Source organism: Hippopotamus amphibius, chromosome 14 (assembly GCF_030028045.1).
Source record: "Hippopotamus amphibius kiboko isolate mHipAmp2 chromosome 14, mHipAmp2.hap2, whole genome shotgun sequence".
Classification (NCBI taxonomy): domain Eukaryota; kingdom Metazoa; phylum Chordata; class Mammalia; order Artiodactyla; family Hippopotamidae; genus Hippopotamus; species Hippopotamus amphibius.
Genome location: NC_080199.1, coordinates 75,158,165 through 75,300,922, shown reverse-complemented (window position 1 = coordinate 75,300,922; position 142,758 = coordinate 75,158,165). Strand labels below are relative to the sequence as shown.

Genomic DNA, 142,758 nt, shown 5'->3' with positions numbered 1-142,758 from the left:
CTCCACTCTCTTGAGAAAACTCCAAATTCTGTGTAATTACACGCCAGGAGACAGATAACACCAGGTTAGGGGCTAGAGACTGTGTTTGCCTTTTTGTTATCACCTGTCACAATTTGCTGGGAAGGTAAGAAAACACTGCTGTTTATCTGGATTCATGGCAATCTCTAACTCCAACTTTTAGAAACTTCAAGGTTTGACTGTGACCATGTTGGCAGAGCCTAATAAATTGCTTTGTAAATGAAGCAGACAACACTGACGGATTATGTTCCACAATACAGCATTAGTGAAAAGAGGAAAGATTTTCTCCCCCTAAACTGAATTTTACGTCCGTATGTGTGTGCCTCTTTCCCTCCCCCTCCCACCTCCCATTCAAAACCAATAAAAATTAGGTCTGTTTATATACAGGCTGGTCATAAAATCTGGGATACAGAGATAAATTTTTTTGTATACATGGAACACAAAACGTCATGTACAGTCAGTCACTTGTGTTCAGACTTTAAGGGCACCCTATATAAGGTGTTAGAATGACAATGAAATGTGAACCAATTGGGTCTGTTCTGAAAGCTTGGCATCCAAGTGACAACTTAGGTGTGAACTGGAGCAGTAAAAACAGACCAGCTTGATAATTTAAGCCCCTCAGCTTCTACTTTCCTTTCAACCATCTGAATGAATCAGGCCAGGAGAATCCCTGTGGCCTGTGTTATCATTAGTCAGTGGCTGTTATGAATGCCTGCATTGTAGCAGAGACAGCTCTCTTCAAACCAAGATATATTTCTTGACTCTTGAGCAGAGTCATAAATATTTACATGCAAAGAAATAAACATGGAAGACCCAAATCAAACCAGGCCCACTCCCTGCTGTTTTATTTAGATAGATCACTCAGCAGAGAGAGCACTTCCTGACTCTGAGGACTCAGGTGTGAATTAGGAAAGCCCTCAGAAGAGCACACACATACACACAGGGCCAGTACTGATGTAGGAACGAAACTCAAGTTGACCAGAGGATCCAGACATTTAAATGAGAATTTCACATGTAAGGTTTTCAGCATTCAAATAATTTTACAACCACTGATGTTTTCTTAAACAAAAAAAAAGAACATGTATTAGATTTAAAGACCCAAATTCCTTCCCATGTTTTAAAATATTGCATCTAAGTGATTCGAATTTGGCATGTTTCCTACATTAGGCACTTTCTCTAGAAACCTAATCCAGGTAGAAACATTCTGTGAAAAATAATTTACTATCCAGAAAGTTTTCCTGTTTCCAAGATAAGAAAGCCTGTTCTGCCATCCCAGCAGGCAAGGGTTGTTTAAGTTACTAGATAACAAAGTTGTTATTGATTCTATTATTTTTATTCTTCCTGATTCCCTGCAGTCCAAAGGGAGTTTGTCAGACCAAGAATGATTTTATAAAAAAGGAGTAGTTGTTATTGTTGTAACTGGCCTCATTGTGACAGATGGGATCCCAGTGTTTTCTCACTGCTCTTTACTCAGGAGCTAGGAGGACAGAAAGCAAACAACCAAGAAACCAACACACTCATAGTAATCTGGATTTCTCAGCACTGAGCCAGACCACTTGGAAATCAAACACTGGCCTCCTCCTGAATGCTCCTTTTAGCCTGTGGTTATTGACCGGTTAACATTCCCTTATCACATGCTCATGTGGGCAGAATTAAATGGAATTAGCTGCAAATTATATAAAATTCATTTACCTTTAAAGGAAGGTCATGTTCAGTGTAGGGAGCGTATGACATTAAGACACAAGTTAATGGTACTGCCTGGAGATGGATCAATTTGCTTTGGTTTTATTGTCTCCCTTTATCTGCCCTTACGTGTTAGCTGCTGTGGCTGGAAATGCCCAGCTCAACCTCTCTGAGCCCACACTGGAGCCACAGTAACACCCCAAGGAGAGTCCCACCGTTTCTAAAGAGCTCAGTGGGAGTAAACACAATAATAAAGTAAGGTCATGGCTGATTCTTTCTAAATCTTTAGTCACGTAAAGAAAGAATGGATGGGACCTCCCTGGAGGCACAGTGGTTAAGAATCCACCCGCCAATGCAGGGGACATGGGTTCGAGCCCTGGTCCAGGAAGATCCTACATGTCACAAAGCAACTAAGCCCATGCGTCACAACTACTGAGCCTGTGTTCTAGAGCCTGCAAGCCACAACTACTGCAGCCCATGCGCCTAGAGCCCGTGCTCCGCAACAAGAGAAGCCACCACAATGAGAAGCCCATGCATCACAACAAAGAGTAGCCCCCGCTCATTGCAACTAGAGAAAGCCCACGTGCAGCAACGAAGACCCAATGCAGCCAAGAAAGAAAGAAAGAAAGAAAGAAAGAAAGAAAGAAAGAAAGAAAGAAAGAAAGAGAGAGAGAGAGAAAGAAAGAGAAAGAAAGAAGGAAGGAAGGAAGGAAAGAAACAAAAAGAAAGAAGAAAGAAAAAGAGAGAGAGAGAGAGAGAGAAAGAAAGAAAGAAAGAAAGAAAGAAAGAAAGAAAGAAAGAAAGAAAGAAAGAAAGAAAGAAAGAAAGGAAAGAAAGGAAGGAAGGATGGATGGATGTGTAAGAGAGAAGGGAAAATCTATGAAAATGTCTGGGATTTACATGTGTGTTGTCCATGCAGAGATTCAAATAACATGCTTTCTGCATTGACTTGGGTGTTTTTCCACTCATTTCCTCACTTTAACCTCACAACAAGCTTCTGACATAGAGGTATATTTTAATTTGAATGTCGGCGTTTCATGCTTGTTCTTTAAGAGTATCTATGAGCCTCCATAGAGTAAATAAACTACAGTTTGTTTGCTGTTGCTGTTCTCCATTCCTAGTGTGCGTGAGAAGCAACTTGGGTGCGTTTAAAATCCAGATTCCCAAGACCCACGCCACCCCTCACACGATTACTCAGTAGGTCTGGGACGGGGCTCAGAAATCACGTTATAAGCATCCCAGTGATTCTGACACATACAGTTCATGAATCACACTTCCAGAAACACTATGAACCCTTGTGATATCATTGATTGGTAGGAGCCTGTACCTTGCTGGGATTTGCCTAAACGTACTGTGTTGCGATACTTAATTGGAGAAAACACGTGTTCAAATACAGCTTACCCCACCCCCCATGAGGATACACTGATAAGACACAACTACCATAGGAAGAATTACCAAGGGGAAAACTCAGTGGGGTTGGGACCACAGTCAAATTATGTGCCTTTACTTTAATCACTGCAAGAGAAGGCATCCTCCACGGAAAACCAAGCGTAAGGGGCTCAGCAGTGCCGCTCTGAGCTTGGAGCTGACTCTCCTGCTTCAGTCCCCGTAGTGTTAACTTGAATTCTTTGTATGGGTCTCAGATTTGGTGGGGACACGCAGAGGAAACACTTTGACAAGGATGTTTCTACATCCCAACAAAGAAGACCAGGGTGTCCATGGCCACCTTCGCCACCTGGAGGAGGCACAAATGGAGCAGGATGCCAGCCCCGCTTCAGCCCGGACACGAGACTCCTCCTCTCCTCAGCCACATGAGGGTCTCCTCTGAGTCTGTGACAACAGCTTCCTCTCCAACCTGGAAATGGAAGAACCGTGGGGACCGCAGGGGGAAGGGCCTCTGGCTACCAGACAGGCTTAGATGCTGCCTTTCTCACCTATGGTGGGGGGCGGGGGGTCATCCCAGCAGGGGTGTGATTGACTCAGCTCTTTTTCTCCAGCTTTCCTGGATGTAGAGAAGAAGCCCCTGCCTCTCCCCACCCCTGTTGCTCTCTGTGTGGTGTGTTCAGGGCGGGCTGAGCAGGCGCCATCCAGCTTTGCCCCTCCTCTATCCCCTTTAAGCAGGGTCCCCTTTGGGGGAATATTCCCCTAAAAGAGAGGCATATATCCACCCAGGGCTTTCTCAGTGTTCCTGAATATTCCTTTCCAGACCTACCTGTCTGGGAATGTCTGCATACACAGGCTTGTGGTAACAACTCCGTGACTCTTTGGGCTGCAGCAACTACCACTACTTAAATGCTTATAGGTGCATTAAAAGCAGTGCCAGGGAAGAAAGGAAGAGAGGACCATTTACTGAGTGCCTATGAAGTGCCAAGAACATCAGACATTTTGTCTCGTTGAAATCTCAAAAAATAATAAAAAAAATATTTCTTGGGACTTCCTAGGTGGCGCAGTGGTTAAGAATCCGCCTGCCAATGCAGGGGACATGGGTTGAATCCCTGGTCCAGGAAGATCCCACATGCTTCCGAGCAACTAAGCCCGTGCGCCACAAATATTGAGCCTGCACCCTAGAGCCCATGTGCTGCAACTACTGAAGCCCCTGCACCGAGAGCCCGTGCTCCGCAACAAGAGAGAAGCCACTGCAATGAGGACCCTGAGCACCGCAAAGAAGAGTAGCCCCCTCTCTCCCCAACTAGAGAAAGCCTGTGTGCAGCAGTGAAGACCCAATGCAGCCAATAAGTAAATAAATAAAAATAAACATTAAAAAAATATATTTCTTGAGTGCTACTACACAGCAAGATGGTATGATGTCATCGCCCAGAGAATGGATCTTAGAGCCAGACTGCCTCAGCTTGGATCTTGGCTCTGCCACTGACCGGCTGTGAGATTCCAGGCAAGTTACTAAACAACTCTATGCCTCAGTTTCCTCCACAGCAAAATGGGAAAAACAGTATCCACCTCATGGGGTTTTAGCGAGGACTGACACATGTCACATACTTGAAACAGTGCCTGGCTGCATGTGTCTGCTGTTATTATTATTCTACGCAATGGGCATATTTTGGGGAACAGTAAAATTGTCTTCATCTTACAAATAAGGACAGAGCAGTTTCGTGGAGTTATGTAACTCACCAAGGGACACAGCTTGTGCAGGGCAGATTTGGAATACAGGTATATGCAGCTCCGAAGACCTTTCCATCACATACCAAAGCCAAAACAAATTCCTACTACTGAATTTGTGTCACTCAAAGAGACTGCAGACAGGCACAGGTGTTTGATCAATACATATTATTGAAAATATTTCTCCTTCAAACCAATAAGCCAAGGGAAATGCAGAATGGCTCAGGAAGGCAGCTGCAGTGATCAAAAAGTGTGGGTCAAGGCTTCTTTGGGTTCCAGCAGGAAACTGGAGGTAAGAGAAGGCTCCCAGGAGAGCAAAGGATTAGTCAGAATCAGTGATGGGAGGGGCAGTGGAGGGCTAAGAAAGGCAACCTCAATGGAAGCAAGAAGCTGGTTATCCAGGACTCAGATGAGAAGGGAAATGGCAAGGTCTGGGGTTTCTAGCGACCGCATACCTGGATGACAGAGCAGACACGGGAGCCTGGGTGAGAGCAGGCCAAAGGGATGAGCCCAGAGCTGCAGGGCAGCCACAGGGATGCTGGAGCAGGGGCGAGCTGTAGACCTTTTGGAGTCTCAACTTCCGTTCACACTTTTGCTGCCAGCTGCAAAGTAAACTGAGGGCCTCAGAAGGATTAAACAAAAACAGGAGGAAAGGTGGGGGGGGCACTAAACCCAGTCCTGGGGCACAGCCCCCCACTGACCCCTTCCACTCTTCTCTCACCATAAAGAAAGCCAGTGAGGTTGAGAACAAGACAACTGTCCAATGAAATTAGATTTTTAGGCTGCATTTATCTATATGATGGTGGTGGGAGATGCTGAATTATATGAAAAATAATTTCAACTCTCCACTTAATTTTGCTTGATTATTTTGTCCTAGGAATCAATGGAAAGCCTTTGATTCAAAGTCTGAGGTCCTTTTTCCTAAATGAGTTAGGTTCTCCTTGGCCCCTCTCAGACCTGGGTACCAGACTGAGGAAATCCCAGGATAGGAAGGAGGGATAACTTCCCTGGGGGAATAAAAACTGGCTAATCTACCAAAATTCAAAGTACATTATGGAAGGAGTTCTCATTCCATACATCACATCCTTTGCTTTAGTGCTTTAACTCAGAGTATTATTTAATTTTTATTTATAATAGCAAGTTATAAAGAATACACTCAAATTAAATTCCACACAAATGCATCAGAAACATCCTCCGAGTTAAGTGATGTTCATGTATTGTTTTCCCTTTATAATGGAATACAATGGCTTAAAAATTCTTACCGCCAAGCCAAATTCAGCCCTTGGCCTGCTGGAGAAACCACCAGGGAAGACTCAGCCACTGAGTAACCTGTATTTTCCAGGCGCAAGGCGAGCTTCGGGAAGGGAAGGGGGAAGAGGGCGGGCGAGGACCTCCAGTATCAGCGAGGGCCATCAGGACGTCCTGCTAATAAACGACTTTTTCACTGTCCACACTATAATTGGTTTACAGCCTTTTTTGTTTATTTATCCATAAGAGCTGCTGTTAAATGGCTCGGGAAGGCGCGGGCCTAATGGCTCAGTATCGCTCCTGGGCCTGTGGGAGGCGAGAGGGGCGCAGGCGTCAGCGGGGACTCAGAGCGGAAATGCATTTCACCTGTAATGGACTTGGCGCTTTTATGATACCCTGAGCTATATCCACAGAAAAAAACACAACGCACGGCCTTGCTCGGTGGCGAGCGGGTATATGTATACACATGATGATTAGACAATCCAAAAATCCTCCCACCTTTGTCCCACCTGAAAAAAACAACAGCAAATGGCTGTTTGAACTTGGTTTCCTGGGTCACTTCTTTGGGTAGCCAGCAGCAGCAAAGGCTCATTGTGAGAATGGCAGCGCCTGGGTGGAACACCGTGAGCCCCCACCGCCCCCTCCCCCACGTTCAGTGGTGGTTGCAGTAGCTCAGCCCCGGGTTCCCGGATTTCGCCAGCGAGCGCAGGCGGCGGGTTTGCTTTCTGCTGAGTGCCTCTTTTCTTTCTGCAGGGCCGAGCAAAAATATTAAATGGGAGCAAATGAAGCATCGAAATGGAGACCAATTTACAGAAATGTGCAATTAGATGAGAAGTGCAAAGTAAACACTCTGGGTCTGGGGGGAGGGGCGGGGGAGGCCAGCAGCCGCTGCAAGGTAGGAGGGGGCTGCTGGAGTCGCGAGTAGGGGGGCTGCCAAGGGAGCGAGCGGGAGGAGGGGAAGAAAGAGAGGCGCAGGGGAAAGGCGGCCGATCTTTGTCCCAAGCGGTGCTGCCTCCCGCTCATAACCACGTCGCCAAGTCAACCCGCGGCGACAGGGCAGATTATCTCCGAGGGTCAACACGCCGCGGCCCGGCAACCCCCCTCCGGCCCAGCCCTCCTGATCGATGTGGTCGCTCGCGGCCGGTGATAGCGGGTCCTCCGCGGATGCCGCGAACAATGGACTCATTGACGCGGACGCGGAGAGATTAGGCGCGCGGGTCCCACGGCCTTTCGTTCCCTGGCCCCCTCGGACGGCAGGTGGCCCTTTTCCCTGAAGAAATCGCTGGGTCTTCCCCCGTCGCCCGGCCGTTCTCCGCCTGCCCTTCGCCGAGAGCCGGCGCTCCGACGAGCCCCGGAGCTGCGCGCGTCCCCACCCTCACGCGGACCACTCGGCGCCCAGCGCTCATCCGATCACAGATGTCCACAAGGCACCGGCATATCACAAGAGAAGGAATCAGCAGAGAAGTCCAGATTCCCAACAAGTTTTTGCTTTTTAATGAAAACGAGGCGTGTGTCAGGGTAGCGCACTCAATCCGTACGCATTCGCATATTTCTACCAGGAGAAATACTTCAAATCTACCTCGTAAAGGACTGGATGTAGTTTACAGTTTAGGAGAGTCAGTGCAGTGATTTTCTCTCGCTAGTTCCTTGTGGTTCACGCTCCCTCTTGCCCAGACTTTTCTGCAAAGGTGTCCGGTTTTTCTAAAACCCTTGTGGCGGTTCGAGGACTGTGGTCATTTCGGCAGGACGCCTAGGGCGAACCGGTCGGCGGTCTTGGTCGTGCCCGGTCCGAGGTTAGGTGCCAACGCGACCCGAAGATAGTCCGTCTGCACCACTGGGTCCGAAAAAGCCTCTCTATTCAGTGAGGACCCCAGAGTATCCAGAAGTTAGGGAACCAGTGGGAGCCAAACACTGACGTTACCATAAAAGCGCAACGATTTTCTTTATTTTCTGAACACTCCTTCTCTCCCAGGCCGGCCTTGTTTCAGTGGGACGCGGGAGTCCACACTGTAGCTGACGGGCTCCGGCTAGTACTCGGGATCCCTGGGGAGACATCAGATATCTGGAAACCGGGTGCCACCCCCTGCCCCCGCCTCCCAGACACAAGAAGGGACGCTACTTCTTTTCCGCCTTGCCACAGTGGGAACCTGCATTCTGAGTTGGCCAAATGAGCCCCAATTTCCCAAAATCAAAAATTAATGCCTTTCAATATAAAAAAAATTGGAAGCCATTGTGAATGCTTCTGAAGTTATGGTTTACACTCCAGAAATCCCGGGAGCACAGCCACAGACAAAACATACTGTGAACCCTGGATCTTTATGTGTTAGGTCACTGACATGACTCCTGGTTGTGTACAAGTTTCATAAATAAAATAGAACCAACTGCTTCCGAGCTGTAGAGCCGGGGTCTGCAAATTGTGTTGACCGAATTCCCTAACAACTTTTTAAAAGTCTGTGCACAGCCTCCACATCTGTATATTTATAAATTATATCAGTGAACTAACATGTACATTATCAGACATACAAGGAAAATAGACTGCTTAATGTATGATGAAAATATGTTTCTATAAGTGGAACAGAAGTTCTAATAACTTCATTCGTGCCCCACTCTGGCGAGTACTGCCAACTGCACATACAGGTGTAGTGAACTCAGCTGAAAGAGAAAGCTGAAACACTCAGGTGCTCGTGGGTACCTGCGTCCGGCTTCTTAAGGCAGCCAGCCAGGCCAATAATGGCCTCAGGCTGAGCCACGTGGGGCACAGAGGAGCCTATGGCGCGGCGGCCGCCCGCCTGTCCCGCCGGCACCGGGTCCCCTCTGCGAGCGGTGCCGAGCTGTCAAAGCTGCAGGGGTGGCGCTGGGAGTGGGAGCGCCACACAGCTCCAAGTCCCTGGCTCCAGCTCCCTTCTCCGGGTCTCCAAGGCCGGGCGGGAGCCATGAACGGCGAGGAGCAGTACTACGCGGCCGCACAGCTGTACAAGGACCCTTGCGCGTTCCAGCGGGGCCCCGCGCCAGAGTTCAGTGCCAGCCCCCCTGCGTGTCTGTACATGGGCCGCCAGCCCCCGCCGCCGCCGCCTCCATTCCCCGGCGCCTTGGGCGCGCTGGAGCAGGGCAGCCCCCCGGACATCTCCCCGTACGAGGTGCCCCCGCTCGCCGACGACCCCGCGGTGGCACACCTCCACCACCACCTCCCGGCGCAGCTCGCGCTCCCCCACCCGCCGGCCGGGCCCTTCCCGGATGGAGCCGAGCGGGGCGCCCTGGAAGAGCCCAGCCGCGTCCAGCTGCCTTTCCCGTGGATGAAGTCTACCAAGGCTCACGCGTGGAAAGGCCAGTGGGCAGGTAGGTCTGGCTCCCGCCCCCTTTGTCCTCTCCCGTTCGCGGCACGGGGCCCCTACCTCCGAGCACCACACAGGACCCTCTCCCAGTTTGCGTCCCCAGCCTCTGGAAAACCTAGAGTCGGACTAAACCATACGGGAAGCTAACAAGGCCATTTTGCACAGAAGCCCTTTTCTAGTCCAATTTGGAGCGTTATTTCCATTCAGCTCTCTTCCTGGGAACTTAAACCCCTTCCTGCCCTCTACGCTGAACTCCAGGAGCCCGCGCGCTCCCTGTGAGCCTAGGCCTGGCCGAGCTCAAGGCTTCGGACCCTCCAATCCTCCACCAGTGGGGGATCTGCCCGCCCAGGACTCCCGGGAGTGCGCAGGCCCCATGAGATGCTCCCGACCCGGCCGGAGCGCGCCTTCGGAGCCCCGGGCCCCTTCTCGCCCTGAGCCCACACCTCCCCACCTCCGCCGGCGGCTTCAGTGAAGAAAGCCAAACTGTCTCAGGGGCACCACGTAGGTACCGAAAAGCTGGGAAGGAAAACGGTACCCAAGCGTGCAAAGTTGTCCAGCGGCCGGGGCTGGAGAGGGGGGCTCACCGCAGGGCCGCTCACCCTAGAGGCCGGGAAGCTGGGAGAGGCGTCTGCGATGCTCATTCACTTTCGAAAGAACAAAAGTGTTGGAAAGGCTCTCGCCGCGCTGCTTCTCTGCAAGGCAGTTTCAGGAAGGATGCCCTCCTGGCACAGGCGGCTCAGGGAGGCCCCAGGCGCCGGCCCGTAAGGGAAGGTCTGCCCGGAGCGGGAGCCGGGGCGTATATGCGGAGAGGCCCCCATTTCCCTTCCCGGCCCAGAGCCGGCGGCGAGTTCCGGTGCGACCTGTGCCGCCGCCGCACAATGTTATCGCTTCCGTGCCGAAGCCACTTCTAGTCACACCTGCATTGCAAATACTGGACTTTTCTTTTCCTTCCAACTAACAGTCAGGAGTCAGGGGAAAGAGGCTGGAGGTGCCCCCACCCCGAGAATCCTTGGCCCCTGTCTGCCGAGTCTGGCTGGCCTGCGTGACCCTGACCCTGGTGCAGCCAAGCGGGGCTTTGGGGGATCCGGGCTCGTCCCCGGGCCTCCCCTCTCCCCACTTTCCTTTCTCGCGAAGGCTGTGTGGGGACCAGGCAGGTCCTGAGACAGGGCAGGGTCCCAACCCGGCTGCGATCTTCCCCACCTCCGGGGAAACCCCGGGCGACCCTTATCCAGCCCATGCGGCCGCGGCCAAAGGCGTCGGAACCTTGGCAAATGCGGGATTCTTGGGAGGCGGGAGGACGGCATCCCTAGACCGTGGGCGCTGGACTCTCAGTAAGTAGTTTCCTGCCAGGAGCTGCCTCCCTCCAGGGCCCCCTTCCTGCGGCGCGCGTTTCGCGAATTCCCAGCCTTTATCGCAGCTTCCACCGGAAAAATGCAAGGGAGGTTCTGAAAGAGCCTTTCTGCGGTAGGGTAATTCCCCCACCTTCTGCTCTAGTGGCGCTTGGACTTGGGGCGACCGAAGGAGCCAGAAAGTAAACCCTGAAGGAAAATCGGGAGCCTTGCCTGGGGATGGGGGAACTCTGGAAGGGTGACATCCTCCGGCTGGAGGGTGGGGGTCGGAGAGGCCTTTGCCAGCACCCTCTGACCCACTGCAGGCTCAGCCCGAAGGGAGGGCCCTCTCCAGGCAGCTGCCTGCAGGGTGCTGCTGTGGCCAGCAGCGTCTTCCCCAGACACTCTGCAAGGAACCAAACTTCAAGGGTCTGTGAACCCGCCTGCCTGCTCCTAGTGGGGTTTCACGGCCCTGGGAAGAAAGAAGTGACCAAAGGGCCTTTATACGTAGATGGGATATGAATACTAGTAACAACAGGAACTTCAAAACCCTCGACCTAAGAAATGAACTGCATCCACCTCGCTGGCAGGCTTGACCCTAAACACCTTCCCCTGCACCTTGGAGAACAGTGCAGACTGGGGGCCCTTGACATCTTCCAACACCACCAATAGCCTCCATCCTACACCTTCATCCCCTGCCAACTCATCCTGGGCACAGGGCCCCTGGGTTAGTGGGCCCTGTGCAGCCTCTCAGAGCACTTTGGTGAGGCTGGTGAAAAGGGGCCAAAGTCCCGCAAGGTTGAGTTGAATTTACAAACTTCAGAGGACCGTTTTAGACGTTCTGTTAAGGCTCCCTCATTTTTCTCCCAAGCGAGGAAGGCTTGGAAGTGTTAAGACTCTGAGCAAGCAGGACTCTGGAAACTGGGACCTGAGCCTCTGCCTTGGCTTCTGGGCCCCTCCTTTTGGCCTGGGGTGGGGGGGGACCCTGGCGGGTTGTATCTCGTAGTTAACCATCCCAGCAAACACACACACTGGCTCTTCAACTCTAGCCAACAGTCACAGGAGAAGTCTCACATACCTCTGCCCTACCTACGACAAGATGACTTAGGCCTCTTCCGGTGTTTCGGCAGTGTTTTGCTGCCCCGGGGTCCACAGCCCGGATGCAGCCAGTATCTCGCCCAGAAGGAAAAGATCAGGGCCTGGAGGCACACAGCCGCAAACACCGGGTGAGCGGTGCTAATCTGCTAGGCTGGGCCTGGCTGTTGCTTCCTCACGACCCGGGCTTGGGGCTCCTCTACCACCCCCACCACCGCCTGCCCCACCAGGCTCTCAGCTTCCCAGTGCGGGATCCGGCCCCAAGCCTCCCCTCCGGCCTCTGCCGCATGTGGAGCCCAGGACGCAGAGGCTGGGGCTGACAATGAACCTCTCCGGGGCTCAGAATGGTTTCCCTACTTGTCCAGGGCAGGGGCCCAGCCGAGCTTAGCATGACAATTATAGAGAATTTACCAGCTCTTGAGTTGGGCCTGATTACAACCATATAACTATATATAGACAGAATATATGGTCAGATATAACAATACATGTCATAACCTTGGGATTTTTATTAGCTCAAGGTTTTTCAAACTGAAGGCTGCACCCATCAGTCAGTGGTGAAATCCATTTACTGGGTTGAGAACATTTTTAAATGAAACAGTAAACAATAGGAAAAATTAGATAGCATCACGGGTAGTAAAGTTTGGTTTAATGTCCTAAATTTTTTTGTGTGGCAGTTATATATCAGCATGTGAACTGGGTGATGACTTGAAATGTATTTTTTACTGTGGGTCATCGTCAGAAAGTTTTTTTAAAGTACTGTATTAAAAACGTCTCTGCCTTTGTAGAATCCAGTCGGTTTAGATATCTATTACGTGCACTTTATTTTTTTAATTATGTGCATTTTAATCAGCCTCAACCCAAACAGCGGTTAAGTGAACTCATTCTATAACCACTCGTGGAGAGAGCCCGTGCCGCTTTGGCCTCCAAGAAAAAGCAACCTCCTTAAGGAAGGGCTGCACCCCCAGACTGGGCTCTTGGATAGACAGCCGGAGCTCGGTGGCCGGAATGGCTGGGAAGGGGCCAGGGCTCCTAGGATTGGGGCGGAAGGGCTGGGCTTCACGGGTGGGGGCAGGCAGGAGCCAGGGGTCGGGGACCACATTCACGTGCTGTGTCGCCCGCAGGCGGTGCCTACGCCGCGGAGCCCGAGGAGAACAAGCGGACGCGCACCGCCTACACTCGCGCGCAGCTGCTGGAGCTGGAGAAGGAGTTCCTATTCAACAAATACATCTCCAGGCCGCGCCGGGTGGAGCTGGCCGTCATGCTGAACTTGACCGAGAGACACATCAAGATCTGGTTCCAAAACCGCCGGATGAAGTGGAAAAAGGAGGAGGACAAGAAGCGCAGCTGCGGGACCGTGGCCGCTGGTGGTGGGGACGCGGAGCCCGAGCAGGACTGCGCGGTGACCTCGGGCGAGGAGCTGCTGGCGCTGCCGCCCCCGCCGCCCCCCGGGGGTGCTGTGCCGCCCGCCGTCCCCGCCGCCACCCGAGAGGGCCGCCTGCCGCCTGGCCTTAGCGCGTCGCCTCAGCCTTCCAGTGTAGCGCCCCTGCGGCCGCATGAATCTCGGTGAGAGATGGGGCTCCTCCCTGCCGGGTGGCTTTCCCCACTCGCAAAGGAGGGGGGAGCGGACCCAGGACCCCGGGTGTGACCCCCGGTCCAGGCCATTCAATGGGGCAGAGCTGAGCAGCCCACCCCAGACTGGAGGGGAGAACCCGCGTGCTTTGAGGCGCCTGTGCCAACTGGGGTGCGGTGGGGAGAAGCTGGCCCACCTTCTGGAAGGAGAAGAGACATTTTCTGTAATATCCGGGGCCTCTTCGGGTGATGCTGTCGGATTGGCAAAGTCTTCGCTGTTGTGCAGACACCACCACTCCAGAACCGTGGACCTCTTTAGAGAAGCCAGCTCTTCAAAAGACAACAGAAACTATACAAACGGGAACCCTCCCCAACACAGCAGGCTAGCTGGATGGAGCGCCTTAACCTGCCCGGAAACAGCCATTTTTACTCTAGCCTCTGCCTTACTGTTTAGAAATAATTGAAATGAAACATCTGAGGTTTCAAAGACCTATTGAAATCAATGCCCGTGGAACAGAATAATTCCTCCTTCTCCTCTTCTTCCTTTTTAATCCTTTCAGCAGAACCACGTCCTTCACCAGGGCACATCCTTCAGCCTCCACCTCTTTCCTCTGAAGAAAATGTCTTGCAGGCGTGGCTGGGGGGTGGCAGGCCTGGGGTGTGGGGGCAGCGGCAGCATCCCTGTACACCCCGTTGTGCCGGAACTCCCAGAGAGCGCGAAGGGAGATGGGCCTGGGGCAGAGGTTTTGGGGGAGAAAGATGGCCCCTGAGCAATCACTAAACCGAAGATATTTGGAGCTTTCTTTTCCAGATGTGGATTTAGTTCCTGGCGTGGAGGCAAGCAGGGTGGCCTGCCCCACCTTGGAAGCTATCCACAGAGTATGATTTCCATACCCTTAAAAATGACCACAATGTATGTGGTTGGGGAGTTTGGGGAAAAATGGTTATTTTTATTTAAAGTTTTAAAATGACCTAACAGTTCTTTACAAACAGGTCTGTGGTTTCCAGGGCAGTTTCTTGTTTCAGGGTCTGGGCCTTGTGTTCAGGTGATGTTTGTGGAAAACGCTTAATAAATACAGATAATGTGGAAAGAAATCAAAACGGATTCCCCTCGGTTTGTATCAAACCCTTCTTGCAGCGCCATGATTCCAATTCATTTAAAAAATTAAAGCAACATTTGCAGGGGTGGGGCGGGGAGCGGGCATTAACCAGGGAAAACCTGGTAATTAAGACACCAACGTTTGGGTTTCAGGTTGGGAAAGCACATCAGCAGGTGTATTTTCGGGTGTTTGTTTTGTTTCATTTTAAGCTTAGGAGTCACTTCTGAAGGTGAATTAATTTCTTAGGCAACAGAGCCCACAGGCACGGACAGCTTCCGAGGGCAGAGGGCTGTCGCTGAATAGTTGCAGAGCCAGAGCTGCCATCCTGCACCTGCACCAGTAGGGCAGAGAAATGCCCAAAGCATTGGTCCAGGAGAGGCCTTTTTCGGGGGGCTCTTTCGAAGGAATTGTTGCTTTGGACGCATCTCAACCCCTGGAGCCCGAGGGCCAAGAGTGTCTTCTGTTAGGGGCACACAGGCCCCGACTTAGTGGGCTTCCAACCTCCGGGCCACCCTCCTCCTCCCCGCGGTCCGTGGGCCGGCAGCGTAGCCCCGCTGCGCCTGCAGGAGCCTCCCCAGCGCTCCCACCGGTTCTGTGACAGCGGCTCACTCCCAAGAGTCGCTGCTATTATTTTCTTCTGCAAAGAGACGCAGGATTTGCTTCTGTTTTGCTTTTGCTTTTTGGTTTGCGAAAGGAGAGAGAGAGGAATCGAGTCATAACGCCCCTCCGAAGAAAAGAAGGTTCTGTGGATCAGAAAGGAGAACTTCCTCATCAGTGAGACGTTTCACAGGGAAGGGGTACCCTTGCCCTGCAGCCTCTCCATGCCCGCCTGGGCGCTGGAGTCCAGCAAATCTGCTCAGGGTCGCTCAAACACTGGCTGTGACCCTGATAAAATTACTCCACTTCTCCTGCCTCGGTTTCCTCATCTGTAAAATGGAGGTGCATACTACCTCATAGACTTGTGAGGTTTAAGCCAAAGAACATGTGTAAGGAGTTCAATTCAGTATCTAGAAAATAGTTATTCCTCCACAAATACTAGCTGTTTTACGACCATGATCATTTTCGGAAGCAGCTGGGGAACTGCTGCTGCAGAGATTTCCCTGTCTCCTGCAGCCCCTCTCCTTTGACAAATTTCCCCTTGTTCGTATAACCGCTGATCTTTACTGAGCCGCCCTTCGTCACAGACAGACTGCCCACAGCATCCTTCACCAGGGCGAGGCTGTCCTCATCCGACACCGGGGAAGCTGATGCTGGGGGGGTGGAGGGAGGACCTGCTGGAGCTCGGCCGCCCGCTTGGTGGAGGTGCGGAGACTTGTCCTCGGAGCCCAAGGAGGTCTTCAGGTCTCCACGCGGAAGCCACCGCCCTCTCCAAGGCTCCGGGCTCAACCTCGCGCCGCCGCCTCCCCGAGGAGAAGAGGCGAGGGCCGCCCCGGGGCCTGGCCCGGGCCCGGCGGCGGAGGGCGCGGTCTGACTCTGGCCAGCGTGCGGCCTCCAGCTTCGCGAGCCGCGAAGGCCGAGCTGTGCGCCAAGCGCGTCTCTGCTGCTCTTCGGGGCTGGGGACCGGGCCGCCGGGGCTGGTGCCTCCGTGCAGAAGAGGCCCGGCTTTCAGTCCCCCCCCCCGCCCCGCCGGGCTTGAATTCTACCCCCCGCCCGCCGCTTCACTACACGGGCCCCGGAGCAAGTCCCTGAAGTCTCCGTTTCCTCCTCCATATAACGGGCTCCACACGGGGACGAGATGAAATGATGTCCTCCACGTTTATTACCGGGCCTGGCGCACAGTTGCCAGGACACGTGGTGGCGATGGCGGAGGCGAAGTGTTCTTGCTACGAGAGGCCGGCCTCCCGGGGAGAGCCGGGGAGACCCAGGGAGGCGGCGGAGAGCGGGGCCCGGCTCGCCAGAGGGGCCTGGAGGAGAGGAAGGAGGGCGGCCGAGCGCGGGCCGGAGCCGCGCGGCGGCCCCACGCGAAGCGGGACGCAGCACGTCGTCGCGACGCGTCGGGCCGCGGGTCCGGGTCAGGCCCCACCGGCGACCCGCGCGCGGCCGGACCTGCGCGGCTCCGAGTCTGCGCGGCCGCCCCCGGCCCACGGCGCGCGGGGCCGCTCGGAGCTGCCCGTCCGGCCCACGCGCGCGGCCCAGACTCTCGAGCGCGGTGAACAGGCGGCCCTCCCCGGAGCCCCAAACAAGCCAGCCGGCCGCGCCGGGTGCCAGACCCGAGGTGCCCGCGGGACCTACCTCCCTCGTGGGGCTGCCAGCCCCGCTCGGCTCCTCAGGCTCGGCGCGCTCCTCGCCCGCACGGAACAGACCGACCCCCCGAACGCCGCCCGGCGGAGGGAGACGGGTTCCGGTCGACGCCGTGCGCCGTGCGCCGTGCGCCCGCCCCGGGGCCGCCGCACCCCCGCCCCGCCCCGCGGGGGGCATCCCCGCTGGACCACCATTCCTCCCAGAATCCTCCATCCGCTCTCGTGGCGCGCCGCCGGGCGCCGATGCAGCGCCCAGAGCAGGCGGCTGCAGCATCCGCACCGCCGGGAGCCAAGGGGAGCGGGAGCCGGGGTCTCCGGGTGCCCGCAACGGTGCCCGCCAAAGTTCCCCTTTTCTTTGGATATATAGTCCTTCCTGTAGATTTGCTCAGGGTCACTCGAAGTTCTCACCTTGAAACTAAATTCATAAATTCCTACCACGCAGTAACAACATCCGAGTTGGTGGTGATTTCAGGTCCTGCCTATTGCTTTCAGTGGGTTTGGCCTCTATAATTCGCGTGCCCCGTTCGACCCGGGACTGGCGCCTGAACGCATCCAGCAAGGTTTACTGGGCTCGTTCTCTGCTCCGGGCACCTCTGGACGCCGTGCAGTGCTTGCCTGATGGTCCTCCCAGTCATGGAGACTGGGTGGGTTGTCGGTGAAGGTATCAGACTACATAGGAGTCGCTCAGGTTCCCCAAATTTCTCCTTTCGAACAACAAAGCCTGCTCTGATTTCCCAAATTAATCTTGGCCTTTCCTCCAGCGCTGTCACTTTCTCCATATCCTCTCCTTCAACTAATTCCGTTCAGTGCATTTAAGCTTGAATGAAATCTAAGTATTGCACTGCCCTTTCAAGTCGGTGAAACCTGCCTGTTCTTCCATTCCCATTCTCTTCCCCCTTCGCTTTCTCCCCAGATCTGTGTTTCTAAGTAGGTGTGGGTGTGTCTTGGGGGTCAGTCTCTCTATCTTCCTCCCGCGTCTGGTTTTGCTGGTTGGCCTGTGTGCATTTGTGTGCATGTGTGTAGGGTGTGTCTTATGCAGGTTGCAGTGGTGCCAATGATCAGTGTGTGTGTAGGAACCGGGGGCATGCTCCCCCCCCCGCCCCAGCACAGCCATCTCCCACTACCTCAGGACATTGCTGGCTCAGTTCTCCGTGTTGACACAATATTTGCAGGCAGGAAAAGCTGTCTTTAGGAGAACACAAGGCGGAACTTTGGTAGTAGCTGGCTGATCACTGAAGTATTGCACTATCACATAAGGAATTAAAATTGTTTTCCTAAGAAAGAAGCTCACAATTGAGGTCTTTCATACTTCAACAGCATCAGCTAGAAACCCTCCTGGAAATCAAGTACTTAGAAGGGGCAGAAAAGGGAAGTTCTGGGTTGACCCTAAATCAAATTTTACTGAAAGCCATTCTGACAAGCTAGATGTGGGAGCAGTGAACCTAATGGGAAACTGAGGCAGGGCAGCAGGAAGCAGAAAGGCTCCCCTGCAAAAGAACTGGGAGTGATGGAGCTGCTCAGCTGTCAGCCAGCCTTCAGGAAATTGCTACCTGTGGACAGCTTGAGCCAGGAAGAAGAGGTCAAGCTCTACAAATAGTGGCTACCAGTAGCAGTTTTGAGAGTGAAAGTGACTGATATGGGTCTTTTGGGCTAACTAGTGATTACCTGGCAATGCCAGGTTCCCACATTAAAGTATGCCATATTTATATATCATGAGATAGAATAGACATAATAAAATTTTATTGCTTAACTAAAATTATTTTTCTCTATAAGTGAAATGCCATGGCTTTTGAAAGCATAGATAGCTCTAGCCTTAAGCAATATTTTATAATTCACTTTCAAGTTGAATTGTTTAGTCTTTCCCTAAATGCAGAACATAAGAACACCTTAAATATATGCTGTTTCATCAGCATGCAGTCAAGATGCTTGTTTGCATCATAGAACTCTCACATCTAGTCATAATTATACATACAAAATTGTAACAATATTTTTGCTGTAATTTATATCATTTGAATGAATTCTATCTTCCTGAATTCTTGGTTAATCTTATGTCCAAGGGAATGAGTTTGAAAAATCATTTCTCCTATTAATACATGCTCTAAGAAATTCAGAAATTTCACATGTCTAGATATGTCTGGATATACTGCCAATTTGAAATTAATATATTACATGGAACTATTTCCACCTCTTATTCCACGCAATAAGATGTACAAAATAATGTCCAAGATTTAAAAACAAATTGAAGATACAATTGAATTCATTGCAATAAATAAATACATAGTTTAATGTTGAAAGTCTAATTTGCTAGACCAGAAGTGCAGATTATTTCTCCTCTGGATGAAGAGACACAAACACATAGACTTTGTAAAGCACAAGCCAACTTTCATGCCACCTGTTGTCCTGAGATCCAGTGGAGAAAAAAGGGAAGAAGCTCTGGACAAACACAGAAATTAACAGTGCTGTTTCTCAGCGCTCTGGGCGGGGTTTAACTTCTCGCTATGCATCCGCTATTTATGGCTCTTCTGAACGAGGGCAAATAACTTAATTCCTTTAAGCCTGTCTACTCACTGGTGAATTACTGATAATGCCATCTCGTGGGATTGCTGAGGGTTAAATAAAACAATGTATATGAAGAGTGCATACATGATGCTAACTCACATATACGGAATCTAAAAATGGTACTGATGAACTCAGTGACAAGAACAAGGACACAGATACAGAGAATGGACTGGAGAACTCGAGGTTTGGGAGGGGGCGGGGGGTGAAGGGGAAACTGAGACGAAGCGAGAGAGTAGCACAGACGTATATATACTACCAACTGTAAAATAGTCAGTGGGAAGTTGTTGTATAACAAAGGGAGTCCAACTCGAGGATGGAAGATGCCTTAGAGGACTGGGGCGGGGAGGGTGGGGGGGACTCGAGGAGGGGGGAGTCAAGGAAGGGAGGGAATATGGGGATATGTGTATAAAAACAGATGATTGAACTTGGTGTACCCCCAAAAAAATAAAAAAAAATAGGTAAGCAACAAGGATACATTGTACTGCACAGGGAAATATACCATTATTTTGTAATAACTTTCAATGGAGTATAATCTATAAAAATATTGAATCACTGTGCTGTACACCTGAAAGCAATATCATGTTATAAATTAACTATACTTCAATTAAAAAGTTTACTGAATTGAAAAAAGTAGATTCATTTAAAAAAAAAAAAAAGAGTGCATACATGGGTGAGTGGGGTGGTTCCTCCAGAAACTGAGGTCTTTCTCATCTCACTAGAGCAAGGACAGCACTTTGCTCAGAGGACCTCAGAGGTGACAAGTGACACAAAACCGATGTGTGCCTTTTTTTTCTTTAAGAACTTTTATCGAGATACAATTAACATACAATAAACTGCATATATTTAAAGTGTACAATTTGATAGTTTTTTTCTTATTAGTAATGTATATATGGCAATCCCAATCTCCCAATTCATTCTCCCCCCAACCCCCACCCCCAGCTTTCCCCACTTGGTGTCCATGTGTTTGTTCTCTACATTTGTGTCTCTATTTCTGCCTTGAAAACTGGTTGATTTGTACCATTTTTCTATATTCCACATATATGTGTTAATATATGATATTTGTTTTTCTCTTTCTGACTCACTTCACTCTGTATGGGATGTGCACCCTTTTGTCTGGGTCCTCAGATCCCCCCCTCTGATGGGGGTAGCTAGGTCTTGTCCTGGATCTTCACAAGGGAGTGTCTGGGCTGAAAAACCACATTGGTACTGACCAGGCAGGAGCAAAACTAAACCACCAAGTATATCAAACAAAGAGGCAAAAGCCAATTATGCTGAAGTTACACTTCCAACAGCACCGATGCCCCCATTCAACTAACTCTATATGTAAGGTACACATGTTTGCACTAATTTAGGGATCTTCTGTTGACCAAAGATAGAAAGTCTCTTTATAAAGTGGGATTCGTTTAGGGGTCCCTACGCTCCCCAACATAGGTGATTGTCCCAGACGTCCTTCATGAGTCATCTCCTTAGATGTTACTTCATGGTTAGGCTTGGCTGTGACTGCTGGAAACCTCCAATAGCAGAGCTGAAGAGTGAAGTGAATTTCTCTCCTACACGGAAGTCTGGAGGCAGGTGATTCAGGACTGGAATATTGCTCCAGAATTGCCTGGGGCCAGGTTACTCTGACGTCCCTTTCTGCTACCTGTAAACTTGCCCTTCAATTCACGGTCCCCTAGAGCACTCGAGCTACAACACCCACTTTCTAAGCAGCAGGAGGGAAGAAACAAGGAAGAAGGGTCGGGCCCTGTGATGGGTGGAATATTGATCCGTGAAGGATGCCCACCTCGTAGTCCCTTGAACCTGTGGACATGTTCTGTTATAGGACAAAAAGGACCTTACAGATGTAGTTAAACTGGGGACCTTAACTTAACTCTGGATGATCTGGTGGGCCGATTTAATCCTACAAACCCTTAAAAGGGAACCCGCCTGCACTGTTGGTAGGAAGGTAAGTTGGTACAGCCACTATGGAAAACAGTATGGAGATTCCTTAAAAAACTAAAAATAGGGGCTTCCCTGGTGGTGCAGTGGTTAAGAATCTACCTGCCAATGCAGGGGTTAGAGGTTCATTCTCTGGTCTGGGAAGATCCCACGTGCTGCGGAGCACCTAAGCCCGTGTGCCACAACTACAGAAGCCCAAGCATCTAGAGCCGGTGCTCCACAACAAGAGAAGGCACAGCGATGAGAAGCCCGTGCACCACAACGAAGAGTAGTCCCCACTCTCCGCAACTAGAAAAAGTCCACACGCAGCAACAAAGGCCCAACACAGCCAATTAACTACTTAGTTAATTTAAAAAACTAAAAATAGAATTACCATATGACCCAGAAATCCCACTATTGGGCTTATACCCTGAGAAAAGCATAATTCAAAAAGATACATGTACCACAATGTTCATTGCAGTACTATTTACAATAGCCAGGACGTGGAAGCAACCTAAATGTCCATGACAGATCAATGGATAAAGAATATGTGGTACATATATACAATGGAATATTACTCAGCCATAAAAGGGAACGAAACTGAGTTATTTGTAGGGAGGTGGATGGACCTAGAGTCACAGAGAGTGAAGTCAGAAAGAAAAACAAATACTGTATGCTAGCGCACGTGTATGGAATCTAGAAAAATGGTACTGACGAACCTAGTGGCAGGGCAGGAATAGAGATGCAGACGTAGAGAACGGACTTCAGGACACACAGGGGAAGGGTAGGCAGGGACATAGTGAGAGGGTAGCACTGGCATATACACACTACCGAATGTAAAACAGATAGCTAGTGGGAAGCTGCTGCAGAGCACAGGGAGATCAGCTCAATGCTTTGTGACGACCTAGAGGGGTGGGATGGGGAGGGTGGGAGGGAGGCTCAAGAGGGAAGGCATATGGGGATATATGTATACATATAGCTGATTCACTTTGTTGTACAGCAGAAATTAGCACAACATTGTAAAGCAGTTATACTCCAATAAAGATGTATTCTTAAAAAAATAAATAAAATACTTGCTTCTATAAGTAAAAAATAAATAAATAAGGAACCTTAACTTAATCCTGGATTATCTGGTGGGCCCTATCTAATCATACAAACACTTAACAGCAGAAAACGTTCTTCAGCTGGAATCCAAGAGATGCAGCAGAAGGAAAAGTCAGAGAGATTCTGTGTGTAGGATGATTCCAGGTACCACTGCCAGCTCTGGGATGCAGGACCTAAGTGCCGGGACTGGAGAGAGGCCTCCAGGAGCTAAGGGGTGCCTCCAGGTGACAGTCAGCAAGGAAATAGTAACCTACAACCATAGGACCTGGACTCTGCCAGCAACCTGAGCTCTTCCCAGAGCCTCCCTAGCAGAGCCCAGCTGGCCAGTAACTTGATTTTGACCTTGTGAAACCCAGAGCAGATAAACCTGCTAAGCCAAAGGGGGCTCTTGACCCAGAAAAAAATGAGAGATAATACATTTGTGTTGTCCTGTGCTGCTGTGGAGTAATTTGTCTTTGCAGCAATAAGAAATGAATACCGACCCTTTTCTTGAATGAGACTTCAAGGAAGTGACACCACACCTGCTTACACTTCATGAAAACTCATTAAATCATGAGATAGGATGTATTGTGGTGAGACAGAACAGTAATGGAAGTCAGGAGAACCTGTAGACATTAAAAAGTGTTTGCTAAGTCCCTCCGTGTTTACTGTTGTGGGGGTTTTAGTAAAAACAAAATATGATCTCTGCCAAGTTCAAAACAAAAGAAAAAGAAAACTCGTGGCTGCACAGCACATTGGAAAGTGTAGTCTTTATTCTGGAGGGTCGTTTGTCTATTTAAAAATGGGAGGAGTTTCATTTTTTAAAAAAAATAATTTTTAGAAATTAAAAAAATGGGAGGGGACAGCACGAAAGGAGGAAGGGTAAAATGAATACTGGTGACAGCTGGCCATCTCTGTTACCAAGAGTCTGCACTTGAAATTTTTTCATCAGAATTTGTTGCCTATGCAAAAGCCACAGATGAAAACAATACTCATTATTAGACACAGCCCACGTGTGGAAGCCATGTGCTGAGATGTAGTGAAAGAAGGAAGTTTGTTCGGACAAAACTGTATGCTAACTTTCATCAGACAGTGAACACTGTACAAAGCACTGTTTGGCTTGTCTGTTCGAAAGCTCAAAACTAAACTCAACTGTGTCTCTCAGCCTGGCAAAGTGGATTGAGGAAGGCTGAGATTTTCTGTCAGAAAAACTGGCTTCCATGTCTGCATTCACCATTCATCACTCTTCTGAACTGCATGGCAAATGACTTTGTATCTTTAAGTCTGTTTTCTCCTTGGTTAACTGGGGGAACTACCTGCCTCACAGGATTGTTGTGAGGGTTAGATAATATATGTGAAAAGTTCTTTCTGGTTTAGAAACAGGCCCTCAATGTTATATGTCATTATAGAACATTGTATCTCTTCTCCCTCTAAATCAGCTTTTTAAAAGAGGAGGTTGCAACCTATCAGCCATTTATGATGTCAGTTTCAGGCGTTGTTATCAGAATTTTTTTAATTAAATAAAATAGAGTAGAATATAGGAGTGCATTATGGGGACTTCCCTGGTGTCACCGTGGTTAAGAATCTGCCTCCCAATGCAGGGGACACGGGTTCCATCCCTGGTCCGGGAAGATCCCACATGCTGCAGAGCAGCTAAGCCCGCAAGCCACAACTACTGAGCCCACATGCTGCAACTACTGAAGCCTGCGTGCCTAGAGCCTGTGCTCTGCAACAAGAGAAACCACCGCAATGAGAAACCTGCGTAATGCAACAAAGAGTAGTAACTAGTAAAGGTAGGTTAAGAGCTCATTTTTCAGCTGTTATTTTCACCATTTATAAAATGCAGGTATTCGATGGGTAACCAAACAGATACTGGGAGAGTCATCAACCCTGTCTGTACACTGAGCACCTGAGAGGGTCTGTGAGACCACACAGCTCACGTACAATTACAAGCGAGTCCACCACTCGAGTAGTTTAGCCATTTGTAAAAACAAGACTAAGATTTTGTTTTTAAAGAAACGAATTGATCTTAGTAGGTTTTGTGGAATTTTTGTTTACATTACTGTTGTTGAGATCTTGTTTGTTTTTTTGAGTTGCTTTATAGTTTTTTTTTTTAAGGCTGAAGTATAACCAAATATTCATAGTAGTTAACTCTGGGGAGTAGAACTGGGTATTCTTTTACATTTTACTTTATGTTTGTCTGCATTGTTTATATTAATATTTTTGACAATAGTAATATACTCATTTTAACATTAATAACACTATTTTAATGTTATTAATGATTAACTGTGAGTAGAGAGATTACAGATGATTTTCAAACTTTTCTTCTATTTGAGCCTTACTTTATGTCCAGAAGAGATGGGCATGATTTAGAAGTTGACTAAATTGTTGTAGCTTTTCCTACAGAAAGTGCAACAAGTGTATCAAGTTACAGCTGAGGCCGCTCTAAGGCCCCTAAACCCTTCTCCACCTCATTCATCATGTGAGCCTGGACAGAGTAATGGCCAGGGTCAGACTGCACCACACTGGGGAAGCTGTCCTACTTAGGATCCCGTCAGACCGGACAGGTCAAGGTCAGACTGCCTGGAGAGGGAAGGGGATGGCTCCAGGGGATGTAAGGGTGTGGGGACAGGAAGACACAGCCCCACCCTTTTGTGCCTGTCAGATCCTGGCTGGACATTCCCAGGACTGGGGAGCAAATCGCCTTTATTATGGGATTTCATATGGTGTGATTCCTTATTGCAGTTTTCTGTTTAATTGTTGGTTTTTATTCCATAAACCTGGATGAACTGCTTACAATTTACCAGACCCTGAGCCAATTACCAGCGATAGAAAAAGACAAAATATAGGATTCCTACTCTCCAGAAATCCATCATCAAACCAAAAGCAAGAATCAGACATATGAAAGGGCACATTATAACACAGTGTGATCAGCGCTTGAACACAGATTTATGCAGTGTCCAAGGAATACGAGGAAGGGAACACCAAGCCTGGGGGATTCCGGGGAATCTTAGCAGAGTTTGAAGGAGGCAAGCTGGAGAGAGGGGACCCGGAGGGAGTTCTGTGCAGAGAAACGAGCTGGGACGAAGCCCTGGAGGCCAGAAAGAGCACAGAGAAAAGACACAGGTGGTTCCTAGGGCATTGCTGCCGTCAAATTAGTACAAACGTAGTGGCTTTATATGACACAAATTTATCCTCTTACGGTTCTAAGGTCGAAGTCTAAACTGTCGGCAGGGCTGGGTTCCTTCGGGAGGCCCTTCCAGCTCCAGGCGCCGCCTGTGCTCCTCAGCCCCTGCCCCTCCCTCCCACCACACCAACCTCTGCACCCACAGCCATCGCATCTGTGATGCCACATCTCCCTCTCCCCCCTCGCATAAGCACCCTCGTGACGACGTTGGGCCCACCCGGACGGTCCAGGATGAGCCTCCGCATCTCAAAATCCTTGACCACATCTGCAAAGCCCCTGGGCCCTGGGAGGCAGCATCCGCAGGCTCTGTGACTAGGACCTGGCGATGTCTGGGGCCACTGGTCAGCCTGCCACTGTCCCCCTGAGCCTTCACACGAATTCTTCTGCCGGGACGGCTCTTCTTCAGCGGCTCCTTCCCAGTTGCTGTGTAAACGTGGGCCATTGACGTCACCTCTTGGACATCCGTCTCCTCATCTGGAAAGTGGGGATAATAATAGACCCAGCCTAACCTGTTTTTGTGAAGCTACAGTGAGGTAGTGAGTGAAAAGCACTCAGAGCAGCACCTGGATATAACAGGCTTCCATAAGAACTAGCCTTTTATTGCTGTCATTGTTGTTGCTGCCTCTGTCACCAACCACGTCTCAATTCCAATGTCACCTCTGCAGAAATACCTCTCCTGGCCACCCTAGCTAAAGTAAGCCTGGTAGTAACTCTCTGCATATCTTCCTTCCTTCCTTCCTTCCTTCCTTCCTTCCTTCCTTCCTTCCTTCCTTCCTTCCTTCATTCCTTTCTCTTTGTCTGTCTGTCTGTCTCTCTCTCTCTTTTCTGATAGCAATGGGCACAATCACATGACTCACCTGTGGTGTCTACTTGTTGGTTTACTTACTGCTTTCCTCTGCCTCCTCCACTACAGTGTGAGCCCTGTGTTTCATTCACCACTGATTCTCCCGCACTGAGCAGGATGCAAGACACATAGCTGCCTGCAGTCGACAGCTGGGAATGAACAAATCAAACTCCCCAGCCCCGCACTGTCCCTAGAGTAGCCGCACACGGCCGCTGAGCTCTTGAAATCTGCCGAATCCAAACTGAGATGTGCTGGGTGCAAAATGCACATCAACTTTAGCCTTCGTGTGAAACAGTGTTAAATATCTCATTAAAAATTTTCATACTGTTTGCATGTTAACATGATAATAGTTTGGATATATTGGGTTAAACAAAATATGGTAACACCAATTCTAGCTGTTTCTTTTTACTTCTTTTTGATATGGCTCCTAAAAATGTCTAATTGCATATGTGATTTGCAGTCTCTTTCTATTGGACAGTACTTTCCTGGAAAGCCCTTACGGCATGTGTTCTAAAAGCTACAATGTCTGGCTTTGAATCCTTGGTCCACAATTTACTGCCTGTGTGACTAGAGGCAAATTACTTAGCTTCTTTCAATAAATGTTAGCTATCGTTAGTAGTTTCCAAGGAAGAAATCATTTTATGTAAGAGAAGTTCAGAAATTTATAAATGTTTACAAGTAGAAAAAAAGAATAATATGAATCTGGAAAAATTAGGAGACCCTTACTAGTGGTTTGGTGGGAGGGGTGGCTTCACTTTTAATAATTTGTATTTCTGATAGTTTGTATTTTCCACAATGATTGTGTCACATTTGGGTGGAAAAAGTAGATATACTTTTTAAAGAAATTAATAGAAGTTTGCAAAAATTCCTTAACTTTGTTCATTGTAAATGTCAGTTTTCAGATCCTAAAACTGAAGACCCTGCCCCTGAGCGCTGTCAGGCACGGACATTACACCTCTCACATCAACGCTGACAAAGGTCCCATCATCCCAGAAAGCCAACTGCATCCCACTCCATCTGACCTACAATTCTGGGACATGCTAAGCCAAACAAATACCCCGGGGAACTATATGAGTGTCCATGTTTCTTTTCCAAATATTTCCTCTTTTCATTTTGACTTTCCTCAAGTAGTTTTATCAGTGCAATGATATACAGCATAAGGTCCTGTGCTTGGCAGGTGCTCAGTAAACAGGGAATGACTCACTGAAGGAAAGAATGCATGAAAGAATTCAGTGCAACTAAAATCTCCCTCCTTCCCATCCTGTCCTTTATGCTTCTTACTGGTTTTTCATTGTTAGGTTATAACTGACCCATGCATTTGCTTCCTTCTTTCTCCTCCCTCCCCTGAGGGCAACATCCTTCATGGCTTTCTTTACACTTTTCATTTGATTTACCACTTTTATGCTGTGATCCTCTTTAATACAGTTCCTGGTGAAATTTCAGGAGATCTCTTTGCATTCCCCCTTTTAGCTAGAGTTACAATCATGGTTTCAAAATAACTCTTCATGTGTGTAGTATACTTCCATTTATCATTTATCTCAGAAAGGGGGAACATATGTATATATTTATGACGTATATATATAATATATATACACACTATGATGAAATAATCAACAAACCAGAATATAGACTTCTCCATGGGACAAATAAACCTGTTTTCATCAAGAACTAAACTGTAAAATTAAAAAAACAAAGAGATTGAGGGGTTATTCTCTGTTATAGATTAATAAAGCCATAAGGGATATATCAACCAATCATAATTTGTGAAGCTTTTTCATTCCCCATTTTAAAAAAATCAAAACTATAAAATAAAAACATTTACAGGGCATTTGTCATTTATGAGACAATCGTAACTTTGAACACAGACTAGATATTTGATGATATTGAATAATAACTGCTGTCAGACTTCCATGGTGGCACAACGGTTAAGAATCCACCTGCCACTTAGAGGGGTGGGATAGGGAGGGTGGGAAGGAGTTGTGGGAGGGAAGGGATATGGGGAGATATGTATAAATATAGCTGATTCACTGTTGTACAGCAGAAACTGGCTCAAGAGTGTAAAGCAATTATACTCTAATAAAGAACTTAAAAAAAGAAAGAAAGAAAAAGAATCCACCTGCCAATGCAGGAGACATGGGTTTGATCCCTGGCCCGGGTAGATCCCACATGCCGCAGAGCAACTAGACCGTGCACCACAACTACTGAGCCTGCGCTCTAGACCCCGAGAGCCACAACTACTGAGCCCATGTGCTGCAACTACTGGAACCTGTGCTCTGCCAGTTCTCTGGAAACAAGAGAAGCCACCACAATGAGAAGCCTGAGCACTGCAGCAAAGAGTAGCCCCCGCTTGCCGCAACTAGAGAAAGCCCAGGTGCAGCAAAGAAGACCCAACTCAGCCAATAATAATAATAATAATAATAATTGCTGTTTTAAAAACTGAGGTATAATTGAAATAACATTGTATCCGCTTCAGGTGTACAACATAATGATTTAGTATTTGTATATAACGCAAAATCATCACCACGGTAAGGCTAAATAATCTCCATCACCATACACAGTAATACCTTTTTTTTCTTGTAATGAGAACTTTCCAGATCCACTCTCCTAACTACTTTCAAACATGCAGTACAGTGTTATTAACTATGGTCACCATGCTGTACATTACATCCCCATGACATTCATTTTACAGCTGGAAATTTGTATCTTTTGACCCCCTTCACCCATTTCGTCACCCCCACCCCCATCTCAGGCAACTACCAATCTGTTCTCTGTATCTGTGGGCTCTGCTTTGGTTTTTTTTCTTTCTTTTTTTTTTTTTTTTGATTCCACAGGTAAGAGAGATAACACAGCGTTTGTATTTTTCTGTCTGACATTTCACTTAGCATAATGCCTCAAGGGCCAACCATGTTGTCACAAATGGCAATATTTCATGCTTTTTATGACTAAATAATATTCCATTACATATGTATACACCATATTTTCTTTATTCATTCATCCATCAGTGGACTCTTAGGTTGCTTCTATGTCTTGGCTATTGTAAATAACGCTGCAGTGAGCATGGGGGTGCATGTATCTTTTCAAGTTAGTGTTTTTGATTCTTTAGCTAAATACCCAGAAATGGAATTGCTGGATCATATGGTAGTTCTATATTTAATTTTTTGAGGAACCTCCATACTGTTTTCCATAGTGACTGTACCAATTTATATTCCCACCAACAGTGCAGGAGGGTTCCCTTTTCTCCACATCTTCACCAACACATTTTATTTCTTATCTTCTTTTTTAAAAAGATTTATTTATTTATTTATTGGCTACATTGGGTCTTCGTTGCTGTGAGAAGTCTTTCTCTAGTTGCACAGAGCGGGGGCTACTCTTTATTGCAGTGCGCAGCCTTCTCATTGCAGTGGCTTCTATTGTTGCAGAGCTTGGGCTCTAGACGCATGGGTTTCAACAGTTGTGGTATGCGGGCTCAGTAGTTGTGGCTCACGGGCTCTAGAGCACAGGCTCAGTAGTTGTGGTGCACAGGCTTAATTGCTCCATGGCATGTGGGATCTTCCCAGACCAGGGCTCAAACTCGTGCCCCCTGCATTGGCAGGTGGATTCTCAAACACTGCGCCACCAGGGAAGCCCCATATTTCTTGTCTTCTTGGTGACAACCATTCTAACAGTGAGTGATAGCCCATTGTGGGTTTCCTTGATGATTAATGACGTAGAGCATCTTTTATCTGTTAGCCATCTGTATGTCTTCTCAGAAAAAATTATGTATTCAGACACTCACCCATCTTTTAATCAGATTGTATGGGTTCTTTGTTACTGAGTTGTATATTTTATTTTTGGATATTAACCCCCTATCAGATATATGATTTGCAAATCTTTTCTCCCACTCAGTAAGTTGCCTTTTCATCTTGCTGATGGTTTCCTTTGCTGTGCTGAACTGTTATTTTTCAGGTATGATAATAATAAAAGAATTCATATCTCAAAGGTACATTCTAAAATATTTAGAGATGCATTTATATATTTTGCATTTTCTTCAGAAGATTGTGGAGATGCAGAATGAAGCAAAATTGGCTATGAGTTGATCATTTTTTGTTTGTTTGTTTGTTGGCTGCACTGGGTCTTAGTTGCAGCATTCAGGATCTAGTTCCCTGACCAGGGATGAAACCTGGGTTCTCTGCATTGGAAGCATCAAGTCTTCACCACCACACCACCAGGGAAGTCTTGTGTTGATTGTCATTGAAACTGGGTGATTGGAGTTTCTTATACTATGTTTCTTTTGAACGTTCTTGAAATTTGTTATAATAAAAAGTAAAACATAAAATAATTGCTTATTACAAAATAAGTATAATTATAGAAAATTTAAAAACTATAGAAGAGTCTAAGAAAAAGGAAAAAACAAAAACAAAATTGTTCCTAGGACCACAGTAGTGGTCTTAACCACTCATATTTTGGTATGATTCCTTTCTGTCTGTATTTTGTGCACATACGCACAAATACGTGTGCGTGCCTGTGGCTATTCTAAAGCATGACCACGTTTTGACAGTCTTCCCATCAAGAAGAGGAATATACGTCCTCCCTCTTGAATTTGGGTGGACTTGTGGCTGCTTCGACCAATTTAATACGGAGGAAGTGACTCCGTGTAGTCAGGTCACGACAGGCCGTGTGGCTTCTGCACTGTTTGCTGGGAGCACCTGCTCTTGGAGCCCTGAGCCACCATGAAGAAGTCTGATGACGTTGACACTGTCAAGCTGTGAGCAAGCCTGAGCCACATGTAGAGGCTCCAGTAAACCGTTCCAGCTGAGCCTAGACTTTGAGTCATGTCAAACAAGGCACCAGATACGTAAATAAAGAAGCCCCCAGCCATTCGAGACTTCCCAGCTGAGGCTCCAGACAGTGGAGGAAAGACAACTACGGTTCCCTGTCTGAACTGCTGCCCCGCAGAATCTGTGATCATATTGAAAGAGCTGTTGTTTGCGGTGGTTTGCTACGCAGTGATAGATGACGGGACAGAATCTGGTGCCTGGAAATAGGCTCCTGCCATAAAAATGCCTAAAGCGTGGTGTTTGTTTGGGGACTGGCTGTTAGGGAGGAGCCAGGCCGGCACTGGGAAAGCTGGTGGTGAGGGTTTGAACAAAGTGAGGAAAACGGTATCGGATGCTGAAGGACAGGACGTACGTGTCAGGTCCCTGCAGAACAGTTGGCAACACTGTCACCCGGGATAACGTGGAAAATAGGAAATGTACTTAATAAACTCAGTAATCTGGCTGAAGAGCTTTCTGGATGGGGTATTAAAGATGCCATCAACTTATCTAGCTGCCTACAGAAGATGTGAAAGAATGAAGATAAAAGAATCCGCTGTTCAGTTATCAAGGAGAATTAAGAGGGACTGTAGAGGGCTCAGCTGGAACTTATCCAGCAAAATATTCTCTGAACAAAGATCAAATCCAGGGCACGGTAAAAAAAGTGCTTTCAGAATAAAAATGAAGCCAAGGGTGTGACTTTTGTTACATTTCAGAAAGGTACAGTATAGCTGGTGCTTCATAGACTCAACTAGACAAAAGGCCTTGTCAGGCTGGAAATTTTTTTCCTCTACCCCCGTAGGCTCAGTACCTGAGAGCCTTCCAATTTAACTGACAAAAGACAGGTGAACAGGAGAAAAAGAATACACATATTATTAATATTTTACTTGCATGGGAGTTCCCAGAAAAAAGTGAAACTCAAAGAAGTGACTGGACTCAGGTCCTTGTATACCGTTTTAACAAAGGAAAGGAGGTTTGGGCTTAGAGAAATGATAAATGTGGGAAGTGACTAGGAAATATATGTGGGAAACCGATGGAAGGTGAAGGTTACTTTCATAAGCTGTGTCCATGCAGGCCCATCTTAGGACTGATTCTCCACTCCGGTGACAGAAGTCATTCTCCACTTCCTGGCACAGGAGAGGGAAGATCCCTTTGCAAAGGGAATTTTATGCCCGACTTTTAGGCAGGAAAGGGAAGGACAGAGAACTCTCCCTGGATCTGCTGGCTCTCAGCTGCCTACCACTCAAGCCACAGTGGCACTCTTTCAGATGGCACCTTCTGGACCTCTGCTGCCTTTGAGGATTTTAGGGCAAACCTTACAAGCAACCTCTGTTAAACAGCAGGGCTTCTAAAACTCTGAAAGGCATTGCTGCACGACAGCCTCATGGGGGCTCAAGGTAGACAAGAAATCTCAGCGATTTGTGGGTGACTTTATCTAATGGAGCAGAGTTTTTATAAATTGCAATATAAGAAATCCACAGAGATCTTAAGGGACTTATATCAGCTTGAACAGAGAGGAACAGAGGTAGTACAAAATGAAATGAGGAAAAAAAAAATGAAATGAGGAACTTCCCTGGTGGTCTAGTGGCTAAGACTCCACGCTCCCAATGCAGGGGGCCCAGGTTTGATCCTTGGTCAGGGAACTAGATCTCACATGCATGCCGCAACTAAGAGTTCGCATGCCTCAACTAAAGATCCCACATGCCTCAACTAAAGATCCCACATGCCTCAACGGAGATCCCACATACAGCAAAAAAGATCCCATGTGCTGCAACTAAGACCTGGCACAGCTAAATAAATAAATAAATAAATAAATAAATAAATAAATATTTTTAAAAACAAACAAAAAAGTGAAATGAGGCCTTTGGTTCCACAAACTTAGGCATAAAGCAGGCTGAAAAAAATTACAATCACTGGCTACTTTTTATGGAAAAAGGGAGGATGATTCAGAGAACCGGAACAAAGCCCTACAGGACAGAGGGGAAAGTCCTAGACAGTCACTCCCAGGGAGCAGGATAGAGTCCTAATCAATAAATGAGCATCACATGCTGGGATGGAGTTCAAAATTAAAATAAACCTGGACTTCCTAGGTGGCGCAGTGGTTAAGAATCCACCTGCCAATTCAGGGGACACCAGTTCAATCCCTGCTCTGGGAAGATCCCACATGCCACGGAGCAACTAAGCTCAAGCACCACAACTACTGAGCCTGTGCTCTATGGCTGAGAGCCACAACTATTGAGCCCGTGTGCTGCAACTACTGAAGCCCGGGTGCCTAGAGCCTGTGCTCTACAACGAGAAGCCAGTGCAATAAGAAGCCCACGCACCGCAACAGAGTAGCCCCCGCTCTCCGCAACTAGAGAAAGCCCGTGTGCAGCAACAAAGATCCAACTCAGCCAATAAATAAATAAATTTATTTAAAAAATTAAAATAAACCAGTGACTGCTGTACATTTCTTTGTTTTCTCTACTTTAGAGTATCTATAGCAGTTATCCTATACTTGTCCACTGGTGAATGCTGTGTTTATTTGAAGGAGTGGCAGAAAACTTGTTTCTTTCACTGATCAGTTTTCAGATCAAGCAGGACCATATGCAAAGAGCGTAAGTCAAAGAGCCTAACATCCACCTGGACCTGATTTATGCTAGGAGACCCTGTCACCTGAGCCTAAGCCAATGCCTTAGTAAGTAAGACAAAACTTTAGGAGGAGAGAAGTTGGACATGGAGAATGTACATACTTTGCGGGCATGGAACTAACTGTGGCACTTTTAAAATATGGCTGCAAATTCTTCGACATTCCTCCCGTAGAGAGGTGGATTTATTCCCTTCCTCTTGAATCGGAGAGGGTTTGTCAATGCTTCAATCAATAGATTAAAAGTGGTGGTAAAAGTGACATCATGTGACTTCTGAAGGTAGATCACAATAGACTGTAGAGCTTCCCTCCTGCTCACTGGGAACACAAGGTTTCGGAGCTCTGAACCACAATGTAAAAGTCTGACAACCCTGAGGCTTCCACGCTGGGAGGAGGTGCAAGCCACACAAAGAGGAGCTCTGGTTACCAATGCACAATGATCCCAACTTTGGGCTCCTTTCAGCCTAGGCACCAAATACATGAATAAAGAAACCTCTAGGGAATTCCCTCGCAGCCCAGTGGGAATTAGGACTCAGGTGCTTTCACTGCAATGGCCCAGGTTCAATCCCTGGTTGGGGAACTAAGATCCCTCAAGCTGTGCGGTGCAGCCAAAAAACATAAATAAAATTTTAAAAGAAAATAAAATTTAAATAGTAAAATTAAAAAAAAAAAAGAACCCTCTAGATGATTTTTGCCCCAGCCACTCAAGTCTTCCTGCGGGTCCAGACACTGTGGAGTGGACACGGTCACTCTTGCTGTACACTGTTCAGGTTCCTGACCCGCAGAATCCATGGATGTAACGAAGTGCTTGCTGTGTGACACTGAGTTTGGAGTTGCTTGTTATACAGCAATAGAAACACCACCACATTAGCTTCCTGTGGTTGCTGTAACAAATATCACAAATTTGCTGGCTTAAAAGAACACATTTGTTCTGTCAGAGTTCTTCAGGCCAGAGCCCAAAACTAGGCTGAAATCAGGATGTGAGCAGAGCTACACTCTGGAGACCATGGGAGAAGCTCTCACCCTGGCTTCTTCCAGCTTCTGGTGGCCGCCGGCGTTTCGTGGCTTGTGGCTGCGTCACACCAGCCAACACCAGATCTCTCACTGCTCCCGCGCGTCACTTTCGTGTGTGTGTGTGTGTGTGTGTGTGTGTGTGTGCGCGTGTGAGCTCTACCTCTGCCTCTCTCTTGTAAGGACACTTGTGGGGGCATTTAGGGCCTACATGACTAAGCCAGGGTCAACTCTTCAGTTCAAGATCTTTAATTTAATCATATCTGTAGCAACTGTTTGGGGTGGGATTTTTGCTTTTTTGGTTTTTTTGATGTTGTGGTTTGGTTTTGATGTCGGTTTTGGGGCTTGTTTGGTTTTTTGCCATGCAAGGCAACAGTCACAGCTTCCAGGGATTAGGCTATAGATGTCTTTTATAGGGCCATTTTTCAGCCTAAACACAAAATACATAGACACAAAAGATCATACTGTATACATACACGTATATTCTTCTGTGTCATACTGTATGTATTCTTTATGAGACAAAAGGAATAAATATTCCTCAGATCATTTGATACTCTGAAAACAGCAGCTTTAGTGCTTATGTGATAGTCTACTGAATGTGTATACCATAATTTAGTTACCCAAAATATTACTGTTGGACACTTATTTACAACTCCCTACTTCTGACAATTTCCTTAGATTAGTTCTAGATGTGAAATTACTAAATTTAACGAGTGTGTTTTAAGACTTCTAAAATGTATTGCTACACTGCCATTCAAAATATATATAATTATGTATAATAAATGTATATAAATTATAAATACATACAAATTAAAAGGTTTGTTATCAGTATAGGAGGTGTCTATCATACCGTCACCAGATTGAGTATTGGATTTTTTTAAAGTGTTATGTTATTTGATGATATTTCATCAGAAGTCTAGTATTTGTCTATCATTTTGCATTGAGTTCTTTATAAAGGAAAATAATCCTCTGACATTTTTGTAGCAAAGGCTTTTTTGTCATTTTTAATTTGCTTCTAAATTTTGACGATGATGTTCCTGATAGCTCTCTACTGTTTTCCTTATAGTTCTTACTTTGCCCTTAGACTTAGAAAGTCTGCCACATTCAGAGAGCAGACTCAACCATGGTTGAAATAGCATAGTGTTTGACATCAGAAAGGCATGGCTCATAATCTGTCTCCTAGGGATAATTACTGGTTTTTGCAAAGATCAAATGAAATAATTTAAGTTAAAGAATCAAGCACAAGGCCTGTAATGTATAAACACTTCATTTCTTTTCCTTCTGTTTACTAGAAAATAGTACATTCAAGCAGATCACAAAAAACACAAATGCCAAAAAATGAAATCATGGAACATAAAATTGTTAGTTACTATTTTCTATCCATCAGATTAACAAAAATTTAAACAATAACCTTTAGTGCAAAGAGGCCATGGAGAAAGGGGAGCTCACTTATAGGCACCCGTGAGGTACTGTGAATGACTAAACCTTTTTGGAAAGCAATGACTATATTTATTAAAGTTTAAAAGTGAAAAAAAAGTTTTAAATTGAGCGCTTTATGGGACCTAGGATTTCCAGTTTAAGTAATCTCTCCTTTAAAATATATAGATATAAAGGATAGATGTAAACGGATGCTTACCTCTGTACCGTTTATGATAGCAAAGTGCTGACAGCAACACGAGTATCCATCAGTAGCAGGGAGACAGTTGAATAAATATGTTTATCTTAGTCTCTACCACTAGAATGTAAACGTCCCAAGAACAAGGATTTTTATCTGGGACCTTAACACTGTTTTCCCAGCACCTAGACCATAATAAACATTCAAAGACATTGCTGAATAAATGAGTAAAATTCTGGTATACCCAAAATTATAAAATGCAGTGGCCATTAAAAAGAGTCCATTGGATTTATACATAATGACCTGGGGGAATGCCCATGCTATATTAACTTACAAAAGCAAGTCAGGACAGAAAGCATGACTTCATTTTTTTAAAGGATAAAGGAAAGACAAAGGAAGAAGAAGGTAAGTGATACACGTTTGTCTAAGCACAAACAATTCTTGGGATGATGTGGACCAGGGTATTAACATTCGTACCCCACAGGGATAGGACTGAAAGAAGGGGGAAATTTTAACTCTTTCCACATCTCTGCACTGTTTACGTTTTTTGGAAGGAATTGTCTGTGGAAGGCCTCAACTTGCATTCATAAAAACTTAAACCAAAGCAGGCTTTGCTATGGGAAGGACGGCCTGTTTGAATCCTTTGTCCTCTGCATTAGGAAAACGTGTTCTTGGCATTATTAGGTATTCTTTTTACAGTATTGATTTGTTGCTTTTTAAAAAAAAACATTTTATTTTACATTGGAGTGTAGCTGTTCAACAATGTTGTGTTAGTTTCAGGTGTACAACAAAGTAATTCAGTTATACATATACACACATCTATTCTTTTCCAATTCTTTTCGCAGGTAGGTCACTACAGAATATTGAGCAGAGTTCCCTGTGCTCTACAGTAGGTCCTTGTTGGTTGTCCATTTTAAATACAGCATTGTGTACATGTCAGTCCCAAACTCCCTAACTATCTCTCCCCTCCTGGTCACCATAAGTTCCTTCTCTACGTCTGTGAGTCTGTGCTCCCCCACCCCAAAACACACCCCCCTCCCCTGAGTCTGCTCAGCCCGTTCCCTTCCTGTGGGTATCTTTCCTGTCAAACCTGCTGACTCCCCTGCGCGCTTATCTGACCCGGGGCTCTGCAGCGGGAGCCGGGTGCGCGGGCGCTGCTGCTGCTGCCGGGCGGCCGCCCTGTGCACGCCCGACCTTTGCCACTTTCCGCGCCCACGGCAGCTGCAGGAGGATGTGGTTTACAAAGAACGTGGCCCGAGGCTTCTCACTCCAGCGCCCTGATTTGCGAAATGGCCCCCCAAGCACCAGGCCCATCTCCAATTTTAAAAGGAAAACCAGACGAGGGGGCTGGGCGTGGAGGAGGAGGGGGCGAGAGGGGAAGATGAGGTCTGGAGAAGGAGCTGCCGGCGCCTCCACCACTATTAATATTAACTTTTATTAAGACTTGGCCCGTCTCTGCCTGGGGCTTCACAAAGCAGGAAGTCAAGGGCAGTGGTGCAGGGAAGGCCATTGGCAGGAAGAGAAAACCTTGAGTAAATTATTTAGCCGTGAGACGAGATTAAGAGTGATTCCGCCCTCTCCCCTCCCGCCCCACCCCCAAAGCTGGCCCAGGTTGGGGATCGGCCCTCAAACCGCCACTAATCGTTCCAGCTGGACGGTATCTGGAGTCTGGTGAGGGGCAGACGAGGCGCGAGGGCGGCGGGCACCCACCGGGCCCCCGGCTCCGGGGGACGTGGCCTCTCCGCAGGGCGGGCCGCCCCTCTGGGTGGCGATGGAGGGAGGGGGCTGGGGCGGCAGCGTCCAGAGCGCGGCCGGGAGAGGCGGCAAGGGGGAGGCTTGGCAGCCGCCGTGCCAGGCGACACCCACCGCCGGGGACTCCGGCCCCGCGCCTCCTGCAGGGAGGCGGGAGAGCAGCCGAGGGCCGCGAAGGGCCGCGAAGGGCGGCGGGCTCTCGCCGGGGCCGCTCGTGCGGCAACTCTGCCGGCCGCCCCCGCCGTCCCCACCCCCCACCCCGCCTCCGCCCCGCTCCCCGCTCCCCGCCCCGCTGGTGCCGGCGCTCGGGGCCGCGGACTGTCGGGGACCCGGCGGCTCCGCCGGGGCAGCAGCGACGCCTGCCGGGCCCCTGGCGCTAGCTCGGCCGCGGGCGGGGCGACCGGGAGTGGGGCTGAGCGCGCGACCTCCCGCCTCGCCTTCAAAGTCAAGTCCCTCCCGCCCGGACGCCGCCCTCGCCGCCCGGGGCGCGCAGGCCCGACGTGGAAGCCGCGGCCGCGCTCCTCGCCGGGGCCCGTGGGCGCCCGAGGCCAGATTCCCGGCACCTCCCCGGCGCAGAGCGGGGCGCGCGGCTGAAACAGAGCGCGTTTCATCGTAGGCACAGCGGCGGCGGTGGAGAGCCTGCTGCTCCGGGGAAGAAAAGCAACGCGCCTGGCATCTCGAGGCGCGACTTCCGGGGCGCAGGCGGCGGCGGCTCCCCGGGCTTCCCGCCGGGCTGGCTGGCACGGCGGCCGCGGGGGCCTCGCTGCGCTCCTACCTCGGGAGGCGCCAGGCCGCCCGGAGTCGAGCGCGCCCTTTCCCCGCCGGGCGAGGGGGCGGCGCGGCCTCCGGGGGCGGGAGAGACGCGGCACCTGCGCCCCGATGCCCGCTGCGCGCTCCTGCGGCTCGTGGCGCTCGCGCGGGGCTCCGGTACTTTGATGCGTGGGCCAGGCCGCCCCGCGAGGGGCCAGGCCGCTGCCGCTGGAGCCGCATCTTCCCTGCGGGCCGGGGCTGCGCACAGACGCCTCCATACCAGGCCGAACGCCGGCCCCCCACCCCTGTTTTAGACGACTGGCCTATTCGGCCCTGAGCGAAGTGTGCTTTCATTTCTTCAGTCTAAAACATTCAAAGACTCGAATCCGGGCAGTCGTTTCTTTGAGATAGAGGTGTGACGTGGGGACACACTAAAAGTTCCCGCTAAGAGAGCAGCTCTCGCTGCCTCTCTGCTGTGTCTGCTTTATATTTGCAAAAGCAGCGCCCAGCTTTACGCAGTCATCCAAGTCCACCTAAAAATTTACTCCCTGAACAGCTTCGGATGGCCCGATTGTTTGGTGATTTGGCCTTTGGGTTCTCAGTTCTGGCCATGGTGCACCCACGAACAGCCATCACAACCGTGTAGGTGCATTTCAAGACTCTGACCCTAGAAATGAGGAATAATGTTGGTGATTGGTTTTCTGTGGGCTAAGAGCATGACCAAGAACGGTCACTCTATTAACAATATATCACTAACATATCTAAAAGTATAAAGATGGTCATATGATATTCACAGATATGATGAAAATTATAACATGAAAATAACTAGACGATTTGGATTTCTGAAATTTGCATTACTTTCAATTAAGTGACTTGAAGGGGAGCATTGTAGGTTTTTTTTTTTAATATTTTCAATACGTGTGGATTCCTTACGAGCAGTCTTTTTGTCCTTCCTGCATGCTTCCATATTGGTATTTATTGGACATTGGTCCCTGGTTCTCCTTTAATCATGTTTTTGGGTTTTGGGGGTTTTTTTGGCTTCTGGCAATGCAGGTACATCCTACCATACTTCTGCCTAGAAAGTGGGGAGGGGGCTGAAAATAGAATCTAGATCCACTGTTTTGTTGTGGTTGTTGTTTTTAATACATTAGATACACAAAGTGAAAGAACATATACTGTGTCTTTCGTGACTAAAAGAGCCTGGCCACATCATTTTTAACAGCTCCTAATCTGCGGTTTAGGTACTTAATCTTTGTCGTTGGTTCGGCTAATTGTCAGTAAGTTTCAATTATTCAAGTGCCAACCAACAAGCCATTGTATGCTTATACTACAATGACTTTAGCTCCTACTTTGTTTTTTATTATTTGCTTTCCTGAGGTTGGAGAGGAATTTATCAGCTACCACTTGTATAAAACCTATTATTGTCATACTGCAGATACAAAGTGTTATGAGAGCAGACTGTCCTGAAAGTTCTGAGATAACAAATGAACAATTAGAAAAGAATTTCTTTCCTAGAAATTAAAACACAAGTATTAAAAGGAATGAAGTGGAAAAAAAGAAAAAGATGTGCTGATATTGATCATGAAAGGGGGGGGGGGCATGAAATGCCCAGGCTCTTTCTTACCAATAAAATTATTTGATGCATAAACCCAATGCATGACCTGAATATTATTTTTAAGTACGTGTGTGCGTGTGTGTAGGGACAGTTTGGTCATCACTGAATCCCAGAGAACCTTCTTCATGGATCAGAACTGGTTGTGTTCTGGTTTACGGATTAGATCTCTAGCACAGAATCACCAGTATCCTGGAGAAAGAACAAACTGGTCATTAACTTTGGGGCTCTGGCAACTTAGTTGATATTATCCATATCAACTGAGCTTAGTGACAAACTCCAATCGGAAAAAGCTCTTGTTAAATGTTTGGGTACTAGAGACACAGACCCAAAAGGTCACTTGCACACTTGCCCGCACCTTCTTTAAACTGATACCTCCAAGAAGAATGTCAAGGTAAATGTTGCTATAATCTCTGGAATCGACAGATGCTACTCTCCTTATTTGGAACTTGAGGGGGTTTTCCTAGATCTAATTTCATAAGATGAATGATATAGGAAGTATATATTCCCTCTGGTTTGTAGCTTGGTAAAGAAAATATTGAGTGATTGTTTTGGCCCAGTATCATTTGCTTGTCCCTGTTATCAATAAAACCTGCTTGGTTTCCTAAACTCACAGTCACCTCTTGAAGAAGAGGAGGAGGCAAGAAGAGAAGGGGGCGGGGATAAAGAAGACTCAATGCGAGAATTATGGGGTTGGAAGATTGTATAATCTAAATGGGATTTAAGAAAATCATTTAAATGTTAATTTTAAATATTTACAAGGTACCCTACATTATTTAGATGTGAATGTTTTCCTTATCCTCCAAAGCAAAACTAATTAAACACAAGTTGTGCTGCTGTAGTTTTAATGTAAGAGAAAATTATGAGGGCTAGAAGAAAATGCTTGCCTTAAGGCAATGACTTCAAGGGAAGAGTCAGGTTTGAAGAATTAAATCTGCAGCAGCTTTTGGGGGCGGCTCCTGGAAGAGTACAGAATTGATAATGAGGTGTTGAAATGGAAACTGTTTCAAAACAAAGAAACTTATAATACCATCTAGGTCCAGTGTCTGCCTCTTTCCAGTTAAAGGATCATGGTTGATAACAAGGAGGTTCCCAACTACATCCTCAACTAATCTGAGTCTCTTAAGTACAACTAGAAGTATTGGGGGAGATCTTTCCTGGTAGATGAAAGGGCAGGTAAGCTATGCAAAGCAGTAACTCATCTTCTCATCTGGAATGTTAGTGCTTTGCCACTTGAGATTTTGTGCAGACACCTAGGCGGTGAAAATCAGGAGACAACAGACTTGAGGCTATTTTGACAAAGTAAGCAGAGCTGAATACATTAGAAAAACTTCTGGAAGGGGTTATTCTCGAATGATTCGAGAAATTATCCTTGTTCAAAATTCACTGTAAGGAATCTTGAGCGCTTTGGAGAAGATGGTTCATGATTAAGAGGAGGAGGAGTTCATGTCATTATTGGGGTCTAATCATAAGTGTACCCCGTAACTTGCATTCACTTGTATTAGCTCATCTGACGCCCATATTACAGATGAGGAAGTGGTGGCTGGGAGGTTGTGATCTCCCCAAGGTCCTTAAACTAACAAACAGCCGCCTGTCTCTAAAACAAGGTGCAAAGAGTGCTCTTAAAAACATATAATCTCTTCTTAAGGTTCTGTAGCTGAGATTTCTTTATTTCTGCTGTAGCCTTCTCTTATCTTTCCCCGGGTGGTTGTGAATAACAACAGCCAGAATATTGCTGTTTATATATTTAGATTTCTATTTAAGATTAGTATTCTTGACTAATGCAGGTCTCCTAGGAGATAGTATCAGAAAGAAGTGAAACACTGAAACTTTCATTGCTTTCACTAGCAGTCCATCTTGTTAACTTTATTAGATGAATATAAAGTTATGAATTGTTTACAGGGAAAAAAAAGGCTCGGCCTGTTTTCTCTCTATATATACCTTTTTTTTGGACATGAGTTCCACAATACTGGTACATTTCCCCCATGTTTATCCTAAATTCTCAGTCTTTCCATATATTAATATCACACCCTTATTTCTGTAATTTTTTTTTAAGAAACGTGCAAAAAGACCCCCTTTTATGGCTGCGACCCCCCCCCCCCCCGCCCCGCTCCGGCATGCGGGATCGTAGTTCCCCGACCAGGGATCCAACCGCGCTCCAGGCAGCAGAAGCTCGGGGTCTTAACCACTGAACCGCCAGTGAAGTCCCCAAAAAGATCCTTTTGGAAGAGTGGATAGCTCCCCTCCCCCAAATTTGTTTTTCTTAAACATTTCACCAGATCCAAGGATCTTCCGCGCCTGACCTGGTGTGTACTTAGCCTCAGCAGGCGCGGGGCCGTGGCGGGGAAGGCTCGCTGTGCGGGTCCGGGGGCGGCGGGGTGGGAGGCGCCCTGGAGGTTGCCCCCCGCAGCCGGCTCGCCGCCGCGTCCCTCGCCCGCGGAGGCGCCGGGCAGCGCGGGCGGCGCCCCAGCCCTTCCCGGAGCGCGCGCGCCCCCTGGCGGCCGGGGCCGGGAGGGGCGCCGTGAGCGCCGCGGGGTGGGGGCGCCCCGACCCCTGGCACAGTGCGGGCGGCGCTCGGAGCCGCGAGGTCGTGTCGTCGCACGTGCACCCTGGCGTCCCGGCGCCGACCTCGCTAAGTCTCTGCAGACTGCGCCGCCCGCCCGCGCCCCGTCCCCGCGCTCCCCCGGGCTCGCTCCAGGGAGGGGGGGGTGCCTTGGCGTCGGAGGTGCGGGGCCCTCCTTCCTGGCCTTTTCCGTGGGGGCCGCTCGCCGCCCGGAGCCGCGTCCCGGCAGGTCCGAGAGCCGCCGAGCGCCCCTCCGCGCCCGGATGCGCCGAGCCCCGGGAAGGGGAAGAACGTGTAGCCGCTTGCAGCGGGACAATGCCGACTTTTGAACCTCTAACCACTAAGCAAACAACCCTTGTGCTCGCGCTCCACTGTCCAAACAGGGTTTATTGACAGGCGTTTCACAGCAACGCATAGCAACCGCGGCGGCGGCGGCCGGGGGGCGGGCGTGCGGGCGCGGGGTGCGCGCCGGGCCCCCGGGGGACCACCCGCTGCTGCGCGGGCCCCCGGGCGGCTCCCCCCTCGGTGGAGAGGCGGGCCGGTCACGCTCGCTCCAGCCCCCAAGCTCGTGCGCCGCGGGCCCAGCCCCGCAGCCCCTTTCCCAATCCCGGCGGGGAAGGCGCCACCCTGAAGGGCCGCGGAATCGGGGAGAGGCTGCAGGGGGTATTTCTGTCTCGCAGCTCGGCCCGTCCTGCCCAGCCCTCGGGGCACCTCCTCCCTCGGTGGAGGCGCTGATTAGGGCTCGACGCCGCCAGTGGGAAAGAGCGCGACGGAGGGCAAAGCCCTTCTCCCCAGGCCCCGCCGAGAGCGCGCGGGTCGGCGGCTTCCAGGCCCAGAGACCTCAAGGGCAGCAGCCCGGTCCCCAGCGGATCAGCCAGATAACATGCAACCATCACTAAAGGGGATCTTCTTTTGCCGGGTCTCGAATTCTTGTCTTGGGGGGGACGTGGGGGGGAGGGGTGCGGGAAGGAAACCACTGGGGACAAGGCAAGGGGTGGTTAGAAAGGGCTCGCGCAAAGCGGTGCACAGGCAACTACGTTCGTGGAAACGTTGCCTTGGGGAAATAGAAAATCGAGTAGTTTTACTTCAGTGCTTGTGTTTAGCTGGATCGTGGGGCATCCTGGGGAGAAGGGACTCAGGGACGAAGGGAGTGTGCGCGATCGCCCCCGGGTGGATTGCATGGGACACGGTGACGGGGACTCTCTCACCCCCTCTCCCCATCATTCCCCCAGCTGAGAAGCAGCTGAGCGCTCAGCTGTGCATTTTGCCCACAGGCACCCCCAGGAGAACCACACATTCCACAATCCAAGGCTGGGCTCCGGCTTGGGGGCAGGGTAGGTCTCAGAACCTGCTCCCTCGGGCTTCTGACGCTCTGGGGTAAAATGAGGTTGTCCAGATAACCTTCTCCACCCCTCTCCCTGATTTTCCTAATTCTAGCTTGCAAGTAGAGAAGATATTTCATGTCTTTAAAAATAATAATAATTCCAGACGAAATTTGAAGGCAATAAATACAGAATCTGAAATCTGGTAAGCTCCTTTATCTCTTTTTTTCTTTTTAGAAAAAAAAAAAATTCAAACTGTGTTCAAATACCCCCCCACTTCCCTTCACCATATCGCTTCTCTCCCCATGGATCCAGGCTTTTAAAATGCTGGCTGGGATGTTACACAGACCAACAACCCAAACAGCAGCATCAGCAACAAAAACTCCCCTTTTTCATCAGCCCCAAGATTGTGAAAATCACAGGAAGTCCAGGTTGGCTCTGGCATTTATAGCACTGACATACATTCAGCCCAGAGAAGCTCTGGTGACAGGCTTTCTAAACAAGGCCCTGTCCCGGGCCCCCTCATCAGGCCTGGAGTCCAGTAACCACCCCCTCACACCATACACCACGAATACACCAGCCAAGCCTTTCCTGGTCTGGGAAGGGAAGAGAAGAAAGACAAAGACCTGGGGGTTCTGTACTCTTCGGTGGGTCCAGGTTTCCATCTTAGCTGCCTCTGGCTTCTGCAGTTTAAATCTTGCCTGCCCTTGAGGCAAGAGGGGCCAGCGGGTCCTTGGAGGGCAGCGAGGAGACAGCAGTCATCTTGACTCCATCCCTGGCGGTCCCCTGAGTCCCTCTCCCCCCTCAGCTCCAACCAGAGATGCATCCTGCAGATTCGGGAGGCAGAGAGCTGAGGAGGAGGGGGCTGAAAGGCTGGTCTACTTAGCCAGTCCAGGCAATGTTCCTGCGAGTCCTAAAGGAAGCCCTGGTGGTCATTTCTCATCTCCTTGCTGGCAGAAAGAGTCAACCCAGAAAATGTCCAAACCTGGGAGAATGTCTTCCTTGAGGCCTCCAATCGCACTTGTCTTTACCCCAGGCCCTCATTTTTCCTCTGAGGGCGAAGTCCTGTTGGTGAATATGTGTGGGTGGGAGGGGAGGGGTCTTTCCTGAGGATTCGAGCAGAGTCCACGCTCCTCATGGCTCCGCCTGGAATGGCTCTGCTACTGCAGGCCACTGTGGGTCACTGGGTGACCGTGGGGCTTAACACCCCCCCAGCTGGCCCCAGAACGCCGGGGACAGAGCCTGGCACCGAGCCTTGCAGGGAAGACACGGGACTCAGGGGCTCGGGGACGCTTCTCAGGGGACCCGGCTGCGGCTGGGGGGGCTGGGGCTGGGGGGGCTGGGGCTGGGGGGGCTGCTGCTGCTGCAGCTTCTTCTTGTTAATCTTCCTCTCCTTCGCTCTGCGGTTCTGAAACCAAATTTTAACCTGGAAACGAAAAGGTGGAGAAAAACAGAAGGTGGTGAAGAGGATTCCCAGGAAAAAAGGGGCAGGATTCGGCACTAGCGCCCATGTCCCCTTCTCCAGCCAAAGAAGTGCCCTCGGGACCTGAAGGACCCCAGGGTGTCACACAGCTTTTCCTGGGACCTCCCATAAGAGCCCAGTGCTGGAGCGGTTCCCAAGCCCAGCTCAGCCTCAAGAGAGAAGAGCCTCCCTCCCTCCTTGTTCCCCAGGTTTCCTTCCAAAGCAACCTTTATCTACAACTTTACTAGAAAAGTTCAGGGTCTCAGAACCCAGGAAAACAGAAACTGCCAGGCCCTTTCCACACCAAGCAAGAGGAGGCTAGGGCTGGATGTACTTCAAAATGACAACCTTTGGCCTCTCAAAGCTGAACTGAAATGTATTAGTCCTCACCTTGGGGCTGAGAATGAATTTTACTGTGGGGTTTTTCCTGGCTGTGAATTTGACCTGCTGTTTGTTTGTTTGTTTTGGTTTTTTTCCTAGACCATATAGAGCAGTCAGGAGCAAAGCCCCACCCCTCTAGTTTTTAATGGGCAGCACATTGGGGCCTTATATTAATTTTTTCCTCAGTACAGTGCTGGGTACAAAGAAAGTAAGTCTTTATTGACCCAAATAGAGTTCTGGGTTCAACTATACTCAGTTTTTTCTTGTACCTCCCAGGTTCCCCAAAACAGAAAAAAAAAAAAATCAACAATATTAAAAAAAAAAAAAAAAGACAACTAGAGGTAGAAGAAGCCTTTTAAAAAAGCATCTAGAAGGAAAATGCTCTCCATCCTCTTGCTTTAATCTCCCCACAGAACTAGATGGATCTTGGGGCCTGGTACCTAACCCTCCCCACTGGACACCCCTGGGTAGTAACCAGGCCCTGGAGGGTTCCCACCTGCCTCTCGGAGAGCCCCAGCGTGGCGGCCAGCTCGGCTTTCCTCCGGATGGTGATGTAGCGACTATAGTGAAACTCCTTCTCCAGCTCCAAACGCTGGTGGTCCGTGTACACGACTCGGTATTTGTCTTTCGTCCTGGTTTTCACTGCGCGGGAAGGCAGAGTTAGTGCTGAGAACGGTGAGGCAGCCCATCAGTCATGGGTAATGACAAACCTTTCTAACCCAAGAGCCAGTTCTCTTCCTCCACCGCCCTGGGAGGCCGAGGTTTGGCTGGTTCCTGCTGAGTTTGACCAGACCCCCCAGACGGTCCTGGGGGGAGGGTGTGGGGCTACCCCGGAGAACTAAACTAGTCGTGGGATTGAGTGGTTTTTGAAAACTAAGAAAAACGAAACATTCATATAAGCAGTAGATAGCAGAATCCCACCGCTGGCTTTGGAAACCAAATACAGGACCTGAGCGGGCGAGGCCCAGAGGGAAAGAGGGCAGGGCAGAGTCACGAGAGTACTGGGAACATTCAGATTTTCAGGCCTACCGGAGACAGAAGCCCACCCTAAAAACAGCTGGGATGGTGGGTATGTGATGGTGGTGGTGGTGTGTTACTTTCTGTTTTAGTAGAAGTGGAAAGGGGAGTGCAGCAGCTGTCTGGTTCCCTCAAGTCACCAGAACCCCCCCCCCCCCATGGAGTGGAATTCTGAGCTGGGGTCTGGCAGGCAGATAATGCCTCTGGCTGGGGTCACTCTATAACTGGCCGAGCCTGGTTTGGCATTTGGCACTCTTTCATTTTTAATCCTGCGTTTATTTCTGCTGCAAACCCTACCAGAGCTATCCTGACCAGTGATCTATGCTCATTGGATTGAGTCAACATATTAAACCTTGGATTGATTGTTTTACTGAAGGGCCTTGACAAATAGTGAGACACAGTCGGAGCAGGCCGGAGCCTGGCGTCTGCACCAGGTCTGTCCCGGGTCAGCCCCCGGCAGAGCCCCGCTGAGGAGCTCTTCTCTCTCGCTCGGCCCCAGGTCGGGGTCTTCTCCCAGCAGAACAGGTTCAATCGCCCTGTGCCCGGCGCTACAGGAAGATCTAAAGGGTCTGGGAGTTGCTCGGAGGTGTTTTATGCCCCGCAGGCCGACTTTGTTCAGGTAAAACCCTTTGCAAACCACAACAAAAGCGCCCTGGGAAGATACAGGCCGGATCAGAGGGAGCTCCCCAGAGCCGCTGAAAGGAGAACACAGCCGCAAACAATGCAGGACAAGGCGATCTTATCAAAGAAAAGCCCTTTCAATGCCTTAATAACAAGCGCATTCTGTTTGAATTACCACTACTGAGCAAATGGCGGCCCGGCTTTCATCCCCCTCCCCGCCAGGCGCATTCACAACAACACGGCGGGCAGGCGCATTTGAATGCGCGCAGCGGCCCCGACCCTGCGCCCGCGAAGAGAGTAAAGGCAACTGACACGTCCCGGGAGCCCGCGCTGCCACCTCCAAGCCACTCGAGCTGCCAGCGCTAGGGGCCCCTTCGTACAGATGAGGAAACTGAGAATCAGACGAGGTCACGCAGAGAGTGTAAGGCGGGGCTGGCACCGGAGCCTGGTTGGAGCCACAAAGGAGACAGCTCCGGGGCTGGAGAGCCGCGCGCAAAGCTCTCCCACCCGAACTCTCCGGTAGCCGTACTCGCCTTGGGGTACTCAGAAGCGGCTCTGGCTCGGGGGCTGCCCTTTCAGTATCCCGGAGGGACCGGGTGACCGGGACTCCCGTGCGCCCTGCGGCCCGCACCCCAAGGGCCTTGGAGGTGCCCCGCACCCCCTGGGAACCCAGGAGGGGGCTGGAGGAGGGAAGAGATGAGAGGGACTTGTCAGAATTCATTATTGACTGCGAAAGTCACCACCCTCTTTCCGGGCCCTAAAAGAGACAATGGCAGGGCCGCGAAGGTGTATATCAAAGCGGGCCGGGCCGAGTACCACCCCCGCTCGCCCCTTGACAGATGACGCTCCGCAGAGGAGTCGGGCTCCGGCCCGCAGGCCCCGGCCTCCCCACATTAACATCACAAGGGCGCCCGGCGCCGACTGCGGCCTTGCCACCTCGGCGCGGGACTTCACAGCGGCCCCTCATCTGCTGACCCCGCGGCCTGGGCTCCCGCGGCTCCCCTCCCTCTCCCCCCCGCCCGGCCCCTGCTCCGCAGCCACTCTCCCGGGACGCGCCAAGGGTCTCCCTTAGGCGGCCCCGGCCCCGCCAGCTGCGCCCCAGGCAGGCTCTGTAGCAAAGGGCCTTCCTTGGGAGCGCGCTCTGTACAGGCGAGGGCGCCTCCTCTCCGGGAAGGGACGGAGCCGAGGTTCCAGGTCGGCCCTGAGGCCTTCTCTCCGGGCAGCCGCATTTCCCACCTGGTCGGTCCCGGCATGTGCCCGGTGACGCAAAAACCGATGCCCAGAGACAGCCCCCAACGGCTGCTCTGATTTATACGGCTGTAATTGGCTATAAACGTCTGCAAAGTGGCCGTAACCTGCATGCGGGCTGGGCTGGGCCAGAAAGGAGGAAAGAGGAAAAAGCGGAAGTGCAGAGGGCTGGGAAAGACTTCCCGGAGTGAAAGGGGAGCCAACAGGACTCTCCCACCACACCTATTGAACTTCCTTACCACCGTGACACACATTCCGACACCAGAGCGGGCAGACCCGGACCCAGGAGCCCACACAGTCCAGCCAACCTAGGATCTCTGCGCGCGCGCGCACACACACACACACACACACACACACACACACACACACACACACACACACACACACACACACACACACACGACCCTGGAAAGGAGGGTTCCGGAGAAATGATCCCTGCCTGGAGCAGAGGCTGAATCCACACCACGACCTCCTCCCCTTCTCCTTCTGCAGACACGAGGGAACTCCCAGGGCATCTTGTCCCAGCCCTTCGGCTTTTGATTGAAATAACCCCTTTGCAGATCAAAGGTTCAATGACCCGGGCGCCCCCCCAGTTCCCGACTTAGCTCCTGGGGCCAACACCGTCTTTCCAGCTTCAGCAGCTTTGCCCGGTCTCCCTACGCGCTGGAGCTGCGATACCTAGAGTTGGTCCGAATGGCCAAAGCTGGTCCCACGCGCGGCCTCGCCGCCCTCCCGGCCCCCAGGCCACCACTCTTCCCGAGTGGCCCGGACGGCGTACACAGACGGCCTCGGGCCCGGCCCGGGGGAGCGCCAGGGAAGCCGCGCACCGAGCGAGCGCGAGTGGCAGCCAGTGTGGAGGGCGATCCCCGCTCCCGTGCAGCCGCGCTCCGCCGACACTGCCGCGAGTCTCCCCCGGGAGTCTCCGGACGTGATGAATGAGGGACGGGCGGAGAGAGGAAGCCTGTCCGCCCTACGGGCTCGAGAGCCCACGAGATTCACTCCAGACCCCCGCCAGCCCAGGCGCAGGGGCCAGAGAAGCCCCCCGACGTTGTCTCCCTGCCCCGCCCCCCCCCCCGCACCCCCGGCGCTGAGTCCCCCGACCGCCCGGGACGCCGGTCCGCAGCCGGCGGCCGAGGCCGCGCCCTCCCCGGGCGCCCGCCGCCAGGGCGCCGCGGCGCTTACCTTGGCTGCCGAGCGACGGCTGCGCGGGCTTCCGCATCCACTCGCACAGGTTCCGCCGCTGGCCGCCGGGGGACAGCTGCTCGGCGGCGGCGGGGGCGGCGGGCCCGGGGGCGCCGGGGTTGAGCGTCTGCAGCAAGCCCGAGGCGCAGGAGGGCGCGGCGGCCGGGTGGTGCGCGTGGTGGTGCGGGTGGTGGTGCGGGTGGTAGTCGGCGGGGCTGCCGTAGCCCATGGCGGCGGCCGGGGAGCCCCCGTTGAGGCCGTGCGCCACGGCGTTGGCGGCCGCCGCGCCCCCCGGCGCGTAGCCGTTCCAGTCCTCGCGGAGCGGGGCGCCGTACGCGGCCGGCCAGGACGGCCCCGGGGACTGCGCGCTGTCCAAGTTCGCGGCGGCGGCGGCCGCGGCCGCCACATGGTAGCCGCCGTAGTCCGGGTACTGCGGGGGGCTGACGAAGTTCTGCGGGGCCAGGTTGAGGCCGCCGGAGTGGCGCACGGAGCTGGGATACATGCTCACGTCCTTGTCCAGGAGGTAGCTCACGTACATGGTGGCGAGGGCCCGACGGCAAACCTCACCATGCTGCCCGGGGACGGACGCTGGGGGCTGCCGGGGGCCGCGCTGAGGAAGGGGCGAGGGGGGCGCAGGAGCGGCGGGTGGCTGCGCCCCGGCCCGCGGTGCTCCGCCGGCTCCTCGCCGCGCTTCTGCCTCTGAGGCGGTCCCTCCCTCTGGCCTGCCTCCTCCCTCCCTCCCTCCCTCCCTCCCTCCCTTTCTTCCTTCTTTCCTCCCACCTCCTTCCCGCTAGGCTGCAGAGGCGGGGAAGACCCGCCACAGGCTGGCGTGCGGAGCCCCAGGCCGGCGGCCTTACGTGATTAACGAGTGTTTACAAGACTCTATTAGTAATGACACAGACACCAATGGCTGGAGACGTCGAGGCGCAGCGCGCACCCGGCGCACAACCCCCCGAAACACGATTTGCATTTTAAAAGATAAGGGGAGGGGGGAGCTCGCGAGAGAGCAGCGACCCATCACAGCTAAATATTCAAACCTTTATTGTGGAGAGTTTCCTCCTTCCAACCTGGTGCACTTTAACCTCCAATCACAGGTTCAAAGAATGAAATCAAGAGACTTGCAAAGGAGAGGGGGGAAGAGCTGTCTTGGTGGGAATCTGGGTTTAGAAACCAAGGAGTCGTGTTTATGCATTTGCTGGGAAGGGGTGGGGGGGTGGGGTGGTCAAGAAGCTCCTTCCGTCCCAAAGAGAAAAGAAAAGAGAAGCCATTGCTCTGACGACAGTGTTTCTGGCCAACCCTGGAGGTGACGAGTCGAGCTAGGCGAGATGGGCCGGTTCCTTTCCGCTCTGCGCCCCTGGCCAGAACGATCGTGCGCCCCAAACAACTGTCACCGCTGATCATTTATTTTCTTCCCCAAGGAAACCGCTGGCCCTCCACACGAGATAAATTAAGACCCCAGCTGCAGGATGCATCTCGAGTTCATCTCACATTTGGGATTCAAGTTAAATTAAAGCAATTAAACATTTTTGTAAGATTTTTTTTTATGTGGACCATTTTTAAAGTTTTTATTAAACTTACTGCAATAACGCTTCTGTTCTATGTCCTGGTCCCTTGGCCGTGAGGCACGTGGGATCCCAGCTCCTCCACCAAGGTTCAAACCCACACCCCCCACTTCACCACTGGAAGGTGAAGTCTCAACCACTGGACCGCCAGGGAAGTCACTAAAGCAATCACATTTTTAAAAAAGCATTTACACTCAAGATTCAAAAGTCAACTGCAAACCACGAAAGGATTGATAGAAGTCAGCTTAGTGGAGGGAGCAGGAGGGCTTGCTGGAGATCTGGTGACGTGCTGTTTCTTGAGGAGGATACTGGTGTGTTTGTTTGTGAAAATTAAGCAAGTTACAGTTATATGTTTATCAACTTAAATACGTGATTAAAAATCAAGGAAAGGGGAGTCTAGAGTTTCTGCTATACGTACCTAGGTGTTTATGTCATACATCATACTTATAGCTTACAAACACTTTCTCATTTGCAAAGTAAGGCATTTCTCCAGAGGAAACTGTTTTTCCTCTCCAGGAGATGGGAAGGGAACCCCAGGCCATTACTAAAGATTGCTCCTAAAAAGCCCCCCCCCCGCCACCCGTGGGGAAGGATTGAGAGAGGATCCTCCTTGGGTTTTGAAGCACTGTGTCCCAGGGGCCGGGGCTGGAAGTAGTGACTGTGGGGACCTGTACTGCACGGCCTGCCTCAGGACCTGCCACGACGGATGAGAGGACAGGAGCACAGGGCGACCAGATTCACTCCCGCAGGCGTCCATCTCGGTTTAGTGACTGCGGGGAGTGGGCCTGCGGTCACTGTCTGCCTGCCTTCTCTCCGAGCCCAGACAGAGCTGCCAGACTCAGATGTGAGGATCGCAGCGGCCGGGGCGGCAGGCTGGGCTGGCCGGCCGGGTGGCTTTGAGTGTTCTGGGAACCAGCGGGGCGCAGCCACTCTCCTGCTGATCTGCCCCTGTCGGTTCTCACCAGCGAACACTCTCTGGCATGTGTCACTTCCTCTCCGTCATCTCTGGGGCTCCTTCCAGTGTCCTTCATCTTCCTGGATCCTCACATCTCCCTGGATTGGGAATAAAGCGGGTGTCCTCATCGTCCCCATTTTGCAGATGACACCCATGCCGCCGCAGAGCGCAGAGAAGCCTGGCCCAAGCAGGATCAGGGCCGCGGATCTCCTGCTGGCCGGTCCATCCCGTCCTTTGTGTTTCCTAAGGAAGAAGATTAAAATTGGCTGAGGGTGGAGTGGGGCGCGAACTGGGCATCCGACGGGTGGAGACTGGGGCAGATCGTCCTTGGGGACCTCCTGGGCCTGGCCCGGACAGCTGGGTGTCATAGGACCTCTTGAGAAATAAAAGAGGAAACAAATTGCAAACCCCAATACAGAATCCAAATCACTGAATGGGGAGGGGGCACACAAGGGGCGTGGGCGTCTGCAGTCCTGATGGGGCGGGGATGTGGGAGGTTAAGTGGTGGGCACTGCAGACTTTTGATCTAGCAAACATCTTCCTCCTCTTCCTGGGAGACACAATCCCTCTTTCCGCCCCCCACCCCCCCCCCCCCAAGCCTCCAGCTCTGGCAGCCGGGGCCCAGGCTGGAGCCTGTGTCTTCGGAATGTGGGCATTCTTTGGAACAATCGCTTTATTGGGGACAGCCGTCCCCTCGGCCCTGCGGTGGCCGCTTCCTGCCTGCGCTTTTATGGCGCAGCCGCCGGCCGCTGGCTAATTGTCCCGGTTTTCCAGCTGTGTCTCTGTGCTCTGCCCTGGAGAAAGGGCCCTGGCCTGCCTGCCCAAATGCTTTGGGAGCGGCCAGGGTGGGTTGGGCCCCAGGGGTCACGCCAGGCCCTGGAGCTGGCCAGATCTCAGTGAGGTCCATGCTCCCATGAGGGCTGGAGAAAGGACCCTGATGGGTTTCCTTCATGGAAAAGTGGGTCCCCAGGGCAGAAGCACGGTCCCCCCCCCCATGGTCCTGGGCCCTGGGCTGTGGGTGAGAGGAAAGGAGCTAAAAATGATGTCCTTGGACAGCTCCTCAGAGTGGAAATGTCCCCTCACATCTGGGTGGCCCTCAGCCAAGAGAGTTCCTGCAGGGGCAGGGTGTCGGGAGCAGTCAGAGAGAGGTGGAAGGTGGCTGATGAGAAGGGAGCTTGGATGTCTTTTCATCTGGATGGCTTAGCCTCTGACAGCTTTTTGTCAGGTGCCTATCCTCTGGATACCTGCTCAGAACGGGGGGAGGGGAGGCAGGTCCTCCTGTCTCTGGGTGCAGGTGTGTGGCCCTGGGAGGATGCAGGTGCCACCTGCAATAGGGCCCCAAGCAGAGATCCAAGGTGCTTGGTGGCTTTCTTAGAGCCTTTTGGCCTGAGCTGAGAACCATCTTGGATGGTCCTCCCCAGCCTCGCCTGCTCCAGGCTCTGTTCCAGCCAGCACCTCCATCTCCAGAAAAGAACCTTCAGCGAATTGCTCTGGGTGAGGCAAACTTGTTTGGGAAGCTTGGGGCTGGGGTTGGGCTGAGTCTGAAGCTGTGACCCCACGGAGCCAGAGCTCGAGCAGGCTATTTAGGGCAGGAGAGGGTGGGAATAGAGCGTTCCAGGTAAATAAAGCCCCCGGAAGTCTCCAGAGGCAGCCACGACTCGGGCTATCAAAGAGACGTCTCTTTGTTACTGACAGTGCAGAGGCCACTCCACATTCCTCGGAGTGGGTCGGGGCTTCGAGGATCCCGGCCGATGGCAAGGGCAGGGGCACAGAGGGGGGTGGGGAGCAGGAGGCACCAGAAGGGGCGGGCTGCTCCTCCAAGCAGATGAGACACTCCTTGAATCCACAGATCATTGACAGGGCTCCCTCCCTGCTCAAAGGTCCCCAGTGTTTGCTCCAGCTTGGGGGACCCTGCTTTTCCCCATATTTGTGGCTCCTGGAACTGGGGCGTCTGTGACCCTTGTAACCCAGATAGGGCCGGCTGTCTGTATCCACCTTAGCTTGCAGACCTACTTTCTGAAACCCTTTTAGATCCAGGAAATTATCCAAATAGTGCAGCCCTTGCAGACTCCCTGGCCTTGCCTGCACAGGAAGCCTTCACCCTGCGCTGACCTGAATCCCCAGGATCATTAAGGAAGAGTGAGAAGCGAGAGAGTCCTGTCTGATAAAATTATTCAGCTTGGCATCTATATTGCTGTGGAAAAACGACTCAATCGCTACTTACTTTGGAGTTGGGGAGTTCTTGGGCCATCGCACTCAATCGGCAACCCCCTGACACAAAGGAAGGCTCTATAATGGGTGGTTTGACCCTCAACAAACCCTGCCCTGCCACAGCCTGACCTGCCAGCATCTCTGGCAAGGAAATCAATCACAGTGTCCTTTCTGCAGGGCCTCCCCAGAGTCCATCCCCTGCTCAGCCCCATCAGGTCACAAAGGAGCCCAACATGTCCATCCTGAACAGCAGGGAGGGGCCGCAGCTGCCCGCAGCTGCCCCGGCCGGAGCAGATGTGTCCCCGCCCAACGGAGGCAAGAATGTTTTCCCCCAAGCAAACTGAGTCTCTGGTCCTCTCTACCTGAGGAAAAGTTCCTGAAATTGTAAGAGGTCATTGGTGGACTAGAGTTTTAACACTGAGGGTGCAGGAGAATGGAGAAAACAGGAAGCTTCCTCACCCAGGGCAAGGAATGCATTTTTTCTCCGCTCAAAGCCAGGAGAGCTAGGAAAATAAAGAGCCTCAGGAGAGGGGCTGATATTTGGGTGCAGAAATCTGGTTTTGCTCACTGGCTGAAAGTTATGTGAATAAATGTTGGTTACCCATTTTCTCCGCCCCCCCCCCTTTTTTCTAAAATCAGACTGTGGACACGGTGTGGATGTTGTATGACACACTCTAATTCTGTGTGATGCGTGGTGAGCACAGAGCATCATTTAAAGCCCTGAGATGGAGCACTTGGGATCTCACCCCAGAGGGAAACCCTTGATGCTGGGGAGGACTAGGCCCCCAGGCCAGCAACACCTAAATGTTATCACGTGGCTTTGACGTGGAGTTATCGTTTGCTCACTCACCAATGTCTTGTGCCCAGAGTGACTTTTGCTTGTCATATGGAAATATGTTCCTAGGAAGCTCTACACAGTAGCCTTTCTGTGGCTGAGGGAAGGGGCTCAGATAAAGGTTCAGCTCTCCTTGAGTCACTGGGCCTATTGGGAAGCTACTCTCCCAAGAGGGGGGACAGAGGACTTAGTGTCTGTAGTCCTTCTGTTTTACAAAGGAGAACTCTGAGGCCCTGAGAGGTTGGCTGAGGTTCCTAAGGTCACACAGCTAGCTGTTCCAGTCACTGACATTAAATGAGCTCCTATAGGTGCATTCTTTGTAACCAGAGCACTCTGTACAGATGTTAATTATTACTAAGGCTGCTGGTGCCACCCTGGAAACACTGCCTCCCCAACCGAAAACCAACTGGCCTCATTGCCGGAATCCAAACTCCCCACCCCCACCCCACACACCAGATAGTTCCAGAACAATCAGGTTCAGCTGTTGTGACAATTCTGACTGCTTTCCGCGTCGTATTTATTTCTCCCTTTCACAGGCACCTGCTAACTGCGGTTTATTAGTTTATTGAATGGTGAGTTTTCCATAGATTCCATCCAGATTTTTCCCCAGTTGCCAGTGAAGGTATCCATCTACTTTTGTCCCACAGTAAATACTTTCTGAAGAAGAGCTGGTCTGTATTTTTGAGTCGGAACCCATATTCTGTGGCTGATCTCTGGAAGTATGTCAAATTTTAAATCAGCAAAGGCTGTGCAAAGAAATTAGGCTGCCTTTTTTCCCCGTTCTCTACCTTCCCACACCAGTGTCCGTGCCCATCTTTTGGACACACAGATCCCAGAGCGTGCCTGATGAAAAGGAGCCCCCATTCAGTTTCCCGGTAACATAGGTGAGTGGGACTGGGCTCGGGAATTCCCAGCGGGAGCGCTCTCCTGGGCCCTCTGCACGCTGGCTGGCCTTGGACATTTCAAGGAGGGAAAGTCGGCGAAGCAGCCCCACCATCTCGGAAGGCAGTGTGCGTGGAGGGGTTGAAGGGTTACGGAAACTGAAATCAGCTCCTTGCTCTCCAACTTTTCTTATAGTTGCCATCTTGCTTTTTATAACGAATTAGTAAATAAAAGTATTAATTATTCACCCTGGAACGCGCGTCACCACTTCTGCGCCCCCTCCCCCGACATCTCTGGGCGCGCCCCGGCCCTCTCCCTACCCCAAGCCGCGCGGTCGCGGTCCCCGCTGTCGGGGTTTGTCTCCCGCCTCCTGCGCACCGGAGCGCGGAAACCAGAAAACATCTCCGAGGCCGGCACAAGCCAAGGACGTGTCACTATTTGAGTAAAGATGTGGCAGGAGAAAACTGCCCTGCCAGACCTCGGGCAGCCTCGGGTGGCCCGCCCGCAAGAGGACCGGCCTGGCCTCTCTGCTTCTACCGAGAAGAAAGCAGCAGCTCCCTGGATCTTCCCCGCCTGCGCCCACCTCTGCGTCCCGCGCTCAGGGCTTTGGAAGAGGCACCGCGCAGCTAGCCTTTCCTCCCCCTTGTCCCTCAGCTCCTTTGAAGGGGCGGATCTAGCGTCTTCCCCCACCCGTATCCCCTCCTGCAGAAATAAATAATTTCACCGACAAGCTTTGAGCCCTTGAAATGTAACTGTGTAATTGGAGACACAGACGGTGCCAGAGCGGGCCAGATTGCATCCCCTCTCGTTCTAAAAACCTTTGGGAATCTTGCCCTGGGGAGTCCTGCCTATCTTAGCTTGAGCATATTTACATAAAGAGCTCAGACTCTACGTTTTGGGGTCCATCTATCTAAGAGCTGGACTCACCCCAGGGTTGGGCAAGGTGCCTTCAATATAGTGCACTATTCCCAGTCTCAGGCCCAGGCTTTGGCGCTTGTATCCTGGGCCAGAAAACCCTCTTCACCAAGCAGCAGGTTTCTTGAGTGTGTCAGGAAAGCCGCCAAATTAGCCTGGCTGAAGGGAGGCAGGCATCTAGCCCCAGGCCCAAGGGCCCCACCTTTGCATCCAGGTCCTTTGTGATGTGCACCTGGTGCTCCTACATCCTGAGGAGGCTCGGGCAGCTGCCCATGGCAGGGGAGGCCCTGGAGTTGGCCTACGGGGACGGTGGGCACCACAGCTCACCTCCTTCTCTCCCACCTACCGCCCCAACCAGCTTCTGGCCTTCACCCTCACACTAGCAGGCGGCACCTGTAAGATGGAAAAGGGGAGTGGAGCTCCTTGATTAAAACTCCTGTGCTACCACAGTGGCTTCTCTCTGTGGAATGTAGCCCCCAACCAAGGGTGCGGTCGAACTGCTTTTTATGGAAAGGTTTTCTGCCTGCTGTTGCCCTCAGATCCCAGCTGGTCACTGATGGAGGTTCTTGTCTTCAAAAGGGCCACGTCTGCCTTCACGTCTTACCCTGTCTGCGGTGCGGTACGGCTTGTTTCTCCTCTGCCAACAGAAGCCTAAGGAGTATTTGCTGGGGTTCGTATGGCTGGGAGAGAGAGACAGAGGGGGGAGAATGTGGTGGGCTTCTCCTGTGTGAGTGACATTCTGGCCACCAGTGCAGAGAGCTGCCCAGTTTGCTGGGGCTCTGGAACCCCAGAGCTGGCCACCTCTGGCCAGAAAGCTTTCTATGGGCACCAACGTTCCTTCATCACCCACTTTATCAGTGCTCTAGGGTCCCATCTTCAATGGGGGAGGGTGTGTGTGTGAAATGTCTAGCACTCCTCAACGAGCATTATTCAATTATTTAAAAAATTATATTTAATGATTGATGGTTTCCTGGGGGCAGTGTGAGGTTCGAACGAACCAGCTCTCGTGGGCCCACCTCCGGGAGACACGGAAGGCCGCCGTCCCTGACCTTCAGGCCGGTCCAGCTTGGAGAACCCCCACTCCCAGACGCCTCTGCCCGCCCCCACGGGCGCCTCCGCAACGCCGCCAGCGCGGGGCTCTCTCCTGCCCACCAACCCCGCCCTCCCCCACGCTGCTTCCCCGGCGTTGTGCTGTCCCAGCTCCGGCTCCTGTACGTGTCCCAGAGCCAGAGAGACGCTTCCACTCACATGGAAATGTCGGGTGCAGCAACTAAGGTGGGAGAAGAAAAAAGAAGCAGACAAACCGCTGTGGGATAAAAGATGCCTTTATCCGTCCGTTTTGCTTTGAGGCTGGGGTTTAGCAGGAGAGGGTGAGGAGCCAAAAAGAGCTGGATAAGCGCTTTAGAATCCGCAAAGGCTGGTGGTGTCAACGGGCCGCAAAGGGAGCGAAGAATTGGAGCAGTGAGCTGGATAAATCGGGGGCAAAGCATGAAACTGTCTAGAGATATTCTGGTAAAGCGTGCGCGTGCGGGCAGGTGGACAAAAGGGCCCATTATCCGTGCGACTGCCTCGGGGCTCCCCGGCCTTTGTGCGCGGGCGTGGACGCCGTTCCAAGCGCAGCGCGCGCGCCCGCGGCGCCCGCGCGTCCCGACGTGCGTCGGGGGTCCGGGGTCCGCGGCCAGCGGGGTGGCTACGGCCCGAGGGGGTGGCCCCCGAGGAGGTCGGCGAGACGCAGGCGGCCGATCTTCTTCACCTCGCCCAGGGCGGTGCGCAGCTCTTGCGCGGGCAGGCAGCGCAGCCGGCGCGCCAGCTCGCGGAGCACCGCCTCCGGGTCTCTGAGCCGCGCGGCGAGCACGAAGGGGAAGCCGAAGCGCGCGCGGTACTGCGCGTTGAGCTCCGCCAGGCGGAGCCGCTCGGCCGCGCCCAGGCTCGTGAGGCCCGCGGCGCTCTGTTCCCGCAGCGACTCGGCGCTGAGCGCGCCCCGCTGCAGCTCGCAGCCCGCCAGGTCCGGGTGGCAGCGCAGGACGCCCTCCTGGCCTGCGGAGAAGCACAGACACGCGGCGGGAGCGCGCTGCGGCGCCGGGAAAGGCTTCCGAGGGAAGCGGGGTCCCAGGACCGGAGGAGGGGCTGCTAGGGGGGGTCCCGGAGGCTCGGGGCGCCCCCTGCACCCGCCCCTCCAGCTCGTCCCGAACCTCCATCCCCGCTGCATTCGGCCTCGGCCAGGACCCAGGGGCGGGGCGGGAAGTGACAAGTTTGTCCTTTGAGACCTTGGGGCCAGAAGAGTGGCGGGGAGAGGCCTCAGAGGCTCGGAATTTACGACTTGCTCGGGAGGGAGCAGGGACGCGATAAGGGAGCCCGAGCGCTCCGTATCTTTTCAAAGTCCTTTGCTCTCAGGGGGGCTTTGATGTCGAAGAGGGCCGGACACAAGGGCCTGAAGACTTCCTGCAAAAGCCAAGGAATGGGTTTCGCTCAGTTCCAAAGGAGAAGGGCGGGGAGGGCCCACAGGGATAACATCCATGGCGCTTGGCAAATAAATGCCCAGGATTTTGTGACCCTAAGTGTGAGTTCTGGGCTTCTGGAATCAGGCATCCAAAGAGCTTTGCAGATGATTAACTGCAAAGAAACCCATTTCCAGCCGAATTCTACGGCCCTTTGAATGAAAGTGGCTTCCTCCTTTTAAGAAAATAGCACCCACTCACCACCCACCCTGTCCGAGGCTCATTTCCCTTCTCTGACTGTAGATCTCAAAGAGCTCTCAGAGAATAACGTTTCCTCAGAAGACAGCGTCTGCTAATCTCCTAACGTTGGCCTAAAATTGGAAACCTCTGGTGTGATACCTGGGATTTTAAGTCCTAATCCGCAGGGGTTTTCCTGAGCCCTGGCCAATCCTTTTGCTTAGCTCTCTAAAGAGAGCATGAGAATCCTTGGGGCTGGGCAAGATTTCAGATATGGGAAGCAGGGGGCCGGATCTGTACAATGGGCTAATGACACCTAACTTGCTGAGTGGTGGTGAGGATTAGAGACATTCACTTGCCCAAACAGCGCCTAATGCTCCCAAACGTTCACTAAGCAGCCATAGTATTTGTCCTAGTAAACCCGGTGGAACTGGGCTGTGATGCGACTGGAAGCGTCTGACCCTGGGGCTGGGGACAGGCCTGGGGCTCCACTGGAAGAGGGGATCATTAACCCTCCCTTTAATTGTGGTATAAACTTCCCCTGCTTCAATCTTATAGTTCCTGCCCAATTAAAGGCTGATTGGGATTTTGCCGTCTAAGCATGGACCAGGGTCCTGAGAGGTGGGGAGACCTCGGGGGAACACCTACAGTGAAGAGAGGGTTCAGGGAGGCTCCGAGAAGGGTAGGGGACCTGTCCAAGGTCACTGAGCCAGGAGCTGCCTGCCCGGGGGGCCTTGGCTCCAAACTGCTGACTTTGGGGCACTGGCTGCCCCTTCAAGGTTAAGGGCAATTGAAAACGAAACTCATGTCACCAATAATCCCAGCTCTATAACACCACCATTTTAGAACTCCTCTCCTGGGCCCTGTCCCTGGGGCGCTGCAAAGGTGAGGTGGTTGATTCCCGTTTCTCGCGTCCAGCGCATCCGGGTGGTGCGAAAACACAGGTGATAAATTCCCTAGCTGGGTGCTCCCAGCCCTGGGCTGGGAGGTGGCTGTGCCGGGGCCGCTTCCCAGGCCTGAGGCTGAGCTGCACCCAAATCAGATCCAAACCCACCCAGCCTGGGCCCCCAAAACGGGCGGCGGCAGGGGGCCCGGGGAGCCGAGTCCTGGGTGGCTCACAGGCCGGACCGCAGGCCCTCGTGCCCGGTCCTTGCTTATTGAGATTTGCAAAGCCGCCCAGAGGCGAGGAGGTGAGGGCCCGAGACCCCGCCTTCTCACAGGCCTCCGTCTCTCCTCTCCCTTCCCCCTATGTCTTACTCTGCAGAGGCCCAGCTCCGGCGTGGAGGAGGCGGTTACTGGTGGGAGAGCCCGGCCGGGCTGGGGTCTGTGCCCTGGTGGCCCGTAGCAGACCCTCCTCTCCTGTGTGGGGCAGGGTCCCCCGCTCCCTGGCCCTGGCACCTCGCTTCTTACTCCGCTGGGCTGGTCTCCCCTCTTGAAAACATCAGCTGGGGTTAATGTTTGCCCAGGATTGAGCATGTGTTTTCCAATGTTTGCAGGAGAAGAGGAGGAAGAGGAAAGAAGAGAGGCTGAGAAAACGGCAGAGCCAAGAGAGGAAGAAAAGAGACTAGAAAAGAAGATTTACACACACACACACACACACACACACACACACACCCCTCAGCAGCAGATAAAGGAACAAGGTGGTATGGGGAGTCGGGCAGGGAACGGTAGCTCTGGAGAAATAGAACCTGACCCTGTTGAGCCAACGACTCCATCTTTATTGCCCCAAATCACTGACTCCTGAGTCCTGCCCAGGAGGGCACTGGTGCAGCTGCACTGGCCTGCAGGGCCCTGGTTCCTCTCTAGCACTGCATCCCCCAGGCACTCCCAGCCTCGGCCTGAAACACCAGTAGAGGCTGGAGACCTCGCCTGGGTAGTTCCCAACTCCGAGCCTCAGTCCTGCGGTCCTCCCACCTGGAATGCCCAAGCCTAGCCTGGTCAGTCAGTGTCCCATGCTTCACAGCTTTTCAGTGCTGCCTGTTCTTCAGTCTTTCCTAAAACCTGAATCAGTGCTGTCTTTGCCATTGCCACGTCTGGAGACTCAGGTGTGGACATGCATTATTTGCTGCGACCACAAACTATGAATCTTTGCACCTTGAAGAGTTCCTGGGACAGAGCTGACACTCCTTGTTTCAACAGGAGGAGAACAGGGCAGAGGATGGTGGCCACTGAAGAGCAGGCTGTTGGCCTGGAAGCCCATTGCAGTCCACCAGTGTCCCCACACTGTACCTACTGGTGTGCCCTCCCTTCTGGTGCAACAGGTCATCTGGACCAACCTCTCCACTTGTGTGCTTTGAGCCAGCCCCTCCTTCCATCTCAAAGGCTACAGTTTTAAACCTCAATCCCACCACCACCACTGTCTCGTCTTCATCAGCATCAACCTGCCCTAGAACCACTCACCCCATGAACACAATTAAAACCTTCCCTTTGATTCCCTGTTGTCCTCTAGTTCCTCCCTGCCTCTTGGCTCCTCCTTACAACAAAACTCCAAGGAATTGTCTTCTCAGAATCTCCACGTCCTCGCCTCCTTTCCAGGTTCACTCCATCAAGCTTCCAGCCCCACCCACCAACCTATCTGCACCCAACAGGTCACAAATAATGGACAGGGTGCTCAAGCCCAGCAACCAGTGCTCAGTCCTCTTCCCTCTCATTCTCTTGCGAGCATGTCACAGGGCTGGCCCTTTCTCCTTGGAAGATTACCGTTGCCTACCTCCTCTCACCTGTGGTCCTTGCTTTCCCAGATCACTAACAATGAAGTACCCCGGGACTCAGTACCCACGTCTCTTCCCTTCTGTATTCACTCTGATGCCCTCGGTGTTCTTGTCTAGTCCCATAGCTTTAAATACCATCAGTTCTTTCATGACACCCAGACTGAGTCTAATCCACAGCTTTCCACTGAGTTCCTTTGTCATGAGCCAGTTGAACACTCAATTGTCGTTTGGATAATTGCGAGGCATCTCAGACTTACCAAACCCCCATTCTCCATCCTGTCCTCTCAATTCTGAACTCTTCCTCATTGTAGAAAACAGACCGCCACCCAAGCCGTTGCTCAGATGAAAAACGGAGGAGTTATCTTTAATTTCTCTTTGTTTCTGACCTGCCTTTCCCCAACAAATCCATCAAAACCCCCTGCTGGCTCTAACTAAACTCTGTCTTGAGGATCTAGCCACATCTCTTCATCTCTCCTGCTCCAACTCTAGTCCCCCCCGACCATCACCTCTCACTTTTACTGCTACTGCGGTCCCTCTGCCTGATCCCTCTTCCCACCTATCCCTCCACTCTCCACCATTCTCCAACCACCTTGATCTTTCTGTGCCCCCAAATGCCAAAAGTCTCAAGTTACTTGTGTTAGGGTGGCCTTGTTCTAGATCTTCAGTGGCTCCCTTCTCAACTTTTGGTTTTAAACTCAAATGTGACTTCCTAAGAAAGACCTCTTTTATTACCTATTTTCCACCCTATTACAAATATTCTTCTAATAGTTTCTAGAATTGAAATGATCTTGTTTATTTATGTTAATCCTGTATCTCTTACTCGAATGTCAACTCATTGAAGGCAGAGACACATCTTGTGCAAGCTCTATCCCCAGAGCCTCGGACAATTCCTCAGGCATGGTGGGCACTCAGTACGTGTTTACTGACTGACACATCACCCTGGGGAAGGAGTGTTATATGTTCTTTGACTGAATGAACATATTTTAATAGCCCCATCTAAACACCTTATAGCCCGCATTTAAGGAATTTAATAGTATCCAGCTCTTTGATTCTTTCAACAAGTGTGTTCTGAAGTAAGAATTAAATAATGAATTATGGCATTATTACAATTCTAAAATGCCGCAAAGAGATTCATGATTAAGCCTATTATGACAATTTTATTGTTCTTTGATTTTTAACACAGATCAGTATTGAATTGGTTCGTCTTTGGCTCTGTGTGTGTGTGTGCGTGTGTGTGTGTGTGTACCTTCTTCCATTACTATTGCCATTTCTCTGGCTTGGAAATCAGGAATTGATTGGCTTGAAAGGGTATTTTGTCAATTAGAGCTGGAGCTAAATATTAGTCCTGGACTGCCACCTACTGGCCAGTAATCATCATAGTGTCTCCTGAAAGCATTGTCAAGCTTGGGTTCCTCTAGAAACAGGATTTTCAGTTTTAATGGTAGAGAGTTTTCTTAGATCATCTGAAACAAATCCTCGACTAGTTAGATCATCATATCCTGAACACCTCTGTAAGTCCCTTTTCGTTTTAGGACTCAAAGACTCCATTACACCCAGTTTGTTGCTTGCTATTCCAGGAGTAAAGCTAGACTATGCAGTGAATTCCAATTTGCTAGATTATTTAACCAGAGAGTTCCCTGGTGGTCTAGCGGTTAGAACTTGGCGCTTTCACTGCCATGGTTCAGGTTCAATCCTTGGTCGGGGAACTAAGATCCTGCAAGCCATGTAGCACGGCCAAGAGGGGAAAAGGGATTTTAAAAAAAAGCAAGAAAGAAAAGAAAAAGAAAAAAACCAAACCTCTCGGACATCAAGCTAAAATTAATGTTAATTGAGTAAATCAGTGGATGAATAAATGAAACCCCGGAAACTGTCTCTGAATTTTGCTTTCAATTCTCTGGAAAATCCTTTAAGAGCTGTTGGGTTGACGATCAGGGTTTGAATCCCTGTCCTGCCACTTTCTAGCTATGTCCTTGATCACTTTCTTAATCTCTCTGTGCCTCAGTTTTCTTATCTGTAAAATGGGGACAGTGGTGATCATCCTTGTTTTACAGGGTTATTATGAGGATTAAATGAGTTAACAAATGCGAAGTGTTTGGAAAGGTGCCTGAAACACAGCCACGGTAAGGGTTCAATGCATTTTAGTGACTGTTATTATTATTTCTGCTGCTAGCGTCACCTGTCTAATGCCATGAAGGTGATTAGATACGGAGCAAGGTGATTAGAGACAGGCTGGGCTCCCAGCTGCCTGAGGCAAGTGTGGACGCCAGCCTAGGGCGGAGAAGCAGGCTCCACCAGCAGGGACGTCCCTCCTGAGAACTGTGTCGAGTGCAGACGCAAACAAACTCCCTGGTGGCCCAGACTCCCTCCAGTCATTTTGTCCCACGGACCTGCCTCTAAAGTCACCCCAGTTAAAATGTGTGGGGGCGGGGTCATACCTGGATCGATCATCTTTCAAAATTCTCTTAGGAACAATTTCATGCACTCAGCAAACTTTCATCAAGTCCCCACATTGTCTCCACGGGTCCGTGTGCGATTCCGACACTGGCCGGGCTCCAGAGGTTGCCTGGTGTCTGAGGCCAGTGGGGGAGCCGGGAGTCGGCTCTGGAGGGGCCCCCGAGGAGTGGGCGAGGGACAACAGGGCCCCCACAGTTCCGTCAGCCTGATTGTATCCGCCTGTCCTCCCCTCTTCCTAAATGTGCCTAAAATGAATTACAATGAGTTCCTTATTTGGGAGAATGCCCTGACCATCGGAAACCATGCCGGGTGTGCAAGCCCTGGGCTCACAGGTGAGGGCCATTGTGGAAGAGAAGAGACGGTGTTTCTGCCTCAGCCCAGATCCCTGTGGAAGCCCCTCTGTGAAGGCAGCCCGTCCCCGTCCCCTCGCGGTCCCCTCAGCCCTTCCAGGCTTCTCCAGAGACCGTGAGGACAGCCGGGGAGGCGGCCTTGGCTGCTAAACTTTGGCCTCTGAACCCTGTGAGGCCATGTGTCCTTCTGAGTCACCAGGGGCTGGCCTGACCCTAAAGCTCCCCGTCTCCCCGCCCCGCACCCACAGGTGCCTCCTTGTCTCTCTACCCACAGAAGGTCAGCAGTTTCCTTCCCTTCCTCCAGAGGAGTCCTGCAGGTTTTTGTCTTCTCCCGCCTCACTCCCCCCCAGGGAGTTGCTGATGGGAGGGCGTTTACTTTCCTCAGCCGTCTGGTCCAGACCGGCCCTTGCTGGTGAAAAGTCAGCCGTTTGCTCGTTCCCCTGGGCTCCTGAGATAAGTGCGATACGGAGCTGTCTCCTCTCCTGCATACAGGACATTCCCGAAGCGGACACACGGCCCAGAGGGTGGGCCGCCAGCCTGACCTTTGGCCCCTGAGCCGCGGTGAGGCCTGAGGAGACCCTGCTTGTTCCTCTTTCCTGGTAACCCCTTCGCTTTAATATTTAACAGCCTGAGCCAACGGCCTCATTAAGTTACCTGAGCCAACGAAGGCTCTTGCCCTCCACTTTCCGCTGAGCTCTGCAAGGGCTGGATTCTCGACTACAAAGTCTGAAGGCACTTACTGACCCTCACGGCAAAAAGCTAGATACATATACCCGTCGTGAGCAACGAGGATCAAATATCTAAAAATATTTGGTAACAAAACAGAAGCAGATTCACAGGTTAGAGAACAAATGAGTGGTTACCCTTGAAGGGGGGTGGCGGGAGGAGAGGCGGTCTGGGCCGGGGGAGGGAGGTACGAACTATTGGGTGTAAGACAGGCTGGAGGATGTATTGTACGAGGGAAATGTGGCCAATATTTTGTAATAATTCATGGAAAGTAACCTTTAAAATTGTATTAAATTTTTTTAACGTTAAAAACTAAAAAAAAGAAAGCCTCGTGACGCCCCCCCCCCCGCCCCATTTGTTTTGATACACACGTCTGCACTCCCTCTGTAGAGAATCTCAGGGTCTAACCACAAAGCCTTACCTGCCTGTGGAAGACCATCGATAAAGGCAAAAAAGTGCTTCTCTAAATCTTCCAAGTCAGAGAACGGGCGCTGGGACCAAACAGCAGCTGCGATCAGAGGACACCTCTCGACGACATTCCCAAACACATCCACAAATTCTCCGAAGTCCATGGAGTTGACCTTCTCAATGTCCATCGCCTGTGTTCCACGGGCAGCAGCCAGACCTGGGCTCCCCTCCGGGTGAGTGAGAGACGCGCGTCTCTGCTCGCCGGGTTATATTTGCTGAATGCACAGGCTTGTTTTTTATGCAACACAAGCTTGGCATGTTTTAAATGCCTCTGGGAGAAGCCATTCAGAGTACTTGTGCAATCAACAAACACAGGCTTAAGCTCTCATCCGGGCGCAGAGATCTTGCGGAGGGTTACGTGTGTCCCACCAACCTCTGCCCACCATCTAAGCCAGCAGGGGCCATATTCACTCTCAGCATTCAAGCCAGATAGACTTCGGGGGCTATTCACGTCTTCATGTCAGTGTTATCCCGGGGAAGTGTTCCCTGGTGACTCCGGCAGGTCACAAGTCCACCCGCTTGAAATTCGATGTCCTGTCTCGTTGCTGCTGCTGTGGCGAACAGGGAGTGTGTTTCACTCTTGCTCTGTATTTCAAATGCTTCACACAACAAGTACCTAAATAAATGCTCACTCAACAAGATGCAGGGTCTAAGGAATCATTCTGCCCCATTGTCATTGTCACTCAGACACCATGATGTGTTATTTTCTTCCCAAATGTACCTATCCCCGTCTGAAATTGCCTTGCTTACTGCATTTGTTTTCATATCACCTCTCAGCCACAGCGAATTCCATGAGCCTGGAGGCGGTGTGTCTGGTTTGCTTGTGTCCTGGGTGCCGAGAACCTAGACCACAGGAGACGAGGTAACCATGGGGTGAATGGGTTGACCAGATGACCACATAGATTACATTTCTCACCCTGATATCTTTTATGTGTACTCAAACCAAAAATACCGTGGAAGAAGACATAGGGAGTATAGATATTTGTGGTTACCAAGGGGGAGGAGGGTGGGGGAGGGGAGGACTGGGCGTTTGGGATTAGCAGGTTTTATTGTATACAGGAGGGATAAACAGCAAGGTCCTACTGTAGAGCACAGGGAACTCTACTCAGTATCCTGTGATACACCACAGCAGGAAAGAATATTTTAAAAAAGGGAACGTCTATATGTGTATAACCGAGTCACTTTGCTGTACAGCGGAAATTGGCACATTGTAAATCAACTATACTTCAATTAAAAAAATAAAATTAAAAAAGTACTGTGGAAGATAAAGGCAAAGAAACGGAGGGGTCAGAATTTTAAAATATAAAGATATTGCTGTTATTTCCCTGTGGAACTGAAAATGCAAACATATTTCCAAAAGTCACACTAACTCCACATTGGCTTTCATCTGAATCAAAATTTAATGAGAGGGCAATCACAGTAGCATTCATTAATTAGTCACACTGGCCCCCACGGTCTGTGAGAGGCAGGTAACAATCTACCAGCAGCCACAGATTTTTGTCCTCACCCTGTGACATTTCCCAGCCCAGGTCTCACCCTGACTGCCTGGGCCAAAGAGTCATGACTGAAAAGAAGTTGATGAAATTTGCTTTTCAAAGGGGGTAAATCCGGTGCCAGAAGCACCACCACGATAGGCCATGTCTTCAAATATGAAAAAAGGTATAGATATAAGATTAACACTTGCATGTCGTATACCTCACACAGGTATGTGAAAACACACTGGATCCTGTAGTGTGTGTGCAGTTTCTGGCAAAGAGCCCGGTGTGGGGGGCATGGACCTGGGAGAGCACTGATCCAGGTTCTGCCACCTACCAGCTGGCACGTGTCAAGTAACTGAACTTTCCTCTACCTCAGTTTCTTTGTCTGTAAAATGGGCATAATAAGAGTAGTGACCTCATGGGATTTTTGTGAAGATGACGTGAACTACTGTACCAAAGTGCTCCTGTTACATAGCACCGCAGAGGTGTCGGCTAACATAATATTGTCTGTGCACAATCTCTGCAACGGACCAGCCACAGAATGTTCTCTGTTCTCCCTTCTGCCACCAGAGTCAACACAGCCCTTTCCTATCTCTGCAGGTTTCCCCACAGACCCAGGTAACAGCCAATGTCCATTTCTTCCCCTTCTCCCTCTCTGGGCGCCCTGGCCTCGGTTCATTCCAGCGTGGACCGTGGGCAAGAGAAGGCGAGGTCTGCCCAGCGCCTCCCCCAGCCTCCCTCCCGCTCCCGGGCTCTCCAAGGGCGGATGGGCGGGGACAGAGGCAGAAGGGGTCCCGGCCGCACTGCTCTTCTTCCCCCTCCCCCTTCACGCCACCCTTACTACCTCCTCCTCTTACTCTGCACGCCATGGGGTCCCCCCACCCACCCATCTGAGGGCCTGGAGCCTGACGGTCCTTGGTTCCTCTGCGAGCTGCAGGAGAGAGAGACATCTGAATTTGCAGGTGGAAACTCCTCCGCTCCTGGAAATGCTGATACCACGGTGGGAAGGCCTCGCCACGCCGACAGGACGGTGTGTTGGGCAGAGACCAGGAGCCTAACCTCCTTTGATTCTGTGTTGTATATTGCATACCAGTAGGAACTCCAAATAGCCTACTCCTAACAGAGGCACCTTTAAGATGCAAATGGGTAAGGTTTTAAATAGTCCTGGATATAGAAACAGCATCCGCAAAAAACCAACCAAATTCCTAATCTGGAACCCCTGAAGCACTCTGGAGCTCAGTTACTCCTGTTTGACTCTCCCCAATGAAATCAATCAAAGAAATGTAAGGTGGTCAGAGGTCAGGCAGTTTTCATTCAAGCAGAACGTTGTTATTGAATTGTACACTATAAATAGTGAATTGTACGATATATGAGCTATGTATCAATAAAGCTATTGTTTTCTTTTTTTAAAAGATAGCAAATATATTTAAAATTCAAAGATAACAAGATAAGAAATGATAACCTACACTTACAGAGATTTCCAGAAGTAATCGTTACTGGGAACTTTTTTTTTCCATTAATATTTATTGGCGTATAGTTGATTTACAATGTTGTGTTAGTTTCTGCTGTACAGCAAAATGAATCAGTTATACATATACATATATCCACTCTTTTTTATTGATAGATTCTCTTCCTACATAGGTCATTACAGAGTATTGAGTAGAGTTCCCTATAAAGGTGTAATTTTCTTAAGTTAATTGATATGGAGTTGTAGCCTCATAATTTGTGTTTAAGCATACAAGCTATGATTCTTATGTTTTGGCTGCGGAATATATTAAATCAGACTTTATTATAATTTTTCTTTTAAGGTGATTTTAGCAGTACGTAGAGAAAATCTTTAGACGCAAATTTTTATTTCATTTTTCAGTTGAAACATTTCAAGCTTCTGCTCCCTTCAGTGATGGCCCCTGAGTTTTTATGAGCAGAGCTTATGCAGAAGTTTTCTCAATAAGACACCAGATAGGCAAATTGCTTTCCCACATGTGCATTTTTTAAAGTTAATTAATTAATTCATTTATTTATTGGCTGTGTTGGGTCTTCGTTGCTGCACAAGGGCTTTCTATAGCTGAGGCAAGCGGGGGCTACTTTTCATTGTGGTGCACGGGCTCCTCACTGTGAGGCTCCTGTTGCTCTAGGCATGAGGGCTTCAGTAGTTGTGGCACATGGGCTCAGAAGTTGTGGCACACGGGCTTCATTGCTCCTCGGCATGTGGGATCTTTCTGGAGCAGGGTCAAACCCATGTCCCCTGCATTGGCAGCCGGATTCTTAACCACTGCGCCACCAGGGAAGTTCCCCCCACACATGCATTTTTAATCTGTGGCAATGGGAGTTGGAACTCAAGTGATCTTACTGTTACCAGACTCCTTTCATTGGCTGAGGACTGAGCCAAAGCAAGATGAAGTCCTGGCAGAAGGAGCCCAGAGGCCGCAGTGGACGGTGAGGCTGTGAGGAGGCGGCAGGTGTGGGTGACGGGGCAGCCTGCCCTTAGCATCTCCACGGATCTAAGTAAGTGACTTAACCTTCTTAGGCTTGAGTCTCGGTCTCGCCGTTAAACTGCCACAGGAAGAGCTCCAACCTCACAATTTGTTAAATGAGAAAATCCATGTGCCTTCAGCACAGCTCTGGAACATGGTGTGTTATCAACAAATCGATGTAACATGAAGAATTCATCGAAATGAACCTTGAGGGCATTACGTTGCAGAAAGACAGATCTTGCATGATTCCTCTTGTGTGAAGTACTGAGAGCAGCCAGATTCAGGGAAGCAGCAAGTCAATGGGCTGCCAGGCGCTGGGGGTGGGGCGGGGGGAGGGAATAGGGAGTTAGCATCTAATGGGGAAGTTTCAGTCCGGGAAGATGAAAACGTCTCGGGGTGGATGGTGGTGATGGTTGCACAGCAATGTGAAGGTGCTTAATGCCACCGACCTGTACCCTGAAAACTGGCTAAAATATACACACTACTGTACAGAAAATAGATACCAAAGGCCTACTTATAGCACAGGGAACTATATTCAATATCTTGTAACAAAGTATAATGGAAAAGAATCTGAAAAAGAATATATATACACTGAATCACTCTGCTGTACACCTGAAACTCACACATTGTAAATCAACTATACATCAATTTAGAAAGTGGCTAAAGTGGTAACTTTTATATTATGTATATTTCACCACACACAAAAATCATCAGACTTTTCTGCCTCTTTACAGTAATTTGGAATTTAATACATGTTGGGTCTCTAGGAGCTAAAAAGATGTGGTTTTTTAGGTGATAGCCACCCCTCCTTTTTTTCCTGTGGCTGATGGTGATTGCAGAACAGAAAGTAGCAAATGCGGATTCTGATACGTCATTTTTTTTGGACAAAAACGATGGTGGGCGTGGCAGGCAAGTTCAGACAAATCTGTTACTGAGAAGGTCCTTCGTGAAGAGCTGAGGAGAGAGAAGCAAGATCAGGAAGGGACAGAAGTGGCGGGAGAAGAAGGGCTGCAGCTGTGATAAGAGGTCATCCAGGTATCTCCCGCTGCAGGCCAGCCCCTCGGAGTGTTCTTCTTACTCCTGGAAATCCCTGGGAAACAGAGTCTTTGTTTTCAGTACAGGAAGCCAGTCCAGGCTCAGACAACATTAAGCAGAGAAGGTGCTCCAAGAAAAATAAGCTCAGAAGTCCCTCGCCTGTGCGGATGAACGCATGGTGTAGAAGAGAGTGGTAAATACCTGATCCCAGGATAGAATCTGCTCCTTTACTGTCGGGAATGTGTAAGTCACGCATGTAGAAGGCACCCTCATTCCCACAGTCGGTGGATACATGAACTGAAGTTACCTGCACAGAGAGTTATTTTTCCTTGGAATCAACTGATTAGCCGTTTCTGTAATTCTGCTTTTGAAAAGCTGTCTGTCCAGTGGGGGGCTGAGTCCTGGAGGCAGGCTGCGGTCATGAAAACAGTAGTCCCAGGGCGCCACCTACTGGCAAGATTCCTACAGGGTCCAGGTAGCACCAACGCTTCTCTAAAATTAGTGCTTGTAAGCTGTGTTCTGATACACAACTTACAAGCACAGTAAGCAGTGTGTGGTTATACCAGGGACACCACTTGACCCAAACTAAAACTGAATTTGTGATAAAAGTTGGGTTTAAAAGACTCTCATTTTCCCTTAAGAGGTTTTTATTTATTTTTGTAAATTTTATTGAAGTATAGTTGATTTACAATATTGTGTTAATTTCTGCTGCACAGCAAAGTGACTGAGCCTTACATATATATACATTCTTTTTCATATTCTTTTCCATTACGGTTTATCGCAGGATATTGAATATTGTTTCCTGTGCTCTACAGTAGGACCTTGTTGTTTATCCATTCTGTATGTAATAGTTTGCATCTGCTAACCCCAACCTCTCAATCCTTCCTTCTGCATCCCCTCCCCCCAAACCCCTAAGGTTTTAAATGCCATCCTTCCTTGGAGTGGGAGTTTGGGATTAACAGATGCAAACTATTATGTAGAGAATGGATAAATAACTAGGTCCTCCTGTAGAGCACAGGGAACTATTGATATGTTCAATATCCTGTGATAAACGATAATCGAAAAGAATATAAAAAAGAGTGCATACATATATAACTGAATCACTTTGCTGTACAGCAGAGATTAACACATTATAAATCAACTATACATCAATAAAATAAATTTTAAAAATGAAATAAATGCCATCCTTCCTAAGAAAATATGGCCTTTTAAATATCGTATTTGGTACACACAAGTTATGTTAGTAAGGATAATATTGTGCGAGGAATGCCTGTGAACCCATTACCCCACCCAACCCCTAAAAACTTCAGATGTCATCACATGAAAATAAATAAAAGAGTGGTGACTGTGTATTCACAGCTCCATGTAATATTATGAGTGAATCTTAGCCCTGTTTTTTGTTGTTGTTGTTTTTTAAAGAAAGTAGGCTCTGGAAGTCTACACCGTGTAGGACACCTTTTTTTTGTGAAGCTCGTGAACTTCAGCTGTTCTTTACCCAGCCTGCAGGCAGGAGTCCTGGAGCCTTTCAAAAATCTGTTGAAGGAATCAGCCTTCTCTGCAGGAAAAAAAAAAACACACAGGAACAAAGCATCTCACATGGTTTCAGTGGGTTCATGACTCCAGTAAGGTCTCACCCTAAACCTACCATGTAAACACTTCAATAACGAACATTTCTATAGTAGAAATTTTATTTCCATTCATAAAATATATCACTAAATAGCTGAAAAAGTTACATATTATTTTAAAACATAGATTTAAAAAATCATATTAGCCTCTCCTTAGCAAAATGCTTTTGTCTTATGTATTTACAAGAATATACTATACTTCAGGTATACAATTTTCACTCAAGCCAGCCTGGGAAGGCCTTTAGATGTAGGTAGATGCTCCAATAAAGTTAATTATCAGCTCTTCTTGCCTTGTGCAAAGGATGACTGGATTTTACAAAAGTCCCTTTGGAAACAAGAGTAAATACAGAGAGCTTCTAGAGAAAAGTCCAGCAAAGCAGCAATTGAGAATATATTTTCATTTAGTGATGAAATTAATCTTGTGTTGGTAATCTACAGCCTGTTTAAGGTAGGCAGGGGATGAGGTCCTTAAAGACTAAATTGTTTCTCTATGAATCTTCAGCGTGAGCCTGTGGAGAGGGTAGCCCTGAATCCACCTCTCTACTGTATGGTCGCCTGTTTTGGTAAACAGAAGGACGTTCTGAAACACGGCCATCCATGTTCTGATACATCTGCAGGTGGGAAAGAGACAGGACACTGATTACCATCTTATTAAGACCTACACGTCACGTGCCTACATTGCAAATTGTTACTTTACTTTTTATTATGCATAGATCTTAGAGGATATTCTACATATTAATTGACAAACAAAATTTCATCCTTTTATTATTGGAGAAATCAAGTCATAGTCAAACATATTACTTCATGATTGTTTCTTCTCTTAGATATAAAATCTCAACCTAGATATCCTGAGCCCATGCAGAAAAACCATAAAAGAGAAAGGCCAGGGGCCTCCCTGGTGGTCCAGCAGTTAAAAATCTGCCTTCCAAGGCAGGGGACAGGGATTCGATCCCTGGTAGGGGAACTAAGATCCCACATGCTGCAGGGCAGCTAAGCTGTCGCGCCACAACAATAGAAGCCCGCATGGCGCAGCAAAGACCTAGCACAGCCAAAAAGAAAAGCTTAAAAAAAAAAAGAGAAAGGCCATTTATATAGGGAATGGATAAACAACAAGGTCCTACTGTAGAGCACAGGGAACTATATTCAGTATCCTGTGATAAACTATAATGGAAAAGAATGTATATATATGGGTACCTGAATCACTTTGCTATACAGCAGAAATTAACCCAACATTGTAAATCAACTATACTTCAATAAAATAAATTTTAAAAAACAAAGAGAAAGGCCACAAAAAGATCTGTTCCTTATGCAGTAAATACAGAGAACTGATTTCTTGGGTTTTCACTTGGGAATTTAGTGACTTTAAAATATTTGTACAAAATGAAAACAGCTCTACTGTTCTGTCTCATCATAAAGTTAATACACATTTATATAGATAAACTAAGCAATATAAAAAGATATATAGAAAAAAAGCCCAAATCACCATTATAGCCAGCTTGCTATTCACATACAGTTCTGTGTCGGAGGCTGGGGCTGTAGGTTCTGTTGTAGAACCTTGTTTTGAATTACTGCTATGTTGTTCATATGTTACATGTGTTACATCTTTTCACTATTTACTCCACATGGGCACTTCTCATCTGTTTCATGGCAGCCTAGGGCTCCACAGTACTGATGTACCATAGATAACCTTCTGATGGGCTAGTTGTATCAACTGAATAGTGCACACATGACCTTGTCTGTCTCTGGGATAAATGAGGGCTGTAGAATTGCTGGATCAGAGAGGATGCACTTTTGAACTGTAAATCACATCCCCTGGCTGCCCCACAGAAAGGTCTACTTATTCCTACTCCTGTCCCCTGGGTGTGGGAACGCTCTTCTCCAGAGCCTTACCAGGGCTTCAGGGTCCCAGATGTGGGAGATGGTTCATACCCACTTTTGAAATTCTCTTTCTTAAATTAGCTTATTGATCCTTGCCATTTTGTCTTTTCTACTGTCGTGCATTCTTTTTGTTTCTCTCTTTTCCATTTTGTTGGCTTGATCATGTTTTCTAGGGTCCCTTTTACCTTCTATGCCAAACCTGAGGTTATATGCTATATTTCTCTTTTTACCAGTGGTTATGCTTACATATGGAACACCCACTTTATTCTTGTGTTTACTTAACAGTGCGGCTGCTCCTACGGCAGAGCTTCTGCAGAATCTACACCTCTCCACACCTTTTTAGGAAAGCACTTTTCCCTGTTCTTTCAAAGAAGGCTCTGTTGCAGATCTTCCCTCGTCAGTCTTAACTGCTTTCATTGTCTCAGGGATTTTCCATAATTTCTGGTCCACAAAGATCTCCTTGCTTTCAAAGGCCATGAGGGCCTCAGTTCTATTTTTAAAATATATACATTTCCCATAATTTACAGGGGCTGATAGGAAAGGACAGATGGTGTGAGCTCAGGCGCCCTTCTGGAAGCAGGGGGCATGCCTGTCCCCCCACATCCCGCTGCACTGCATCCCTTCACTCCCTATCTGCTCACCTCTCCTGCTGCAGTCACCTCCTAACGGGTGTCCTTTTTTTTTTTTTTTTAATTTATTTTTTCAGGGGGCGGGGCATGCGGGATCTCAGTTTCCCAACCAGGGATTGAACCAGTGCCCTGGCAGTGAAAGCGCCAAATACCTAACCACTGGACCTCCAGGGAATTGCTGTGACGGGTGTCCTTACTTTCACTCTTTTGACTTTGTTTTCCCAAACTTACTTTTCTTCTTCCTTTCTTTCCCTCCACTCACGAGTATTTGCTTAGTATCTTCTAAGATCGTCTAGCGTAGCAACACATTTTACAGGGGAGAGCATTACGCGTGATGCTACAGCTGGATATGACATGGTGAACAAAACAGAGGTGGTCACCAACCTACTTTCATGTTGGCATTCATCCATTTATTTCATAGCCTGTCACTGTCTCCTGACTATGGGGTGACATCAGGTGACATACGGACGAGGGCACATCGTCCTTGCCCTTGTGGGTCAAGTCTAGTGATGAGACAGACAGACCCACAAAGCAAAATGATCACATAACATGACTCGAGTCTCAGAGAGAGTGATATACAAAGTGTTGGGGGATTCAGAAGAGGGAGCCTGAAATCTGAATAGGGAAGATGGGCAGAGTTTGGAGAGGAGAGAATATTTGATCGGGCTCTTTTTTTTTTTTATTATTGAGGTATAATCGACATACAACACTATATTGGTTTCAAGTGTACATCATAGTGATTCGATGTTTGTATATATTACAAAATAATCACCCCAAGAAGTCTAGTTAACACCCATCACCACAGTAATCTGGGTCTTTAAGACAGATTGAAGCATGTCTGTCCATTCTAAAAATGTCACTGGTTCAACATGGTCTGAAAAATGCCTTAGCATGTTATTGTTCAATGACCTCCCTGCTGTCACTCCATACCGTCAGGGTTGGGTTAGATCTAAAGTGTTAACCTATAATTTTCTAGATGTGTTTCCCTCCCCGTCTCACGTGTTCTCCAAGCCATTTTCCTTCCCTGGTCCGTGATGAAGCAGAGACGGATTCTACGAAAACCTTTCATGTGGGTGCCAGGAAAGACTGCCGCAGGCATGCTGCTGAGGCCCGTTTCTCCAGCCAAGAGACTGGACGTGACCCGTCAGGAGGCGTGAAGAGAAGAGGCGGAGGGGCAACAGAGGAGGAGCGGGGGTCTGCCCAGCGTGGGCGGAGCTGCCTGGCTTGGCCGTGTAGGACGTGCCTGCCTCAGAGGTGACCAGCCAAGCGGCAAGTGGGGACTGAAACCCAGTGTCTGCTCTGCAGGCTTCTGGACCGGAACCCACGGCACCTGCAGGGCTAAGGGGCTCCCCCCAGGGCGCTCATCCCACCCAAGGAGGCCCATCCTCTCGCTTAACTAAAGGTGCCTCAGCTTGCTTCACCTCTGATACCGGGAGGAAAGAAGAACCTTCCATTACGAGGGGCAGGGAGCAGAGCGGAGGAGACTGGAGAAAATGTGGACATGGTCCTGGAGCACGGATGCCCTCAGCTGAATCCTCATCCACGGGGATCGTGCAAGTCAACCATCCCTGATACCTCTGAGGCCCCCCCAAACAGAGGGAAGCAGGCTTGGATGTCCTGTGGGTGTGGGGACATGAAAGGGGAACCCTTGCCAGACCGAGGTCCTGAACAAAGCCAAGAGCACCTCAGCAGCCGTGGACCCTCCACGCCGGTCACACCAGCTCTGAAGGCTTGTTTTCTTCCACGTCACCCCACTCGCCCTATACTTTAGCTACAACCCTTTATTTTCCATTCCACTTTCTCGGCTCTGAACCTTTATCTTTCTCATCCAGCCTGGAACCCCTGCTAACTCCCATCCCCCAATGAGCAGCCCAAATCTACTCATTCCTCACAGCTCAGCTCCCAACTGCCCAACAAATACAAATTACTCATTACTTGTTTCTCCGTAAAACTCTTCTTTCGGTTTATCTTATAGCGCCATTAACTGTTTACCAGTCATCTGCTCTGTAGCTTGTGAGTCCCCTGGGGGCTTTCCATCTCTCCTTCTTGTCCTGATTCCCTGACAACAACTGAGTTTCCATATGTGATTTTTAAAAAAATCATAACAGGAAGAGAAGACACACACCATCCACACAGGTTTCTGGAGAGACTAGAGAATTGAAAACGGACTCCTCATAATGTAGACAAAGAGGACGGACAATCCAACGAAAAGCTCAGATTCATATTTAACTAACATTTAGTAGCTGCTAAGTCCCTCTATGTGCTAAATCTTTTCACATACATCACCTTATTGATGCCTTACAAATCCACGAAGTAAGGCTTGTAATCCCATATTTCAGATAAGGAAGCTGAGACCCCCCCCAAAGATTACGTGGCTTAATTAACTCATATCAAAAGCAAATAATGCAGCCAAGATTTGGACGGAGGCATTGGGAATTCCAGGTCCCATCCTTTGTTCACTTGGTCTAGGGAGTGGCTCCTTTAACTACAGCATGTGGTTAATCGGGGGAGAGTCAGCAAAGTAATTTCCCAGTTCCCAAAGCTCCAAGGTCATCTAGCTTAGCAACCCATTTTGAAGGTGAGAAAACTAAGGCCCAGAGCTGCTATTAGGCTCTCACGACTCCGGGTCAATGCTCTTTCCGCTCTATTACATGATTGAGGTGTATGGTGATTCCACACAAAAGCTTCATGCTGAATTAGGAAAGGTCAGTGGCTTCTGGAGGTCAAGGATTACGTTTTATTTACTTGTTTGATTACATTTTATTTACTCGTTTGGTCCTCTGCACTGGTCACGTAAAAGCATTTGATTTCTTAATTAATTGGCAAAAATCTTAAGGGAAAGGTGTTTTGTTTTGTTTTTCCTTTTTTCTTTCCCCCTAAAATCACTTATCCGTAAGTATATCTAACCCCATACAACTTTTAAAGGGCAACCTAGGCCAACTGTGGTGAGGAAGGCAACTTGGTACCTTTGGTGTTTAGGAAATCAGCAATGAGTGTTCTGAGTTATGAGTTCTTTCCTTCCTAAGGATGCTTTATAAGACACTGTGCTGCTACCTACCGCTTCTTCTGCATCTGCCAGCTGACATCCTAAAAATGAAGTCAGGTTAGGGAAGGATGGCCGTTTCCTTGAGTCAAAAGCCCAGCAGGATTGCATTATAAAGTATCTGTGAAGACAATGAACAAGGAGCAAGATAGGAAATCTGAATGAAGCAAAATGGGTCACTTTCCACTTAACAAACACTATTTATTGCTGTGAAGCTACTTATTTATGGCATGTTTGTCCTGAGGCAAATACTCTACTAGATTTTGAACTCAAACCTGAAAGGACAAATTAGATGATGCGTTTTGAGAAATACAATGTGGACCAGAATTCAGGAGAAGGCCCCTCAAGTAAAATAATCAAAACCCAGAAAAAGTTCGGTTGTGTTCAGAAATCCCTGAAACCAAAAGGAAGAGTTTTCTTCCCTTTTCTCTTCCTTTCTTTTCTTTGCTTTTCTTTTCTTTCCTTTTCTTAAGAGGAATCATGGGAACTTCACACTGAAGAGTTTCAATTTTTTTTCTCATGAGTTTGGAACTAGACAGACTATAAATTTCCATGTTCAGCCGCTTGACAGCCTGACTTAAACTTACATCTCTTCCGTGGCGTAAAACGGCTGATCCATTTTAAATCCACTCTGGATGAGTTTGTAGAAGTTCGCGTCAGCCGGAATCCCAGGGTAAGGGTTGACGCCTGAGAGAAACAGGAGGACGTATAACCACCCACTCCCCCTGCATTTGTTTATTACTCACTCAACTGGCAAACACGATGGATCGTGGCTCCCTGGGCCAGCCCTGCGTGGTGCTGGGCAGGAGAAGCCACGTTCCAGTGGGCAGGACAGACCGATGGACACCAGCACATAAAAATAGAGGGGTTCAGGCTGCAACGGAAGCATGACTAGGGGGGCTCTGGGACACGGCATTTTCTTTGACTTAGGACTGGAGGAGGGGGGCGGAGGGGCAGAATGCGGAAGTCCAGGGCCCAGGGAACTGCAAGTCTTACCAAGCGAGAATATTTCCCAGAGTAATATTCCATATGACCAGACGTCGCTCTTAATTGTGTAGATCCCCTCAAACAAGCTTTCAGGAGCCATCCACTTCACAGGCAGACGGGCCTGTGAAAGTCCAAGCAGAGACGGATGGTGAATTTTCCACGTACAAGCATTCCTTCCTTTCTCATTAGCCAGGTGACCATGTTTATTCTCTCCCTAAGGCCACTCTTAATGCTCACTTGAGAAAATCATATTCCTCAAGTGGACTTTTTCACTTTCAAATTAATATTGTAATATCGTAGCCTTAAACAAACAAACAAACAAACTTTATTTCTTTAAAACTCAAGCGTGCCCTTCGCATTGGCAAGTTTCACAGTAGACGCTCGCTTCCGGCAAAGGAGTAGCCAGTCACTTTCCCAGAGGTAAGCAGACACTGGTGAATTAGTGGAGTATTTTGTTAAAGCATTTCTTGGAAGAATTTTAGTGGAAATGCCATCCACAAGAATGTGGTAAGGGGAGTATACGTCATCACTTCCAGAAATGACACCAGACGGGTTTCTGTGGCTTCAGTAATTCCCAGTAGCATGAAAGGGGAGTTTTGAATTAGTAAAGCCTCAGCTTAGAATCAAGACGCAGGGATGGATAGGTTCCTGGGACCTAGTGTTTTGTAGTATTTTCTTTTTCAGGAATTGAGAGCCCTTCAAGGTGCATGTTTAATCTGCCAAGTAAAATCAAAGCTCAAGAAAGAAACCCCGGGACTTCCCTGGTGGCACAGTGGTTAAGAATCCGCCTGCCAGTGGAGGGCACATGGGTTCAAGCCCTGGTCCAGGAAGATCCCACATGCCTCGGAGCAACTAAGCCTGGGAGCCACAACTACTGAGCCCACATGCTGCAACTACTGAAGCCCGAGGGCCTAGAGCCCGTGCTCTGCCACAAGAGAAGCTACCGCAATGAGAAGCCCCCACAACGCAACAAAGAGTAGCCCCCACATGCCACAACTAGAGAAAGCCCGTGTGTAGCAACAAAGACCCAACACAGCCAATAAATAGATAAATTAATTAATTAAAAAAAAAAAAGAAAGAAACCCTGTTTTAAATCCTATTCAAAAGGATAAGCTGGGAGAATCAAGCCGGCTAGTCTAGTTAATTTGATTAGTCAAAGGGATTAATTGTGGTTCAAATGGAATTACCTTTCCTGCTTAAGAAACCACCAGCTAGTAGGGTAGAAACTTCATAGCCATTAGTTCATCCTATTTATGACTACAGCTACAAGGAGGCAGGCCGAGACCCAAAGTCAGCTGAGCATTTGATTCTAGTGGTAATACAGTTTAATTTGATGTGCAACATTTATTGGATGTTTAACCTGGACAGAGGCTTCCTTCTGTGTTGGTTTTTTTGATTTCCACAACACTACAATGAACACTTGTCATGTGAAACACTGTATCACTGTGGTCCTGCACAGACCATTCATGTTCTAACATGTGTGCTGCATAATTGTGCCTCAGTTTCCTCAACCACAAATGGGTACTTTGAGGACTAAATGAGTCAATATACATAAAGCACTTAGAAAAGCGCTTAGCACGTAGTAAGTACGACACCAGCATTCATGGTTAATATTATTACTTCACAAGCAAGGGCAATAAAGCAGAGACAAATCATAAAAACGAATAGCCAAAAAGAGGAACAAGGGGCTTAAATCCAGGCGTTGTAATTCTTAAAAACCATACTCTATCAACTATATGCAATTTTATCATCTAATATTTTTAGTAGTTCTCTTATAAGCAACACATGGGTCCTTAGGTTTTTTTTAACAAGTAGACTCAGTGATGTTTTAGGTCTCCCTGCACAACAGTAAGAGGATGACAAATATTCATTAACTAATATTTGATTTAAATACTGTGCTTTTTAAAATGTATATTTAATATTTAGTTTATATGTCATAGTTTTTAAATGCTGTCTTGTAACAATTACCTACTCCCATAATCAAAAGCATAACTCAACAGTCACTTTATAGCTAAAGGGACTGAAATAAGTTGAAGTAATTAGATTTGTTTTAAAGTGTGGATTGCACTCAAAGGCCCCTAATTGATAGGGGTGATGCTATTGTGCTCAACTTTTATTACGGATGGAATATTTCCCTGAAGCTGCAGAAAAACCTTTGAAGCATAAGAAAGCAAATGGCTGGGAGGAAGTTTTCTGAGGTTAGCAGTAAATCACAAACGCATGACAGTGAGTGCAGATGTTTAGATTAGCGATGACAAAACACAAAACGTATAGCACGGGGAACTACATGCAATATCCTGTGATATACCATAGTGGAAAAGAATAGGAAAAAGAATGTATATATATGTGTAACTGAGTCCCTTAGCCATATAGCAGTAAGTAACACGACATTGTAATTCAACTATACTTCAACAAAAAAGAAAATAAAATTACAAAAAAAAACCCACAAACCACCCCAAAGAGGATAAAACTACATAAGAAGCAGCAGCCTCACATTGCCCCTGATCACGTAGTTGGAGTCACTCATTATGTCCCGAGCCAGTCCAAAATCACCGATCTTCACCACCTTCCCGTGGGTTACGAGGACATTCCTGGCTGCCAGGTCTCTGTGAACACACTAGAGAGAACGAAACGGGAGTGTTATTTACCACGATGTATATTATCACAGGCCAATCTTTCCTCTTGTTTCAAGTTCAGTAGGAGTTACAGATGACCGAGCAGTAGTTCATTGAGGTGCCTTATCTTTATTGAGTCGTGAGCAGTCATCACGATGTGTACCAAAGTGTGTGGACAGTTCTCCACCGGCTGCGGCTGCAGCCACTGGTTCTGCTTAGGGAACTTTCCCAGAGGCCAAGGGGCGGGGCTCTGAGAAAGCAGCTCGACCCCAGCCAGCTGCGTATCTCCTGGTACATTAGAGACACAGCAACAGGGCCTCTGACGGGCTCCCAAAGTGGTTTTCAGAGCACCCTTGTGGTGGGGGTGGAGACAATGTCTTTTCTGATTGGAAAACAGCTTTGGCAATGAAATGGCATAATATTAAAAAACAATTGGGAAGGGGCTTCCCTGGTGGTGCAGGGGTTAAGAATCTGCCTGCCAATGCAGGGGACACGGGTTCAAGCCCTGGTCCAGGAAGATCCCACATGCCCTCGGAGCAACTAAGCCTGTGTGCCACAACTACTGAGCCCACATGCTGCAACTACCGAAGCCCGTGCACCTAGAGCCCGTGCTCCGCAAGAGAAGCCACCACAATGAGAAGTCTGCGCACCGCAACGAAGAGTAGCCCACACTCGCCGCAACTAGAGAAAGCCCACTCGTAGCAACAAAGACCCAATGCAGCCAATAAATAAGAAATAAAATAAATACATTAAAAAAAAAAACAATTGGGAAAATACTAGCAGTTTGGGAAGGCTGACTAAAGTGGAATTAGAAGCAGCCCTTGAGTTGAGAGATGATGTGACTTTAATTCCAGTGGTTTGGCAAGAAAATTAACTCCACGGAGGAAGATTTTAAAAGGAACAGGGCACTGGTAGTACAGCTCCAAGGGCTATCTTCAGTCTTTAAAAATGAAAGCCAAAGCCAGAAAGACAGACATGCTTCCACCTCTCCTACCTCCCCACCCCGTCCTGAGGGTCATCGTGGACAGGCTCCATCCACACTCCCCCACTTTCCCTCCAGCCCCACAGCCTCTGCTCATCTGCCCAGGCTGCTGGGCCTGAGCCCTGTGGGGGCCGGCCCAGCCAAGATGCGGCCCCTGGTGGATCTGGTCCCAGCTGGCAGCCCCTCCTCCCTCAGGCCCTTCCTGCCACGACTCCTGCACATCACCTCCACTCCCCGCGGCTGCGCCCTCTCCGTCCACATCCCCACCCGGGCCACCGCATCCAAGCCTAGGGATACCACTCCCATCACCCAAATCTGTCTCCAACCCAGACATTTCTCTCACAGGAATGTCCAAGTATCTGCTGGACTAAACTCTACCTTGTTGCCCAGTGAACCTCACGTTCAACATGTTAAACTCACGACCTTTCTCAACACACTTCCTCCTGATTCCATGTTCCCTGCCCTCGCCCCTGTTCCCTGCTGGTTCTCCTCTTCCTTCAGAAATCTCCTCCAGGGGCTTCCCTGGTGGTGCAGTGGTTAAGAATCTGCCTGCCAGTGCAGGGGACATGGGTTCAATCCCTGGTCTGGGAAGATCCCACATGCTGTGGAGCGACTAAGCCTGTGCGCCACAACTACTGAGCCTGCGCTCTAGAGCCCGTGAGCCACAGCTGTGGAGACTGCGAGCCACAACTACTGAAGCCCACGTGCCTAGAGCCCGTGCTCCACAACAAGAGAAGCCACTGCAATGAGAAGCTCGAGCACCGCAATAGAGAGTAGCCCCCACTCGCTGCAACTAGAGAAAGCCCGCACGCAGCAGTGAAGACCAAATGCAGCCAATAAATAGATAAATTAATTAATTAAAAAAAAATCTCCTCCAGCCCCAGTATCCACTCCACTCAGAAACCTTTTCTGCACGGCCTCCCAGGCTTGACACGCCTGTTTCTCCCCTGGGTTCCCAGGACTTAGCTGAGAAAGTGTTTATCTCACTCCAGCATAACCTTTGATGTGCCTGCCTGCTTCCTCTTTCTCTCCACTGGGGCCGAGAGCCGCCTCTGTACCTTGGCACCTGTCACGGTGCTTGGCACTAGCCAGCAGGTGATGCTGGATGGTGCTGTGGAGTCTTGGAGGGAACCCAGGGGCAGCCAGAGATGCTGGGAGAAAAAACAAACAGGAGACAGTGACAGGGTGACTCAGAGGGGATGGCCTAAAGGGCAAACAGGGGAGAGAGTTCCAAGAAACCGGATATTCTTCAAAACATTCTTATTATCACCAGCCCAGGGGGAGAAAAGGCAGTGCCCCTTGACCTCCAGTTGTGAGTAGTTTGAATATTTACTTAACAACAGGCAGCAACTGGGCTGGATGGTCTAGGCAGATGCCCTCAATGTCTGTAAAGAAACTGGTGACAGTGCTATTATAGACACAGAGGGGAGAGAGGGGACAGATCCAACAGCCAGCAGGGAAGACTGGGAGAAGGAAGGGCCGGAGGATGCGGGGTGGGGAAGGAGTCTGTTGTAAGTATGGAGCAAGGACGCCCACATTTGGAAAAGAAAAGTAAAGATGGCAGCTCTTTCTCTTTGGGCTCCGGGGCAGACACGGCCAAGTCCAAGAACCACAGCAGCACAACCAGTCCCGAAAACGGCACAGAAACGGCAGCAAGAAACCCCGATCACCACGGCCTCTTAAAGGGGTGGACCCCAAGCTCCTGAGGAACATGCACGTTGCCAAGAAGTACAACAAGAAGGGCCTGAAGAAGACACAGGCCAACAACGCCAAGGCTGTGCATGCGTGTGCTGAGGCTGTCAGGGTGCTCGTGAAGTCCAATGCGGGTGAGCCCAAGATCCCACAGGGCGGCAGCTGCAGCCTCAGTCGACTTGCCTACACAGCTCACCGCAAGCTGGGACGTGCTCGTGCCCACATCGCCAAGGGTCTCAGGCTCTGCCGGCCAAAGTCCCAGGCCAAGGCTGAAAACCAAGGCCAAGGCCAAGGCTGCAGGTGCAGCTGAGGCTCTGGCTTAGGCTCCCAAAGATGTCTAGGCGCCCACAAAGGCGCCAGAGTAGAGGTCTCTATCTGCCAACGTGGGGACAGAAGGACTGGCTGTAGCCCCTGGGCTGCTGTCTGCATGCGGCTGGTGTCCTCCTGTGTTATTCGTACAAGTAAATCTGAGGCAGGATCTGTCCGTAAAAAAAAAGAAAGAAGGAAGGGAGGGAGGGAGAGAGAGAGAGAGAGAGAAAGAAAGAAAGAAAAAGAAAGAAAGAAAGAAAGAAAAGATGGCAACATGTACTTTCAATATCCATGAGGGAAAAAAAATCCCTTGGGATTCTAATTGGCATTGTGAGAAATATACAGATTAATCTGGAAAGAACTGACTTTTCTTTTAAACACTGACTCTCTCCCATACAAACAAAATAGAACTGATTTATTCAGGTCTTCCCTTTTATCTTTAATCAAGTTTCACAGCTTTCTTCATGTAGATCTTACGCGTTTCTTGTTTATCTCAACCTGTTTCATAGTTTGGTTGCTCTTGTGAATAGAATTTTTTCCTGTTCTTCAAAGCTATTGATTTATTCCATGTTAATCTTTTTCTTAAAACTGAGCCATAATTGGCGTAATACATTACATTAGAGACAGTACATTTTTAAAGAAAAAAAATACGGCTGACCCAGGTTTGATCCCCGCTCTGGGAAGATCCCACATGCCGCAGAGCAACTAAGCCCGTGAGCCACAACTATTGAGCCCGTGCGCTGCAACTACTGATGCCCGCATGCCTAGAGCCAGTACTCCGCAACAAGAGAAGCCACCACAATGAGGAGCCCACGCACCACAACGAAGAGTAGCCCCCGCTCACCACAACTAGAGAAAGCCCACGAGCAGCAACGAAGACCCAACACAGCCAATAAACAAATAAAATAAAATAAATAAATACATTTATATATAAAAAATACGGTTGAAATTATTCTCTCCAAATTCAGGGAGAAAGAAGAGAGGGGAGGCCAAGCGAGGGGCATGGAGGAGAGGGAGGAAGGGGCCAGGAGACCAAAGGGAAAAGGGGAGGGTAGAGTTGGGGACAGAGAGAGAACTCAGGGGAAGGGAAGGAAACGAGGACGGAAAGTGGCCAGATGAATGGCTGAAATCAGCTTATCGGCAGCAGACGTTTGAAATGTCAGAGAACAGCAGAGCTGAAAGAATATTATACAAAGAATACAAGACTGGGGTAGAGTCCATGGTGTGAGGGGCGCTGAGGTCTTCACGCTGCAGCCCCAGTGGATCTGGGATTAGCAGGCACTCAGAGCAGACACGGGTGCCCAGGCTGCCTGGCTCGGCCAGCAGAGCACCCGGGATCTGAGCCTCCGCTCACCCCCCCCCCGGGCCAAATGCAGGACACAGGCTGAGCAACCTGAAGTGACACCTGGTTTTGAGGAGCGATACCCCAGAGGACCTTGGACCGCCTGGGAGGGCTGTGATAACCTTTATACTATAATTTTAGCCAAGAGCCAGTGGAACATCCTAGGTGACTCCAAACCATGAACGCGAGGGAAAGACAGACTTTAAGGGCTGCAAGTTAAAATAAACAGGAAAAAAAAAACAAAACCCACATCTCTTCTTCAAAATTATCTTGTTGTTGTTGTGGTGAGTTTTGTCTTCAAAAGGAGCTTACCGACTTAAATTCCAGAAATTCCATTCCTTTGGCCACTTGATATGCAAAGCAGAGAAGATCTTCAAAGGTAAGTACATTCAAGTCCTCTTCCTCCTCCAGCCTTTTTTGGTTTTCGTATTCAATTTCATCTGTAAAATACAACTGGTCCTCATTTTTGCCAAAATACAAAGAAGTTGCCTTATGGAAGTGGGGAGGGGCAAGACAGGGTGAGGGGATTTAGAAGTACAAACTATTATGTGTAAAATAAGCTACAGGGATATACTGCACAACACAGGGAATACAGCCCATATTCTGTAATGACTACAAATGGAGTAGAACCTTTAAAAATTGTGAATCACCATACAGTACACCTGTAACACATAATATCGTACATCAGCTATACTTCAATTAATAAAAAGAAAAGAAGTTGCCTAATGGATCTCTATGAGCACCTCAGTTACAAATGGAGCGATCACATCATCTTCCTGGTGGCACCAGGGAGATGGTGCAGAGAACTGTGCAGCCCAGGAAGGGTCAGCTAAAGATTCTCTTTGGTCAGAGGAGTGAATTCTCCAGCTCTTTGGGGATGAGTCAGGGGTTTCAGATGCTTTTCTTTTGAACTAGGTAGTTTTGTCACGTTGGGAAAAGAATTACCGATTATCTACTACATTTTATGAACTGTTTGTGCACTTAATGTTCTTCCAGTTAATCTTTTTTTTTCTTTTGGCCACACCGTGTGGCCTGTGGGATTTTAATTCCCAGGCCAGGGATCGAACCCATGCCCCCTGCAGTGGAAGGGCAGAGTCTTAACCACTGGACCATCAGGGAAGTCCCAATCAATAACTTTTAAAAAGAATAACCTGATCAAATAAAAGAGCCCTCAGTGTTTATTGAAACATTGACATAAAACTCACAATACATAAACTGGTGGATTTTACTACCTTTGAAGCAAATATGCGTTAATAAAGCCTATAGGTGACATTAGCAAAGATAAACATGCTTTTGTATTTACACACTTTTTAAAAACAGCTGACACAGAACTCTTGTACCCATTTCTATTTGGAAGTGCTACTATTTAGAATAAAACATTACCTTCGGATTGAAATGAATTCCCATTGAACCCTGAGACAGTATCTGAGTCCGGCTGTATTTGAACTTCTCTTGAACCAGGCATACTGTCAAAAAAGAGTTATTTCATTATTTATGTTCTCCTTCTGAGTAGACATTTTATTTTAAAAAATATAATTCATCAAAGAAATGAATTCAAATTATAAATGGGCTTTTAAATTAAAAGCATGGCATTAACTTGTCTTTTGTGTGTGTGTGGACATTAGAAACATCTGTATAATTGAGCTTGTCTGTCAAAGATAAGAGTGATCCCGTCACACGTATGGAATCTGACGGTTCAGAGAGGACCTCCCTCGATCCTTCCCACAACCCTACCTACGAGCTGGGTGTCAAAGTCACATTTCATAAAACAGAAACCAGGCTGTGGGAGATAAAGGTGATTTGCTGAAATCACAAAGCTAATAAAGAGTGTGACTTTCCTCATAAAATTCAAAAACATAGATCTTCTATAGAGACCTTCCAGTGTTTCATCTTTTTTTTTTTTCAAGTTGGCCTTTGTAAAGCTCATTTCCTTCTCCTGTGAAATCAGTAAATAGTAATAATGAAAATCTCTTTTATGGCATATAATATAGAACTCTTCACTGAGGAATTCCGTATACATTATATGCAGACAACGATTCAGTTTGTTCCAGGATAATAGCTTACCCCAATTACAATGTCCACATCTTTAGAAACTAGCTTAATGCTTTCAGACCACAAATATTCCAACAGTAATTGCTCTGGTGCGTTTAACGCCCAGTGACTGGAACGAATGAAAGGCGCTGAGGTGACCAGCGGTGTTGTCTGTAACCCAGGGGGGCTGGTCACACGCGGACTCTCTGTTCTGGAGCACGAAGATGACATGACACAATCGTCTCAGTTTTGGAATGTGAACTCAGGCACGAGTGTAAGAGGGAAGTTTGGTGTGAAATGATTAAGGGCAGCTGCACAAGGACGAGCACGGGGTTTCCATGGGGTCCTGGCATTAAGATGCTGGTCTCTGTCTCAGCATTAGAAGGCCAGAGGCGTGTGCTGAAACTTACGTGCTAAGAAAACAAGGAATCTCCAATGCCTCCTCCGGGAGTCCCCCTGTAAAGCGAAAAGTCTCTAACAAACCTGCCTTCAGAAAAAGGGAGAGCGTTTTCTAGGAAGGCCCTGTAGGTTGAGGACTCATTCTATCAGAGTGCCTGTGAATTCATTCAGAGAAGGACGTCATCAAGCTATGATGTTCGAGCTATGATGCTCACACCTGCAGCCCTCTCAGGACGGAGATCCGCGTGGGTGGCGGCATACACGGGGCAGAGCAAGGAGACAGATATCACCACGACTTTATTCTGTCCCCATCGTTACGGCAATCAACCCATCCTGATTTTTAAAAATCCGCTTTATGAGTTTAGAGCTCCTTTGTGCAGTACTCCCAGGACCTGCACTACTTTCTATGAATACATCAAAGGCTTTGGGAAAAGTGTCCATTCTTTCTACCAATACCCGTGTGCCAACCAGGAGGCCTGACAGATTGAATAACACACCTTCCCTAAAGCTGAATATATGTGTGGGATGTGATTAGGTGCAGGTGGGCAGAATGGGTTCAGCTCCAGTACCTGTACTGCAGGAAAGGGAAAGCCTCATTGTTCAAGTCAACAGGGAAACTAGAGCAAAGAGAAGTGACCTTTCTAGGTCTTAGAACCCACAGACCACACAATGCTGGACGATGGCCTTTAGAAACTGGCCCCGGGGGTGTGTTTAACCATCATACTTCCTTCTGTAACGTATTATTATGAAACTGTGACCCAGTCTCTTACCTGGAATTAGGATGTGATTGGAAAGTGGGGTAAAAACTGAAATTATGTTCCTTGAAAATCTCCGTCCACGTCCTGTGAAATTTTTCTCTTTTACTTCTTAGATAGTTGAGAAGATCGCCGTAGCAACAATATTCGAAAATCAAGTAAATTGGTCCTGAAATAGTGATAGTTTTAACCCTAGGTATACAGACAAAATAATTTTTTCCGACATCTGTGTAACAGAAACCACGCTCTATGAGAACTCCTTCTCCCCTGACTCTCTCTGAAACTGTCTCTTCTTGGACTTTAAATTCAGCTTTTTTGCTTAAACTCCTTGGAAAGCTGTCTCTTCTCGTCTTCCACGTTGGTCCATGTGGCCTCACCGAGAACCACTGGCCACCTACATGCTCCGGTTTGCAACTGGGAGTGATATGCTGACTGCGTTGTGAGCCCTTGGTAAATACAAGCTGACTTGTGGGTTACCTGAGGAGGGAGAAATATATCCCTAGTCACCTCCTAAATCCACTCTCTCTTTATTTCTTTGTCCCGATGCCAGGCTGGCTGTCCCAGAAGGAATGACCCTTAGGCACAGGGGCCAGGTACTTCTGGGAAGAAGGGAGGGAATCGGAGCACATGGTGCATTGGGTTCCGGGAGAACAGAGCTTGAACTTCACCCCGCCGGCTGCGCCTTACTTGAAGCCGCCCAGCTGAGACCGTGGCCAAGCGGTGCAGCTGTTCTCGGCACTGCCCTTGGGCCAGCTCCACAGCTGGGGAGAGGCACCCTCTGAGCAGGCGGAGAGAGACACCACAAGATGGACTTGCAGTGTTATTACTATTATTATTCTTGAGCGAGCTGCATAGCTCGTGGGATCTCAGTTCCCTGACCAAGGATTGAACCCGGGCCTGTGGCGATGAAAGCGCTGGGTCCCAACCACTGGACCACCAGGGAATTCCCTTGGAGCAGGTTAGAATTACGAGGTTGATCCCAATGAAGACAGGTGTGGTCTGCACTGACCCACCGGACTCTAGAGCGCTGTACGGCCAATCCCACCTGGGTGTGGGGCCCACACTGTGACTGGGAGAAGGAGAGGGAAAAGGAGAGCAAATGCCCTCTTTGTCTTCAGGCCAAAATGTTTTCGATTAGGGGGTCCCAGCGGAAGCTGGTTACCTGACAGGGTGCACGCCCCCAGCAGGTTCACAATGTTCTCGTGGCCGCCCAGGTGGGTCATCATTTTGAGTTCAGACATGAGAGCCTCTCTTTCCGAGCTGTCTGCTTTTTCTGTCAATGGCGGGACATTACAGATGGAAAACAGAAGCAAAATAGTTATTTCAGGTTATTTAATAAGTTAAAATTTTCCTCAGTTCAGAGCAGATTTGCATAAAAGTTTTAAAATACATATGATAACACTTACATACATTGTGAATAATACTCTATGTTTTAAGACAGAATTTCAAAGGGTGTAGCATGAAAGTTGAATCAAATCATGTGCCTTTCTGCTGGACTTGCCTCTACCCACAAAATAAAAATCTTTATAATTGACCCTTAAGAAATAAATAAAACATAATAATAATAATACATGATGTTCCCCCACAGGTGAAGGAAATAAATATGCTGAAGGGAAAAACACGCTTTTTTTTTGACGCTTGGATGTGTTGACGTCATAAAGTGATAAGACGGGAATGTCCGCGAGGGTAGTTGGTTCCAGCCTGTGACCCTCAGGTCTAGAATCTAAAAGGTGTCCGTGGGTCCAATGGTGAGAAGGTCAAAGAGGACCAATTCCTGCTGACCAGGTTCTCAGCAGCATCCCTAATTCATACTGAGGAATGAATGCTGAGCAGGCTGGCACGTGCCCGCTTGCCGTCCCTGGAGTGAGTCTAGACAGCCTGGCGAAGGACACTCATCACCTCGCTTAGGGGTATCGCATGGAGGTACTCACGGCTGGACTCAAAGTTCTCCTGTCCTCGAGGCCAAGTGCCCAGGTGGTCAGGACGCCCTGCCCAGGAGGGTGCCGGAGGCCTAGAGCCAGGCCAGGGGCTCTGGACCTTCCTCTCCAGGCAACCCCCCTCTGTTAACATATTCTTTCTTACAGATGGAGTAACTTTACATTCAGTGGAGATTTGGTTAGCTCTTTCCGGGTGTCCTGGAGGACATGTGGCCTTCGTGTGGCTCTCCCAGAGCTTCGAGGCATCCGTTCGGACGCGCGTGAGCACTCAGGGGCCTGCTAATTGCCAGCACCCCGGCCTGGGAGTGACACCCTTCACTGTGTGCCCTGGGACCCTGTGCCGCGCGTCTTCCACTGCCTCATGTTTTGTAAGGATTCGTGGCTTTCAGTTGTCCGGGGCTTGTGCCTCATGACCGGAAGAATAGATTTTTACAGCGTGCTGAAGTTTTTCAAAGCACTGTCATAGACACTACCTGGCTTTCATTCATTCATTCACTCCTACTGTGTATGGGGCAAGGTGCCAGGCCTTGGGGGGGGTAAATGATAGGAAGACACAGCCCCTGTCTCCCCGGAGCTTAGAGCCTCCTCGAGAGGGGAGCCGAGGAAACGAACAATTACAATACAGTGTCATAAATGCCACGCGGCACAAATGAACGTATCTGTGACACAGAAACAGCCTCACAGACACAAAGAATAGACTTGTCATTGCTGAGGGCGTGGGGCAGGGATGGAGTGGGAGTTTGGGATTAGCAGATGCAAACTATTATATATAGGATGGATAAACAACCAGGTCCTGCTGTAGAGCACACGGGACTATATTCTATATCCTGTGATGAACCAGAATGGAAAAGAATGTGTATACATATGGGTAACTGAGTCACTTCACTGTACAGCAGAAACTAATATGACATTGTAAATCAACTAGACTTCAATAATAAAATAAAAATAAAAAAGTGCCACGTGGCAAATGAATGTAGGGGTTCTGTCCCACACAAGAAGGACATCCCCTAAGGGTGGGGAAGGGGACACTGAATGTCTGTGTTGAGACCTGAGGGAAACTAGGAGTTCACCAGGTGGATTCACAGGGAGAAGGCTGAAGGAGAACACACCACCTTGAAGGAGAAGGATGGGCCCAGAGCAAGAAAGAGGACAGCACAGCAAAGCACACAGACCCGCCCTCACGAGGCTTACGGACTACTGGGGCAGCTAAGACATCAGTTGAATAATTAAACAAATATGTAATTATAGTTGTAATCCATTTTATGGGGAAGAAGAAACCATAGAGAAGCTAGGGTATAGCATCTAGCAAAGAACCTGAGGTCATCGGTGGCGTGAGAGAAGGCTTCCCAGAGGAAGTGGTATTTGAGCTGAGATCTACAGGAGGAGCAGGAGATAAAGACGTGAAAGGGGAAGGGGAAGTGGAAGAACAGACTGTGCAAAGGCCCTGAGGTGGGAGAGAGCACCCGTTCCAGAGGAACTGAGAGCTGGACATGCTGCGGTGTGAGGGGAGAGGCGGGCTGGGCTGGAAAGGTTAAGCAGGAAAATGATGTGATGTGCTTTGCATTTCATAACCATCACTTGGGCTTTAGAATCCAAAAGGAGGTAAGAGTGCATATAGGGTAGCCGCTTGGAAGGTTAGAGCGTGGATTCAGAAGAGATAGACTTGGGCTGGGTGGTAGTAACAGAGGTTAGGAGAAAAGAGAATGGACTCGAGAGGCACCAGGCAGGAAGCCTGATAGGAATAGCCTACAGCGAATTAGAATGAGGATGGTTTCAAGGGTGAGTTAGTCTTAGGTTTTCTGCTTGGCCTGACTGGATGGAATATGGCCAGTCTCTGGTACTCGTAACCAATCAGCGAGAGAGGGCGTGTCAATGGAGGGCCAGGGTCGGAGGAGTCCACTTTGGATAAGCTGAACTTGAGGGACCTTGGAGATGGCCAAGCATTTGGACATAACCCGACGCTCTGAAGGGAGGTGTAATCACGAGAACCACTGGTACACAGGATGAGGTCACGGGTGAGCTGAGACAGCCAATGAGCGTGCTGAGTGAAAAGGGAAGGGGGCCTAGGAGCGCGCCTTCAGGAACTCTGCATGAAGAGCTGGGTGAGAAGATGAGGGACCCGCAATGGACAGTGAAGCACTCAGAGGGGAGGGAGGAAACCAGAAGACAATGGCGACATGGAAACCAAAGGAAGAAAGCACGTAAAGATGGAGGGAACAGTCAATCGTGCCAATTTATGCAAAACATTCAATTCATGCCCCATAGACTTAGTTCATGGTGGTGGTGGTGGTGGTGGGGAAGTCACTGATCACTTAGCCAAAGCCAGCTGGGGGCATTCTTGCTAAATGGGTGATGCTAAGGAGAGGATGTCTGGGAGGGCCAGATGGCAGCAGACGAGAAATGAGTGGGAAGTGACACAGAGGCTTCAATTCCCTCTTCCACCCAGAGTCTGTGTCAAAATGTAAGACACACAGTTTTCTGTAGCAACGGTATCCCCAAGCACTGAGGCTGAAGAAACCTAAACAAACAGAGAAGAGGAAGAAGAGGTGGAGTTTTGTGTTCACGACTTGTATTTTATATTCAGAACTTGGTTGACACCCACCCCAACTCACTCCCTTTTCAGCTTTGGAGCACGGCAAGCAGTAACCCTAGCCATGATGGAAAAGAGGAGGTGGGAGGCGGCAGCTCCCCTCTTCGTGCATCCCTGTGTCTGTCGGTCCACGTAACCGTACCTTTCAGCATTTTGACTGCGACCTGGGTTGAGACCCCTGTCTTACTAATTCCACAGGCGGTTGCGTTCATCACTTTTCCAAAAGCACCCGATCCCAGGACCTTCCCTGCAAGACACACGGTGAGTGAGTGCACGTGGAAGATTTCCCAACAGGGAGGAAACGCGACAGAAACATTTGGAACATTCGATTCTTACCAAATTCTAAATTTTCTCTTGGAAACTCCCATTTGAGATCATATTCATATTCTCTGAAGTCAATGTAGAAGTACTCGTTATCCAGAGAGCCGGTCACCTGCACCATCTGTAGCTGGCTTTCATACCGCAATTGCTTCAGAGATGAAATAAGGAGCCGATTAGCCACAGGGAATGCGTCAGAAACGGGGCACAGTGAGGACGGTTTACCTTTGCTTTTACCTTTTTGTACTTGTGACAAAGTAGCATGGTTAGAACGGCAATGAAGGGAAGACAGAGGCCAATTGTTGCGTAGAATGAGATGCTGTCCTGGATGAAAGGGAAGGGGCCTGCAGTGGAAGAGCATCGCGGGGCAGGGAATGAGAACTCCAGGCGGACGCTCAGCAGGTGCTCCTTACCACCTCTCCCGTCCTGTCTCAGGAACCCACAAGCCCCCTACAAACACGCTGTCCCCACAGAAAATCGGGCCATGCTCCTGTAAAGGGCTCATCCCCCCAAATTGTAAGTGATTCTGAACCCATTTAAAAAAGTCATTTAGTAGGGGTTTTAAGAATTACATCTATGTAAACCCACAGGATATGCAAGTCAGATAAAAACAGAAGTTTGTCTCTCTATATAAAATAAACAACATGGTCCTAGTATATTGCACAGAAAACTATATTCAGTAACTTGTAATAAACTATAATAGGAAAGAATCTGAAAAGAAAAAAATATATATATGACTGAATCACTAAAAAAAGTTTGTCTACTCTATATAAAATAAACAACACAGTCCTACTCCATAGCACAGGGAACTTTATTCAATATTTTATAATAAATTATAATGGAAAAGAATCTGAAAAAGAATATATATCTATAAACTGCATCACTTTGCTGTATACCTGAAGCTAACACAACACTGTAAATCAACTATACCTCAACTAAAAAAAACCTTGCGTTCCCACAATGAGGCTGTCATATGAATGTGGGGAAGTTAGTTTGGGGATGATGGTGGCTCTGAACCAGTAGTGTAGGCGGCCAGGTTTCAGAATTGCTTAATTTCAGAGGGCTTTAAATATCAAACCAAAAATGATAAAACAGCAGGCTACAGGCAAATAAGGAGATTGACTGAAAGGGACCGTGCCTCCCTAGAGCTGGATCTCTCGGTAGATGTCCCCCATACCGGGGGTTTATGGTTCTACCCACGTCACACGAATTCACGAGTCACAAAACGTCAGTAGAAGTCACCCTGCCCTTGAACTATAAAACATATACGTTCAGTGGGGATTCTTGCCTGACTCAAAGAGCCTTCTCGTCTCACATACCAAACCTACACGCTCTGCTAAACTCCCCAAATAAAAGCCAACAACAGGGACTGACTTCTAGGGGGGGAATTCCTGAAGGTGGTGCATTACCATAGCAACCGGCATGTACCTGGTGAGTTTAGAAGGATTGTTTCACACGAGGTGCCGAGGGAATTGTAGGCACAGCACTTCACCAGGAACCCTTTAACTGCCTCGCTCATGTTCAGGGTGCTGCTTGATACCCACTGCCCAAACACTTTTCTGTTGGCCTTTTTATTCCAAATCCCTTCTGTGATTTCTTCTGTGCAGCTGAAAAGACATGGCAGACAGAGAAGTCAGATGGGGCGGCAGGGCTGTCAACGGATTGGAAGTGAGGGTCTCTCCACTGGGGTCTACAAGAGATGCACCTATGACAGGTTATCAGAACAATCTATGACCATTTAGAATGGTGGTCGACTCAGAAGGCAAGCATTTTAAATGCCTCCTCGTTTCTTCTTAAACTGAATTCATGAGAAAGAGTCAATATGTCAGAGAGAGTTTTATGTTCTTCTAACACAAGAGGGGCCTATGTCTTCATTACTTGGGAGACTTGTCTGAACACTTCTTCCAGGTCCAGGATGGTAACGGGTACCCATCAGAGGAACAAGAAGCCTGACTTGCGGATGCCTCGGCGAGCACTTGAGGTTTCCCTGTAGAAAACAACAGGGAAAACAAGCTCATGGAGTACGGTGCTTTCCAGAAAGGGTTTCCTAGTCAGCTTCACATAGGCTGACCATTAATTCTCAGCAGTTTGTGCTTCTGGGAGCGTGTCACGTGCAGGGTGACTCAAAGAGGGGGTCCCTCTTTCCTTTTGTCATGTCACCTTCTGCACGGGCAGCCCTCAACCTCTCTGGGGAGCACCCCCCTTTTCTACTGCTAGACCTCTCCTGGAGAGAGCTCAGGTGTAGACCTCTATCTACCTGAGCATCCCAAAATGCTTCAGGAGAAGCCTCTGCAAAAAGTCCAACAAAATGTACTTTCATCTTTTTATAGACCAGAGAAACAAAGATTACGAAAGCAACTAAATGGCAGGTAGTATGACTTTTGGCCCTTCCTTAACAGGACCTTTCAAAGTACTAAAATCAATAAAGTCACACACCAAAGCACCTTCAGAGAGGACATGGAATCGCATCTTAGCTTCCATCCTTCCTTCAAAGGATTTGCCCAGAAAGAGATCTGCATATCAACAGAGCCGGCAGATACGAAAGTATAGTTTCAAAACACGTCAGCACGTCAAAACAGTTTTGTAGCACTCCTTCCCTGAGCCATGACTTAGCTCTCTCTGGTCCAACTTAATACAGCATTAAAGAGTTACAAGAGTAAAATCAAACGTCTTGACAGTTTCACTTACTTCTTATATTCAGCGTGAACATTTTCGTGAACTGGGCATCATCATTTTCTGCATGGAAGATATATTGTCCCGGCTGGTGTTTATGGTTGCAAAACTTAGATATGCTGTTGGAAAAAGAATGAAAGACAGACTTAGCCAGATTCTTTGAGGAGATGCTGAAATGGATGATGGTGTGCATGGGAGAGAGGCTTCTGGGAGACACTCACTCTCTCAAGTTCAGTGGACAGGGAGGTGCCTGGATGCTCTTGTTACTCAAAATGTGGTCCACACACAGGCAGCGTCTGCCTTGGTATTATCTAGGAGCTCGTTAGAAATACAAAATCGCAGGCCCCACCCCAGCCCCACTGACTCAGAGTCTGCATTTTAAGATGATCTCCGTGGAACGCACGTGCACATTAGAGGTGGAGAAGCACTGACCCAGGCTGAGCTCCTACGAGATGCAAGACGGTTCCAGCCCCTACTGTTACATACATGCCAGACTAGTCTGACCTCCCGGAGCTATGGAAGAACCTTGGTAGGTGGCAGAGCCCATGGACCACGCCCCCCCCAGCTTCCTGAAAGGAAGACCAAGCTCTCTGACGCTGGTCCAAGGCAGGACCTATGACCAACCCTTGCCTTACGCAGCGACTGACAGTGATGAGGGCTCAACTACACTGAGTACAGACATCTTTGGCTGGTCTCAGCAGGCTCTAGTATCTACTTGGAGTGCTCTTCCACCATGCCTACCGGGTGTATGGCATTGGGGATCATTCACCATGCCTACAAGGTGTTTGGTATCTGGGATCATCCATCAAGTCTAGCAGGTATGTGAGATGGTGCATATCTTAGTGGGATGGGGGATATGATAGGAGACGTGGGGCAGCAAGAAGCTGTGAAATGTGCCTTCCTGCACTGAAGAAAGAGAAAAAAATTTCCCCTCGAATAAGAAAATCTAAGCCTTGTTCGGAAGATACTGAATTAGGCCACCTCTATACAGCCTACCTGAAGTAAAAAAGAAAACGTACACAGGAGGAGTTGTGCAGGATGCGAAAGACCCCTGAGTGTGGCTCTTGTCTTCAGAGACATCGTGATCCGGGTGGGTGGACAAAGCCTTCCTGCGGGCAATGGTGAGAACATGAAACCCGAGGCCCGCGGAGGATCAGAGGAGGCAGAGGCCAGGGTGGGCGAGAGAAGCTCAGAGGGCTTCACAGACGCAAGCATTGAGCTAGGTCTTCACAGATGAGCTGGTTTTCATGAGAGGGCAAAGAAAAGACATCCAAGGAGGCAACGGCATGATTTAAGCCGTGAGGCAGGAACTCAGAAGGCCACAAGAAGAGGAACGGGGAGGCCTCTTGGCTGGCGCAGAGGTGCAGGGTGGGATGTAGGAGAACAGAGGGTGGTGGGGCCAGGTGATCAGGGGCCTGGGAAAAGAAGCCTAACCATTTAGACCTGACGGAGAAAGCAGGGGCGAGACGCTGTGGATTCCCGAGCAGGAGAGGAACGTTATGAACAGTATTTTGGTTTAGAGTGATGGCAGCAGGAGGGGACGTCTGGAGGCAGCTGTTGAAGTAACCCCAGAAGTCATGCATGTGTGCATGCGTGCATTCACTGACCCATTCTCCTGTCAATGGTAGAGGCTGTTGACCGGAGGAAACGGGAGTCCAACAGCGAGTTAGCAAAACTGGGTTTCTCTTCTCACAGAATTTACAGTTTAGTGGTGAAGGCAGACAAGCAATAAGCAGTTACGATATAGTGTGGGGACTCCTAGGAGAGAAGAACTACAGGTTCAGATTTGAGAGTTTAGAGCATGAAAAGCTGAGTGTCGTCTAAGGCAGGGAAAATGGAGAGGGAGAGGAAAGCGCCAACCTGAGAGGCACCAGGACAACAAGAAACAGCAGCTGCTGGATTGCACGTGAAGACGAAGGAGAGAACAGATCTTCCCCCCACCCCTGCCCCGATTCCTGAGAGTCAAAGCCCACCCCTAGCAATCGATAGAGGAGCTTTTGAGCCCGGGTTTACTGGACACCAGTGTTCTGCATCCTTAATTCGGAAGCTTAGAGGTAATTCTGACTGTATATAGCGATGGGAGATTTCATTGACTATTAAGCGAGCACTGAACAAGCTTTTTGTTTGCCTCATTAACAAGAAGGCTGAAGAAGCAGAAGGGGGAATTTCTTATCCTGACCTACTTCTGGACAACCAGAAGTTTGGTGAAGTGGAAATGGCAGAAAGAATGGTGGAAAGCCAAATTATAACTTTAGGGAGAAAAGTAAGTATAGGTACATGCAGTTTCCACACTTTACGAAGTCAGGGTTTAAGTGGTCCAAGAAGAGAAAGATGTGAGCTTCTAAAAGGGAAAATGTAATTCTCACCGGATAATAGCGAAAGACCCTGAAAAAAGGAAGAAGAGAAGAGATAAAAAAAGAAGCCAGTGTGGCTAGCCAGGGAGCATGCCAAAAGCACCAATCAATTTGATAAAGAAATTACCAACTAATGAGAACCTACTGTGTAGCACAGGAAACTCTAGTCAATACTCTGTGGTGACCTAAATGGGAAGGAAATCCAAAAAAGGAGGGGATATATGGTCCCCGTATAGCTGATTCACTTTGCTGCACAGCAGAAACTAATACAACTTTATAAAGCAATGATACTCCAATAAAAATTAATTACAAAAAAAAAAGAAGTGACCGATACAACTACTGATTATCATGCAGACCAAAGTAATCTGTTTTGTGGACATTTTCCCTCCTAAGTCTTTTGTGCTGTCTGAGCGGAGCGTGACTTGTCATGGGATGGATGGGACGGCACCTGAAAGATTCTCACGCTTCACCGGAACACAAAATTGAATCTCCAGGTCCTTCTCAACTGCCTGTCCTCCTGTTTACGGCAGTCAACCACAGCAAGAGCAATAACTGCATCGCCACCGACCCTCCCCTGGAAATTCCAAGGGGACTAACCAATTAGTGCCAGGGAGTTTCAAACTTCCCCTTTCCCTGGGGTTTTTCTGAAAACGGCCAGCGGCCATGAGATGGGAGATCAGGAAACTGGAGTCCATAGCGAAATACTTTTGGTGACTAAAAAGATGTGTTCTCGGTACAACTATGAGAAGGGATTTCTCCTCTGTTACAAGCAAAATGCAGGTGATTTTTATTTTCCATTTAGTGCCCAGAGCTGGGGAGTTGAGAAGCTGCAGGTCTTTCCAGCGGCTCAGGGAGTAATTTCACTGTAGAAAATGCTTTATTCAAAGAGCAAGAGATGATCAAAGTCAAACCAGAAAACGGAATAATAAAGCACAGATTGGGGAAGCTGAGCGCTTCTGAAACTGGAGAGTGAGGAGCTGGCAGGACTGAGTGGCTTCACCCGGGACTGGGAGACCCCCATCAGCAGATCCTGCCCTCTCAAATGGCAGGGCGTGGAGGGGGTAACAGCCTGGCTGAAGTTGAACCCAGTCTGCACACCTTTCTGTCCAGGGTTAGACAGAGATAGCTGGGCAGGGGCAGGAGAGGTGCTGGTGACTTTATATCACTCTACACAATACCATGTTCACTTTTGTTTTATCTCAGGGGAGCCCAGAAGCCTGGGGAAGTATTATACAATCATTAGAAACCCAATAGCAAAGTCCAGCCCATCTCAGAAGGGGGCACACTTTTCTTTTTAAGTAACCAAAGTGCACGCCTGCATTTTTGTCTTCTCACACACCGAGTCTGAGAGTCTCACACATTTGAAAGGAGCTGGTGTCAAGAGGCAGTACCAGAGTGATGGTTAAACGCTGGCTGTGAAGCCAACTCTGCCATCGCCTGGGGGTGTGACCTTGGGCGAGTCACTGACCTTCTCTGTACTTGTTTCCTCAACCGTAAAATGAAGATGTAATAGTATCCACCTTACACAGTTGTTAGAGGAGAAGTTTTTAAGTGCTTATTAAAGCAGTTTTATATAACTGGCTTACAATAGTGCCTAGCACATGGTAAACACAATAAATGTGTTAGATCATCATTACTATGAGGCTTATTTAGTCTGGGAGTCATTTTGAATAAAAACGACATTTAGAAGCTTTACTCTGGGGTATACGTTAAGTGAGAAAGTCACATTAAAATAAAGATGCAAAGAAAAAAAAAAACGAAAGTAAATGCCCCTCAACAGGAGTTAGTCAAAATAAAATTTTCTAAAAAGTGGAATACTAAGTAGCCATAAAAGTGATAATGTAAATAATAATAATAATGTCCTTACTAACAGCAAGAGATGATATTTTTAAAGTGAAAAAGCAGGTGACAAATGGCACAGTTTCAGGTTTGTGCAAAAACCTATACTTAAGGTATTCCTATCACGGTGGTTACGCAGACAAAGTCTGAAACATAATTCCTGGTGGTGGAATCACGGGTGTCATTTCTGTTTTTTTAAAAGGCAATTTCAGAAAATAAGAGTGAATGAAAGGTATTGACTTTGCCCTAGGTGTGGGGAAGTCACTTAGCCTGTTCCCATATTTCATAAAATGGGATGAGGTGGGTTAAATGAGATAATCCGTAAAAAGGACTCTGCACCTCGGCACACAGTAGGGGCTCAAAGAAGTTTCTTTAGGTCTCAGTGAGGCTTCGTGACGTGGTTAGTACCTTACAATTGAGGGGGCAGGGTTTGGCTGGAGGTTCCCGCTGTTTACACCCAGAACGTCTTTCCTTCTTTTCTGTATACGCTCAGGGCTCCTTCAGGGAACCACGAAAATTCCTCCTGTAGAATCACATATCATTTATTAACTTGAGAGCTGGCTTTTTCGTTTGTCCTGAGAAGGACCACGTCTCACCACCTAGAAGCCAGATTCCACCACTGGTACCAGTAAGTGCTCAGTTAGTGCCTCTTGTGAACAGCACTTAGACTTCCTAGAGTTGGGAAATTAAATATTTCAGGGAAAAAGAAACGCCTAAGGAGACTCTTTGAGAAGAAATTACTTAAATAATTATAACATCCTAATAAGTTGTTTTGTGTGTGTGTGTGTGTGTGTGTGTGTGTGTGTGTGTGTGTGTGTGTTTTAACCATGAAACTAGGAAAAGCTAAGGCAGATTTTGTTTAGACGTAAGTCTACAGAGATAGGAAATCATGCAAACTAACAGATGAAATATGCTAGAACCTTTTCCCAAGACCAGGCTGTCAGGACTGCTGGAAAGTTATAATTTCATAAAATGTAAACACATAAAGCCAAGCCCTAATAAACTTTGGTATCATGTTTGAGGAAGTAAATTGGAGAAACGAAGCCAGGAAGGTGGGGAAGCAGCAAGATTTCTGGCACACATGCTCTGACCGCACCAAAGCTTTTTCAGGAGTACTGTTATTACACAGACCTTTCGGTTACATACAAAAACTGGTGTCACTTTGCTTATAAAGTCCTCTCTGGCCCCATGAGGAAAATACTGTATTTCATAAACAAAATTCAGTTTGACTAAACTGTTGAACCTAAGCAGTGGGTAAAGGATGCTCATTGCACTATTCTTGGAGCTTATGAGTAAATTTGGAACTGTTTATAATAAAAAAAACTGAAAAGAACTCAGGTTAGAATTTAATCTGCATCCCCTATCACAACTCAGAACCTCATGTGGAGAGCTGACAACACTTAGAGCACTTGTGTTCAATTTTTGGGCTCCATCTCACCTTGGCTTTGTGAATCTACTGGCCCATCACGCCCAGTACATGGTTATCACCAATTAATATTGTGGCTCTTCAAGAACTTTTTGAATAAAATAAACACTGAGTGTTAGGTGTCGTGGTGAGCGCCGTGAGTTAGGTGTTGTGGTGAGTGTGGCGGTCCTTGCAGTGCAAAGTGTACGCCGCTGACTCTTCTCGGGCCCAGGCTATGCACTTTGAGCTGCTTCTTAGGGGTGGTGATGAATTCGTTCATTTACTAAACAGCCTTTGACTGCACGAGGCATTGTACAAAGACAGAGAAATGACAGCACCTATCCCAACGGAGGTCATGAACTCACTGGTGGGATTCAACACACAAAGAGGTTGACTCTATCACCAGGTAGTTATGAATGAGAGGTCCACGTCACGATGGAAATCAGAATTTGATGTATTCATTTAGCTGCCTCCAGAAGATGACTACTTGAGGTCAGGGCTGCAGAGTGCGGTCATGGGGTGAAACCAGGTTAACTAGCCCGCTAGACTGGCCTCAGACCCATATAGCAGAGACACGGTCCTCTAATCAGTGAGCCTGTCAGATCTTAAGAACTGTGCCAGATGTCACCAGCACAAGTAGCAGGGACCTCCCAGGCAGTTTCTAGGACTTACATGTGCCTGTGTAACTTGAGGGAGCTGGGGAGAGATACCGCCTTGTTCACCCTCGTAGCCCCTCACGGCATCGAGCCCATCAAGGAGGTATGAAAAGAATACTTATTGAACTAAATTGAGTGGATCCTCTGTCTCTTTGAATCAGGTTCAAAAGAGAATCCCACCGTGCTAAGAGCCTCTCTGACACAGGGGCACAATACGAAGGAGGACGGGGAGGGGACGTCCCTGGCGTCCGGTGGTTAAGACTCCTTGCTTCCAATGCATGGGGCATGGATGGATCCCTGGTCGGGGCACTAAGATCTCACACGCTGTGCGGCGTGGCCTGAACACAGAAACAAAACAAACAGAAACAAAACAAACAAAACCAAAGAAGGACGGGGAAAGGGACGGCACTCACATCCTGAAGGCAGGGAGTCAGCTCAACTAGCAGGAGAGGGGCTGACTCCCTGCCTTCTGCTTTCAAAAGGCTGGTGGTTCAGCGCAAGGGCTTATGACAGTGGGGTGGCCTCTCCAAGGCAGTGGTTCTCAACCCCAGGCAACTCTTTCTCACCAGGAGACGTTGGCGAAGTCTGGAGATATTTCTGCGTGTCACAACTGGGGGTCGTGGTGCTACCGACATCCAACGGGTGGAGGCCAGGGACGATGCTGAACACCCTACCGTGCTTAGAAGAGACCCCCAGAATGAAGAGTTACCCAGCCCAGGATGTCAACAGGCTGCTGTTGAGAAGCCCGGAGTTAGGGGACTGTGTGTCCATCCAAAGGCTGCCTTCTTAATTACTTGAAAAATCAATGCTTCGAACAGTAGGAGGCTTGGGCGAGAGAGGGTGGACAGTTCCAGGCAAACCCCGTGTAACAGCATTTGCTTAAAAAAGCAAACAAGGATCAGTTACAAATCATTTTGGGGTATAGGACAGCACAGTCATCAGGAAACAAACCGAGAAGAATCAGGATGAAAAGAGCTTAACCCTGACTCTTCACCAAGACCCGTGCTATCCGATAGGAATATAATGCAAGTCACCTACGTTAAAGTTTACAGTGAGCTATCTAAAAAGTAAAAAGGAGTAAACGGTAATAACAGATTTTATGTAACTCAATATATATAAAATACTATCATTTTAACATATAATCAAGACAAAAATTATTGAGATATTTTTCATTCTGTTTTTCATACTGTCTTCAAAATCCGCTGTGCATGTTACAGCCACAGCACACTTGCACTGGGACCCGCCGCACTGCAAGCTCCCAATAGCCATACGTGGCTGGCGGCTACTGTACCACACGGCACAGATCCAGACATGTGATAGGAATCACCAGAGGTTCTCATTAAAAAGGTAGCATCTGGTGGGACGTTCCTGACGGTCCGGTGGTTAAGACTATGCGCTCCCACTGCAGGGGGTGAGGGTTCATTCCCTGGTCGGGGGACTAAATCCTGTGTGCCGGGCGGTGCGGCCAAAAAAAAAAAAGTAGAATCTGGGTATTGAGCCCCCATTTTGGTTCAGCATGTCTGGAATGCGAGCCAGGAATCCACGTTCCCAACATTCACCCAGCTGATTCCTGTACAGTTGGGTTATGGACCCGTTTGTTGAGCATCGGTGATTTACTCTAAACCATCGACGTGTCTGAGAGATGGCAGGTGCCTCTCAGCTCATAATCTATCCTGAAGCCATGTTACCTAGGGTTAGTTTTAGGAGATAAGGGATATCACAGCCATGGGAAATACAAAGAAGAGCTGGTTTTTTTTTTTTGGGGGGGGGAGAGTGATAAATTAGGAGTTTGGGATTAACATATACACACTACTATATGTAAAATAGGTAAACAACAAGGACTTGCCGTCTAGTACAGGGAACTAGATTCAATATCTTGTAATAACCTATAATGCAAAGGAATCTGAAAAAGAATATATATGTATGTATGTATGTATAAATGAATCACTGTGATGTACACTTGAAACTAACACAACATTGTAAGTTAATGATACTTCAATTTAAAAAAAAGAAGAGCTGTCTTTTTGTTTTCCAAAGAGGGCCTGAAGCATTTCTCCCACAAGAGAAACTTGCGTGCCGTTGGACAAATCCCCAGGAAAATGAGATTTGCCTTCAGCATTTATCATTGAGCTATTTCTGCATTTATTTTTTGAAAACTTAAATCAACACACCTATACGTAGTGTTTTCCTGTTTTTGAGAGGTTTTACTTCCTCAGTCATCTGCAAACGGGCTGAGAGACCCCGTGTACCAATAGCACGTACCCTCAAACAGGAAGTAACGACCCAGTGACTCAGAAAATGCCAGACTCAAACTGATACGATTCTTTCCGTTTTTCGTGCCGTGGGTGACACTATCTGAACTGATTACAGAGCTGCCACTGTGCCCTCACATCCGCTGTTTGCTTTCCCATCTTCAGTTGTCAACGTCACAGCACATAAACTTAAAACACAAAACCGCCCTTCTTGAGGGCCACCAGAAGGGTCGTGCCAGCAATGATGACGTGGTCTGTGTTTGCTCACCTGTACCCGTCACCCAGGCCACTTTGCTCACAAGGAAATGATTTTCGAGAGAAGGTCCACGTACATCTGATTTGTGGGTATGCTTTAAACCTGACAGAAAAACAAAACTCTTCATACTGGTCAATTTCATAATCTTCACTTGATTTGGAAGCGTTTATAAATCCCTTTTCTGTAAAAAATAAATGCATTTATACATTAGATAATGAGACTCATATGGAGGAAAGATATTGAGACGATAAGTAAATTTTTATGCATCAGTTTTGTGCAAGACAACTCAGATTTGATAGTCGAACAAGAAATGCAGAGGAGTTCTGTCCCCAGTTATAAGCCTGACCACATCACCTTCTGATTCCTCTCAGAATTGGCTGTATTCCCAAAGAAATATATAAATAAACCTAGATTTTGCTGACAAGTTCAAGGGGGTGGAAGGGCTCCCCCCAGCCTGGCCAACACAGAGGGACCCACCGACAATCCCTGTCCCCAGTCAGAACGGCCCCCTCGTGACACATCCCGCATAAAGTAATCTCGGGGTGCAAACAGGATAGTCTAGCTGGCAATATTCACAAGGTTTCCATAAGCAGCACTTCGTTATTAGTTTAATAAGAGAATCCCTTCATTTCTTAGCATTTTCATGATGGCTGAAGGCTGCCACCTACTCCGAGATTACTTAAAGTGTGGTGCCTGGCAGATCCTCCGCAGCGCACCCACATTTCCACGCATCTAAGTGCATGTCCCGCCCTCTCAGCCACTCATCTCTGCCCTGAGAGACAGTTCTCAGGTAGTGCTCACTAAGGGTTCATTTTGTGTCTGGCCCTCTGCCAGGTTTTGGGACTACAGGATAGAAGGGATTATTTCTGTCCTTAGGAAACTTCCAGCCTATTGGAAGACAAAAATCCCCAAACAGAGGGTCACATTACATCATGGTGACTGCAAAGGTGGTGGCATTCAGGCGGCCTTGGTTTAACCAGAAAGGGCAGGGAAGGGGTAGCTTATACTTGCAAAGCTCTCCTAATTTAGTTTCTTTCTCAGCTTTTTGATACTAACATTATTCTGAAAGCAGAATTTGCAGTACCTACCTTACATTCCACACTAAAACAACTAAAAACATGAGTACAGATTACGTGCGCAGCCTGCATTACCTAGGATGGTGACCAAAGCTGATTTACTGGGATGCTCTGAAGAGGAACAAGTGTAATAGCCAGTGTCGTTTCTTCCCACTGATGATACAAAAGCAAACAGAATCCGTATCATAGTTCTGTTTGTGGAATAGGTACTCATCTCAAAGTAGCTGCCCTAGATTTTAATAAAACAGAATTTGAATGGAGTGATTTCCACCTGGACTCTTGGTTCATTTTTTTCTGCATTTTCAGGATGCAAGCTCATCCTCTCACCTCTTCCAGTGCTTTATTCTCTAATTTCCAGCTGAGCCCAAATCCGTGGTTCACATGAACAGCTTTGCACCGTATCCATAAGGGTTCCCCTACTTTAAGAAATAATTGTGGCGGTGTGGTCTGAGGAGTTTGGTTTAGATCTAGAAGATGAAAACATCTCAGGTAAGAAAAAAAGTGATTTTTTTTCCCTCATACAAAATATATCCTGAACATTCTGCACAACAAAGATTTTAATGGCATCTCAAATGTTGCCAACCATCTCAAAATAAAAGAGTCTTTCAGAGATTGACTAGTCTCTTATGAAGAAGTAAGCACTGGCAGAAACCATAATATTACATTGGAAATGGCCTGAAGGAACCACAGAATTTTTGAAATTGAGTGAGGACTTTAGGGGTGATGACTAGTCCCAGATTGTCTCTAAGGAACAGTCACTGAACACAGAAGGGCACGACACCGTGGTCTTACCAATAGTGAAGAGGGTCGTGCATTCCCTGCCCAGCTCATTTCTTGCACAACACCTTATGTCTGTTCCAAATAACTCACGGAGGACGCGCTCCTCCTTTGTAACGACAGCTGGACTTTCTCCTTTACAGCTGCAATGAAAAAATAAATGTCAGTTGACTAAACATCTTTTAAAATCACAAATGAATGTTTAGAAGAAGAACCAAATGAAAGGTTCTAGAGTTTAAGAGCCTGATAAGAAAGCTTATCAGGACAGGAGCAGGTCACAAGGTAAACCAACTCACAACTAGTTATTCCTGATCTCACCCAATTAGATTAACAGGAGACCGAATCACATAATAAAACAGTTTAAAAGGTTTTGTGTTTGGTGACCGCTCAGCTGTTATTAAAGAGACAGAACGAATGGAAGAATTGAGAAAAGACAGAGAGGGGGGAGAAAGAGAAAAATGGAGAAAAGGAAAAGCATGATTAGGTTTTAAGACAGCTTAACAAGGTGTAGGCATCTTTTCTTTGATGCTCTGAAGAGGACAACCAGTGGGGAGAGGGAGAGAGGCCAGAGTTGCACAAGTCCCCAGAGCCCCCGGAGCTCACAGAGGAGACAGCGGTGTCACTTGCAGGGAGTCAGCCACCATCCTCTCCTCTCCCACCTCCCTAACCATCTCCTTTCCCAAAGCAGATACGGCTTTTAGAATCTGTGCAGAGTCACTTTTTTTCTCTTTATCACTTTAGTTAAATGTATTCTTATCTTTGTTTATGCATTATTCCTTGAGGGTTTTTTTTTTAATTATAAGGCAACAATCATTATGTTCATTTTGGAAAATCCAGAAAAACCCAAAGAAAAGAATTTTAAATCGCCCATATTCCTTCCAGCATGAGAGACCTGTTACTGTTTTGCTGCATGTAGCTTTCTAATCTTTTTCTTTTCTGTGCACACATTACATATATATCTATAGGAAATCTCTACTTCTTGTTCCTTTAAAATTTGGGATCCCATTCATATTATTTGGTAACCTGATTTTTTACTTTTTCTCCTTCTCTTTAGTCCCATTTTTCAATAAAAGTTGTTTAGTGAATTTTAAATAGTTCAAATGGCATAAACCCTTATTTTGTGAACACTTAGCTATGACACATGAAAAACAAAAGTAAACATTTATAGGGTCCTTACTATCTGCCAGGCACTGTTCTATGTGCTTCACGGGTACAAGTTTATTTACTTATCAGAGCAATTGTATAAGGTAAGTACTGCTCCCACTCCCGTTCTTCTGATGAGGCAGAGAGGGGTTAAGTTCAAGGCCACACAAGTTCAACCAGGATTCAAACCCAGGCAGATTCTACATCCCTAAATGATCATATCAAACTGCTCTTCCAGAATAAACAGAATAATCACAAATTAAACATTTATTCACAGGGGATTTCTTACTTAAAGGGAATCATACACTAAACTCTGGACCTTTCTTTTTCCCAAACCAAATGCTTAGGGAGGCGGCAACCCTGTAACTGAAAAGGGCTCTTATTCGTGTCGTGTGATAGCCAGGGAGGTCCTACAGGTCCACGACACCCCCACCACCCTCCCTTGGAAGTCCATGCCAATCATTCTTTAAAAAGCCAAAGTTTCCTGTTAACATGGTAAGAAATTGTACAGACAGTATGATGTCAACTATATTAGAAAAAGACCGGAAAAGTAAAGTCATAATAGCAGTTCTCTCTCCACATGTCGTACCTGTCACTCTGTGAATCGCAGAACACCCATTCCACGGTCGGTTCTGGAATGCTCTCCGAGATGCAGACCAGGGCGTCCTGATTTTCCATTTTTCTAAAGTAAGGTCTCCTTAATGTGTAAAGCAGTGTATCTAAAGCATCATAAATTATTAACATTTTAATATTAAAAGTGTTTAATATCATAAACATTAAAGAAAATAACTGTCTCAGCAGCCTCTTCAAAAGAAGAATTCTGCACCGTGATGAAAAGTTAATCTTTTATACCATAGCGGTGTCTTCTGCTCCACTCCAAATATATATAATAACATACTCCCTCCTCATTAAATTCAACTCTGGCTGAAATGCCAACTTTAGCATTTATTCTCTTAGCTAATGTCTTTGGGTGTTTCATGAATCCAAAGACAACTCAAATTTAGTGGATTGAAGCCATGTAAAAACACAAATATCGATACGCATGGGAAAAAGAAAAGTAGAAATCACATAGTTTATAACACATACTTATATAGCTTAAGACCCAACTTTCTTTCCATAATTTTATCTAGAACTAGGCAGAAATATAGCAGGATGGAGGTGGAACTGGAACAGAATTGAGAGGCTTGGTTTAGCTTCCTGTTCGCATCGGAGCCTCACACCTCGACCCTCCCCCCAGCTCCCTCTCCCCCTCCCCACGGGGCTTAACACATAAACTCCCTTCTTCTGCTTGGACCCCTTAGAGACAGGAGTTCATGACCTTCCAGAGGAGATCCTGCCATTTTTCAAGAAACCTTTTTTTTTTTTTTTTAAAGAACGCTTCCCTATGCTAAATTTCAATCTTCCTCCTTATAATAAATTGTTTTAAAATAGTATATAAAACTTTAGATATACGTGTGTGTGTGTGTATATATACGTGTGTATACGTGTGTGTGTGTGTATATATATATATATATACCAAAGAATATATGAAGACTAAATTTTGAAGCATAATAATAAAAACAAGTTCCCATGGACCCATGCTCAACTTAACAAGCAGAACAGTCATGAATACCTTTGAATCTGCTCTTGTGCCTCTCCCCATCTCTCGACCCCGGTTAACGTTATCCTGAATTTTGTGTTTATCATTCTCATACTTTCAAAAACGTGTCCACCACCTGGATGTGTGGCCCGAAACAATATATTGACTTGTTTTGTTTGTTTTCGAGCTTCAACACATGGCATCACTCAATATGCAGGCTTTCACGACGTCAGTTTTTCATCCAACCTTATGTGTTTAAGAGTCATCCATGGTTCTGCATGTAGCTATGCTTAATTCATTTTGCTACCACTATACTGTGTTCCATTGGTGGATGTATCACAATCTATGCTTCCATTTTCTTGCAGTGGACATTAGGGCTGTTTCCTGTGTTTTGTATCACCAACCGTGGTGCCGTGAACATTCTGTGCATTTCTACCGAGGCCGGTGTGTAAGTCTGTTTAACAGTACACCTAGGAGTGCAACCGCTGGTCCATGTGGTGTGAGCACCTCCACTTTACACGTAATGACCACTTGTTTTCAACAGTCTGGTGGGTATAAAACAGGGTCTCATTGTGGTCTTAATTTGCATGTCTCAGTTATTAATTTAATATGTTTACTGACGATAGTGAAATGCCTCCTCAAGTCTTTTGTTCCTTTTTCTACTGATTTTTTCTTATTGATTTATAGAAGTTCTTTATCTATTATGACTATTCATCTATTCATTCTTTGCTGATTATGTGACTTGCAAACATCTTTTCCCATTTTGTGGTAGTTTTTACTTTCTCTCCCTGTAATTTTTGACCATTGGTCCCAAGTCTATCCTCTAGAGCAATTTTTTTAAGTGAGCTTTGCTTCCATATGAAAATCTTTCAAATATTTAAAATCAAATACTGAGGTCAAGGGAGATCATTGCCATCAAAGTGCCATTTTAACTAGTGAGCCCAGGTTTCCTGACTCACGCCAGAAGAATTTCCTCTTCGTTACACTGCAATCAATCTTCTCCTCTCCTCAAAATATTTCCTTCTCTCTGCTAAACATTCGTAATTCCCTCCGCTGCTCCTAACTTAAGGAATTCCAAGACCTTCATTATCCTGATTGCTCTGTCCTGTCAATATTTATCTGAAAAAATGTAGGACTGAAAATAGTAATTTTCCATTAATTTCCTTAACCCAGACATTACATTTTCGTGAACGCTGCCAAGGTTCAGATTTCCTTTTTTAGCAACCATGCCACACTGTTGGTTAATACTGAACTTGTGGTTCACTGAACCCTTTCCTCTTTTTCACTTGACTGTTGCCGAGTCAACCCCACCTGAGTCTTTTGAATCCCACCACCCAGCAGCACGTTAAAAACAGTTACAGCTTACTTGAATAATTGTTGTGCTATTTTTACTTTATAAATCTTAAGTGAAAAGAAGTTACCCTAAGTATAATAAAGACAGAAGGTGCCCATTTATATTATACAAATTCAAGTATACACACTTGACCTAAAAGAAAAAAAAAAAGAGAGAGAGAGTAAGAAATCTCTTATTCTCTTCCAACCTGAGGACTTACTGTTCCACAGAGAGGGGTCAGGGACTGGGAAGCGGACAGGGAACTCGACCATAATCAAAGAGAAACAAGAGGTACCTCTTGACTTTTGACCTTCCAGGGCCCTGGTCCTATAAATACGAATAATTGAAGTGCCTTTCAAAACAAATTTTGACCAATTTTGACTTGGCTGGGTTTTTGCCTGACAGGCTGACTTTGGGACCTAGCACCCTGTCCCCAGCCCCGGTCAGAGGACACTTGCGGGACTTGAAACAGCCAAAGGTGCTCTTCTGCTCGCAGCTCTGACCGCGAGACCCAGAGCCATGTGGCCCAGGGTGTGGACATGGCCACGCTCAGCCTCGAGCCGTCCTGCCCGTTTCCACACCTCTCAGCCAGCCGGTCACCTGCGACGGCGCGGGCAGAAGGCCCCTGGCCAAGGGGAGCCGCTGTGGGCTGGACGCACATGCACCGCACCCGCCGCCTGGCAAGACACACCAAGATGTAGGCAGGGAGCCTGGTTTACAACGGACACACCCCGTGTTTCTGGAGCACTGCCCTGGCCCCTAAAGGCAGCAGGACCCATGTGAACACCGCCACCTCTGCTCCCCGTGTGTCACGCGGGGTAAAGCAGTCAGTGGGTACAGGCTGCGTCCGCACAGCCGCCAGGCCTGCACGTAACCGGGTGGAAAGAAGGTGATGTTAGAAGACACGCAGGTGGTGGTTCTGCCAGCTGCACAGCTGCCTGCCTGCGTGAGAACATATGTGTTGTTCCTGAGGGTTTGCACGGCGACCTGGCGTTTGTATGAACACAGTAGGTACCAGGTTATTTAAAGTCAACTTTAATGGATTAAAGTTAAATAAAATGAAAACTTTGGTGCCCAGTCACACTGGCCACATCTCAAGTGTTCACCAGCCACATGTAGCCAGTGGCTACCTTACTGGACGGAGCAGACACAGCCGTTCTCATTGTCTCAGACCGTTCTGCTGGACAGCGCTAAGCTCTTGCAATCCTGTGAGGTATGTGTATCCCCATTTTACAGATCAGAATATTGAGGCTCAGAGACAGTACGTGACCTGCCCAAAGTGGTCGTCTCACATCCCATATAAGAACTCAGGTCTTCTGACTCCAAGGTCAAAATGCTTTCTACTTCTTCCCTGTTATCCATCTGTCGCTGAAAAAAATGGGGAGCCCAAAAATAGAGAAGGCCCTGGGTTCTGAAGAGGGCTCACTCTCACAGTCTGTGCGTCACATCAGAGTCTCAACAGGTGATGGGGTGGTTGAAGTGGGTTCAATTAATTCAACTACATATTGAGGGGTACCTAGCTAATGTGTCTGGGGCAGCTTGTAAGAGCTGTTGGGTTCCAACTGCTCCTTTGTTTTTGTTTTTTAAATTTCTAATGTACAGATAAACACAATTTATTTCAAATTTAAAAATGTTTGACTATAATAAATTGATGGAAATAACATTCTTTTTTAACCATTCTTCAAGTGGCACAAATAAATGTACCTAGTTTCTCCATTTATTTATTTAGCACTTAATAAAGCCATTACTTTAAAAGAGTTTTAGAGAATTTGCGAGAATATCACAGAGTGTTCCCACACACCGTACACACAGTCTCCCCTGTTGTTAACGTCTCATACTAACGTGCACATATGTCACAGCTAACAAACCAACACTGGTAGGTGATGACTCACAAAAGCCATGTTCTCTTCTAACCGCTCCTTTAGATTATGGAGAATACCCAGTAGCAAGCGGCACTTACTTCTCATACTCACTGTAAACAATACTGTGTAATTGGTAGCTTCACTCTGAATAAAAAGTCGGTATTCTCCAGCTTGGGTTTCTGTCATTTTCAAAATGACCATGGAAACAACTCCTCTGAAACACAAGAAAGAGAACTGGTTCATCTGGAAAACGTGTGAAATGAAAACCTTCGAATTTCACACCGAGTCAGAAGGTGGCTGGGTGGCTCTGGTCCATCTCGGTGGAGACCGCAGCTCCTGTCCTGTGCCTGGCACTCAGCCTGGCCTGGTTAGTTTGACCTTGACCTTAACCCAGTCCAGCCCTTCGGAGTGAGCACCTTCACCTCATGCCGCCCGAGCCCCTTGGAGGGAAAACTCCCACCAAACTGCACAGACTTGGGACGCCCCCCTCAGCAGCGGGGGACCATTCCCGCCAACGACAAAGCATCTTCCACAGGCTTATCTGCCAGTCTCCTGGCCACCAGCCTCGGTGCCCCATTTGCAGAACCAGATGAAGGTACAAGCAAGAGTCACTGAGGTCAAAAACAGTCCGTTTTGTGCCCTCCCCTCCTCCCCTCCCCCGCCGAGGAAAGAATTCAAGCAGAATCAGACACAAAGCATTTTCCTATGGGGTAATAATTGCACTGATATATCACATAGATGTAAAAGGAGAGATGTCTCAATGTGAGTATTTCTAACTTTTCAGATACTTGGTAAAGATAAATTTGGCTAGGGGCATTCTCTTCAAAGAAGCAAGTTTGATGTGTGTTTCGTGATAGCTAATCTCCTTAAAGCTTAAAATACTCTCTAGAAGTCTGTTGAGTAGTGCTAGATTTAAACGGGCACTTTCTGACCTTTAGATGTCACTGCTCCAAGTTAGGCATCAGCTGGGAGCCTATGCAGAACCTCAGGCCCCGCCCACAGCTACTGAATCAAAATCTGAACTCTAACAAAATCACAGGCAAACCAAGAGCACACGATATTGAACAGCCCTGATTTAGAGCTCCAAGCAGCACGGTTCCAGAGTACTTGTGCTTGTGTTCATATAGGAAGTAAATTAGTAAGACATATATGTATTTTTGCTTATGCAGCTACTTTGGGGATGTGCTTTCTTTCTCTGAACCTTCACTCTCCTAGTATTATGCGCAATCTCTTGGGCATATCATACAAAACTCTAAGACGGTTATCAAACCTTAGGTATGCAATCTGCCTGGCTACGGGTCTGAGCCCAGATTTAATTTCTATAACTCTTTACTAGGGGGAGAAGTTGCTAAAAATGTTTTGGTACTAAGTTAACTAATCCACATAAGACCTATGACTTTGGCTGCCTGTCCTAGAACAAAAAAGGCAATCTTTCAGCAGAGTAAAAAGAACCCTGCTTTGTTACTTCACTTTTTGGTCTCAATCCAATAAGAACTGGTGTGGCACCAGGTCTTCATAAGATGACCAGAACATTCCTTTAAGCCAAAATCCTTAATAGAAGAGTGCTTTGGTTTAACCCCAAGATAAAAGTAAGCAAAAAAGAGAAGTGAGTAATATGGCCTCGAAAGAGGAAAGGAAAATGAATGTGCCCCAAGACTTAGGACCAAACTTCAAAATTCTAGCTACCGTCCTGAACATTACTTAAACATTGGTTTGACCTTAAAGAAACCAATGTGAAGACTTGGTACACGTCAGTCACAGATGTTCTCCCGGGTCTCAGTCAGGTGGCACTTTGGGTCATTGAGGGGCCATTTCCTGCACTGTTCCTAGAAAGACACTGCCTCTTCTACAGCTTCGGGGCACCAGGGCACCCCAAGAACTAGAGACTAAAGCACCTTAGAGTTAGCAAGTGGGCGTTTAAATGGCCTGTGCCCCTGGCTTCCTGCCCCACCTGGTCAGCACAGGGTTAGATACAGGCTTGGCCGTCAATCTGCAAACCTTGGCTAAGACACCTTTCTGGATCCTGAGACCAATGTTCCCCCCACACACAGATCAATTTCTTGCTAAAATGTTTTATGGGTACCACATATCATCACAATTCTGCTTATCATACTGTGAAACAAAATAGGCAAATCCTTCACCAAGGATTTCCCAGAAAGAACCTTCTCACTGCTTTAACTAGCAAGCTCCTTGCTACTTTAACCAAAATGGAACGAAAACTTCCTAACTTTTTATCTTTTAGACAAAATCCAATTAAAAAAAAATTTTACATTTTACTTGCTATTACTGCTTTCTTAAGCCCTAAATATACCTGTACATCTCTATATACCTTTTTAAATGAATAGACTTTATTTTTTTAGAGCAATTTTAGGTTTATGGAAAAATTAAGCAGAAAAAACAATGAAGCAGAAAGTGCAGAGAGATCCCGCATATACCCTCCCCCCGACTCCACGCCACCTACACACAGAGTTTTCCTATTATTATCTTGCACAGGTGTGGTGCATTTGTTACAACTGATGGGCCACTATGGATATTAACTACAGTCCACAGTTTACATTAGGATTCACTTTTTGTGGTTTTGGTCCTATGGGTTTTGACCGCTATAAAAGGTCATGTATCCATGCCTTAACTATTTTTTTAGTTTCCTTTACTTCACTGGAGATACGGGTTACAATGGACACATACAGAAATTTGAAAAGAAGCTCTGCATGAAGCAAGAAAGACTTTTTATGGCACCGAACGATTCCTCCAAAAATCCCTTTGGTTGCATGTCGCCCCGCCCCCGCTTACCTGTTTGGTAAATCAAAGTGTGGCTGGCAACTCAGGGAGCTGTGTTTAAAGACCCAGAGGCAAGAGATGTTCCCCGGGGTGGGGACCAGCACTTGCAGTGTGATGGACGCACCAGCATCCACCTCCACGGGGGCTGCTGCGTAGACTGCCTCTGTGCTCTCGGGCCTCAAGGCACAGCCCAGGTCTTCCCGGGGTTCCCATGCCTGTGTCATAGACGAGATAATGTGAATTTACTACAAATGCATGTGTAAGGCATCTTCTTCTTAGCTGAAACTTTATCAAATACATGCAAGTTGACAAACTGCACACAACACCCAAGAACATCGTAACCCGCCAAGAACCTATGTCTGGTTAAAATTCCTGTTAGTTATAATTCTCTAAAGAAAAGACAGATGATCTTAGGCTGCATTTCTAAAATGTTTTATAGACGGTTATCAGCTGAATTGTGTTTCCCGCAAATTCATATATTTTTTTTTTTGGCTGTGCCACATGGCATGTGGGATCTTAGTTCCCCAACTAGGGATCGAACCCGTGCCCCCTGCAGTGCAAGCGTGGAGTCTTAACCACTGGACCGCCAGGGAAGTCCCCCAAATTCATAAGTTGACGTCCTAGCCGCCAGCACCCCGGAACGTGACCTTATGTGGAACTGGGCCTTTACAGAGGTGATCCAGTCAAAGTGAGGCCATTGGGGTGGGTTCTAATCCAATAAGGACTGGTGTCCTTATAAGAAGTGGAAATCTGGAGAAGATGTGCACACAGGGAGAACGTCCTGTGACACAGAGATGGCCCCTTACAAGCCAAGGAGAGAGGCCCAGGACAGATTCCTCCCTCACAGCCTCAGAAGGAACCGAGCCTGAGGACATCTAGATTTGAGACTTCCAGCCTCGACAGCTATGAAACAATAAAGTTCTATGGTTTAGCTCACCTCGTCTGTGATACTATGTTATGGCAGTGCTCATAAACTAACATACAGATAATAATCATAAAAAAAAAGAATACATAGGTATAGAGAACTCCCTGATGGTCCAGTGGTTAGGACTCTGCACTTTCACTGCTGGGGCCTGGGTTCAATCCCTGGTTGGGGAACTAAGATCCTGCCAGCTGTGTGACGAGGCCAAAAAAAAAAAAATACATAGAGCAGTGGTGCCAATAATGCCTTGCCTGAATTACAAAAACAAAAAAACCAAAAAAAAATACACAGGTATATGTTTTTTGTGATTAATGGTATGCAGATAAGCATCTCCATAGTAATAGTAAATTGGTGTCTGTGTTAGAGGGAATTTAAAAACCAAAATGTGAAAAAAATAAAAAAAATAAAATAAAAAACAAAATGTTTGCTGGGCTGATATTCCCATAGGTTCATTGCCACCACCACACCCCTTGCCTGCTTTACATAACTGAGATATACTGAGAGGAGAGTGTGGTAGCAACTTCTACTGCTGGACCCCTCACCTCCTACCCCCCAACACATAAGGTAGCCCTTGCACACACATGCACACGCGTGTACACACACACACACAAGCTTCTTCAGGTGAAGAGCAGGATAGGGTAGCTCTTCTGCTATTGATCGTAAGCCACATTTCTGGTCTTATTTGTTCATTTCTTCAGTTAGTATCTGATAAGTTCATGTAGTCAATATCTGACAAGTGCTAGACCATCTGCTGGATGCTATGGGACTAGGAAAAAAAGATACTGATCTTACCCTTGAAGAGCTTTGACGCTAATAGGAAGAAATAACTAAAACAAAGTGAAATATGATGTGGCCCATAAACAGATACCGACTACTTTGAAAGGTGCCTTTAAGTGCTCTGGACCTTCCAAGGAGGGAGAGGTGACTTCCAGGCTGGGATACTGGGGGTGAGGATGCTTCACTGGAGTACAGCAATTGAGCTGGATCTTAAAAGAGGGACATAAAGTAAAAGCAAACAAACAAAAACCTGACATGCTAGAAGAAAATGTTTGCAATGCATATTAAAAATAAAGGAGATAAAAAGCCTAACATATGAAAAAATTTTATCATGAGGAACACAGGAGCAAAAAGATAGTAGAAATATGGGAAAAAAACGTAAAGACAATTCATACAAAAAAAGATATAAAGAACGGTCCTTGAATATATGAGAAAATGTTCAAACTCATAATCAGAAAAACTCAAATTAAAACAACACTAAGATATTACTTATCTATCAGACTGACAAAAAAGTTTAAGTATGACAACACATTTTGTTGGTGAGGCTGTGAGGAAACAGCTACTCTCAACCATTGCTGGGGGAATGCAAACTGGTACAACCCTTCTGGAGGGGACTTGGAATTCAGCAACACTTAACAGAACGACTGTGCACGTCACCCTCTGAGCCAGCAATCTCATTTTGAAGACTATACGCTCAACAATTAATTGTACCATCATTTATAATTGCAAAACACTAGAAACCACTAACGGCTCATACACAGGAGAGTGACTGTATAAACTACGGTCCATCCACACAATGCAGGACATGCAGCTAAGAGAAGGATGAGGACAAGCTCCATGAACTGATTTGCAGTGATTTCCTGGATAGGCTGTTAAGGTGAAGAAAGCTAAGTGAAAACTGTATCTGCTTTCAAGTACGCTACTCTTTCAAGTGTAAGAAGGAAGGAGAGTACAAAAATACACATGTATCTGCTCATTTGTGCATAAGAAACACAGGAATAATATAAAAAACTAAAGGGACTGGTTAAGTACAGGAGGTAGATGGGAAAAGGATGGAAACTTGGTAGGAGGGATGAGGAAGCCATGATACTTCTCTGAGTGTATCTCTTATTACATAGCTTTAGCTTCCAGGACCATAATCATGTTTCACATACTCGAAAAATAAATAATTAAAGCCAACAAGGATACGGGGGGAACTCAAAATGGAATACAAACCAAGTGAGCTCAATTGTATCACAAATAACTAACATAACCAGAGTGAAGAGAGTGGGAAAGAAAAGAACGAACCTATGTAACTTTGGGAAATAATGCTTTGGACACTATAAGGTTACAGACAAGAAGAATTGCACACAAGGACTGTATTCTACTTGGTAAAACTGTTTCCCACTGGGATGAGACTTAGCAATTCTAACACTAGTTTATGTCTATACTAGAATTGAACACACAAGTAAATTATTTTAGATGATGAAAGCCAGGTTTCTTATTGTAAAGAGAGAGAAGTACAATTAAAAGAGGGAAAGCTAGAATGAACCCTTTGGTGTTGAGCTGAAATCAGAGTTCTCAGTATGAACGTATGTAGATAGATAGATAGACAGATAGATAGATAGACAGACAGACAGATAGATAGATAGATGATAGAGAGATAAATATAGTGTGTATGTATGGGGGGTAGGATACATACATATATTTCCTACCTGTGTCTGCTGAGAGGGTCTAGAAGCAATGACACCCCATAGCAATGAACACACTCAACTCTCAGACCTTGGTTTCTAAATACTATTCTCTAAGAAACCAATGGTCCTTAGAGAAGTGGTTAGTTCTAGGGCCGAGGCAGGAAAAATACAAGATGAGCCTGAACGATGCTGTAGTGCCAGAAAGTAAGGGTGTGCTTCAGAAATGATGGAGACATGTTGAAAAGACACAGGAGCCAAGCTGAAGCAGCTCCCAGTGGCCAAAGTGGGAAACATTTGAGCAACAAAATAAAAACGATGGTTGTGGGTTATAATCCATGAAATAAGGTAAATATCTCTAAGTCCATACTGATATAAATAAATAAAGTGCAGAGAAGAGACAGCTCTTCCTCACAGAAGGATTCCAGTTAATACATGTAGAGGGAACAAGGGGAAAAAGAAAATCATCATTAGGCAAATATCACCGTAATAATTGTTATAAGCAAGATCCACCAATGGATGCTAAAATCAGTGGGTGAAAATTGGAGGAGAGACAGAATATTTGCATCTCCCCCCAAATCCTTTTTAACTACAAAGGAAAAATTGTAACCTTGAAGTGGAGAAATGCAGAAACACCCCCTTAATCTTCAAACAGAAATGATACACGATGGAAAAGTTCCTATCTGAAACAACAATTAAGTGAATTATGGAAACAGTAAACTCATCTTATTTCAGTTCCAGGCTATACTGTAATACAGCTAAGGATGGAGTTGCTCACTTATTAGTTTCCTTGGCAAGCTTTGTCTACTAAAGAGTGCTTGGTTCTTCAAAACACCCCTGAACAATAAGATTTTTAGAAAGATGTCTCATCTGAGAACTGTGAACTGTGGAAGAAAGTCAAAACCATTTTTTAAAAAAGCCCCTGACACACTAACAATCCATTTCACATCAAAGTAGGAAAGCATCCAAAAGCAGCAGCTTCAGCTTCAGGAAGGGGAAAGCTCAGCTTTGCCATAGGTAGGATCTGTATGGTTGTCTGATGTTAAGAACTAGCAGGTCTTAATATAATTCTGAATATTGCATAAGAATATAATTTACACTACATAAAAAAATAACACAGGGCTTAATACTAGGAACCGAGAGCAATCATCACTAATTTCTTTAAAAAGATTGTGTTTTATAAGAAAACACTTAAATCTGTGCAGCTATTTTCTCACATTGAAAAGACACTAAAAGTTTAAAACATCATAGCAAATAATATTTAAACTATCATAGCAAAAATAAAATTTTTCTTGTCTACACTGAGATGCTGTGTATGCAAAATGCCTTAATTATTAATGTCAATGTGTTATGACACCAGTATCTGTTAAAAAATTAAAACCAACCATGCATCTGGCATTAAAAGATCATGTATCTGAGACGAAGCGAGAGAGTAGCACAGACATATATATACTACCAACTGTAAAATTGATAGTCAGTGGGAAGTTGTTGTATAACAAAGGGAGTCCAACTCGAGGATGGAAGATGCCTTAGAGGACTGGGGCGGGGAGGGTGGGGGGGACTCGAGCGGGGGGGAGTCAAGGAAGGGAGGGAATATGGGGATAAGTGTATAAAAACAGATGATTGAACTTGGTGTACCCCCCAAAAAATAATAAATAAATAAATTAATTTAAAAAAAAAAGATCATGTATTTAAATCAGGAGTTTTAGGGGAAATTCCCTGGCAGTACAGTGGTTAGAACGCCATGCTTTCACTGCGAGAGCACCCGTCTGATTCCTGGTTCTCTGACCAGTGAATTAAGATCCCAAAAGCCAAGCAGAGCAGCAAAAAAAAAAAAAAAGAAAGAAAGAAAGAAAGGAAGGGAAAAAAAGAAAAAAAATTAGGAGTTTTACATTCATGTAGAATGTTGTTACTGAAACCTATTTCACACTGTTCACAATTTGAGAAAGTTTTAATATCTCTGATTTGGGGAGGGAAGTGCGGGGGTCCAGGGCATCGCGGCATGTGTCTGCACTCTACTTACATAAAAGAAAACAGAGTGACTGCATATTTGTATGAATCCTTAACAGGATAAAAGCCATGGAACTGGCTAATTTATGTTCACTTTTTACTGTGTCTAGACTTCTAATATTTTCAGTTCTCCATCACTTACGTGTCTTTCATTTGGGTAAATACCTAGGCTGTTAGATGAATAGCATGAAGAAAAGTAATGAAAAACAAAGTTGGAACTTGAAGGAGAAGACCAAGCCAGGCTGAAAAGGAGGTAGCTGTGCTTCAGGAAGAATCACCTGGCAGCCCTATCCGAGCTGAACTGTAGAAGGAAGAAGCCACTTACGATATTATTGTGACTATGAGGGCTGGAATTAGGGAAGTGGCAGGGAGACTAGAGAATATGAGGTGGTTACAGGAGAACTAGGAAAGAAAGGAAATTGACAAGACTTGGTAACTGACTGAATGTGAGGGCAAGGGAGAGGAAGCGGTCCAAAATTAGGCTGAGCTTTTAAGCCTAGCGACTAGGCAGGGCCATAAACATAAGTCCATTAAAACAAGAAGATGTTTGGAGGAATAGAAGTGAAATAAATTATATAGCTGGTGGTGGGTCTTAATGAGCAAATGGAAAATCTATTTATCTAAATCCAGAAAGCAGTTGGAAATTAGGGATTCAGGCTTGAGAGAGAAGCCTGGCTTCTTTTTAAGGAGAAAGGGACATTCCTGTTTCTTATTCATTCTGAGTATCACCGTCCTTCCTGAATCTAAACTCAAAGAGAATGGAACGCCAGGTAGCAATGCGTACAGATGCCCACCTGCACCAGATATGAGTACATAGTATACTTAAATACATAAAAAAGAAGCCCATAAGCCATGGCAGTTCTCAATAGCTTACAAAGTATAGTCTCTAGAGAAAACAGCTGAAGTCGTCATTTTAATATGACTTTACCATGGGATTCGATGTTGATGTCCCCGCTGATGAATCATTGTTTCTGTGGTTGATTAAAACACACTTGATCACAGGCAGATCTTGATTTGTAATAGTCTCAAATATCACTGTGGAAAAAACAACTGCAAAACAAAATGAAGGCAATGATGTTGATACTCGCACACCTTAAAAAGAAAATATGTATTCATCTTACAACAAAACAAAATGTAATCAAGGGAAAGTGGCCAACAGGAAAGTACGTAGGAAGTATAATTTCATAAAAGACAAGTCTTACTATCAAGCAGGAGCAGAGGTCCTTAGAGCAGTGTGTTCTAAGGGAACATTCTGCATGATGGAATATTCCTTATCTGTGCTGTTCAATAGGGTGATCCTTAGCTGCATTTAGCGTTAAGCATTGAAGTGAGGCTAGTGCAACTCAAGAGCTGATTATTTGTATACCAGCCATTTTTTCTTCTTTATGGTTTCCCGGTGCATATAAACATTATGTTTACACTATATCGTAGTCTGTTAAGTGTGCGATAGCATTATACCTAAGAAAACGATGTACGTACCTTAGTTAAAAAGTACACTCTTGCTAAAAAATGCTAACCATCATCTGAGCCTTCAGTGAATTGTAGCAATAACATCAAAGATCACTGATCACAGATCACCATATCAAATATAATAATTTAAAAGTTTGAAATATGGTCAGAATTACCAAAATGTGACATAGAGACACAAAGTGAGAAAATGCTGTTGGAAACAATGGCGCCCTTTTTTTCCCCACAACCCTTCAATTTATAAAAAGTGCAGTATATGTGAAGCACGATATAGTGAAATGCAGTAAAACAAGCAATACCTATTATTAGCAGTTCATTCCTTTTAATTGCTGAGTAGTAGTCTATTACATAGATATAACACAATATTTTAATTCATCCACCTGTTGATAGAATTTGGATTGCTTCTACTTTGGGGATCTTACATATAAAGTTGCCATGAACATTGTATAAAAGTCTTGGTTTGGACATATGCTTTCCTTTTCCTTGAGTAAATACCAAGGAGCAGAATACCTCAGTCATATGGGAAGTATCTGTGTAACTCTTTAAGAAAGTGCCAACTGTTCTCTAAAGAGACTGTATCACTTCATATTCCTATTGGCAGTGTGTAAGAATCAGTTGTGCCACATCCTCACCAACGTTTGGTATGATGAGAATTTTTAATTTTAGCCATTCCAAGAGGCATATTATATCTCACTGCGGTTTTAATTTGCATTTGAATCCTTTCAGGTGCTTGTATGACATCCTATGTATTTTTTGGTAGTATGTATGTTTGCATCTTTTGTCTTTTAAAATTGGGTTGTTTATCTTCTTATTGAGTTTAGAGAGCCCCTCCAGTTTTATTGAGATATTGTTGATGTATAACATTGTATTAGTTTCAGGTATACAAACATCACAGTTAGATACATGTATTTATTGTAATACTATTACCACAAGTTCAGTTAACATCCATCAACTCACACAGTTCCTAATTTTTTTTCTTGTGATGAGAACTTTAAGGATCTACTCTCTCAGCAACTTTCAAATATATAATAGAGTACAGGAACACCCCCCCTCCACACACACACATACACTTTTCTTTTCATTTTTTTTCTTTTTTCTTTTTTGGCCAAACCATGCAGCATGTGGAGTCTTAGGTCCTCGACCAGGAACTGAACCCGGGCCCATGGCAGTGAAAGCACCAAGCCCTAACCACTGGACAACCAGGGAATTCCCTATCTTTTCATTTTTGATGTATAGCGTTAGTAATTGGCATAATACCTACAGTGTTTTGTACCATGTAAGACAATATTGATGTAGGTGCTGACAGATGATTCCTCATGTAAATAGATGATGGAAACTTACAGCATTGATAAATACAGTATAGTACGGTAAATGTATTTTATTTATGATCTTCTTAATAGCGTTTTCTTTTCTCTAAGTTTACTTTATTGTAAGAATACTGTTTGTAATACACATAACATACAAGATATGTGTTAATGAACTGTTTATGTTATCAGTAAGGCTGCCGGTTAACAGTAAGGCTGCTGGTTAACAGTAGGTTATTAGTAGTTAAGTTTTGAGGGAGTCAAAAGTTATACTTGGATTTTCAACTGCACAGGGAGTTGGTGCCTCTAATCTGCACGTTGTCCAAAGGTCAACTGTACACATCATATGTTCTTTATTCACTCATCCATCAGTGGACACTTGTTATTTCCATGTCTTGGTTACTGCAAATAATGCTGCAATAAAGAGATAGTGCTTTGAGATAGTGATTTTGTTTCCTTCAGATACACACCCAGAAGTAGAATTCCTGGATTATATGGTAGTTCTATGTTTAATTTTTTGAGGAACTTCTATACTGATTTCCATTGTAGCTGTACCATTTTATATTCCCTCCAACAGTGCCCAAGGGTTCCCTTTTGTCCACATCCTCATCAACACTTGTTATCTTTTGTCTTTTTAATGACAGTCATTCTAACGGGTGTGAGGTAATATCTCAACGTGGGTTTTTGTTTGTTTGTTTGTTTTGGCCATGGCATTCGGCATGCGGGATTCTAGTTCCCTGACCAGGGATCAAATCTGTGCCTTTGGCAGTGAAAGCGCAGAGTCCTAACCACTGGACCGTCAGGGAATTCCCTCATGTGGCTTTGATTTACATCTCACTGATGATTAATGACGTTGAGCACCTTTCATCTACCTGTTGGTGATTTGAAGGTCTTCTAAAAAATGTCTATCCACTTCCTTTGCCCATTTTTTAACCAGATTGTTTGGGTCTTTTTTGCTATTGAGTTATATGCGTTCTTTACATATTTTGGATACCTGATTTGTGAATATTTCCTCCTATTCCGTAGGTTATCTTTTCATTTTATTGATAGTTTCCTTGGCTGCGCAAAAGCTTTCTAGCTTGATGTGGTCCCATGTAGTGTCTTTTATGGGCCATACAAATTTTAGGGTTTTTTTTTTCCTATTTCTGTGAAAAATGCCATTTGAATTTTGATAGAGTTTGCATTGAATCTATATATTGCTTTAATCAATATGGACATTTTGACAATATTAATTCTTTCAATCCATGAAGACATACATTCTTTCCATTTATTTGTGTCTTGGTCATTTTCTTTCATCAATGTCTTACACTTTTCAATGTACAGATTTTTCTCCTCCTTGGTTATATTTATTCCTAGGTATTTTAGTCTTTAGGATGCAATTGTAAATGGAATTGTTTTCTTTTTCTGATAGTTTGTTGTTAGTGTATATAACCACAACTGATTTTTTATATTGATTTTGTATCCTACAACTTAACTGAATTTGTCAATTAGTTCTAATAGGTTTTTGGTGGAGCCTTTATAGTTTTCTATATATAATAACACATTATATACAAATAGAGTCAGCTTTACTCCTTTTTCTTTCTGACTTGGATGTCTTTTACTTACTTTTCTTGCCTCCTTTCTTCTTCTCTGGTCTCTTCCTTTGTGACTTGATGCTTTTCTGTAGTTGTATGCTTAGATTCCTGTCTCTCCATCTTTTGTGTATCTGTTATAAGTTTTTGCCTTGTGTTTACTGTGAGGCTTATGTAAAATATATTTATTACAATCTACTTTAAGCTGATAACCACCTAAGGTTCAATGCATACCAAGCTCTATATTTTTATTCTCCCCTCACACATACAATTTATGTTTTTGAAGTCATAATTTATTTCTTATTTTGTGTATCTGTTAACAAACTGTCAGTTATAGTTATTTTGACTACTTTTGTCTTTTAGTCTTCATATTAGATTTGCAAATGATTTACCCACCACCATTACAACATTAGAATATTCTGAATTTAACTACATACTTACCTTTACCAGTGAGATTTATACTTTCATATATTTTCCTGTTACTAATTAATGTCCTTTCATTTCAGCTTGAAGAAGCCTTTACAACATTTCTCGTAAAGCCAGCCTAGTGGTAATGAACTCTCTCTGCTTTTGCTTATGTGGAAAACTCTCTCTCGCCTCCAATTCTGAAGGACAGTTTGCCAAGTATTCTTGATTAGCAGTTTTTTCCTTCAGCATTTCAAATATATAATGCCACTCCCTTCTGGCCTGCAAAGTTTCTGCTGAAAAATCTGCTCATTGTATTATACGGGTTCTATTGTATGTAACAAGTTGTTTTTTCTTGCTGCCTTTAAAATTTTCTCCTTGTCTTTACTTTCTTTTTTTTTAATAAATTTATTTATTTATTTATTTATTGGCTCTGTTGCTGCGCGAGCACTTTCTCTAGCTGTGGAGAGCGGGGGCTACTCTTCATTGCAGTGCGCGGGCTTCTCATTGCAGTGGCTTCTCTTGTTGTGGAGCACAGGCTCTAGGCACAAGGGCTTCAATAGTTGTGGCATGCGGGCTTAACAGTTGTGGCTCTGGGGCTCTAGAGCACAGGCTCAGTAGTTGTGGCATACGGGCTTAGTTGCTCCACAGCACGTGGGATCTTCCTGGACCAGGGCTCGAACCCGTGTCCCCTGCATTGACAGGCAGATTCTTAACCACTGCGCCACCAGGGAAATACTTTCTGACAATTCATTTATACTGTGTCCTAGTGGGTCTCTTCAGATTCATTTTATCTGGAACTCCCTGGGCTTCCTGGGTCTGGATGTCTGTGTCTTTCCCCAGGGTTAGGGAATTTTTCAGCCATTATCTCTTTGAATAAACTTGGTGCCTCTTTCTCTTTCTCTTCACCTTCTGGGACCCTATAATATGAATATTGTTCAGCTTGATGGTGTCTCTTAAGTCCCTTAAACTGTCCTTGCTCTTTTTCTTTTCTTTTTCCTGTTGCTCCTCTGATCAGATGAATTCCACTGCTCTGTCCTTGATTTCAATAATTCTTTCTTCCACCTCATCTAATCTGCTGTTGAACCCCTTTTCTGAAATTTTCAGTTCGCTTATTGTATTCTTCAGCTCCATGATTTATGTTTAGTACTTTCTTTTTTTAAAATTAATTAATTAATTGGCTACATTGGGTCTGTTACTGCTCACAGGCTTTCTGTGCAGAGCGGGGGCTACACTTCACTGTGGTGCACAGGCTCCTCATTGTGGTGGCTTCTTTTGTTGTGGATCACAGGCTCTAGGCATGTGTGCTTCAGTAGTTGTGGCACACAGGCTCAATAGTTGTGGCTCACGGGCTCTAGAGAGCAGGCACAAAAGCTGTGGTGCACGGGCTTAGTTGCTCCTCGCCATACGGGATCTTCTTGGAGCAGGGATCGAACCTGTGTCCCCTGCATTAGAAGGCGGATTCTTTACCACTGCACCACCCAGGAAGTCCCTAGTACTTTCTTAAGCTTTCTCTCTCTCCATGGAAATTCTCACATTATTCACACACTGTTCTCCTGACCTCAGTGATGAGCATCTTTATGACCATTATTTTCAACTCTTTATAGGTAAATCACTTATCTCCGTTTCCCTAGGGTTTGTTTCTGGAGTTGTATCTTGTTCTTTTGTTTGGAACACACTCCTTTCTTTCTTCATTTTCCTTGGGTCTCTGTGTTAGTTCTCCCATCTCCACAGAGTGGTCTCCTGTAGAAGATAAATCTTATCCTTAGAAGATAAATCTTATCCTTCAGCCCAGGCTTAGTTACTGGCTGTCTCTCAAATTGCCTTCTTTGGGCTTATCGGCTCCCGGTAGTGAGGGTGTGTCATGACTCATCAGTGTCGCAAAAGGGAGGAACTCAGACAGCACCTAGATGCACAGTGATTGGAAGCTGGACCTTCAGGCAGCGGCTTTTAAAGTATTCAAGCAGACCCCTTTCAGAGAAAGAACAGGAGCTAGTGTTTCTGTCTGCCTTCTCTGCACTGAGCCCTAAAGGACAGCCAGTTAATAACTGTTTCTTTGTTTGCTACAGTACGGTGGGACCCACAAATGCAAGCCCTGCTGGTCACCAGATCAAGGGGGTGTGTCCTGGGGGGGCCGGCAGCCACAATGGCCAGGGTTATAGAGATGTGCACAAGCTCCTTTCAGAGGATACCAGAGGGGAACGTGTAGATGGTGCTTCCAGCCTCCCCAGTCTCAGGCAGAATCTCAGTCAGTTCCTAGACGTATGTTAAATTAGGACTCTGCTCCTCAGGTTGAAAATAGAACTCTTTAAAAACAACCAACACAGGACTTCCCTGACGGTCCAGTGGTTGAGACTTCACCTTCCAATGCTGGGGATGCAGGTTTCATCCCTGGTTAGGGAGCTAAGATCCCACATGCCTCACGGTCAAAAAATCAAAATATAAAACAGAAGGAAGATTGTAACAAATTCATTAAAGACTTTAAGGGACTTCCCTGGTGGTCCAGTACTAAAGAATCTCTCCTGCAACGCAGGGGATGTGGGTTCGATCCCTGGTTGGGGAACTAATATCCCACATGCTGCGGGGCAACTAAGCCCGCATGCTTCAACTAGAGAAGAGAAAACCCACATGCCACAACTAGAGAGAAGCCTGTGCACCACAGCTAGAGAGAAGCCCATGTGCCACAGCTAAGAGCCCACATGCCACAATGAAAGATCCTGCATGCTGCAATGAAGACCCGACGCACCAAAAATAAATAAATAAATAATACTTTTTAAAAAAGGATTCCTTAAAAAAAATAAAGACTTTAAAAATGGTCCACATGGAAAAAAATATTTAAACAAACAACCTAATCAAAAAATGGGCAGGAGACCTAAATAGACATAAAGAAGACATACAGATGGCCAATAGGCACATGAAAAGATGCTCAACATTGCTAATTATTAGAGAACTGCAAATCGAAACTGCAATGAGGTATCATCTTACACTAGTCAGAATGGCCATCATCAAAAAGTCTACCAATAATAAATGCTAGAGAGGTTGTGGAGAAAGGTTACCCTCCTGCACTGTTGGTGGGCATGTAAATTGGTGCAATCACTGTGAAGAACAGTATGGAGCTTCCTTAAAAAACTAAAAATAGAGGGAATTCCCTGGTAGTCCAGTGGTTAAGACTCCACACTTCCACTGCCAGGTGCCTGGGTTCGATCTCTGGTGAGGGAACTAAGATCCCAAAAGCTGCATGGCGTGGCCAAAAACAAAAACAAAACTAAAAATACAGCTACCATATGCTCCAGCAACCCCACTCCTGGGCATATATCTGGGCAAAACTATAATTCAAAAAGATGCATGCACTGCAATGTTCACAGTAGCACTATTTAGAATAGCCAAGACATGGAAGCAACTGAAGTGTCCACTGACAGATGAGTGGATAAAGAAGATGTGGTACTCAGGCATAAAAAAGAATGAAATGATGCCATTTGCAGCAACATGGACAGACCTAGAGATGATCGTATTAAGTGAAGTAAGTCAGAGAAAGGCAAATATCACAATATCACTTATATGTGGAATCTAAAATATGACACAAATGAACTTATCTACGAAACAGAAACAGACTCACAGACATAGAGAACAGACTTGTGGTTACCAAAGGGGAAAGGGGGGAGGGATAAATTAGGAGCTTGGGATTAACAGACCCACACCACTATATATAAAATAGATAAATGACAAGGTCCTACTATAAAGTAGAGGGAACTGTAGTCATTATCTTGTAAGAACCTATAATGGAAAAAAATCTGGAAAAGCATATGTATACACATACGTGTATAACTGAATCACTTTGCTGTACCCTAGAAATGAACACAACATGGTAAACCAACTGTACTTCAATAAAAATTAAAAAAAAAATAGGCCCCTCTAAGGGAACGGCTAGGAGAAGGATGTTTCTGTCTGTTGCCTCGGCACTGAGCCTGGGCTATAGTCAAAATGAGCCCTTGCAAACCTTTGCAAACTGTTTGTTTGATAGATTCTGGTGAATCTCACGCACACAAGCCCCACTGGCTTTCAGAGCCAGGTGCTTTGGAACAGTAGATGTTGGGTCCATACCCTTCACCCCTCAGGGAGAAAATTAAAGTTGTGAATTCCCTACCCATTGTATGTTCTGTGCTGGGGGGTGGAGGTATGGCAAGATGGTGTCTCAGTCTTTTCTATCCATTTCAATTTGTTTGTTTGTTTCTCATGTGCCTGATGTGTAACAGTTGCTTAGCTAGTTTCTGATTTCCTTCAGAGGAAACTGTCCCACATGTAGCTGTAGATTTGGTGTGTCTGTGGGAGGAGGGGAGTTCAGGAGCGTCCTTCATGGCCATCTTTGAGTTTTTAAAAAATATATATTCTGGATCCAAGTCCTTCATCAGATAAGCAATTGACACATATTTTCTGCCAACCTGTGACTTGTCTTTGGAAGACCAGAGACTCTTAATCTTGAAGATGCCCAATTCAGCAGTTTGTCTTCTATGGGTCACACTTTTGGTTTTGTAACTAAAAAAAATCCTGGTCCAATATAAGGGTAGAAAGATTTTCTCCTAGAAGTTTTATAGCCTTAGGTTTTACATTTTAGTTTTATTTATTTTTTAATTAATTGATTTTATGTTTTATTTATTGGCTGCATTGGGTCTTCACTGCTGTGCGCGGGCTTTCTGTAGTTGTAGAGAGTGGGGCACACTCCATTGCGGTGCCCCGAGCTTCTCACTGTGGTGGCTTCTCTTGTTGAGGAGCACGGGCTCTAGATGTGCGGGCTTCAGTAGTTGCAGTGGGTGGGCTCAATAGTTGTGGCTCTTGGGCTCTAGAGTGCAGCCTCAGCAGTTGTGGGGCACAGCCTTAGTTGCTCCGCAGCATGTGGGATCTTCTCGGACCAGGGATCGAACCCGTGTCCCCTGCATTGGCAGGCAGATTCTTAACCACTGTGCCACCAGGGAAGCCCTTACATTTTAGTTTTAAATTTAGGTCTTTGATCCATTTTGAGTAAACTTTTTATATGGTATGATACATGAATCAAAGTTTTTCATATGACTCTATTTGCAAATGAGTATCGAATTGTTTCAGCTCCATATATTGAAAGATTATGATTTCTGCATTGAATTACCTCTTTTCATCAAAAATAAATTGATTGCATATTTATGATTTATTTCTGGAATTCCTATACTTTTCCATTGATCTATTTGTCTCTCTTGGTGCCAATTCCCCATTGTCCTATTACTGGCTTATAAGAAGCCCTGAAATCAAGTATTATAAATATTCAAACTCTGTTCTTTTTTTTCAAAGTTGTTTTCAGTATTCTAGGTTTCTTTCATTTCCACATGAATTTTAGAATAAGCTTGTCAATTTCTGCAAAACGTTCTGCAGGGATTTTTTTTTTAATATTTATTCACTTAATTTTTGGCTGCATTGGGTCTTAGTTGCAGCACACGGGATCTTTCATTGTGGCGCTGGGCTCTTCATTTCAGTGTGCAGGCTTCTCTCTAGCTGTGGCGCGGGCTCCAGAGCGAGCGGACTCAGTGGTTGCCTCGCGAGATGTGGGATCTTAGTTCCCTGACCAGGGAAGGAACTGGAGTCCCCTGCATTGCAAGATGGATTCTTAACCACTGGACCACCAGGGAAGTCCCTACGGGTTGAATTTTTATCTTTTGTTTGTCTGCTAATTTGTAATGAGATGCCAGACATTGTGAATTTTACCTGGTGTCTGACATTTTTTGTGTTCTGTTAAATATTCTTGAACGTTTTTCTGAGCTGTAGTTAAGTTCACTGTAAATACTTGGTCCCTTTCAGTCTTGCTTTTAAGCTTGGTTAGGTGGGACCAGAGCAGTGTGCTATAGGGCTAATTTTTCTCTACTAGTGGGCTTCATCAAAACTAATAACTTCTGTTCTTCAAAGGACACAGTTAAAAAAATGAAAACACAAGCCACAAGATAGTAGAAAATATTTTCAAAACAAACAACCTGATAAGAAACAGGCAAAAGATTTTAGGAGATACTTCACCAAGCAAAACATAGCATGGCAATTAAGCACACAAAAAGGTGATCCACATCATTAGTCATTAGGGAAATGCAAATTTAAACCACAATGATATATTGCTACTCCCCTATTAGAAAGGTTCAAAAACAAAAACAAAAAAACTGACCATACCAAGTTATGACAATGATTTTGAGCAACTGTACAAGCACTTTGAAAAACTGGCAGTTTCTCGTAAAGCTGAATATTCACTTAGCATACTTTCCAGCAGTATGATACCACTCCTAAGATACTTACCCAAGAGATACGAAAACCTGCGCTCACACTAAAACTTATGTTCAAATATTGACAGTGGCTTCTTTCATAATTGCCAGAAACTAGAATTAAACACATGAACTGCAGCTGATTAGTGGATAAACAATCCTGGCACATCCATACAATGGAATACTACACAGCAATAGAAAGGAAAAAAGAACTGATATACATAGCGACATGGATTAATCTCAAAAAATCATACTATGTGAAAGAAACAGACTCTGAAGTCCACATACTGTAAAATTCCACTTATATGACATTCTGGAAAATTTGGGGAAAAGGATAGGGACAAAAAAAAGAGATAACTGGTTGCCAGGGGTTGGGCGTGGGCATTCGGTTGACTACAAAGGGGCACAAAGGGGAGTTTGGGGGGAAACGGAAATGTCCTCTATCATGATAGTGGTGGTAGTTACGTGACTGTATGCATTGGTTAAACTCATAGAGCCATACACTAAAAAGGGTAAAATTTGTTATACGAAAAGTGTACCTCCATTGTACCTGCCGTATAGCACAGGGAGCTCAGCTTGACACTCTGTGACGACCTAGATGGGTGGGATGGAGTGCGGGAAAGGTCCACGAAGGAAGGGATATATGTATACGTACAGCTGCTTCACTTCACTGTACAGCAGAAACTAACACAACACTGTAAAGCAATTATATTCCAATTAAAAAAATAATAATAAAAAATCTTTAGAGACTTCCCTGGTGGTGCAGTGGTTAAGAATCCACCTGCCAGTGTAGGGGACACGGGTTCCATCCCTGGTCCAGAAGATCACACATGATGCGGAGCAACTAAACCTGTGCCCCACAACTACTGAGCCCATGCACTGCAACTACTGAAGCCCACGTGCCTAGAGCCCATGCTCCACAACAAGAGAAGCCACTGCAATGAGAAGCCCGTGCACTGCAACGAAGAGTAGCCCCCACCCGCCAGAACTAGAGAAAGCCCGTGCACAGCAACTAAGACTCAACACAGCAAAAAATAAAATAAATTAAAAAAAACTTTTTTTAATAAAAAAATAAGAACTTGAAAAAAAAGAAAAGAAAAGTGTACCTCAATAAATCTGACTTTTTAAAAAGTCAAAGGAAGAATTTGCTACCATTGCTATTAAGGTTCTTTCTGAGAATCCATTCCAAAACCCTGATGGCACTTCCCTGAGTCCTGTTCCAAACACATTCTGGGCAATGAGGATTTCTTTCTTCCTTCCCTCCTTCCTTTCCTTCTTTTCTCTCTTTCTTTCTTTCATTTAATTTTTTCTTTTGGCCACACCTTGTGCCCTGCAGAACTTCCTCCACCAGGGATGGAACCTGTGCCCGCTACGGTAGAAGCACGAAGTCTCAACCACTGGACCACCAGGGAAGTCCGAGGACAACTTTAGAACTGGAAGAGTTCCCGAAGGGGTGGTAATGGGGGTGAGTGGAGAAAGAAATTTGGCACCCATCTAAAATAAAATTTTAGGTAAAAGTAAAATCTATTCCACTGAAAAACTGACAGTAATGTCAGGGCACCTCACTGTCAGATCCTCCAAGTCAAGTCTCCTGTGCGGCAGAGAACTGGGTAAGACTTGAAGATCTGAGTTCCAAGTCCACGGTCGAGAGTTACCTGCTGTGGTAACCCTGAATTTCGGCAAGTCATTTAACCTCTTTGGGCCCCACTTTCCTCATTTGGTAAAAGAGGGCAGTAGACCGGTGTGGTATAATAAATATATTTGGTCTTAGTCCTGATTCCTGGCTCAGTGATCGGAGTGTCAGTGGTTACTCACAATGGCCCCCCTGGGCACTACAGAGTTAACAAGGTGGCTTAGGGTGGGGACCCCCGAGCCTCAGGATGGAGCTAGTCACAAGAAAAGATCCAGAGATTGGAGGGCAGAGCTGAAAGCTGATCTCTGGGCAGATGGGGCGGGGTGGGGGGGGGTACCCTGATCAAGCTCTATAAAAATTCTTGAAGTGAGAGATCTGGTGAGCCTCTGGGTTGGTGAACAGGAGTTGCTGGGACACTGGCTGCCTGGGAAGGGCATGGACGTTCGGGGCCCTCCCCACATACCTTGCGCCCTGCATCTCTTCCATCAGGCTGTCCCTGGGTTATACCCTTTTATAATAAACGGGTAATCTAGCAAGTAACATGTTTTCCTGAGTTCTGTGAGCTGCTCCAGCAAAGTAATTAAACTTAAGGAGAGGGTCATGGGAACCTGGAATTACAGCCTGTCCCAGCGGCAACTTGGACTAGAGATTGACATCTGATGGGGGTCGAGGGGCCTCTGAGCCCTTAGCCTGTGGGATCCAATGCTAGCTCGGGGTAGAGGGTGTCAGAATTGAGTTACATTGTAGAACATCCGACTGGTGTCCAAGAACTGCTTGCTGTGGGGACCCCTCCCACTCCACAGCCACGTGGTGGCCAGAAGTGCCAGAAGTGGGCAGTGGGAGCCCACTTAGAACGTGTTCTTCCCTAGACCTGGGGTCTCTCGTCCTCGCCACTCAGTCTATGCTCTTTCTCTCTCAATTCTCATGATTTTAACTACAGTCTATTTGCTCAGGAGTCCCAAATTCACACCTCCTTGTGTGTATGGCTACATGCCTGGGTGGCCCCCAGGAACCTTACTCTCAGATTGAACTCCCCGTTTTCCTCCCTAAACCTACTCCCTCCCCCCACCCCCATTAGTGCCACTGTCACCAAAGCCAGAAACCCAGAAGTCATTTTCAACTCCTCCCTCTCCCCCACGTCCCATCAACCAGGCAGCTGCCAAGCCTTGACATTTTAACCTCCTGATAATCCCCAAATCTCTCCACAGCTCTGCATCTCTATTACCACTGCCCTAATTCCAGTCCTTGTCGACTCCGGCCTGGACTACTGCCAACAGCTTCCTAGCTGGCCTCCCTGCCATGGTCCTGTCTGCCTGACACCCATCCCCAATACACAGACCCCAAAACGGTCCTTCTAAAATGCACATCAGAGCAGGTCACTGCTCTCCTTCAAACCCCTCAACAACCTACAGCACTGGTCCTTACTGTTTTAGTCACAAACCCCACTGAAAAATCTGATGAAAGCAATTAACCTTCACACACACACACCCCCCTTGAGGGACGAAATGGACCCCCTGAATCCAGAGACTCTTGGACCACATGATAACGTCCAAGTCCTTTATCACATCATTAAAACACTCCTTACACATCACACACGGAGCCTCTGGCAACGCTGGATTTCTTTTAAAAAAAGCTACCCATTGAACAGGCTTCAATTTCTGAGCCACAACTGTTTAAATGAGGGTTCCCCTATCCTGGAGGACTCACACATTGTGCCTCAGCAACCTGGGATGGAACTACAGCTTCTGTCCACTCCGTGTTTCTGACCTCCGTACCTTTTTCTTCGCTGTCCTATTTGCCAGGAATGTCCTGATCCCCCCTTTCCCCATCAAATCCTATCTTTCTAATCAAGGCTCTGGAATCAGCTCCTCTTGGAGGCCTTGCCTTATTTTCTCAGTGTGCATTAGAGGCGTGGCCTCGGTGCTTATTTCTAAAATTACACTGTGATTTTCCTTTTACGTGCCTACCCTTTCCCGCCACCATCAGACTGAGCAGGAATCAGGACTATGTGGCACCTAACTGGACTACTCGGTGCTCCGAAGGGTCTAAGGAGCCAAGGAGGAAAATCCTGTGACTCTAAACCCTGACACTTTCTTCTGACTCGAGCCACCTCTCCGCAGAGTGCCTGCCTAGCAAGGGATGCAGCTGCACTTTGCAGGTACTAGCCGATGAAGGAGTGAGATACTGCTTGTCTCCTTTTCACAGATGAGGAGCTGAAGTGCAGAGACATTCGCTGCCAGAGTAAAGAACGTCTGTTTCCTAACTGTTTTTAGTCCTAACTTATCCATCTGCACGGCCTCCAAGAGCAGAATCCCCAACCTTAGGGACATCATAACTCAAAGAGCAAAGCAGCTGAAGATTGAACTCAGTGGATAGCTTATAATCAAAACACAATGGTTTTTAAAAAATAATGACAACGTCCTGTTTTAAAGTAGACTGTAAATAATTTTATAGAGGATTCTTGGCTACCAGTTGACTTACAATGACAGCAGTGAAAAAATACTTTTACTGTTTAACCTAAAAAATAACAATAGTTCCTCTTTTAGGATCTTATGCAATTCCTCTAGCCACAAAAGAACCCTGTGTGTGTACTTTATATTATTTTTAAATTTCCTCTACATGTTTTGGGACCCATCAAACAGAATTGCGTGATTCCAACTAACGACCGTCAGAGAGTTCTACAAAAGCTTTCATCACTTGAGGACCAAGGACGATCCAGCCACAGGGGTAGTTCAATCACATACATGTAGAGCTCGTAGAACCTGCCCCTTCCCCCAAACAGAAAAACCTTTGCCCACATAACTATGGCTGCCTAACTAAGAAGTAGCTAAGGCTTTTCTGGAAATCATGATGGAAAAATATCAGGATCACAAAGTCATCTGCTGAAAACCAAAAGCTTTATTTAGGCAAACCATGGCCTGTGAGATTCGCGAGACTTTGCTGTTTTGGAGTGAATAAAGGATAGAGCCTAGTGGCAAGACCAAGCTAAGCAAATTACAAAGCAGGCCAAGCTAATTTTCGGCCCCTCAATGTCCCCTCTGCAAATTCTTATTCCTATCCTTGGCAAGGTCCCTTTCAAAATCAAGAAAAATGATACAACACAATACTTTTGAGATTATTTGCTTTTTTGCCAAATCAGAATCCTGACCCAAAGATTAAGGCAATATCTGGTGGCTATTTGGGGATTCAGCAAGATCACAATCTTGAACACTGACTGATGTGGGCTCTTGTCACATTGCTTCCTGAGTTTCATTAGAGAATGACAAGAGGAGAGGAATAAAAAGAATCGTGGAGAAAGTCATGAAGCTGAGCTGTCCTGTGGGCTCCTCAACTGAGCAGGGATGCTCTCTGGGGAGTAAAATGCAGTCAACAAATTTGTTCAAAGAACCATTTGGAAAATTACTTCTTCCTAGGACCTAAAAAAAAAATGGCCATGTTTCACTCTGGAACAGTCCGTTTGTTTTATTTTAAATGGAAGAGCTGTTTCTTTCCCACAGCCATTAAATACAGTATATTCATGGTTAAGTAGTCTTAGAGGACAAAAACCCTGGGATTCCTATTCTGACCTGGTCCAAGCTTCCTTCACTGAACCATGCTCTTTTTCATCTACAAATATTTTGTGATTGTGATAACCGTGTGGGAAGCTTTAACCCACTGAAAACAAGCTCTGTGCTGAAATATCTTCTTGGGGAAAGGCGATGACCACGCATTTTGAACACAGAATGGAATTGACTATTTACAAGTTAGGTTCCCCCATCCCCATCGCTTTCATCTTTGTACCTCCATGTGCCTAGCACTGAAATAGGTATTCAATAAAAGTGTGTCAAATAAAATGTTTTTTTCTTTCTCATGCAGGCTTCCTCTTCATCTTTCTTAAGTCTTCCCTGGAATATAAGTAAGTCTTCCTCCCTCACAATTAACAGCTCATTACCTGACTGTTTTTCAGTTAAACAACAGGAAACTTCAATGACACCACCAACAAAATCTTTCCTGATAACTAAGACTTAATGAAAGTGCTGTTTTAATTATAAAACTAGAGCCAAGTAGTGCGCAATTAAACCCAAGAGAATACTGTATGATAGATCCATGTGAAGGACCCGAGAAGAAATGAGTAGTCACATCTAAATTTGTATGACGGCAACAATTAGAACCAAGACTTTTAGGATCGGAGAGGACCTTGACACCAGATCACCAAGTCTGGTGTCCCATACAGTCCACACCAGTCTTGGCTAGCCTCCCTCCCTCCCCCTCCTCCTGAGTCGGTCCCCCTCAGCCTAGTGGCTCACAAGAGGGCAAATAAAGTAAGCTAAGCAGCCAGGGCCAAAGATGGCAACTAAACTGTGTAGGTCAAGGCTCTGAATGCGAACTTTCTGACACTAATGAGGGAAATAGTTATCAGTCACTGAAATATTGAAATCCTCCTCCTCCTCCTCCTCCTCCCTCCAGCCACGGTCAGCACAGAATGCAGCTAAGGCCATGGACAATACATGTCCATCGCTTAAATACTACTCAGAAAAAATCATTATCTATCAAAGGTAGAGCCTACAGTATAAGGGAAATGGGGATGGCATCTGATAATTCGAGATTTTTAAAGCTTTTAAACAAAGTCCTCACTTTGAAAATTCTCACTGTATGCTTCTTCATTCAAGAAAAGCTGTAATACCAAGTGTTGGCAAAGATGTGAGGAATGGGAGCTCCCATATGCCACTAGTGGGAATGTAAATTGGTACAACCACTTTGGAAAACTGACAGTATCTACCAAAACTGACATATGCCTTCTCTTATAATCTAGGAATTCGACTTGAGGGTATCAACCAAAGAGAAATGGGTGTTACTATCCCCCCAAAATATATAAAAGAATATGCATAGCAGTGTTACTCTTCATTACACAGAATTGGACAGCCAAAATGTTCTTCAACAATAGAGTGGATAATTAAATTGCATAGTCTATTCATACCAAGGAATAGCAGCAAGCAATGGAAAAAACAGCAACACTGTTACTAAGAACAAGGTTGAATCTCTAATCACATGTTGAGTGAAAGCAGCTGGACATTAAAAAAAAACAACACATAATAATGGTTTGGTTTACATGAAGTTCAAAAAACAGGCAAAACCATGGTATCAGAAGTCAGAATAGTAGCTAACTTTGGGGGGTATAATCTGAGAGGGGGCGGAGTTAGAATTGCTCTATATCTTGATCCAGTAAGGATTAGGTGGGTACACACATACAGAAAAACTAATGGAGTTGTACTATTAAGATGTGTGCATCTTTGCTGTATGTGAATTATGCCTCATTTAGAAAAATCTGGAGAGACGTAGGAATTTCTGAGATTGTCCCTAACTATAAAAGAATGCAGCTTAAATACAGTTGCATGCACTGATGTTTATACTTTCTGAAAGCCATTGTATGCTACTGAAAAATCACTTCCTACTTAATGTTATACATAACAGAAAGCTAACTTTTTGTAATAGACTCGGAAAAACATATTGTACCATACATTTGAAATGTACATATTTACCAATTAACAAAGATGTTCAGGAAATGCAGGATGTTTCCACTCTTCTCCCCCCTTATGTTACATTTTTTTCCTCTATAATTCTGAATTATTTGAAACAAAATCTACTGGAAATAATTCTGCACGTCTATACTGCAAATATTTTCTCTATGTACCACAGAGGATTCAAGACAGACTGCTAGAATTTTGGAGCTAGAGGAGACACAGGCGGACCCCCTCACTGGACAGAGCACGACGCCGGGGCCGGGGGCAGTGAGTGTTGGTCCCCCAAGGCTGCAGACCTAGGACCGGGACCGGAGGCTCCCTGGCTCCCAAAACTCTGTCTCCTTCACCCTAAACGCAAATCAACCGTCTTGTCTTTCCACATAGGTGAACTGGATCTAAAGGGATTTTTTTTTTTCCCCCAGTAACAATTGTGCTACCCAGATTATTTGGTAACAGTCAGCTGAGTCCTTGAAAAGCCCCTTGGGGTTTAATGCCAGGATAAAAATCGAGTACAGGAGGAGGGGTAGCTAGTATTTGAAGATGTAAATCCCGTTTGCATAATATTTCCAAAGTAACTATTATTGATCCAACCGACATTCGGCGGGGGTGGGGGTCGTCACCCGAGATGACGCGCTTCGGGGGAGAACGCGGGCGCGTTTTCCCATCAGAGTTCACTCCCTAAATCAAAACCTCAAAGGAAGAGTCAAAGACGCCACCCCGGAGTCTACGGTAGCCGGGGTCGGGGCAGGCGAGGTCCCGGCCACCTGGCGCCCAGCTCGGGGCCGCAGACTCGGGCGGCCGGCCCACCACCCGGGCGCGCGGGCCGAGCGGGCGGCCAGGGAGGCGGCCCCGGCCCCGGCCCCGGGCAGCGCTTCGGCGAGGCCGCCCGCGGGGTGGGGGCTGCCGGTGGGACCGCGGCCTGGGCCGGAGCGGCGACGCGAGAAGACGGGGAGCAGGACGCGGGCGGGCCAGGCCTGGGCGGCGGGCGAGTCGGGAGGGCGCGAAAGAGGGGAGGGGCGCGCGAGCGAGGGAAGCAGCGGGGCGGGGAGGCGCGCGGCGGCGGAGGAGGCGCGCGCCCGGGCCCCGCGCGGGGTGGGCGCCGGGGGCCGCGGGGGCTCGAGCGGGCGAGCGGGGCCTTACCGAGCAGCGGCAGCCGGCAGCCGAGGCGCGCCAACGCCGGCATGGCCTCCGGAGCCCGGGGTCCCCAGGCCGCGCCGGCCCAGCCCTGCGATGCCGCCCTCAGCGGCGCGCCCCGCGCTGCAGGTGGCTCGCTTAAGGATGCGCGTCACCGACCACAAATTCCCTCGGACTGGTGCAAAGTAGAAGGGGGGGAGGATCCCTCTCCCCGCCGGCAGGGGCTGTGGCGGGGCGCCGGTGCCTGGCGCAGCGCTGCGGCCGAGCCCACGTGCCCGCCGTGGTCCTCAGCCCGAGCTCCGCGGCGCCCGGGGCTCCCGGACTGTGGCGGGGGAGACGGGGCGCGGTTCCTCCGGGGAAGTCGCAGGGGCTCAGCGGCTCCGGCTGGGGAGGAGGCACGGCCAGAGCCGCCTGGTCCCCGGGCGTCCCGGGACCCTCTGGTTCGGATCCCGGAGCGTGGGGACCGCAAGGAGCCAGCCGCCGTCCACCTCGCGCGCGGGGCACTTTGAGGCCGCAGGATGGGAGCTGCATCCGCGCCTCACGCGGGCGCCTCTGGCTGGCGCGCAGGCGAGCAGAGGGTCGCGGTCCACGCTCCGTGGATCCTAATTGCGGACGGGTTTTCTTTGTCTCCCCCTCCATCTCCTAGGATGCCCAGGATGCAGTCCACAGCTGCGGCGAGAAAAACAGGCGCGGTTTCAGTGTCAACCAAGGCAATCAGGGAGGCTAAATCAGGGAGGCTAAACACCAGCCGTAGGAACAAAAGCAAAACACACAGTGCTTCCCAGGGGATGTTCTGAATTATCCACTCCGTAATTCTTTTTCTTCATCGCATAATATTTCAAGTTGAAATTTATTATCTTTGCAATAATTTGAAGATTGGAAAGCCTTGGATGCTGGCTCTGATTCTTCCCTTAACCAGCCCTTGACCTTCACAAGCCACTTGTCCTCTCAGAGTCCCACTTTACTCACCTGTAAGTGAG

The 142,758-nt window shown here is 47.3% G+C and overlaps 4 protein-coding genes and 1 pseudogene across 4 annotated transcripts; 2 read left to right on the top strand and 3 right to left on the bottom strand.

The window, feature by feature from the left end:
- Positions 1-8,825: 8,825 nt before the first annotated feature.
- PDX1 (pancreatic and duodenal homeobox 1) lies at positions 8,826-13,966 on the top strand. Its single transcript, XM_057707759.1, has 2 exons — positions 8,826-9,399; positions 12,940-13,966. The coding sequence occupies exons 1-2, from the start codon at positions 8,997-8,999 to the stop codon at positions 13,383-13,385; spliced, it is 849 nt and encodes a 282-aa protein (XP_057563742.1). The 5' UTR covers positions 8,826-8,996; the 3' UTR covers positions 13,386-13,966.
- Positions 13,967-44,584: 30,618 nt separating this feature from the next.
- On the bottom strand, positions 44,585-50,949 carry CDX2 (caudal type homeobox 2). Its single transcript, XM_057707727.1, has 3 exons — positions 50,273-50,949; positions 46,701-46,846; positions 44,585-45,787 (listed from the first exon to the last, which is right to left on the bottom strand). The coding sequence occupies exons 1-3, from the start codon at positions 50,808-50,810 to the stop codon at positions 45,542-45,544; spliced, it is 930 nt and encodes a 309-aa protein (XP_057563710.1). The 5' UTR covers positions 50,811-50,949; the 3' UTR covers positions 44,585-45,541.
- A 7,987-nt stretch (positions 50,950-58,936) lies between these two features.
- Positions 58,937-67,211, bottom strand: URAD (ureidoimidazoline (2-oxo-4-hydroxy-4-carboxy-5-) decarboxylase). The gene is made up of 2 exons (XM_057707929.1): positions 66,970-67,211; positions 58,937-59,669 (listed from the first exon to the last, which is right to left on the bottom strand). Exons 1-2 carry the CDS (start codon positions 67,142-67,144, stop codon positions 59,323-59,325), a joined length of 522 nt encoding a protein of 173 aa, XP_057563912.1. The 5' UTR covers positions 67,145-67,211; the 3' UTR covers positions 58,937-59,322.
- Positions 67,212-73,713: 6,502 nt separating this feature from the next.
- FLT3 (fms related receptor tyrosine kinase 3) lies at positions 73,714-141,309 on the bottom strand. The gene is made up of 24 exons (XM_057707216.1): positions 141,240-141,309; positions 123,426-123,547; positions 117,131-117,333; positions 114,439-114,554; positions 110,156-110,285; positions 108,439-108,566; positions 107,974-108,113; positions 107,722-107,875; positions 106,583-106,751; positions 97,824-97,927; positions 97,014-97,122; positions 96,564-96,742; positions 95,373-95,479; positions 95,154-95,286; positions 94,960-95,064; positions 91,453-91,563; positions 90,306-90,459; positions 88,489-88,571; positions 87,418-87,545; positions 82,660-82,782; positions 80,175-80,286; positions 79,766-79,865; positions 79,194-79,299; positions 73,714-74,239 (listed from the first exon to the last, which is right to left on the bottom strand). The coding sequence occupies exons 1-24, from the start codon at positions 141,307-141,309 to the stop codon at positions 74,117-74,119; spliced, it is 3,009 nt and encodes a 1,002-aa protein (XP_057563199.1). The 3' UTR covers positions 73,714-74,116.
- LOC130835925 (60S ribosomal protein L29-like) lies at positions 85,280-85,777 on the top strand (annotated as a pseudogene).
- Positions 141,310-142,758: the final 1,449 nt, after the last annotated feature.

Excerpts from the sequence above, each read along its gene's own strand:
- PDX1 (XM_057707759.1), top strand. The coding sequence starts at position 8,997 with ATGAACGGCGAGGAGCAGTACTACGCGGCCGCACAGCTGTACAAGGAC. Across the intron at positions 9,400-12,939 it reads GTGGAAAGGCCAGTGGGCAG|GCGGTGCCTACGCCGCGGAG; the intron begins GTAGGTCTGGCT and ends TGTCGCCCGCAG.
- CDX2 (XM_057707727.1), bottom strand. The coding sequence starts at position 50,810 with ATGTACGTGAGCTACCTCCTGGACAAGGACGTGAGCATGTATCCCAGC. Across the intron at positions 46,847-50,272 it reads GCCGTCGCTCGGCAGCCAAG|TGAAAACCAGGACGAAAGAC; the intron begins GTAAGCGCCGCG and ends CTTCCCGCGCAG. Across the intron at positions 45,788-46,700 it reads TGGGGCTCTCCGAGAGGCAG|GTTAAAATTTGGTTTCAGAA; the intron begins GTGGGAACCCTC and ends TTTCGTTTCCAG.
- URAD (XM_057707929.1), bottom strand. The coding sequence starts at position 67,144 with ATGGACATTGAGAAGGTCAACTCCATGGACTTCGGAGAATTTGTGGAT. Across the intron at positions 59,670-66,969 it reads CGATGGTCTTCCACAGGCAG|GCCAGGAGGGCGTCCTGCGC; the intron begins GTAAGGCTTTGT and ends GCTTCTCCGCAG.
- FLT3 (XM_057707216.1), bottom strand. The coding sequence starts at position 141,309 with ATGGGAAAACGCGCCCGCGTTCTCCCCCGAAGCGCGTCATCTCGGGTG. Across the intron at positions 80,287-82,659 it reads ACTACGTGATCAGGGGCAAT|GCCCGTCTGCCTGTGAAGTG; the intron begins GTGAGGCTGCTG and ends GGACTTTCACAG. Across the intron at positions 79,300-79,765 it reads TTTTACGCCACGGAAGAGAT|ATACTTTATAATGCAATCCT; the intron begins GTAAGTTTAAGT and ends TTGTCTTCACAG.